The sequence below is a fragment of the Apodemus sylvaticus genome, chromosome 5, assembly GCF_947179515.1.
Source record: "Apodemus sylvaticus chromosome 5, mApoSyl1.1, whole genome shotgun sequence".
NCBI lineage: Eukaryota > Metazoa > Chordata > Mammalia > Rodentia > Muridae > Apodemus > Apodemus sylvaticus.
Genome location: NC_067476.1, coordinates 7,207,389 through 7,350,352, shown reverse-complemented (window position 1 = coordinate 7,350,352; position 142,964 = coordinate 7,207,389). Strand labels below are relative to the sequence as shown.

The following is a 142,964-nucleotide window of genomic DNA, read 5'->3' as shown; positions in this document are numbered from 1 at the left end:
ACCCCAGCTTAAAGGTCAGAGTGCTTTCTTTAAAAGATGAAATACGAGGCTGGCATTATGGATGGGTGGGTGTGGGGTCTGCAGTGTGGAAGGGAAAAATGGGGGTACAGGGCCCCACGGTTGGCTTTTGAACAGCTGTTGTTTAGCACAAGCTGTAATAAGTCATGTGGGGAGAAGCACCTGAAAGATGGGCACTGAGAGACAGGCCAAGGAGAGATACCCAGGCCTCCCGAGGGAGATAATGGTTGATAGTACCAGGAAGCAAAGAGTTGGGAGGAGGTGGGGCGGAATTAAAGATGCGCACATCCAGCAGGGGGCGCCATGGAGATTGTTTTAGTGGGGAATGCTGAGGCGTGGCGGAATGTAAGAGTGAAGTGGAGAGAACATGGCTGGAGCTGGCAGGATGTGAAACTAGCCATGGCATGAAAGCGTTTGCTATGTAGAGATGGCTCTTGCATTTGTCTCAGAGAAAAGAACCTTGATTTGCATAGAGAGCAGAGCTCTACACACCTGACGTGGATGCTGGTCTCCTGAACTCCTAGCTCTAAAGATGGGAATTTCAGAGTTAATGACAGGTTATACAAGACAGCGCCTGGTTGGCAAACACTGGGTACCCTTCCCCAGTGGCCTTCAGGAACCATTGTTTGGAGAGTGGGCACCGTCTGAGCAAATACTAGGGTAGGACGTCACTGTGCCCACAGGTGGGTGGGAAGCCCACGGGGGCTCAGAGGAAGTCAGCCTGGAAAGATCACAGAAGATTCCAGAGACCCAACAATGGATGGTCTTTGAGAACAAGTAGGGGTGGGGTGTTGGGGGGTGTTGCAGGAGGGAAGAGGGGTCTGGAAGAACTGGCTTTGCAAAGAAGTCTCTCTGATGGGTCAGCAAGGAGGGGTCAAGCGTCTCAGTGGGAGAGGTGTGTGTGTGGTGCAGGCTGTGAACAACTGGTCTTTTTGCCCATTGGCCTTCTGTCCCGGCAGCTCTCAGGGCTGTCTGTCCTCTGTCTATCGATGTTCCTGTGGTGCAGTCCCCTGCTTCAGGGTGCTTGGACATTCGTGTCAGAGATGGTCAGTTCTCCATGAAGAAAGCTGACTGCAGATGTGCTGATGAGGGAGTCCAAGCCGTGACTGCTCTGTGTGTGTGTGTGTGTGTGTGTGTGTGTGTGTGGGTCACATGTCTCTCATCACAGTCATGGCTGGCAGCTCCTGAAGCTTCGCTCCTCTGGGAAGCCACAGTCCCCACTCTAAAATCTAAACATGTCAAAATAATGCTGTGAAGATGCTCCCCGGTGCCCCACTGGCTTGACGCAGAGGTCTAAGGGCAGCCGGCTGCACCCACGGATGCATCAGGGTGTGGTGGGGTCACCAGAGTCTGCTAGGGCTGGCGTTCCCAGTGAGGGCGAGGCCAGAGGCAGGGGGCCCAGCTCTGTCCCAGCCTTCTCTGTATTTCTCGCCAAGTCGTCACCTTTTAATAGACAGGGCTATATTTAACCAGCTTGGCAACACCTCTGTAATCCTTTATCCTTCACACTCAGAAGTAGAAGATGTTATATCTGAGGAGGTGCTATAGCTCTTGAGCACCCTAGAACTGTGGTTGTGTAGAAGGCACGAGTCCTTATGCTCTCAGAGGCACCCTGGAAACTAGACATGTTAAACACTCACGATTGTCTCTTTAAAAGAAAAGAGATGTCTAACCTGTTTTCTGTCAGGTCAATAGCCTAGTGTCCTGTGTGATCTGTAGGTCTGGGCTATACCTGGCTCATCAGACTCTCCATCCCTTGCCCTTTCTCTTGAGCATTATTTCTCGGTCAATAGAACCCATCTTTATGGGAGATGTCACATGTACTTTACATGTGGAGCACAGTCTAGGTGACCGCTGGGCTATGTGTAGGGCCAGGCCACACCTCGTTCCCCCACACTTTTATGCTGATTTCAGTCAGTCTCCCCAGATTCCTATCTTGAAAATTCCTTCTCAGTTAATAGAACCCATCCTTATGGAAGGGGTCGTATGTACTTTGTAAAGACTTTGTAATCACGTCTTAAGCTTGTTGTACATACGGGACTGAGTTCATTATCATCAGAACTATTTCCCCCAATGTAACGAAGTTTGAACCAACAGCGGCTGCTGGGTGGCACTGAACTTCTTGCCTCATATGGACCGACACTCTGATGCTCATGGTGTTTGCAGAGATGCCCACTGCCCCCCAGGTTGGCAGCCCATGTGGGGCCAGGAGGAGCACATCAGAAGTGAACCCCAAGGATCAGTGTTGGGAGCCCCAGCCAACCAGGAGCTCAGGGAGGGTGGATGGGACTCTGTAATACAACATGGATAGTCTGAGAAAATCAGGGGACCCTGTCCCCCTGCCTGGAGCTGTCCTGATATCTGAGGAACTGCTAAAGGACACTGGACTTTGGGTGAGGAATGGTGGGGGCATATCTTTCTCGGTGACTAGAGACCAGGAGTCTCCCCTGGTTCTGAGATTGATGTACAAGGGAGACCCTACAGAGACATGTCCTCTTGTCTTGTTGACTGGGATACAGATAAGATCCTCCTCATCCCGAAACCGAGTCCCAGAAGCTGGTTCTGCTCTTGACGAGAGATGCATGCGGCCGTGATCACCCACCAACCCCTGAGTGTCTTGACACTGATGCTTTTATTAGACTCAGTTCTGAACACTCCAAGTGTGCCACCATGCCCAGGCTCCTCAAGGCACAGGGGGGAAGAAAGGGCTGGTGAGCCAGTATGGCAGAGGGCAGAGGAGAGAAGGGCCCATGTCCTGAAGTCCCTCCCATGGGTGCGGCCTTTGCAGGTCGCAGAGGATGAAAGTGATGGCAGAGGTGGAATTGGGCCAGAAAGAAGAGCCCAGAGTTGCTGTGTCCAGGCTCTGACTGCTCTTCAGAGCCTTCTGTGCCTGCGCCATGCACACAGCAGTCTCTTTACGATGCTTGTTGGGAGACTCCCAGAATTTATAAACCCTGGTTAGGGCTCTCCCTGATCTGCCCCACCCCCAACCAGCCTGTGCTACTAACGCCAGATGACAGACCAGGTGGCAGCAAGACCCTGAGCTTGCTCAGTTTTACCTTTGGGAGAATATGGTCAGATGGGCTAGCCAGGGAAGGACAAGGTCCAGATAACACCCCTGTGGTTTGCTCACTGGATGAAGCAAGCTATCACAGTTGGTCCTGAAGGGCACTAGCTGTTATAGCATTTGGAGCCTAATTCCGAGGGCAAGCAGGTTCAAGGCTGGGCCCTAGGCTGGGGGAGGGGTTTTCTTGCTTAGAATCCAGTAGGTGTGTGGCCCCGGGTCTGCTCTGCCACAGGGCACAGCAGCTTGAGGAGGCAGAACTTTGGGAGTTTGACAGGGCTTATCCCACGCTGCTGCCCAGGCGGGTGCCAGGCTGTAGGGAAACTCTGAGGCACTGCCCAGGGGAGGGAAAGTGCAGTCTGAGGTAAGGGAAAGCAGGGGCTGCCTCAGGGGTCCCCGGCCTTCAAGCAGGCCAGGACCATGGGGTTCTCAGACCCTTGGACACCGGGGCCTCTGAGCTGGGTCTAGCCTGGGGCGGAGGCGGGGGACAGGGAGTTCTGGCTAATCCCACAGAGAGAGTCCTTGGCTTCATGGTGGCAGTCTTGGCTGGGAGTGAAAAGAGGCCCTCTACAGGAGATTAGACCACAGCTCTGAGGTGAAGCTCTTCTCCATGGCTCCCCACAGCAGATCCCAGTGATTCCAGATAATTTATTACTATGGTGGAAAGTGGATGTGTAAAACCATGCCCCACTTCTCAGGGCGGGCCTGAGATTAAATACCTTTTGCAAGGAGGAAAGGGAAGGGAAGCTTATTCACTGTGCCCTCCAGGCCTCTAGGTACCTCATTAGCATGGAGAGCCCTGTCCTGGGCCTATGTGACCACAGGTCATGTCTCTTTTCCTATTGTCTTGGTCTGAGATGCTAAGGATGCCTCATCTGCGTGTGGAAGGGCTTGGGTGTTGCCCTTATATGTCTGATATCACAAATCTATGGGGGGGGGGCTGCAGCTATATAACAGGGGCCTGGTGCCTGGGAGCAGCAAAGCACCTACTGTTCCTTCAGGGTCTCTGGGGCTTTCAAAGCCTTTAACTTAATGGAGGACCAAGCTACCTTTCATGGTCCACTGCCCCACAGAGTCTGATCCCTCATTTTTATCTAGATCAATGGAAAAACCCATATTCATCCCATTTGTCCCCAGCCAGGCATGCGGAAGGGCCCCTGGGCACTGTCAATGTGGGCACGGTGGCACCATTTCACATTCTTTAGCATTTTGCAGACTGTTGTGGGACTAGGCTCCTCTTGAGTGTGGCCATGCCAACCAGGCATCCAGCTCTGCCGTCTGCAAGGGCCTCCCATCCCACCAGAGAGCAGGGAGGAGAGGTAGTGTCACACCCCTCTACCTGGCAAGGACTTCCTGCTTCTCATTGGTCAGTATGAGTCACATGACCACCCCCTTTCCCCACCTCAAGAAGCTGAACCAGATGAGCCCCCAGGACCCACTTAGCTGATCTAAGGAACCGGTTAGGGACCATCTCTTCCTCCAGCTCAGCGTGGGTGAGTAGTAGTAGGGAAATGAATTCATTATTTAACTTTATTTATTTATATCTTATGAATATGGGGTTTTATTTTGTTTTTGTTTTGTTTTTTTTGGCCAGGATCTATACATGGGCCTCACATGTGTGCAGTGACTGCAGAAGCCAAGAGAGGTCAAGGAGTTACAGACAGTTGTGAGCTGCCACAGTGTGCTGGGAACTGAACCTGGACCTTCTGCAAAAGCAGCCACTGCTCTTAATGGCTTGGCCATCTATCCAGTCCCAAAGTCATCATTTAAATGAAGGTTGGTTCCAGGTGGGCTTTGCCCAGCCAGGGTGGCCTGGAAGGCTTATTACCCACCATTTAGGTTGGCATTTTTCTGAGTGGGTGAGTGGGCACCAGGCTCAGGATGCTGGGCTGTGGAGGCTCCCTGGAGAGACAAAGGCTGTGACATTATGACCCAGCAGGTGATGGATTGCTCTGAGAGTGTCCTGCTGACTCCAGCCCGAGGGGGAAGGAGTGAGGCGCTGGTGATGGATGACTGAGGAGAGCTGTTTAATTTCCCAAGACCACCTGCCACTCTGTGGCTGTCATTTTCTGTGCCCTGTCCATCCATCAAGTACCCGTGAGGCCAGAGGCACTTCTAATCTCCCTGCTGAGGAGTCCTTGAATTGTGGTGAGAGGGGAGATGGGTGCCCTTCTAGGCAGCAGAGATGAGAATATAGCCAAACAGGGGGAAAGATCTCTCCATTCAGGTTGGCCCAAACAAGATGAAAGACCAGGGGCTCATTGGCAGGGGAGTGGCTGCAACTACACTTCCTTCTTACCTAGCCACAGCAGAGCAGTGTGCCTGGTCCACACAGAACTTCCCATTGTTGGGGGAACACAGCTTCTGGAGAGCACAGGAACTGCTGCTCATCTGGGGGACACTTCCCTCTGTGTGGACTGTGATGTCATACATTGCTTTTGCAAAGTTGGACAGGGCTTGCTTGTCTCTCTGCCCACTCTACCCTATCCCACCGGCTTGGCAGAGGTGTGGTGTGTGTGCATGATTTAAGCGGAGGCTGCTGTTTTCTCTCTGTTGGCAGAGAGCAGCCGAAGAAGGCAGTGGATGTCCCTTATGTTAATGAAAACGCTGTTGGGGGTGGTATTGTGTCCCTCCTGGCTCCCTTCTCTAAGTCCTGTCCCTGCACTCCTGTTTGAATAGCAGATAGTTGGTAGGTCCAGCCCAGGCTAGTCTCTGGCCCATTTCATCATTCTGATCCCTTAGCATCAAGCCACTAAATTTCCTGTTCTAGATGATTCAGCGGCAGCAGCTGCCTTCAGCCTCCCCTTCAACCATGTGTCGATTGCCAGCTTTAAAAATAGCTTAATTGTTTTTCCTGATTATAAAACTAATCCATACTTGTTGCCAAAAAAGTTCAGAAAACAAGAGTTTGCTGAAGACCCCCCCTCACGCTAGCCTGCACCCCCAGTTTCTGTGAAGGAGGAGAAGAACGACAGTGCACCCCCACTGTCACAAGTGAGGACAGCCACCTCCAACATGAAGCAGGTGGTACCCGGTGGCTTTCTTGATTTTGATGTGTTTGTTTAAGTATAGCCTTTTTAGCTATTCTTTGAGGATTTCATACATGGATACAATGTATTTTGACTGCATTCTGTCTCAACCCACCCTTCAATTCCTCTTTGCAATGCATTCCTCCCGCTCCCAACTTCATGTCTTCTTTTAAAAAAGATTTGTTTTTATTATTTTTAATTATGTGTGCAGGTGTGGGGGGGCACATAGGTATGCACGGGTGTAAGTGCTTACAAAAGCTGGAGGATCGGGTACTAAGGAGCTGTAGTTACGGAGAGCTGTGAACCACCTGACCTGAGTACTGGGAACTGAAATCCCCTCTTCGGCTTCCCTCTTCCTCCTCTCCCTCCTCTCCCTCCTCTCCCTCCCCTCCCTCCCCTCCTTCCTCTCCCTCCTCTCCTTCCCTTCCCTACCCTTCCCTTCCCTTCCCTTCCCTCCCCTTCCCTTCCCTTCCCTCCCCTCCCCTCCCCTCCCCTTCCCTTCCCTTCCCCTTCCTTCCTTCCTTCCTTCCTTCCTTCCTTCCTTCCTTCCTTCCTTCCTTCCTTCCTTCCTTCCTTCTCTCTCTCTCTCTCTCTCTCTCTCTCTCTCTCTCTCTCTCTCTCTCTCTCTTTCTTTCTTTCTTTCTTTCTTTCTTTCTTACCAAGCCTAAGCAGTACAAATGCACACAGGAGAGAGGCCATTCACTGGACATTGGAAACCTACCATGGGCCACAGGAAGAGACCATCCACTCCTTAGCTGGGGTGGACCCTCATGAGGCCCTCCCCTCCCCACCCGTGCATGCGCCCCTCCTCCTCCCTGTTCATGCTGGGCTGTTGCCTGCAGGTCCTATGCAGGTCACCACATCTGCTAAGAGTCCATGAGTGGATTTGCCATGTCAGGTCTAGAAGACACTGTTACACAGCCCTGTCCCCAGCTTCTGGCTCTTACAATCTCTCCATCTCGTCTTCCACAATGTCCCCTAAGCCTGGGTGGGAGGAGTTATGATCTAGAGACATGAGTCAGTTTTTCAAATGGTTACCAGTTGTGACTTTGGTCAAGGCAGGGAGCTTCAAGCTTTCTTTTCTCCTTAGGAGACAGGGACTTGTGACTGTTGCTCCTGGGGTGTGACCTAAGGCTTTGGTAACAGCCACTGTCACACGTGGGATTTGCTTTCCTCCCAGTCCACACTGGTGTCCTATGCGGTCCCCACTTCTATGACGTCCTCTCAAAGATACTGTGAGGGAAGGAACACTCACACCACTGACTCCAAGTGGGGCTTACCGGGTTTTTCCCTTCTTCCTCTTGCAAACTACAGCCATGAAGAATCTACTGTCCTGTTTCCTGCCACCTGGGTCACTTCTCTAAGTCACTTCCTGGAATAAGAAGGCTAGGGTTCCTGGGTCCTGCTGGTGAGGCTGAGAGGATGTTTGTAAAAGAGATCTGATTATGCCAACCAAACTCTTAGAAAGCAGGAAAGGTGGGGGCGAATGGAGAGGCCAGAAGGAAATCCCAGGCCCACACCTGTCTGGGACCACAGCAGCCTTCACCAGCCAGGGCTCATAGCCATAATCCAGTGGCTCAGGCCGTCCTTCCCTCAGCTACCTCAGTAGCTGTACCAGTTTTTTTCCCCTAAAAACTGGAATAGAAATTAACCTACTTTCCAGGTTCGAGGATAGCAGGTGCTCACAGAGAAAGAGCCCCTGGCCAGGCAGGCAGCTGTGCTGGGCCTAAGGCCAACTCCAGAAGCCCAGAGCCTCTCTGCCTGTCTGGTCACTGGCACTGGCTGGTCTGTCCCCTCTGTCCAGGCTGAGCAGGAAGATGGAGTGGCCAGCTTCCACAAACAGTGGCTGCTGCCAGGTCCTGGCTGCTCCCAGGGGCAGTCACGCTTGCTGTGCCTATCTTACCAGTGAGCTAATTAAGATGAAGGGGAAACTCTTGGAGGAGCCTGGAGAAAAGGCGTCTACTTCACAGTCTGCTCTGCCCTCAGATTGCTCTCGTAACAGAGAGCAGATTTGCTAACCTCCTAGGAGCCCCTGGCTCGTCTCCTCTGTGGGGTGGGCCTCACACAGTGCTTCTGAAGCAGGATAGAAAGAGAGGAAGCACTGGAGAAATATAAGTCAAGGAACTTCAATGGATCAGATAAAGCCAAGCTGCTTCAAACAGAGATGTTAAAAACAGTAAATAAGTCATGCTCACTCGGGGCTGGAGAGTTTGTAATCTTGAGTTTTACCATATTGGCATTTCTTTCTCATCCCCAAATCTGAAGAGTGAATCTCATGAAATAACCTTGCAATTTCACTTCTAAAAGAGAGCTTTTTACAATAAGAAAAATAACTAAACAGTTCATGCATTTTTTTTTTAAAACTTGCCTTTTACACCTTACTTAAATCTTAAGCTTTGCTTAATCCCTAAATCGTGTTGTAAATCACATCCTATAGAAAGCTGCGGGGTCATTCAGGGGTGTCCATCGTTTGTGTTGCATGGTATTCATGGCTTTCCTGGAGTGCATGCAGCCCGTGGATTGCAGGTTGGCATCCTTGACTATTGCAAGGATACCTAAGTACAGGTCTTTTTTGAAGAGTCCACACCTGTGCCCTGGTGTGGTGTGGTTTGAGTGGGAATGGCCCCATAGGCTCATGGCTTTGAATACTTGGTCATCAGGGAGTGGAACTGTTTGACAAGGATTAGGGGGCGTCGTCCTTGCAGTAGGTGGATGTGCTCAGGAGGTGTCACTGGTGGCTTTGAGCTCTCTCTCTCTCTCTCTCTCTCTCTCTCTCTCTCTCTCTCTCTCTCTCTCTCTCTCTCCATGCTGCCTATGGAACAAGATGGAAAGTCCTTAGCTACTATTGAAGTACTATGCCTGTCTGCCATGCTGATGGTGGATTAACCCTCTGACATTGTAAGCAATCCCCCAACTAAATGCTTTCTGTTATAAGAGCTGCCTTGGTTATGATGCCTCTTCATAGCCATAGGACAGAAACTGAGACACCCGATTCTGCACAAAGCCCCTTTCCTATATGGCTGTCCATTGAGCTGTTACCTTACTAACTACCTTTGCTTCAGAATGACTTGTACATAAGTTCTTTTCTGTGCCACAAAGATCTGGAGGGCCCTAAAGGGAAGGGAATCCTAGGCTGCTGATGGCTGTGTTGGGTTGTGGTGCCCTGCCACCACTGACTGTTACATCAAAGTCTGAAGCTGTGTGGCTGATCCCCACCCTGGTCTTTAGTGCCAGGTCTGGAGACAGGTTTTGCTAGCTCTGTGTGCCCGCATGCTTCAGATGTGGAGACATGTTATTTCCTTGGCCTTGTGAGCTTGACATGTGTTGAATAGAATTATTGGACAACCAGAAAATGGCCACAGTGTCCAGTTTTCAGTTACTCCTGCTTCGGCCTCCCAGCATGCTGAGTGGTAGTGGTAGCTGTGCCTGCTTGGTCTAGCACTGCTCTCTGCAAGCCGTAGTGCTGAGCATCACAGGCGTGTGAGAAGGAGCTGTGCGTGTGCGTGTTGACCCTGACATTCCTTTTGTAGTCACTGAGATCCAATAGAACAGCTTCTGGCTGTACCAGGATAATAGCTAGTGCATGTACGTGGGAGACTGCATGTGTATGTGCATGCGTGTTTCTGCATGTATGTGTGTGTGTGCATGTGTGCACATGAATGTGTGTCTGTGTACATGTATATGTGTCTTGCATGTGTGTATGTGAGTATGTGTCTGCTCATGTGTGTATGTGTGTGTGTGAATGTGTGGCCATGAACCCTTGGGAACCAGGGAAATGGCTCATCTTTGGTAACTGAACACTACAGCTCAGACCTCAGCAGGACAGGCTCATGGAGCAGTGGCCACCTGGCTGCCTCTGTGCACACAGCCTCTAAGCTCTGAGATTCTGATCCCCACTCCCACTCTCTGGCTTCTGGTCTTCAGGTCTCTGTCTCATGATTCCTTTCCCCCACCTGTCACTCCACAGCATCCTCAAGGACTTTCTCAGAGAGTCATGTTGACTATCTAGTTCTTAGAAACAGCTTGGGTTTTACTGCTGTGAAGAGACACCATGACCAAGGCAACTCTTATGAAGGACAACAGCCCCTTAATTGGGGCTGGCTGATAGGTTCAGAGGTTCAGCCCATTATCATCATGGCAGGAAGCGTCCAGCCAGACGGTGCTGGAGAAGGCAGCCAGGAGACAGGACTCTTTTCTGTAGGTAGCTAGGAGGAGGGTCTTATCTCATTCCTCACTAGGTGAAGCCTGAGCATAGGAGGAGACCTCCAAAGCCCACCCCCGCAGTGACACACTTCCTCCAACAAGGCTACACCTCCTTTAAATAAGGCCACACCTCCTAACAATAGCACTTCCCATGGGCCAAGTATATTCAAACCACCACAGCCCCCCTGGCCTAGGGTTAGCTTTGGAGCTGGTGGGCTTTGAGGATTAGAGGAGACCTGGGTGGGCCCTGGCACCATCACATCGTGCCACTGAGACCTCTGCTGGTTCCTGGGCACTTGCTTCTGTCACCATGAGATACTGACAGCAGATATTTGTCACAGGCTTGTTACAGCAAGCGCTCACTAAAGCCCCATTTCTTCATCCAGAGAAGATGCCTCCAGGGTGGTTATCACTCACCCTGCTTTCGGGATGTCACTCACTGAGGCCTCCCAACCCACCTGACATCCTGTTGCTAGGAAGGGCTGAGCAGAGGCTGGCCTGGATAGAGGCTTGTCTGTTTCCTGAAGGAGAGACCTGGGAGCTGACTTTATTTTATGCCCTTCTGGCTTGGATGCCTCTAGTTGTGTGTATGAGTGTGTGTGTGTGTGTGTGTGTGAGAGAGAGAGAGAGAGAGAGAGAGAGAGACTGTGTGTATGTACATTTGTGTAGGTGAATTGTGTGTTTGTGCATGTGTGTATGTGTGTGTGCTCATGTGTATACATGAGTGACTGTGTGTGTGTGTATGTTCATGTGTGTAGGTGGGTGTGTGCATATGCATGTGTGTATGTGTGTGCATGTATATATGTGTGTGTGGATGTGTATATGTGAGTATGTGTGCATGTGTCTATGTTAGTGTGTGTGCATGTGTTTATGCTAGTGTGTGTGCATGTGTGAATGTGAATATGTGCATGTGTGTATATGTGTGCATGTGTGTACATGAGTGTGTGTCTGTGCATGTGTGTATGTAAATGAGTGTGTATGTGTGTAAGCCAGTGAATACATGTATATGTATGTGTGTGTGCATGTGTATGTGTGTACATGTGTGTATGTGTGTACATGTGTGTATGTGAATGAGTATGTGTACCTGTATGTAAGTCAGTGAGTACATGTGTGTATGCGTGTGTGTGTGCGTGTGTGTGTGTGTGTGTGTGTGTGTGTGTGTGTGTGTGTGTTCAGGCTAATACACCAATAGGAGCTTTGAGGTCGAGTCCGTGTAAGGCTTATGGAACCACAGAGTGTTTGGTATCAACTCTTGGTATCAGGCACTAGAGGAAGATGATGTGTACCTCGTGTGATGAGCTATGTACCCATCCTCTTGCTCCCCAATGCCCTCTGCTCAACTAGAGAAAAGGGAAAAGTGTGTTTCTAGCGATACGCTATGCACATTGCCCACAGCTCCTTCCAGCCAGCCCTCTGCCCACACGAGCCTCCAGGGGTGGACCATGCACTCTATTCCCTGCCCCAACCCCTGCCCTCTGCTCACCTTGGTTAGGCTGGTTTTGCCCCAAGCTTCTCTCCATGCAGGAGTCTCAGAACCTGGCTTTTCAAAGACACATTCCTCTCCTCTGGGGACTTCCCAGTGGGCCTGAGATAGTATAACTCCAGTTCCCTTCTAGAATCCTCACTTTTAGAATAACTTAGCATGAGTGCTTGCCCAGCAGGATCTCACTACAGACTCCTGGTTCCCAGTCAACTTTGAAGCTCAGGAGCACACCCTCCAGCTGTAGTAGCCCTCTTTATGGCCAAATAGATCAGAGCTGGGCTTTCAAAGAACAGGCATGGCCATCCCACACCTCCACAAAGCCCACAGCATCCTCAGCTCAGGCTCTGGACAGCAGGAGACAGGACAGCACAGGCTGGGAACTTCCTGAGTATCCCAGGACACTGCCACCTGGCAGAGGGCACCATCCCTTCCCCCACTGTCTCTCCTCCACACAGGGCCTATGGGATATTTTGCTAAGAATTAGTGAATATGTCAACCCTATACCTTCTTGGCACATGAGGTGTTAATCACAGTCACCAGTGATGGAGGCCACTCTGGATCATGTGTTGGCTCCTTTTTTTTTTTAAAGAGTTAAAATTTATTCTTTGAAAATTTCATGCATGTATGTATACAATGTGCATGGGTCATATACAGCTTTTAACTCCTGCTTCCTGGTTGCGACCTACCAGAATGTTCAAACATCCCCTCCACCTTCATGTCTCCATTTTTCTCTCTTTTAAATAGCTCACTGGGTCCAATCAGTGCTTCCACACGTGTGTATGAGTGTGGGACCACTCAGAGGGAGCTTGGGAAACATACCGCTGGCCACATCCTTGAAGGAAAACTATTTCCTTTTTCCCAGTAGCCACAAACTACCAACAGCTCCACATGAGCCCCTATCCTGGATTTACCAGAGTGTGAACTGGCCTGGTCTTCTTCAGGCCTTGTGCAGATAACTTAAGCTGCTGTGAATTCATGAGTACAGTAGCTACCTCCTGTCTAGACGACAGCATCTCCCAGCATCCGCCTCATTCTTCTCACCTCCTCTTCTGAGACATTTCCTGAGCTCTGGTGCGTGCGTGTGTGTGTGTGTGTGTGTGTGTGTGTGTGTGATGTCATGTCCCGCGAGTGATGGCCACCCTCCAGGTGTCGGGCCACCACATCCATGTAGCAAAGCAACGGTAGGAGGCTCTCCCCTAGGCATTGTGAGCTCCCCAACCCTGAGCTTTTGGCCAGGTTTATATTCCCAGATGTGAATTCCCTTCTGTGGACAGGCCCCAAGGTCACCCGAAAGTGGTTGGTTACCTCCATACCAGTCATGTTATCATTGCACCAGTGGGCATCTCATGGGCAAGGCCAGCAGCATAGAATGCAGAGCTTGGTGCTGGACAAGTTTTCATGGGCTTTCTCTCTCAGCAGTTTTTGTGACACCTTCTGGCACTATGAAAGCTAGCCAGCAGGGAGGGAGTTCTAAAGTCAATTCCATTTTAATTTCTCTATGTTCTGCAACCAAACATGTTATGCGTTCAGCAGTAGGGTTTCACCATCTACTTATGATGGACAGAGGTGCCAAGGGCAGCGGCAGTAACAAGGCATGCTATTTTAGGGGCCTTAACATCACCTTTGCTCCTCTTCATTGCCATGAGGTAAGGGCGGAGGGGGCAGGTGGCCTGTGGTCAGACCAGGTCAGCTAGAGACTGGTTCTCAGCGCAAGAACCAGGTGCCAACTTTATACCTCAAAGCAGAGGACTTTTGCATCATTGCAGTGAGGCTGTGGAAGGCCTGGACAGAATACTCCTTAGCTTGGCCTGACCCTGAGTGCTCTCTACAGTTTGTAAACCTTTCTCTGAATTAGCCACAGGGCTAAGATGAGAGCAGCAGTCATAGACTTCATGAGCAACTTCTGAGCCACCTCCTTGCTGTGTGGTAAGGGTGGGCTGTGAAGGAAAACAGCCAGCCAGCCCTTGTTCCATGAGTGACTTTGGGGACCGCCTCTGTGGCCAGTCAGAGAAGAGCAATGTGGGTAGGCCCAGACCAGCACTGTCCGAAGCTACTAGGCCCAGACCCGCACTGTCCGAAGCTATTAGGCCCAGACCCGCACTGTCCGAAGCTACCACTTTGAGGCTCCTGAACCTGACCATTCTTTCTCCAGCACTCGCAGAACTAAGAATGGAGGAAAGGTTTGAAGGAAGCAGATGGTGAACGCCCAGCCTACCTTGACAAGCCAAGTACTGGTGAGTTGGTGATCTCAGCTCTAGGGACCTGTCGGGACAGCTTTACATATCCCCAGAGCAATGCCAAGCTGGCTCAGCAGCACTAGCTCCTACAGAATCTTGGGGACAGAAGCTTCCCTGTCAGACCTGTGAGGGGTCTGCAGAGGGCTCACACACGCCTTGATCCTCTCCGCATGGCACAGGGTCTGCTTGCCGCCCTTAGCTGTCCAGAGTGTAGGACAAAGAGAGCAAGTGTGGGAGAGGGAGGGGAGGAAGCAGGGCACAGAGAGCAGGGGGAGGGAGAGGAGCAGGGGGAGGGAGAGGAGCAGAGGGAGTGAGAGGAGCAGGGGGAGGGAGAGGAGCAGGGGGAGGGAGAGGAGCAGGGGGGAGGGAGAGGAGCAGGGGGGAGGGAGAGGAGCAGGGGGAGGGAGAGGAGCAGGGGGGAGGGAGAGGAGCAGGGGGAGGGAGAGGAGCAGGGGGGAGGGAGAGGAGCAGGGGGAGGGAGAGGAGCAGGGGGGAGGGAGAGGAGCAGGGGGAGGGAGAGGAGCAGGGGGAGGGAGAGGAGCAGGGGGGAGGGAGAGGAGCAGGGGAAGGGAGAGGAGCAGGGGGAGGGAGAGGAGCAGGGGGAGGGAGAGGAGCAGGGGGGAGGGAGAGGAGCAGGGGGAGGGAGAGGAGCAGGGGGAGGGAGAGGAGCAGGGGGGAGGGAGAGGAGCAGGGGAAGGGAGAGGAGCAGGGGGAGGGAGAGGAGCAGGGGGAGGGAGAGGAGCAGGGGGGAGGGAGAGGAGCAGGGGGAGGGAGAGGAGCAGGGGGAGGGAGAGGAGCAGGGAGGAGGGAGAGGAGCAGGGGGAGGGAGAGGAGCAGGGGGGAGAGAGAGGAGCAGGGGGAGGGAGAGGAGCAGGGGGGAGGGAGAGGAGCAGGGGGAGGGAGAGGAGCAGGGGGAGGGAGAGGAGCAGGGGGAGGGAGAGGAGCAGGGGGAGGGAGAGGAGCAGGGGGAGGGAGAGGAGCAGGGGGGAGGGAGAGGAGCAGGGGGAGGGAGAGGAGCAGGGGGAGGGAGAGGAGCAGGGGGAGGGAGAGGAGCAGGGGGAGGGAGAGGAGCAGGGAGGAGGGAGAGGAGCAGGGGGAGGGAGAGGAGCAGGGGGAGGGAGAGGAGCAGGGGGGAGGGAGAGGAGCAGGGGGAGGGAGAGGAGCAGGGGGGGGAGAGGAGCAGGGGGAGGGAGAGGAGCAGGGAGGAGGGAGAGGAGCAGGGGGAGGGAGAGGAGCAGGGGGAGGGAGAGGAGCAGGGGGCAGGGAGAGAGGAGCAGGGGGAGGAAGAGGAGGGGGGAGGAAAAGTGTACAATGATAGAAAGACAAAACCAATTGACCTATAATTAACTTCTGTTGACATTATTTTAAAAATCTGTAATTTTACAGTAACAGAGAAAATACAAGAATAATACAAGATTCTCTACCTCTGTTTCTCTCTCTCTGTCTCTATCTCTCTTTACACACACACACACACACACACACACAGTAGAGAGACAAAGAGAGAAGGGCTGCATTTTCTCTGAACCATTTGATCATAAATCGGAGCACTCTGCCTTTAAACGCCCCCGTGCTCAAGGCCAGAAAATGAGGGCAATTTCCCACCTAGTCATCATGAATGTATCAAAATCAGTTGATAAGGGTTTTCATTAATATATGCTACTTCCATATGCTTTGAATTTGGGGCCAACTGTGGCTACTACCACACTATTTTTCCAAGTCTAGGAAATAGCCCAGCAGTACCACTGCAGCTAATGTGTGTTTATCTTTAGTCTCCTTTATTCTAAAGCATTCATCACCCTTCCTCTGGCTTTCTTGTCCTGAGTAGTTTGAGAAGCAGTAAACTAGTTATTTTGAATCGTGTTCTATTTGAGTCCATTCTGCTTCAAGATGGCGTCTGGGGGCACTCCTCAGGCAGGTACACCCCTGGGGATGAGATCTCTCTCTCTCTCAATATGTCACCGAGGGAAGCAGATATTGTCTTTTCATGAAAAGGAAGGAAAATCCCTTTATGTTTTCTTACGTATTTACCCTACCCAGCACTCTTCACTTCTTCCTGCAGATGGGAAATTCCATCTGGAAGTATATATATGTTCATCCTGACAAACCTTCTAACATTTCTTATACCGCAGGTGATGAATTTCCTTAATTTGCATGTATCTGAAAATATCTTTTCTCACTTTCATTCTGAAAAAATATTTTCACTGTATTTAGAATTCCGGATCAACAGGTTTTTTTTTTTAATGTTACATTTTCTGTCTCCTGTCATGTCTAATAAGAAACTAGACATCATCTGTTCCATTATTCTCACACATGCAATCAGTCTGATTCAAAGGACAGGCATTGGTTTATAATCTTTGGTTCTCGGTAGTCTGATTATAGTATATTGTCCTAGCATTTCCATTGCTGTGATAAAATACTGACCAAAAGCAACTTGGGTGAGGAAAGAGTTTATTTCAGCTCATGCTTTCAAATCACACCAGGAGCCAGGGCAGGATCGGAGAGCATGGGGAATGCTGCCTCCTGGCTGGCTTGGTCAGGCCTCTTCCCTTATCCTTCCCTGCCTGCCTCCCTACACCCATGACTCCTAAGGACTGATGCTGCGGCTGGCCACTTAAGATATGTGGAGCTTCAGCCCTGGGCTTGCTGGGCTGGTGTCCTACCTCCCCTGCTGCTCCGGAGCTCTGGCTGGCTGAGGAGCTTTGGGACCGAGTGTGAGTACTTGGTGAATGAAAGCTGACAATCCGGGTGAGGGTGGTGAAGGCAGTTGATGCTAAACAGTTCTGGGTAACAAAGTGCTGTGCAGGCAAGAGGTGGAGAAGACGGCCAACTCAACACACACCTTTTAATGGATGCACAGTCAAAGAACCCTTCAGAATCCTGGCAGAGGGGGACACAGGGCTCTAGGCACTGGCCACCAGTTGCAGCAACACTGTGTGTGAGCTGCTCCCCCGGAAGCCAGGGTTTCAGGCTGAGCCCCAGCCACTGTGTAAGGTCCTGGGCAGCATAGATGCTGGAGGTCTTTTCAGCCTCTGAGACTCTTACGGGTGACTTGCTGCATGCTGGTAGATAGCAGGATGGCTGGGGGTCAGGGACCAAGGTCATCCATGAAAGCCTAGAAGTCTGTGTTGGAGTTTAGAGGAAATCTGCATCTGGACAGAGTAAAGTGATGTGGAACCCCTCCTTTATGTGTGTTTAAATCTACTCCATTAGCACAACTGAAGCAAGTCACCCCAGCCATCCAGCAGCTGGAGACCTAGTGTGGCGTGGGAAAAGCTATATAAATCGACCGAGGCTGGCTGCTACTCTGCAGTGGCTGAGTCGAGCATCTCATGAACCCTCTCCAGCTCCATGTTCCCAGGACCTGGGGCTCTTTGTCATGCTCCATTTGTTCTCATTTCCGGTTGCCACTGTGTCCCATGCAGTAGGTTCTCAGCTTACTGCACTGTGCAGGCTGCAGGACCCAGGCTCTGTGAGGACTCAGGCACCAGGCCATGGAACCCTGTGGGTCTGGAGACAGGATTTGAACCCACATCCCTTTGGATCCCAAACTTGGTAGTGAGGCTGCTAACTTCCCTGGACTCTGTACCTCAGGGATCATCACATGTGGCCTTTGTCCTGGTCTTGCTTGTCAGCACCGACATCTTAGCTATCTTGTTTTCCCAGAGCCTCCTCCAGGGCCCTGTCTTCCTTCCTATGTAGGTGTTCTGACTGGAGAAGGACCTGCAACTCCAGATGTCTCCCAGCAACAGTGCCTGATGCACTAAAGCAACAGAGTACCTCCCAGTCCTGTGGAGTAGCAACTCTCTCCTGACCTGCATGCATACACAAGCATGCACATTTGTGTACAAGACATACATTCACATAGTCATACATGTGTGCATATACTATGTACATGCATGCATACACTTAAGCACATATACCCGTATACATGCATGTCTGGGTATAGACACATGTACATTCATGTGGCACATGATATACACATATAAGCACAAATACATTACATACATTTGCATGGACATGCACACAGGCAGAGTTCATTAGCTGTTGTCTGTCCCATACTGTCTTTCTGTCCTCTCAGTTGGCCAGAGCAGCTTCCCGTGTTCTTGCATGTCTCCACAAGCCACCATGGGGAGAAGGCCCACTCCAAGCCTTTGATGCCCTTGGTTGGCACACAGCCTGATCACCATTGTCCAGCCTCACTCCCTTGTCCTGGTTTCCTTATTGCTCAACTTTGAACTCCAGAGTCCTGCTCATCCCACACCTCTCAGGAGCTTTCTGCCTCCTTCACAGCTACCAGCAGGGACTCTCTCCCTGTACCCCGCTCCCTAGAGGACGTGGATCTCCCCCACTCTCCAACACCTCCCTACCACACCCCACTCTCGGGGATACTTCTCTGTTTCTCGGGGATAACAGTTCACCCTATTTTGGCCTTGGTGTGCCCCGAGTGAGATGCCCTTCCCAGTTTTGATCTTTGTGTGCCCCATGTGAAATGCCCTTCCCAGTCTTGACCTTGGTGTGCCCCAAGTGAGATGCCCTTCCCAGTCTTGACCTTGGTGTGCCCCGAATGAGATGCCCTTCCCAGTCTTGACCTTGGTGTGCCCCAAGTGAGATGCCCTTCCCAGTCTTGACCTTGGTGTGCCCAAAGTGAGATGCCCTTCCCAGTCTTGACCTTGGTGTGCCCAAAGTGAGATGCCCTTCCCAGTCTTGAACTTGGTGTGCCCTGAGTGAGATGCCCTTCCCAGTCTTGACCTTGGTGTGCCCAAAGTGAGATGCCCTTCCCAGTCTTGAACTTGGTGTGCCCTGAGTGAGATGCCCTTCCCAGTCTTGTATGCCCTAGCCTTGCTCCCTTTTTTTACCAGGGGTGTTGAGCCCCAAAGGCCACACATGTGCACACGTCATATACATGTGCACCTGCATGCATCCTCATATATGCACATATACTCATATACAAGGACATGGAGGCCTCACCTCAGCTGGCCTCTCCTCATAAGTCCTTGTCTTGTCTACACCCTTACATTAGGCCCTTTAGAGTCCTTGCCTCTGAGTGTCCTATTCTTGAATGCTCTGACAGATCACCTTGGACTAAGTGGCTTGTAGCTCACATATGGATCTAGTTGTTCTGGAAGCTGGGAAGGAAGCTAAGACCATGGTGTGTAGGCCCGCTGTCTGCTGCCTGGCGAGGTCCACTGCCTGCTTCATAGCTTGCTCCTCCTCACTGAAGGCCTCACATAGAGCAAGGGGTTGGCACTCTCTGGGGACCATATCACCTCCCGGAGCTTCAACTTCTAACAGCAGTTAGCTGGAGGAAAATTTCTCCCACCCAGACTCTGGGCCTCTGGCATCCTGCTGCTAGAACATACACCTTGAGTGTCACAGGGGCGGAGCCTCGGTTGGGGACTCTGGAAGTGAAACACCGTTCTAGAGCTGCCTATCAGTGTAGTGTGTCCACCCATCTCTGAGGAAACAGGGGACTGTAGGACCCTCAGTGAGACCCCAGGCTGGCAAGTGTGTGTGTGTGTGTGTGTGTGTAGGCTCTTTCCTCTCAGGAACATGCCCAGCCACAGTGTAGCCAGGAGGCCCAGGATCCTGTTGGAAACAACAAAATCCCTGAAATGCTTCTTTTTTTTAACAGCTGTTCTTCTACAGTTTTGAGCCTTGGATGCAGAGCACCAGCCCCTTCCCGGGGCTGAGAATGTCAGAGCCCATTGATCTGGGCTTAAAAATGCCAGGAGGAGAGCCCCTTATTGAGAATCATGCCTGATCAGCATCCCAATGCCTCCCTACATTGATTTTGGATACCAGGGTCTCTGATAAAGTAGAAATTTATAGTCTCACTGTCGAAACTCCTTCCCGACTCCATCTTCCGCTCAACAGATGGCACGTCTTCAGGGTAGCTTTAATAACCCCCAAAATTAAATTAGTGAAAAATGGGGAGTGCTTGTAATATTAAAAGTCATCCACAGCCTCGGGAAGCAGGTAAATTTTCATCCACGGAGGAGAGGGAACACGGAAAGAAGCAGGAGATGAGGTGACTGCCACAGAATGGAGATGCTTGCCTGTCCCTGCCACCCTCTACCTGCCAGCTCCTGCTTGTCCCTGTCTGCCCATGCCTGCCCCACACCGGAAACCATGCTAGCAGAACTATGAGCAGTGAGTTGCCATGGGCAGTGTTGCTTCCCATGATTAAACTCTTCCTGGTGACTTTCAGAGTCCCTGATGTGTAGACCAAGGCCCCTGGTGGAAAGAAAGAGATAGGATCACCTTTGTGCACACACAGTTCAGCTGGTCAACTGGGTGGCACAATGTACTTGCCCAGACATTAGGGGAAGAGGAAGGGAAACTCTGGTTCCATCCTGTGAGACTGAGCTAGCATTACAGACTGGGAAGGGTACAACTGACCCAGGCCCATGTCTCTGGGGAGTCCCAATCTGGCTTGTTTTCCTGTCTCCTTGGGGCCAGGGGCTGAATTCAAGCCAGGCTGGAACCACATGGACCTAAGCTTCTGTGCACAGGACACTTCAGGGACCACCATCAATTCCCTGAGACCTGGTCACCGGTGCTCACATCCAACCACCTGCTGTGCCTCCAGAAGCTCCCCCCCACCCCATCCCCCAGAACAGCCTCTGCTCTCTTGCCAGCTTGGAGATCACTGGATAAAGGCAAGTCACCACAGCCACAGATGCTGCATCTCCCTTACAGAATTTAGAGTTCCCACCATTATGTGGTGCGTTTGCTGAAACTTTTGAGGACAGCACACATGCTCTATGTACAGTAGGTTTGAGAGCTGCATGTTTCCTCTGCAGATGGTTTCTGTTATCACAGACTCCTCCCACCTTTGTTCATAGCTAGTGTGGGACTTCTGGCCTGCTCTGTGTGAGCCAGTGAGCTCATCTTAAACCTGGGAGATGGCTCAGTCAGTAAATGCTCGCCTGGCCGGCGAGTGTATAAGCATGAGTTTGATTCCCCCAAGCCTATGGAAAAAGCTGTGTGTAGTGGCAGCGAAGGACTGGGGACAGGGTGCCATGTCTTGCTGCTGAGCCAGCTAACTGCAAGCTGCCCAGATTCCACACATCTGAATTGGTCTGCCCTGGATTTTCTCCATGTATGAGAAAGGAGTGCCTGTTCTGTCTGCAGAAGCTCTTCGCTTAACAAAGAGAGCAAAACCAGCAGACTAAGGCCAAGAAGGAAGTTAGCTCTTTTGCTTCCCACCCGCTGCCCTTCTAAAGCTTCTTCAACCAGCACTGTGTGCTGCTGGGACCCTCAGAGGGACCCCAGGAGGGAGCTCGCACAGACTGGTAGGGGCTCCTTGCTTTCTCTTTAGCTGTCTAAATACTGCCTGCTTCTTTCTAGATCCACTCAGCTGTGACTGAGACACTGTCCCCACACCCCAGGGCAACATGGAAATCAGCTCTGTTCCCCACATGGAAAGTGTCTACTCATTCTGTGAAGACAATGAAGATGGACAGCTTTTAGCTAAGCCCGACTCCTTGTTCTCCTCATCCACTGACCTCCCTCCCCCACTGTCATGATCCCTGTCAGCAGCTTTCCAGGGGGACAGGCCATGTTTAACCAGCATTGCCAGACTGGTGTCCACACAGCATCTCCCTTCTCTGTGACCCTTCCTAGAAGTTCAGAGAGCCTTTTAGCTTCCTTCATCTGCCCCTGTCTAAGACTGTCTTGTCTCTCACACACAGGAAAGAGAGGGCCTGGTTGAGCTACAGGGCGCCTGCACACAGATGCGGCTCTGCCATGGCCCCACTGCTCACGGCTTTAGCCGGGCTGTGCAGTCATGGTACCGGGCTTTATTTGCATAACCCTGAGCAAGAGAGGAGTTGACTTCTGCTCATAGTGAGATGAATTCATCAGCCTGGCACGACAGATCCTGGGGTGCACACTGGAGTCCATGGAGGGGACCAGAGACCAAGGAGGCTTGTTCTGCATGAAACACACATGGAATGACTCAAACTCAGAGTGGCCTACCTCCTTTCTCAGAGGCAGCAGAGACCACCAGGATCCAGGCACGGTGTGGTCTAGTGATGGTCTGACTCTGTGATTCTCTGGGCTCGGCCTTTGCCGTTGGGCTGGCTGTCTTCACAAGGCAGCTGAGCAGCTGGGGGCCACCCTTTGACCTCATGTTCCTCCCTTATTGTGGGCACCTCGAGGTCCCCCAAATACCCTAAGACCAAGTTTTCAGTGCAAAGTAGATTTATTCGCTCAAGAGAGACAAGCACAGGGGAAAGGAGACAAAGTCTGGAGATGGGGAACGAGGGAGAAGGGGAAAGGAATGAGGGAGGGGGGAAGGGATATTCGTCTTGGAGAGATAAAGGACTGCCTCTGGATAGAGAGGAGACAGACACAGCACATAGGAAAATGGCAGTTTATAAAGGGAAAAGGAGGAAAAATCCCACGTTAGAATGAGTTGATTGGTTCTGATTGGGCATGTTAATTAGGACATCAAAAGGGAGCTTTTGATTGCTGGAGTTCAATATTTCAATAGCTGGACCTTGGTAGTCAGCCTTAGGGGAAGGAAGTGGCCAAATACAGGAATGGACCTTGTCCATTTTTATGGCTAGATTTAGGAATATGCTAGTTTTTAGTGAGGGAGAAGAAAAGGCATAAAAGAGTATAAAACCTGTCTGCAGCGTTTGCCAGGCTCTGGCCCTTGTTGCCTGGCTCTGGCCCATGTTTGCCGGGCTGGAGCCTGTTAGAGCCCTTTCATTCAGCTAGGAAAACCAAGGACAATACCACGTTTCTTCCTATCCCAGACAACCTTTAGCTTTAAGATTCGCTCTGCTGCCCCAGCTGTGTGCCTCTGCCTTTTTCCATGTGCAGTGGTAAAGGGGGAACAGATCCAGCAGCCTCTGCTTATAAAGTCCCTGGCTCTTTCCCAACATCTGTATTTCTTCATGGGGATGCAGGGTGCAGGCTGTTTCCTCTATGGTACCAAACAAACAAACAAATAAACAAAAAACCTGTTGCATTTACACATGCTAGGAGCATCATTCTTGACCCTTTCTTTGTGCGCCAGAATCAGCAAGATGCTCAGATCAGGATGGCCTGAGTCTTCTGCCCAGTTCACATTTGCTCATTGTTATCTGTGGGAGGGCAAGTCCTCGCTGAGATGAACCCTGTAAGCCTTTCAGCCTGGCGCTGACCCATAAATCCACTGGACCTATGAACATGTGGGCTGGGGACACAACATCCTGGTCCCTTGCCGTGGTCTGCTCAGTCTGCGGTGGCTGGAGGATGCTGGGCATCCTTGGGTATTGTTGAGCTCTGGGCAACTTTATTTGTAATGGGAGTGGCAGCAGAAGGTATCTGATTGGTCCAAGATTTTATTCCAAGAACCACATTCTTCTAGTTCCCTCTCTAGAGCCATAAAGACATCTCCATTGGCCCTGTGTGCTGGACAGGGACACAGACTTCCCAGGACTTTTAATGACTGCTAGCGTGGCTTCTGTGATATGATTTAGCTCAAAAAGTCCTGCCCTACTGTCCCTCTCACAATAAAGGGGCTCAGCCACCACCCACCACAGGGCTAAGAGAATTCTGCATTGATGTCCTGGGCCAGGGCCTTGATTCTGCCCAGTGAAGGATGGGGTGTGTGTGTGGGGGGTCCCAGTATCTGCTGCTGGCCACGAAGGACTGAGCTTGTGTGAGGTGGTGTCCTTGAAGGATCCTGGTTACCTGTGATGATCACTGAGCCCATTTCCGTTTTTAAGCAACCCTGCCAGCCTGTTTCTTCAGCTTGCATGGCTGAAATAACTAGGTTAGTTGGGCCCACATTCCTTGCTGGAATTCCCCCACTCTCCAGGGCCAGCCCTTAGCCAGCAGTTCAAACCCTGGCAGCAGGAAGAGAGGGCAAAATGCCCAGCCCATTTTGACTCTGTACAGATCCCATCAGAACCTAATACTCATAACCAGAGATGCCTCATGATAGTCAGAGCCCACAGTGTTCTTTCTCACAAGTAGTCCTCCCTCCCAGGCCCTGGGTACCTAATTCCACGCCTATTTCTAAGGCAGCCAGGGATAGTGCCTTTATTTGGATAATACTTCTTGGTACTCCCAAAGGGTTCACAGCAGAGTGCAAGTTTCTAGTTGCTATCCTCCTGGGTTGCTTGGCTCTCACCAAAGGGATGGGAAATTTACCCCAGGCCCCAGCAGGTGTTCTGCAGGCTCTGAGCAGGGCCCTGTCAGCCCCAGCCCTGCACAGCAAACATGGCATTCCACAAGCGCAGAGCTAGCCTCCTCCCACCTTTGCCTAGCATCACAATCAGCCAGGGATTTATTGTGACACAGCTAACACCCCACAGACAGCCACATGAAAACACTCATTAGCATGTTAGAGAGGTTTCATCTTGTCATGCTGGGAATCTGCTCTCTGCATCCCTGCCCAGGCAAGTGGGGACTGGCACAGGGATGGGCTGCCGGTTGGCCAGGGAACCAGGACTCAGGGGTCACCTCATACCCTTGCTCACATGGTAGGGGCCAGAGCTTGGTGGGTCTGTCTGTCCAGAGTCACAAGAGTACTAAGATGTCTCTTTGAAGACATTCTTCCTAGCCAGGCAAGGTTGGAAGGTACAGAGGCATGGAGTGTCACAAGACAGCATGGTGGCCAGAATGCAGTCCTGCTCCAGCTCCAATGCGAACCCTGTCCCAGAGATGTGTGAGATGTGACATCTGCAGGTCATGTGCCATGTGCTGAGAAGCAAGGGCTCAGAAGTGACCCTACTTCAGTGCCGGGGACATGGGAATGGAGACAAAATATTCTACAGAAAAGAGCAGGTCCATGTGTCTCTTGGCTGGGCCAGGGTCCAGTGGACTTTCCCCGCCCTCCTGTGTAGACCCATCTAGGCTGAGTGTCCAGAGAGTCTCTAAGGAAAAGGATAAAGGGCTCACCCTTGAGAAGCATCAAAAGTCCTCCAGGCTCAGCTTTCTCACTGATGATCCTTCTGCCTCTAATTGCAGCTGATTCTGCCAGGTGACTGACCAGCATGCCACATCCAACCAGCAGCAATGGCCCAGCCCAGTGTCAGTCAGGGCTTAGGTCTAACTGGATAGGCAAGGGGAGCAGGGTTATACTTGGTATGAGATAGGTCACCCCTAGAAGAATGAATGGACACACGGGAGGCCTGGGTCCTGCATATACCCTTGGCCAAGACTCCCTAAGCAAAGGGGAAATGCTGGGGAGTCTGAGGATGGATGGGATGCCTCTTAGGTAGAGTCCGCATCTCAAGGCTTTGGCTGGCTAGAGATTGCTGGTTGCTTAATTTTAGTTGTGCAACCTGGCAGGGGCCAAGACTCTACACTCGTGCCTGAGGTCCTTATCACAGGCTGGCCAGTCCCTCATGTCCCCCCTTCCTCACAATTCTCCACAGGTACTGAGGCAGCCAGAAGACACTGGTGAACAGAGAAGGCCCAGTCTGCCCTGCTCCCCTCACCCAGACAAATGGGCTGTCTCCTGGCAGGAACAACAGATCTGTCTCCTGCTGAGCGCCACACACAAACCCATTTCATCCAGGTACTGAGATCCATCTCCTCTATCTCCTAAATTTATAGATGGCTGCTATGTGTGCCCTCCAGAGAAGATGCGTTAGAGACGATAAAGACGGCGCCAGCTCCAGACAAATGCTGGCTTGTGATTTAAAGCAAAAGTGTAGGCTTGTAGGCAGATACGCCAGGAAGGCAGCTGGGCTCCAGTGAAAGATGCTTTGGCCTATTGGACCCTCATGGCTCCCCAGTTCCCTGCCTGGCTTCTTGTGGCCTCTTGTTACAGGTATCTAAAGACCCCCAGGGGAAGACAGAGGTGTGAGGCCTAGCTGTCTGGGGAGGCTCTAGGCCTTTGGATTCTGGATCCAGTGTACAGGAACCTCTGTCTCTTAGCTTCCCTGGATCGTTGATGATGACTAAGGAAGAATAATAACCCTGCCCAGCTGTCCAGGACTTGACACAGCTCTCCTCAGGGATTGGCATTTTAAAGGTTCCTGAATATCTGAACTACCCTCCCCAGAATGCAAGTACCCATCCCTTCCTCAAGAGGCCCACAGAAAACACCAAGCTCCCACTAGAATTTGGGATTTATGCTTTCTGCCTCCTGTTTAGGCCACTCAGAACTCACACCAAAGCCTCTGGAGGTGTTCGCCCTCTGCTTACTTCCTGCAAAGCTTCTGGTGCATAGGTTATTCCTTAGATCTCCTTGGCCATGCTACCCTGGCTCTCCAGAGGAGGTGCCCCAGTAGAGACAGTAGGACAACGCCTCATCTGCCCTGGACCACTTCACCCATCATATGTCCCCTGTAACCTGGCCTCTCAGGCCTTTCCCAGAGATGGCTGCTCTTCGGTGCTTAACTGAGTCATGGAAAGCTGCCCTGGGTGCTGGGGAGTGTCCACTGATGACAGAAGAGAGCAGTGTCCCCCCATTTATCTCAAAACATACAGAAGTTGTTCTGTCCAGCACAGAGGGGCAAGCCTATACGCCATCTCCCCCAGAGGACTGAAGTGGCTCATTTGTCACTACTTCGAACAAGCTGGTCATTGGCTTGCTTAAAATCCTCTCCAGATTGCAAGATGGTGCAACCACTTTGGAAATCAGTCTGGTGGTTCCTCAGAAATCTGGGCATGACACTTCCAGAGGACCCTGCTATACCACTCCTGGGCATATACCCAGAGGATTCCCCGGCATGCAATAAGGACACATGCTCCACTATGTTCATAGCAGTCCTGTTTGTAGTAGCCAGAAGCTGGAAAGAACCCAGGTTTCCCTCAACGGAGGAATGGATACAAAAAATGTGGTATATTTACACAATGGAGTACTATTCAGCCATTAGAAACAACGCATTCATGAAATTCTTAGACAAATGGATGGAGCTGGAGTACATCATACTAAGTCAGGTAACCAAGTCTCAAAAGATTAGTTATGGTATGCATTCACTGATGAGTGGATATTAGCCTAGAAACTTTGAATACCCAAGACATAATCCACATATTAAATGATGTCCAAAAAGAATGGAGGAGTGGCCCCTGGTTCTGGAAAGACTCAGTGTAAGAGTATAGGGGAATACCAGAACAGGGAAGTGGGAGGGGGTAGATGGAGGAACAGGGGGAGGGAAGAGGCTTATGGGACTTTCAGGGAGTGGGGAGCCAGAAAAGGGGAAATCATTTGAAGTGTAAATAAAGAATATATCGAATAAAAAAAAAAAGAATTAAAGGCAAAAAAAAAAAATCCTCTCCATCTGCTTCTCCCAAAGCTACATCTTACCCTGTGATACGGAAGTCTGTGCTTCTGTTGGTACGGGTTAGCTTGCATGTGTGTGCATTACGTATGTGTGTCGGGGGGAGGGGCATAGGCCAGAAGATGACGCCAGCATCTTCCTCATCCACTCTCCACCTATTTGAGACAGGGTCTCTCAATGAGTCTGGAGCTTATTGATGTGGCTAGACTGCCAGTCTCATCAACAAACTCGGGGGATGCTCCCTCCCAGCTCCCTGTTCCCACCTGAGGACATGGGTTACAGACATACACAGCCGTTGAACAGAACCCCACACCCCCTGGGAGGAAGGTCAGACCAGAGATCGAACAAGGAGCCCCAAAGTCAGAACTCCCCATCTTAAAAGTGTCTGGGTGGAGCTACGGCTCCGTTGGTATGTGCCTGGCATTCTGGGAGCCCTGGGTTGCACCCATCTCCCCATGCCTGCTGTGGCTTACATGTGGGAGTCAAAGGACAACCGGAGGGATTTGGCGGCGATTAATTCAGGCTGGGCAGCGAGCACCTTGTACCTGTTAAGCCATCTCACCAGCTGCTGTCACGGAGTAAAAGGTATTCTTTCCTTACCACACAGTCTTCTTAAGTAGCATTATGCAGATGCCCCTTGGCTTCTGAGCACATTTCTAGGCAGGCATACTATACATTCCGGCTGCGATACCTTACACTGCAGTCTTTGTAGATTCCCTGACCACAGGGCTGCCAGGAGCTACTGCTGCAAGCATGCTAACAGCATTGCAAGTTAGGGTTGGACCGCAAGGCAGTGGGCATGGGAAGGGATAAAATGCAAGCTTGGAAGTGTGTTTTCTGAGCATGTGTGACTTTTATACCATCCAAAAGCTGAGTACTTGTGCTGGTGAGCCCAGGTGACATGGTACAGTACAGTGCCATGGCCAGTGTTAGGCTTTCATTGCCCTGTGTCCCATCCCTCCCTGTCTCCCCACTGGCACGCTTCCATCTTCCACACGCTGTACACCCCCCGCCCCAAGACACTAAGGGAACTTTTGCTTCGAGTAGACAGTTGCATTGTAAAGAGATCAAAGGCGTAGATGAATGTGTGTGACTTTGTATCCTCAGCTTTTGATCAAAAACCTTTAGCCCAGACAAGATCTGCTCATTGCACCATCTCCCCTCCACATGTGCAATCACTCTTCCAATTACAAGTGTCTGCCAAGCAAGCACCGCGAGCACTTCTCCACTGCCCGCAGGCTTTCTCTCTCAGTGCTGGGGAGCCGTCCTTCCGCATTCTCCCAGCTTGCCTGCTTTCCAGCGGCGTCCAGTGTCCTCACGCTCTATCCTCTGTGTACCCAGCAGTGAGCGGCTTTACCATGGACTGTGGCGGTTTGTGTAAGCTGTGCCGTGGAGTCCTTTTCTCCGTTTATCCATCTAAGACCTCGTTGAGATTTTAAACGTTGTGGGGTTACAGTTTCATCTGGTATCTTTTTCAGTCATTTCTTCAAATAGACTTTCCTCCATTTCCTCCATTTCTGAGACCTGAGGCCTGAGAATATAAGGTGTTGGTGAGTTGGGTCACAGACTTGAATGCTTGTTTTCTGGGATTCTTCTCCCTGGGCTGTGTTTTGAATGATGGGTCCCGATAATGGCTGAGAGTTCACTACTGCTCGAGATGCGCTCTATCTCTGAGCTCCACACCCAGCTGTCTCCACCTTACATTTCTCCTGTTCTTGTTCTGCTTTGTAACACATGGTTACGTGTTAACAGTCAGGTAGAACTTTAATTTTTTTCAAACTTTATTTTTAATGATGGTCCTTAAACCCTTTAACCCCTTCTGGCCCACCACCTACCAGAGACAGTGGAAAACAAAGGATACGAAAGAAGCAAACACGCTCAGGAAGGTTCTTTAGAGGAAATCCCATCTGCTGTCAGGAAATCAGCAGTTCAGTTCACAGGTCAGCAGCGGCAGCTTGATCCACTCACAAACACGTCATAGATACACCAGCAGTCCAGTTCTGTAGTGTCGGGGTAATAACAGTGTTGACACGACCTAGCAGGGACAGCCAGGCCTCAGCTGAATTGACTAGAGTCAGCAGAAGAGATTCAGGGACACTAGGAGAAGTTCTCAGCTGTGCCTCTCTCAATGAAACAAAGATCAACGAAGGCTTGAGACCAACTGCACATGAGTCTGTATCAGCTGACATTGCTCTGCCAATCAGCCTGAGTCCGTGGAAATGACAAGAAGCCATAACATGCCACCAGAAGTTTTTTTGGTGTGTTTCTCTCTATGGAGTCATGACGAAAGGAGCTCAGTTTGTAAGGCGGACTAGCGCATGCGTGTTGTTAGTGAGAATCCTTCATCACATGTCCTTTCACGTGCTTGCTTTAGCAGAACATCCTCTCTCCTGTGTCTGCTTCAGCCAAACATTCCTTCACAAGGCTGCCTCAGCCTTTCATCTGTGTCCACTTCAACAAAATGTTCCTTCACGTGTTTGCCCCAGCAACATCTAACATAATTGACTTTCCAAAGAACCCTTAGGTTCCCACTTCAGTTGTGTTTCCTTTTCAATCAAGTTATATGAGATCATTAGACCTTTGAACTCTTTATTAATTTTTTGCATTTACTTATCTATTATGGGGTGTGTGTGTGTGTGTGTGTGTTTGGGGGTGTGCCACGGTGTACATGTGTGTGGTGGTCAGATGACAACTTTCACAAGTCAGTTACTCTCTTCTACATTTGGGCCCTGGGGATCGAACTCAGAATGCTGGGCTTGACAGCAAGCACCTCTATCCATAGAGACATCCTGCCAGCCTGAAGTCTTTCTTGAAGCATTTTAAAGTGGATGTTGGGTAAATGGCATCCTCACTCTAGGACTGGATGCTTAGCCTGGTGTTAGGTGCCTGAACCGTGGAGACCCCCATTGTTCTCCTCCGTGGGAACCGGGCACTTTGTGGGCATGTGAAGTGGACCGCAGGTGCTGACAGGAGGCCACTCCGGGCCCCAGGGTACCTGACGAGGACTTTAGAAAGGGTTCCAAGGGTTCTTTATGCTCAGATTCCATCCTTACCATCCACCCACTCTCATTTATTCATTCATTAACTCTGGGGATCTCCTCTGCTCCCTGAAGCTCACGACAGCACTGACTGGTGAAGTGGAAACTTAAGGGTTCTTTGGAAAGTCAGTTGGATGATGTTTTGCTGGAGCAAACATGTGAAAGAATATGTGATGAAGGAGTCTATGCTAATGACACGCATGTATTGGTCTGCCTTACATTGTACAGTTGAGCTGCATCTGTTGGGCCTCCACAGAAAAACTTAGGGTTGTGCTGCAGTTTCTTGCCACTTCTGTGGACTTGGGCTGATCGGCAGAGTGATGTCAGCTGAGGCGAGATCTGTGGAGGACACATGACGTTTGGAGGGTATAAACGGGACAGTGGTGGAGGCTGAGCGAGGCTTGCTTGTAGAGCTAGCTGTGCAGCGCTCCTGGGTGTCGCATCTTTACTGACCTTCGCTTCCCTGAGAGGCACAGCGGAGAACTTCTCCTGGTGTCCCTCTGGGTCCCTCCTGCTGACTGGAACCGAGGCTGAGGCCTGGCTGTCTCTGCTAGGTAGTGCCACTGCTGCTGATTCCTCTTTGCTATCCTGACTCTTATCAAACTGGACTGCTGGTGTATCCATGAGGTGTTTGTGAGTGGATCAATCAAGCTGCCACTGCCTGCTAGCTTGTGAACTAAACTGCTGATTTCCAGACAACACAGATGAGAGTCGCTCCAAAGAACCTTTCTAAACAGGTCCACTTCCCCTCTATCCTTTCTTTTCCTCTACCTCTGGTGGGTGGTGGGCTAAAAGGGACCTTAAAGCATTTAAAAACCATCATTAAAAATAGGTTTAAAAAAATAAAAGTTACAGCCTGGGGTGCAGCTGATGGTGTCCTGTTCTGTCACAGCCAGTCTGTGAGCCATGGGAACCAAAAGCATCTCATCCAACCCTCATTCTAGATGCACAGGGACACTGAAGCCCCCAAAGAGACAGGAAGAGCCTGTGGTCCCATCATGAGTCTGCAGCAGACTCGGGTCTGGGAGCAGAGTGTACCTTCCCTCTTAGGAGCTTCTCTCCTGCCCAGGTGACCAGGCCTATCTTCCTGGCTCTGTAGAATTCCTAAGATTGGGCCATTCATGAAGAGAGAAACTTGCCCTCTGTCAGGGATCTGTCTTGGTCTTTAAGACCAAGGACAAAGCAGTAGCAGGTCTTGTGTCTGGGACGGGGCTGCTCTCTGCTTCTGGGGCAGGCCTTGAGCCCCTGTAGGGGATGAATATTGTATTCTCACAGGGCAAAAATTGGAAAGGTGGAAAGGGACAGCCTAGCAAGGCTTTCACGGTGGCTCACCCTGCCCCAAGAACAGAGACTCGTGATACTTCCTAGATGTACTTCCAAGTCAACTGCTGTGTGGCCTCGGGAGTGTTTCTGCTGGGGGGCGGGATTGGTATGGACTCCCTGCACATCCAGCTACCCAGGGACATAGACCTAGTGTCTGTGGAACTTGGGGCCAGTTGTGGGCAGGGACCTCAGACATGTCCCTACAACCAGACATGGCACTCATGTTTCATGGGATCCAGGGGGAATCTGCTGAGCTCTGCAGGACAGGAGACCAGACTTGGAGTTGGGAGCAAGTTCCCACAGAAATCTTAATGTCCCAGATCTTGACCACATTGAATGCACCCCAGCATAGCTTCCTCACCCAAGGAGGCCAGTGGCCTGGGATGCTGCTCCAGGCCTCCCACAAAGATTGCCTCATGGTTCTCACAGGAGTCAGGTATTGGTCCCTGTTCAGGCTTGGGGACGAAGGACTACCTGGAGTGGTGGCGTCTGTGATGAATGAACAGGGGTGCCTATGTCTAGGGTCCTGAAAGTCTTGTCTTCTCCTCCCAGACAACCAGCACACATGGTTGTACCCTCCATGTACCTATAGCCTGCCATTGCTGGAGAGGGTCAGGAGAGACCCGTGGTGGCAGTGATGTCCCTGTTCCTCATGGTCCTCTCGGCTTTCTCCCATCAGAACTCCTTTGCCAGGCGCTGTTTCCCTGGAGATGGAGGACCAATTACCCCAGACATATCCACAAGGCAGGATGACCAGACTGCTTATACACTCACTGGACCCCAGTGCCACAGGTGCTGGCCTCTGGCCCCCAGTGACCTGCCTTCATTTCTTGCGAGCCTCTAAGCCGCATTCCAGACCCTCCGGCAAGCTAACGCCTGCACAAACCTCTTCCAAATTAAATTCTCTTTTCTGTAAAAAAGACTCGAGTTGTTTTCTTTTAGCTTCTGCTGTTTATTTTCTTAGTGCTCACGTTTTTCCCAAGGACTGCTTGTTGAGAAGGAACGGAAGCTGGACCAGTGAGAGCACAGGCTGTGACTGAGAGCCCCCAGTAGGAACCCTGCCCGCATGCTCCTGTGGTCCCTCCAATCCCCACACCTCCGTGTCCCTGTCTGTGTGGTGAGAGAGTGATGTGGTGGCACTCAGGGTTGCTGAGTCTGGGGAGACACCGGCCATGAGATATTCTGTGGGGACGCACCTGGGCCGGTGGGATGGTGCAGCGTCGGTTGCCATGGCAACACTGCCAGCATGCCCATCTTCTGCAGAAATGGGTCACACGCTTGCCTCCTCCACAGTTTTGAACTTCTGTAAGATAATGATGATGCTCTCCAAGGGCACGCTGGCCTGCTGCTGTGAACTTGGCCACTTTCTGAGCAGTGTGTCGCCGTAATGAGCCACTGGTCAGAGGAAAGGGGGGTGCCGATAAAGGACGTTTTTCACCTTAGGGGGCCAATTTATCTCAGTATTCCAAAGTCAGCCTGTGATGAAAGATGAAACAACTGCATACACAGTGATGGAAGTCCTTCTCTAAGTCTGACTTTGTGCCTTACACATGCTGACTGAGTGGGCCTTGCTGTAGTAAGACCATCCGGTCCATCAAGGTCTCCCTCCATGTCTTCCTAGGGCCCATACTAGTGAGGACCCTGCCTTTCACCCACACCCTAAGATGCAACAAACCGAAAGCCTGTGTATTTCAGAGCATTTATAAGCCCTGAGGTACACAGAGACGAGGGTAGGTGTTGGAGATGCCAGAAAACCAGAAGAGACACTGCAGTTTACTGGAGTATGGGGTGGGTGGGCTGGGACACACACAGAGGATGTTTCCCAGTCTTCCGTGCAAGGGAGCCCAGCAGGTTAGCTCAGGCGGGGTGGAACACCGAGGAGTGAAAGGCAGAGGCACCGGTCTGTCTCTCCTCATCTTCCTCAGGCACAGAACCTCTGAGTCTGGTAGGCTGGCCACTAGCCTATAGATTTCCAAGCCTTCCTTACAGTAATGAGTAGGCAGGTGACTGGCATTAACCAGTGGGACAAGTACAACGTCATACTTGCCCTTGGGAGACACACCCAAAAGCCAGCCAGTCAGTAGCCTATATCTGGTTTTGACCTGTGCTGTGATCTGCTGCTTGGAACTAGCACATGATGGCTGGAGTGCCAGCGGCTTTCCTGGCCACAGGACTGCAGACACAGAAAGGCAGACACAGGGCGGCAGAATGTGTGCCGCAAGCTCTGAGCCTGGGAGCTGAGACTCAAGGCCATGGCTGGAGTGCACACTCATGGAGTGCTTTCTCATGGAAAGCCTGTGGCTATAACCTGTCACTGGAGAGCCGAGGAGAGAACAGCCTGGGAAACAGCCTGGGAAGAGGCTTGTCACTTAGGGCTGCACATGGATGGCATGAGGAGACCTGGGTGAGAGGGATGTGGGGTAGTGGCCAGATGGGTGTGTCACCCATGTGCTCTGACACCCGTCTTGTCCTTGAATACCCATCTGCAGGGCAGAGCTTCATCATGGCTTTTTGCTTCTGACTGCCGTGCTCACACAAGCCCGCGAATGAGGCTCGCAGAAGGGAGTGTGAAGCCTTCTGTTGAGCATGATTCGATGGTTCACACCTGTAGCCTAGCATGCAGGAGACAGCCAGTGGGAGCATTATAAGAGGGGGACATCTTTCTGACTGACCCAAGGTCCAGCTCAGACCCTCCCGGCCTCATAGTTAAAGTTAGTGTGTCCTTGGAGTCCATCAGCAATGACCATTCTGTACGGGGCTGGCTGTGGTGGGCACAGAGAGTCCATGACACCTCAACCCCTCCCCTCCACTGAGGTGCCTCGTTTCATGCATGGGGGGCAGCCCAGCCCTGGCAAAGGGAGTGCTGGACAGAGAGCCACTGAGCACAGGAAGACGTGAGGGACGTGTGTAGGAGTCAAGGCTCCTACACAGTCGTGTGAAGAAGGAGTCTGGAAGGGTTTATCACTCTCTGAGCCTCCAGGGGTCCTGAGCTGGAAGACAGGACCCTGCCCAGCATGCAAGCTGAGGACAGAAGCCTGCCATCCTGCCTCCAGCTGAACTACTTGTCTGAATGTGACATTTAGGACCCAGACTTGGGCTCCTTAGGGGCTGGGATGGGCCTGGCCCACCCTTATGCTGATCCTGCAAAGGGTCGGTTCCAGAGCTGGCCTTATTTGGCAGTGTGTTTAAATTCAAATGCTACATAGCCTGCTTGGAAGTGGCTCAGACCCTGACTTCCCTTGCCTGCCTGTCCTAGATGCTTGAACTCCCTCTGTTGTCAAGGCTACTCCACAGCTTCAGGATTTGAGGCAGGAGTCTGAGAAGGAGCCGTGGACAGGGATGACTACTAAACTGGCCTACAGATGGCAGAGCAAGCACCTCCTGGGTTTTGCCATTTCCTCTGAGGCTGCAGGGGCTCTTCTGGTCCTCTGGAATGTGAGGGGTGCCCTGTGGTCCCTTGACTCCCCGAGATAGCTCTGTGGGCCAGGTTCTGTCCACGTGCTGCTCTGACTCACCGTCTCTGTGAGCCCTTTGAGCATCACAGCACGGAGGTTTTTTTCCACTGCCGCCTCCTGCAGCGTCCTCCTCTTCTTGGTAACTTAATTAGCTCTCTGTTTCCCAAACAGGGGAAGCGTGACTCAGCACTATCGTACCATCTATATTTGTCCCTTGCCCCCCACCCCAGGTGCCTGGTAGCCTAATCCTTGGAGAAATTAGATCATGAGGTTGGGAAGGGATTTGAAGGCGTCTAGAACCTTGCCTGACCACATCCAGGATGCTCTGCTCCCAAGAGGTCTGTCACAGAAGACCTGAGGCCCCTAACCTCACCCATCCCTCCTCCTCACTCCAGTAGGAACCTCTGTCTAAACAGTTGGTGGAAGTTTGGAAAACAAAAAAACAAAGTCATCTATCATCCCCCTTGGGCACTAGAGCCAAAAGGCCCTGTTTCCAGCTGAGTGCCAAGGGCAACTGTCTTTCTCTCTTCTCCCACATGCTTTAGCAAAGAGCACCTGGGGCCATGGCCACACCCTGCATCTCCGTGGCCTGGGCCTGAGCCCTGGTGCTATGTGCTTTCCCTCTGTGTGCCAGGCCTGGCTGCCCCCCACCCTTGAGAATGTGATAGGCTCACTGAGGAATGCCCAGAAGGGCCCTGGGAACCCTGCTTGCACCCAGCCATGCCTTGCTGAGCTCCTGGGTTCAGCAGGGAGACAAAATGCACCGGAACAGCAGGTGGTGTCTAGGGTGACCAGGCAGCAGGTTGTTAAAGGGACAGGCCTTTCTCTTGGAAGCCCTTGGCGTTAGGCACACAAATGGCTCTGCTGAGACCAATTCGTTCTTGGGAGGAGTCCAATGCAGGTGTCAGAGCCGGCACACGCGCACACACGTGCATGTGTGTGTGTGTGTGTGTGTGTGTGTGAGTGTGTGTTTCTTATCTCTGCACATACCCAGTTTTCTTCCTCAGCCTTGTTCTCCCAGGATGGGATGGGGAGGGGGGAGGTGCTGCACCCAGGCAGGGACCTCAGCTCCATTGCAGTTGACAGGGTTACTATAGTATCATGGTTCATGTGAGACACTTCGTTCTGAAGCCCAAGGTAGGGCAATATGTTTACTCTGTGTCAGGAACCATGTCTCTCTCCTGTCTAGCTTGGGGCCACCCTGCCTCTCTTTAAATCCCTCTGTCCTAAAGGTCAGCGCAGATGCTTCCTTTCCCCTCCCTCTCTTTGCTGCTTCTGCCCACCTGCCAGTTTAATCCTCTCTTTTTGGCACGACCGCATCAATGCAGTAGGTGACCCAGACAATCACTGGCCCGGGCTATCACCATTCCAAAGTTGTAAGTGAATCACATTGGCCCAGGCTCCCTGGCACGGAGGCCCCTGCTCACAGATTGCAGGGCTACGGCGTGGTTTCTCCGAGTGCTGCTGTTCCGGTCCAGCCTCCGAGCATGCCCACCGGCTTATCTTGAATTCATTTACTTCATGGATGCTGCCGCTGTCAAGGGTTACATGGAGCCCGCTCTCAGATGTCTTCTTGGCTGGACTATGAATTCCGAAGACCTTGTGTGTCTCCTCAGGTTCAGGCCTTTGCTTGGTGCATCATCCTAGACATACTTTGGCGAAAGAACAGCCCCAAGGGCCTTTGAATGCCGCTCACCTGGCTGAGGTGCTGGGTGCTGCACTTCTGCGTACCTGTACCGGAAGGCTGAGGCACAGCACTGTCAGCCCTGGCTGCAAAACATAATTATAGATGTAGAATAAATGACGTGTTAACATAGCCGATTACCCGCTGCCTCTCCTGCTGTCATTAGCAACCAAATGACACGGCCAGATGCTCCTAAATGGGCTACCAAGGCAGTGATGGAGGACTCTCCAGCCTGGGGCCCATCAGAGGTGGGGGCTACTCAACCCTGCTTGCTACACCCCACTCTCCCCTTTACTGCCTCCTGTCTGAAGGGCAGGCCTGATTCAGAGCCGAGGCAGCCCCTGATGCTGCCTATCACAGCAGCCTGGCCTTCCCACTTGGACATTCAGCCCATGAGCCTCAGTCCACCCAGAGTCTGGCACCCCTGGGTGATTGTGTTCCCTGGAAGTTTGTGAATTGAAATGGACAGCCATGGGACCAGCAAGCAGCCGGTAAGGACGTATGTACACGTGCACACACTGGCTCATGCGGTGGAACACAGTCTTCACTCTCTGGACAGATATGAGGCTAATGGTATTGCAGTGGCTTAATGAGACTCACCTAGCCAATCAATGTCCATTCATGAAGGGATTAAGCGGGGGTGGGGGGTGGGGATGGGGGGTTGCTGATAAAGATGACATGCTTGGATATACATTGTAAGCTCTCTGCTGGGTATCACACACATGCAACCCGGCAGACCTGCAAACCTTAAGGGAGCCTCTCCATCTGGGAATCAGAGACTAAAGCTCAGAAAGGGTGAGTCATTTTGTTCAAGGTCACACAGCCTTGCAGCTGGCCTCTTCAGCCCAAACCAGCATTTCCTGCTATAGTCTAAGAGGTACAGAGAGGTGAGGTTTTCATTTTTAAACCAAGGGTGGCGGGATGAGCCTTCACCAGTTCCTGATTCCAGGAAACTACACCTCTCAGCCTCCCTTGAGTCAGGCTGGGACCACTGGATCTGATGTGGTCCATTCCATGTGTAAGGAACCATCTTTTCCTAGGAGGACCCAGGAGGAGCGACTTGGAACCCTATGAGTCACGTGGAACAGAGTGGAGATGTGAAGAGCATTAGGCTTGGGCTGTTCACCTCTGACATTTACTCTCAAAGTGAGAGTGCAGCCTGCTAGTCTGCCATGGAGCTACCAAATGGGGGCTCTTTCTCAAGCAGGAAGTGAATCTCAGCACAGCCCAGTCCAGAGGCCGGGGAACTGCTCTGAAGTTAGAGGGAGCCCATGCAGCTGTCCTGGAGGTGAATGTGTCCCCTAAACCTGGAGGACTGTGGCGACACAGTAGCATCCTCTCCTGCCTTTGCTTCTCAGAAAACCCCATCACTTCCCATGTTTGTCCCCATGACCGCCCAGCAGCCTGGGGACATTTAGGCTGTAAGTCAAGCATTTTATATCCAGAAAGAGAGAAGGCGGCTTCCCTGAACTCATCGCTCTGATTTATAAAGTCAGCGAATTCTACGCAGCTCACGGTGGCCAGTGTTTTATGTTGCCCTTTTATATGCACAATCCATTTTACGACTTGTTTAAGAAAGAGACAGGAAAATGCATGCCTTTCCTGTGTAGAAAATCGGCAGGCCCAGCATCTCCAATCAATAAAATCACATTCTGCTGACTTTGAGCAGGAAGCTGAAATGTCTTTGCAGGGGGTGTACTCCAGCTATGGGCGGGGTAGCTAGAGGGTTCTTGGCTTTGATGCTGATTTATTGAAAAACCAACCAAACAAATAAATGGATCTGGCCCAGTGCACCCTGGATGGTGCATGCAGGGTGGGGCTCACACTCCTGGAGAGATGCTGGGGAACAGAACAAGTCTGCCTGTGCCACTCCCCAGAGTAAGCTAAGCCTTTCGAGGAAACAGTGGGCAGTAGCTGCGAGTCACCCAGATTTACGTACTGTAGGGTCTGTGGTTTGTGGGAGATGAGAGGGCGCCCAACCCTGTCATGTGTGCACCTTACGAATTTTCTCTTTGCAGGCTGTATTTCTCTTGTCTTGTCTTGTCTCTGGTTGGTCATTCTATGCCCCAATGATAAGTTTTATGGGAGCATACTGGAAGGTATCAGGTATATAAATGTATATTGTACTGGCTGGTTTTGTGTGTCAACTTGGCACAGGCTGGAGTTATCACAAAGAAAGGAGCTTTAGCTGGGGAAGTGCTTCCATGAGATCCAGCTGTGGGGCATTTTTTCAGTTGGTGATCAAGGGAGGAGGGCCCCTTGTGGGTGGTGCCACCTCTGGGCTGGCGGTCTTGGGTTCTATAAGAAAGCAAGCTGAGCAAGACAGGGGAAGCAAGCCAGTAAGTAACATCCCTCCATGGCCTCTACATCAGCTGCTGCTTCCTGACCTGTTTGAGTTCCAGTCCTGACTTCCTTTGATGATGAACAGCAATGTGGAAGTGTAAGCTGAATAAACCCTTTCCTCCCCAACTTGCTTCTTGATCATGATGTTTTGTCCAGGAATAGAAACCCTGACTAAGACAAACATGTCTGAGATATAATCAAGTTCCTTCCTCACAGGACCCATGCACCTTGGGTGTGTGGCATTGGGCACACAGTGTGGTACAGCTAGACTCTGAGTCCTGAGGGAGTTAGGTAGGTTGGGCAGGTATGTTGGAGACGCAGCCCTGATTTGGATTCCGAGGCCCTGAGTTAATCCCAGCCATCAGGACCACAGTGGGTAGAGCAAAGCAGGGAGGGTGCAGGCCTGGCTGGTCTGCTTCTGCCTTCCCACCCTTCCGGGCAGACCACAAACCTCAACAAAGAGGAATAACTTCAGTCTAGCACTTGGCTCCCTGAACTGGGGCCACCACTGGCCATCGGAGATGTGATTTAGGCTGTGACAGCTGCTCCCTGCCACCGTAGCTCCTCTGGCCTTTCCCTTCAGGACTATGGAGCCCAGGATTGGAGTTGCTGCATCCACACACAGCACAGTTAGCCAACTGTCTGTGACTTGGCCTACACCCTTGACGCCAACCAACAGTCATGATAGCTTTGCCCATCCTACCCGGAAATTGCTCTTGTCCCTGAACCACTGGTCCTTCTGTGTTCAGCTGTGGAGATTCTCAAACGCTCTGCCTCCACCTGCCCCAGATCTTCCCTGGCTTTCTGTGGAATGAATTCATTGTTTCTAATGGCTGAATAGTACTCCATTGTGTAAATATACCACATTTTTTGTATCCATTCCTCCGTTGAGGGACACCAGGGTTCTTTCCAGCTTCTGGCTACTACAAATAGGGCTCCTGTGGACATAGTGGAGCATGTGTCTTTATTGCATGCTGAAGAATCCTCTGGGTATATGCCCAGGAGTGGTATCCCCTGGTCTCTCTGCTGACTGCTTGGGAACATCCCAGTGCTCCTGGGCCTGTCCCCTCCTCCCTGTTCCTCACCTGACCCTGACCTTCAGTCATGCTTGACTGGCAGCTAGAAGTACCCACCTCCTGCAGACACTTTCCCTCCCTTGGGTGCCCGGCACATCATCCCCAGCCTTTCCTCTTTATATCTCTGGCTATTTCTGTCTCTTTTCCCTCTCTTACCACCAAGAGAGACCCAGTCTCTGTACTATCTACTGTGCGAGCATCTGGGTGGGCCTCAGTTCTCCTGGAACCATGAGACCCATCAGGTTTGGGGGGAGAATGTAGGTATCAGCAGCCGTGCCAGGAAAGCCCACAGAGCAGCGTGCAGTCGCTGCACGGAGAAACGCAGCTTCTGAGTATTGTTTTTGAAACAACCAGTTGCATCTAATCAAATAATGATTCCTGTAACTCACAGCTAATTTGTTTCCAGGCTCAACCTTCCGAGCTTGCTCCAGTTGGGATCTGTTTGCTGTCTCTCGGTGTCTGCACACGTCGCCTCAGCTCCTCATCCTGCTTTGCCTGCTCTGAATAATTCACACACACCAAATTGCTTCTCCATCCTGCTGCTGAAGCCTGGTGAGAGAGCTGAGCCCGGTGGGTTGGGGCCGGGAGAGGGTTTTCTTCTACCTTCTTTGACCAGGGCCTTTGGGCCATCTGAGCTAGAGCAAAAGACAAGAGGCTTGGGAGCCGGGGGTTGGGGGTGGGGGCATCTATGCTTTCTTTGCCTTGACTCAATGTTCTGTTCCTGAAGGCAGAGAGGATGCACACAAGGCTCCTCAGAAGGTTGGGGCTGGAGCATTTGCAAGTTTGAGGTTAACCTGGGTTGCATATGAGTTCAAATCCAACCTAAACAGCTCAGGAAGACCCAGTTTCAAGCTAAATAGAAATGAGCTATGGATGTGATCTGCAGTAGAGCAAGCAGAGAAAGGAGGTAGGGACATGATCTGCAGGGCAGCAAGCAGAGCCCCTCAGCAGCCCCTGCTATGTATGGCAGGCCTCCCAGGGGAGGACGAGAGCCAGAGCCTCAGTATCTTGTGCCTCAAGGGAGGACAAGCTATTCCTGGCTCCCCTCAAGTTGAGCTCACAATGGGTGTCTCCTCTAGCTCTAGAAATGTCTGTTAAGTTTTAATGACTTATGGAAGGTTCTGGAAGCCAAGCATAAACTCCTGCTGGATTTTGGTCTTCCCAGGAGGAAGCAGTAGTCCTCTTCTTCTTTTGAGGTACCCAGTGGCCACCTATCCTCCATCTGTCCGCCTAATCAGAGCTTGTCAACTTGGGCCCCACATTATTAAACGGATCATTCCAGAGCAAATTCACTCCTCAGCTTTCTACTGGCCATTCTGACATGAGTGCGGGAAATCTCACAAGAGCCCAGGATGTCCTGCTGGGTGTGAACAGTCCAGTGCCCAGGGCACCCTGGAGGCACTCAAGGGAGTGACGCCTCTGTAGGGTGGTGCTTGGGTTTATTCGGTGCTGACCTTGGGTGACCATTGCCCTAAAGCAAGCAGGTGGTGTAGAGCAGGTGCCAGGCATCCGTCCAGGAAAGAAACACTAACTCAGGGGCAGTAGGACACGTGTGGGAAAACATAGTCCTCACTGGTGCCCATCTCACCTGTAGCTCCAGTCCTCTGTGGTAGACCGTACGCTCTACTAACAGGTTGACTGCACTGAGCCCCTCCCTCATGCCAGGAATTCTATGGGCCCTGGGAGAAGTGAGGACCAGGAGGGAATTTCTGACCTCTGCTGGGTCAGCATCAGCATCTGTAGGTGCACAGGCACATCCTGTGGCTGGGCGAGGAGGTGACTGACGGGGAGTGGGCTGTGCTCCTGGAGACTGGTGTTCCCATGAAGACTGGAAGCGAGGGATCTGACAGCTGAGTTTTCCTTTCCTATTCCTTGCTTTTGGACTCCATAGTAGTGCCATTGTTTTGGCAGAGAGGCAGATTCACCCATCAGAACAGCCGGGTAAGTCTCTGTCCACATGCAGGCTTACATTTCTACTATGAGGAAAGCGGGGGATGGTCATCAACAGACAAGATATTGAGTGCCAGAGGCTCAGTCCAACGCCACACATTGTGACTGGAAAGAGGAAAGGGCCAGCAGCTAGCCAGGCCTTCCTGCCCAATCCCTCTGCACTGGGCGTTAGAACCTACTGTGAGCAGTTCTATCTACCCTGCCATCCCCACCCTGCTCCTGAAGACCCCCAAGAGGCATTCTGGGACAGCCTCTGATTTATCACTTGCTGAAGGGTTGGCCCACGTACTCCTTAGGGGGGTCTCTGAGTGAGTCCTTACAAGTCTTATTGAACAGATCACGCCATGGGGCTCAGACAGGTCAGTGTGCAGCTGGGGCTGTGTTTGCTTCTGCAAGCACCCTCCACCCAATAGTCAGTGCCCCAGACCCACATCCCTACGATGTTCCCTTTTGCTTCCTTCATAGAAGGAGGTTCTCTGAGATACCTGCATTGGTGAGGGGTGGCAGGGTGTGTGTGTGCAGGAGTATGCAGGAGGGTGGGTAAGGACTTAGAAAATTACCTTTAGGTAACCAGGCCTCCATTTTAGGACTGGCAAGGACCAGAAGAGCCTGCCTTGGTGTCACTTTTATAGCAGTGAGCAGGCTTCATAGCCAATACTGCCCAACTGCCTCTCACTATCTCCCCAGGGTAGTCAGGGCCAGTTGGTCCTGGGGTTCCCTGAAGATAGGGCCTGCTCTGGCCCCCATCTCCCTCAGCTGGCATAGATAGGCATCTTCCCAGAAAGGAAGGGCTGGCGAGAGGGGGCATCTGCACAGTCCAGCTCCAGTAAAAGAACGGCAGTAGCCTTTAATTGAATCTCTCCTCTGTCTCCTGGTCCTTCCTGAGGTAGCGTCTCTGGATGAGGCTACACAGCTGCTGTTTGTCTTCTTTATTATGGCTTTGCCACAGCCAATTTAACGGGGACAGTGCCAGACTGGGGAGACAAACAGCCTGGAGCCGCTTGCAGGCCCATCCAGCTAATTATAGGGGTGGCTTTAGGGCAGGAGGCAGTAGGAGAGGAGTCACCTGTGCCCAGTGTTATATTAAACTCTGCGTTTAAGGCCTCTTGCTGGCCCTAGTGGGCTTCAGATGTTGTTGCGGGTGTCCTGAAGGTGACTAAGGCCCTTGCTAGGGATAAGGGTGAGGGTCCTCAAGGAATCACAAAATTCAGTCATCAGAAATGAGACTACCTGGGACTCGTGTCCAGGACATCATTCTTGGTGACCTTATTTTCCAGGTTTTGGTGGGAAGAGAGAGATCAGTAAGGAAGTCTGTTCACATCTCCAGTCTGCTGGGTTCTTGTGGTCCCTGTTGGCTTTGATTCAGAGTGGAAAACAGGCCTGGGCTGGGGCTGGGGAAACAGCCTTAGTCCTCCAGGACTCCTGACACCGGCCAATTAGCAAGCAGTTGCTGTGTGACAATGCAGCTGGTGTCTCCAGTTTGAGCCAAGGCCGGTGTCAGGGGACTTGGGTCCCTCCTGGAGTTTGCTCCAAACTAGCGTTCTAAGCGGAACAGGTGTTAAATGGTCTCTCTGGGAGTCTGTGTCTCTACCACCACAGTAAGGACAACAGTGACTTGGGAACAGAGCCAAGCACGCACATCAGTTAGCAGTGGGCACTTTCCGCAGGCTGGCTATGGAGGGGCGACTATGGCATGTCTCTTAGTGAGACTGTCTGTGCAGACTGAGTTCTCTGCCACGGTGCCTGGTGGAGATGTTGCTGCTCTGCAGCTCACCCTCAGGAGAGGATGGCTGCTGGACTGGGTGTGGCGCTCCCTCAGGCCCCTCCCATGAGACCAGCATTGGTATTCCTGGTGTTGGGTGATGATTAGGACCAACAGGCATGAGGACAGTTGGACTAAGGTGTGGGCGACTGACTTCCTCCACCAGTGTGGTGGTTTGCGTATGCCTGGCCCAGGGAGTGACACTATTAGGAGGTGTGGCCTTGTTGGAAGAAGTGTGTCACTGTGGGCGTGGACTTCAAGACCCTCATCCTAGCTTCCTGGAAGCCGGTTTTCTCCTGTTTGCCTTCAGATGAAGATGTAGAACTCTCAGCTCCTCCTGCACCATGCCTGCCTGGATGCTGCCATGCTCCCACCTTGATGATAATGAACTGAAACTCTGAACCTATAAACCAGCCCCAATTAAATGTTGTCCTTTATAAGAGTTGCCTTGGTCATGGTGTCTGTTCACAGCAGTAAAACCCTAAGTAAGACAGCCTGTGTTTCACTTCCCCTAGCCATAGCCACACCGGATCAGGTTAGACAGGAAGTCCCTGAAGCCCTGGGCTACTGGAGGATAGGAGAGTGATGTCCTGGGGGGAGGGGTGCCTGGAGGCAGGAGAGTGGAGACCGACCACTCTCCTGCTGGGAAAATACAGACCTGGAGGGAGCAAGGTGAGTTCTCTGTCTCACCTGTTAAAATGGATGGGCTCAGACGGGGGGGGGGGGGGGGGGAGGGGGGAAGATGGGGAGGGAGAGGGGGGGGAGATGGGGAGAGAGGAAGAGAAGGAAAGAGAGGGGGAAGGGTGCAAAGGAAGAGGAGATAGGAGACGCCAACTCTTGCCTCCATGATCCGTGGCCAGGATCCCGACTCCTTCCAAGGCCCTTCTCAGGGCCGGGCCACAGTGACTCACAGGCTCGCAGGGTTAGAGGACAAACCCGGAACCTTTCTGCGTGAAGGCTCTCGCACCTTCTCTGCCTGCGGTGGGGTGAAGATGCTTCGTGACTCACCTGCAGAGTGCTTTCCTGTGTAGGACCCAGAGGCTGGTTGGTGGCTTCTCTGCCACCTGTCAGTCTGATTCTGGCTTCTGCTCTATTGCCTCATGTCCATTTCTTGAAGAGGAGGCAATGCAGCCACACACGGGTAAAGGAGACCTTGAGAGACTGCATAGAAGAGAGCTCAGCCCTGTGTAGTCTCAGGAACTTGGCACTTGGATCCCTGGGAGTATAAACATACTATGTGCAACTCAGATACTCAAAGCATAAAATAACTGATAATTTTGAGTGCAGTAGACAAGCCCACAGTCAGAGCTGGGAAGATGGGCTGGTAAGGCGCTGCCTGCACACACATAAGGACCTGAGTTCAGATCCTCCCAGCACTGACACAAAAGCCATGTGAGGTGGTATACCTGTCATCTCAGCCTGGGGATAGAGAGACTCTGGGATTTGGAGCCCAACCAAATCTAACTGGTAAGATCCTGTCTGAAAAATATTGTGTGGAGTAGCTGAGAGAGCTGCTGAGAGAGAGAGAGAGAGAGAGAGAGAGAGAGAGAGAGAGAGAGAGAGGAGATGGGGAGATCGTCATGTGGAATAACGTAGTTGATTCCACATAATGGAAGGAGAGAACTGATTCCAGAAAGCCGTGAGCGAACGCCTGCATGCTATGGCATGTACACAGGCAAGTGTACGTGCATGCACGCAGGCACGCATGTGCAGACACATGTACTCTGAATAAAAATTAAATTAAAAAAAGATGAAGAGCATCTGAGAAAAACACCTGATGTTGGCCTCTGGCCTCATGTGTGCCTTTCTTTACAGGTACACATACATACATACATACTTATACATATATGTACACATACAACACATATATACAACACACATACACATACACAAATATGTACACCTATAACACATGCATACAGCACACATAACACATACAACTCATACATACAGCACAAACATACAACACATAAAATATAGCACACACACATGCAACACATATATACAACACACACACAACACAATTTTGTACACATATAGCACAAACACAACACACACAACATATAATACAGCATACAAACACACATACATATAGCACCCACACACCCCACATACATACAGCACATACATACACATATAACACATACATATAGTACATACAGACATACACATAGCACATACACACATATATCACATGCACACAGTACACACACTACACACACACACACACACAGTCACACACACCTTATATGTTACCAGAATCAAGAGCTAGATAACAAACCTGACAATATGTACAAGGGATCCCAAAGAACCACAAAAGTCAACTGGCCCACCCCGGACCTTTTGGCATTTGAAAGGAAGGAGGTGATGGACCGAGGGATGGTTCAGTGCTTTCCTAGAGAACCCAGGTTTGATTCCCAGCATCCATACGGTGGCTCCCAACCTTCTTTAACTCCAGTTCTAGGGGATCCAATGCTCTTTTCTGGTCTCTACGGGCCCTGTGTCCACAGATGCACACACACACACACACACACACACACACACACACACACACACACACTCAGGTGAATAGTTTCGCATCCTTAAAAAAACCTTGAGAGCAGGAGCAATCTTCCCAGCGCTGACTGTAGAGTTGTCTACTGTGCTGAGAATCATCAGTCATTATTTTATACTTTGAGCATCTGAGTTGCACACAGCATGTTGTGTTTTCCCTGCTCCCAGGTTATGAGGAAGCCACTGAGATAGGCAGGCCCCTGTGCTGTGTTAAGACCATCGACGCTTTAGAGATTCCACAACTAAGTGGGAGCCATTCCTTAAGAAATAAGTGTAAGACATGGATGTTTGCAGTAAATACAACCAATTGTCTGATAGCCTGCTTAATCTCTGCCCTAGAGGAGTGCCTAGGCTGTCCCTGTCCAAGGCTGGTGGGAGCATCACGATTCCCATTGCTGCTTCCCATTGACTAGGCACAGGCTTGCTATGGGACAGAACCCCTGTAGAGATTGGGGAAACGCCTTGCCCATCTGCAAACAGAACCCAGAGTTTCATGCTCTGATCTCTGAGCATCTCAAAGAACGGCAGGATTTTGATTCCAGGCCAAACTTTTAATAAAGAAAATTCGTCCACGGACGCTAGGCTACTGGCTGATATGTCCAGTTATTGGAATCCGGGAGATTTAGTGGCAAGGGGTTGTTTTATTTGCTCTCTAGATGAAGCCATTTTTTCTTAGGTATTTAATCTCCTAGCATTATTTTCCCTAGCAAACACTGTCTGGGACAGCAAATCCATGTGGCCTCGTCATGTCCTTATTTTGTCTTCTGGTGACTCACAAATGGGCAATTGCTTACTTCTGATTTTTAGAAACTGTGTCATTAAGGAGAAATTACATGGAATTCAGCCCACAGTTACTGTCCGTGATCAAGGCTCCAGCTGATGGTGTGAATACAAGACTCTGTCAAATCGGGGCTGGGGAGAGGCCTCGCAGCTTGAGTGATCACTTCACTGAAACTTGGGCTTTTAGATGAACGAGCACCCGATGTGTCTCATGCGGGTGGGGTTCTGCATGCTGCCCCACCCAAGATGATTCGTGAGCATGCATGTATGAAAATGCCTCCTGCCTCTGGAGGTTTTAATCGGAAGCTCCTCCATGCTGCGGCCTCAGCCGAGACTTGCTTGGGAGGCCTTGCAGTTGACTGTAATTAAGGAGTAGCTTTCTCCAGACCACCCTCTCTTCTCTCCTTATTCCAGCTCACCTCACTGCGAGCTTCTAGGCAGAAGACAAAGCAAGAGAAGATTTCTCCTTTCTTCTTTTTTCTTTTGTTCCCCCCCCCTCTCTCTTTCTCTCTCTCCTTCCCTTCCCTTCCCTTCCCTTCCCTTCCCTTCCCTTCCCTTCCCTTCCCTTCCCTTCCCTTCTTCCCTTCCCTTCCCTTCCCTTCCCTTCCCTTCCCTTCCCTTCCCTTCCCTTCCCTTCCCTTCCCTTCCCTTCCCTTCCCTTCCCTTCCCTTCCCTTCCCTTTCCCTTCCCTTTTGGTTTGCATTTGGAGACTCACCTATTTTGGATACTTGAACTACTTCTCTCAGATCCCAGAATATGTTGGATGAGATTGGCCACAGGAGGATGCAGAGCCCGTGGGAGGAAGATTCTCTAGCAGGTGTGGAGGAGGGGAGGCCTCTAAGATGTTTATGTAGTGGTGGGAGGCCAGAAGGGAGGTGGTCAGGGGCTTGCTAGAGCCCTGGACCTGGTGATCCCAGTGAGAGAAGGCCAGAGCAGGCCCTGTCTCTTATAGAAAGCAGTCCAACCTGCAGGTTGAGTTCAACGGAGAACAGCTATGAATGTGGCCAAAACACAATCACAAATTTACTTTAAACATTAAGAGATATTTTTGCAATTTTCTTTTTGTATCTTGAACTTTGTAGCTAACATTGTGTCAAAATGTCAAAAGGCTGGACACACCAGACAGGCCATCAGTATCAGCAGCCCACTGAGGAAGGGGACTGGGATCCAGGTTGTGGTCCTTGGAGTTGCCTGTCTGATCTCTGCTTAGCACCCTCACAGACCCCTTCCCAACGTTGTCCTGTGGCTCTAACTATTGTCAAGGCCCAGATGATAAGAGTGTCTAGTATGCCCAAGCTGGACAGTCCCCAAATGTCCACAGCTACTTTGTTCCTAGTTGCTCATCATGGAAGTGATGCAAATTTCTGTGTGAGCACAACACTGTTGTCTGTCCTTACACATCCTCAGATTCTCAGCTCTATAGCACAACTATACATCACGGGTATCAGCTTGTCCTGAGTGCCACTGATGTCTTGCTTGGGGACCAAGCAGCTGCTGTCCCAGGACATGGATGGGAATGTGGGACACTGGTTTGCTCTCTGATTGGGGAACACATAGCCTGACCCATGTCCCCACTGTCCACCCTGAGGAGGGTGACAGATGCCCAACTGTGGAGGTGAAGCGAGAGAAGATAGTTATCACACCGAACCCACAGGAAGAACATAGGCAGCAACCACCTGTCAGATCTGAGGCCAGGTGTGCTTCCGTGCATGGGGAGAACCCCTCTCATGCCATCACTTCCCTCCATTAAGCTCCAGGACATTCTAGAAAGGCTTCTGACCTGAAACTGTGACTTGTTCTACAAGAACCTCAGGTCCACTTGGGTGTTCTAGGATGCTATCTGCATGTTGAGTCCTTTGGAAGTGGTAAGATATACATATCTTGGGGTCTCGGGGCACCTCCTCCCTAAATCTGTGAAATTGGTGAAAGGCTGGGTTGGACGTGGGGTGGGTTCACCTTCATGGATTGATCAGCACTAGTGGGGTCTCGGCTGGTATAGACCAATGGTGACACCAGAGCCGTGTGACCTGGGCAGGTGCCTGCTCCAGGGAAGAAGAGTCAGTGAAGGGTGAGAGCCCCTGGGGCAGCCTGAAGTGGGGGGAACTACAAGCATTTTCTGGCTTTGCGGTCCACTGTCCTCTCTCCCTTCTGAGTTCTCACGATCTGGAGGGTAGCTACGACGCCCGGGGTTGCCCGTCATGTATGTCCCTCCTGCCACAAACAATAAGCAAAGCGAGGATATCTCCTAATATCTTTATTGTTCCTTAGATAACTGAACAGTACAAAGTTGCCCTCTTTGACTTATTTATTTCTTTAAAAAACGATCTTTCCACACATGGCTGCCCTTGGGGAGTTCCTTCCTGTAGGAAACAGAAGTTTCCCACGATGCGTCCTTCCCATCCACGGTTACACAATTCAGATAACTCGACAAGAGAAGAATTCCACTGGGTTATTATCAACATGAACTTGACTATGTCTCCTATAAGGGCGAACACTGATTTTTTTTTTCTTTTTAGAAACAGAAACCATCCACTTATCAATCCAAACTACAGCATTGCATGACAACATTCATTGCATAAATTGAACACACGGAGTTACCACCTTGGGGGATAACAGACGGACACCTCACGATCTAGCTACAGGGTACGCAAGTTCAACAACGTGGGTACAGCAACTTCACTCTACGCACACCCACCATCGCTTCGGGAAAGTACTAGACACAGGTCCATGAGCTACCGGGAGTCTCAGCACAGTTAATCTAAGAGACAACAACATGGTCAAGAAAAAGGCAGCTGCGATACATGTGGGCTGAAGCAGCCCACACCGAGCGCCACGGGGGCTGGGGGCTCTGGGTGGGGAGAATGGCCATCACATCATCTCGCTGGGCACAACCTAAGGAAATGTCCATGCAATCCTAACAGTGGGTTGTTCTTGGGTGAGAGGGGCCAACAGTCATCGCCTTGCTTCTATGAGTTATTGGATCAGAGAGGAATGGGGGTGGGATGGGGACAGCCAAGGAGCCTTGGGCTGCAGTTCCATCCACATACATGGCGGTTTCTTCTGAAATCTGTGGCCCACCTGCATGAGTAGGAGGAACACAGAGAGGACACCATCTCTTGGCGTCAAAATTGCGCTGATTTCTCAAAATCAGGACTGTTAGTATTCTTGGAATCATTTGGCAGCTGTTTCATGGAAATGTCCTCGTGGTGAGGACTTGGACCCTTGGCTTCTGGAAAAGCGGGAGCTACAACTCATCGGAGCGGATGACATGGAAGAGGGTGACATTGTAGAGGGTCTGATGGCCGTTGTTCCAGGCGTACAGCGCGCGGTCTTTAGGGTTGTAGTCCAGCATGGAGATGTGAGAGTATTTGTTCTGGAAGGGGATGTCAATGTACTCGTAGGTCGAGGCGTTGGTTTGGTAGGCATAGTGGACCTTGGTGCCCCCTGAATAACCATTGGTGACGTAGAGGGTGCCACAGATGATGAAGGCCTCACCGGCGCTGCGCTTGGGGTAGCTGGTGTTCCAGGTCTGGAGGATCTGCAGTGAGACGGGATCCAGCTTGCTGATGACAATGTTGCCCGCGTTCTGGTTCGTGGCATAGACAGCCCAGAGCCCATTCTCGTCCACCATGAGGTCGATGTCCGAGTGGCCACCCCAGGCGTAGTGGTACATGTTGTTGTAGCCGGCGTAGTCCAAGCTGCGTGTCTTCAGGATCGTCTCGGTCTTCAGGTCAAACCTAATGATAATGTGACTCTGGAATTTGTTGAAATAGATGGAGCCATTGTAGACCACCTGGCCCGTGCCCGACCAGGGATGTGGGAGGCGGTGCGAGGTAAAATTGTCCGTGTTCATGAAGTCCACCATGGACTTGTACTCACGGACAAAGCGGTTGTTGTGGTAACCATCCATGTACCAGACCTGTGGGGAGAACAGACATGGTTAATGTCCCACAGCAGGGGTGTGTGGGAACTTAAGATGGAAGGATCTGGAAGTTGACGACTTTAGAGCATCCTATCCTACCTCGTGAACACTGGACTCCCCCTGGTCTCTACTCAGGGCTACTTTCCTATCCCTGGGAAGAGTGGAACACAGTGGAGGGACAGATGTGGGGACAGGCAGTCAGGGCTCTCCTACATACACAGTCCCAAGCCAGTCTATGCCAGTCTATGTAATATACAACAGTGGGTAGTACGGGACCCCCCCCCCCCAGGTCTCCAGATGGAGCCCTCACTACTTGGGATAGCACCATGTTATAGGATAATGGTCACATGGTTTTGCTTACTGTTGGATCTTGGCCAAGGGCTTGGGAGAAAGGAGTGTCGTCAACTCGGGGACTCAACGCTGGAGTCAGCGTTGCAGAGGGCACAGATGCTAGGTAGATGCTCACACACTGGGGAGCTTCTGTCTGCAAGGACAACTGTCTCTCAAGGTTACTGGGAAGAACCATCTTCCAGTGTGCGATGGGACGCTGTGAGTGAGTCCTCTCCACTTCACCAGCTGTTACTGATATATAGTCTGAGTCACTGTGTCTGCTGGTGTGTGTGTGTGTGACAGAGAGACAAAGAGAGACAGAGAAAGAGAGACAGACAGAGAGACAGAGAGAGACAGAGGGAGGGAGGGAGGAAGGGAGGGAGGCAGAGAGGGAGGGAGGGAGGGAAGGAGAGGGAGGAAGGTAATTAACCCGGGCTTTGGTTTGCTGTAGGGGCAATTTTTCATCTCCTAATCTAGTGAAGGCACTTCTCAGACTGGTATGTGGGCCTCCCAGCCATGGAAATCTCCCAAGTAACAAACTCAGCCTCCACCTGAGTTTGAAGGGTTACAAAGAAAGTGATTTCTGATAACGGCTTGCATGTCAGTTAACCTGAGAACCATCTAGACTTGGAACAAAAACGTTTAGGCATCTTGAAGCAAATTTGGAGCAGATGAGAACGGGGCGGGGTCAGGAGAGAGGCCCGGCAACGCTGCCTGCCGGGCTTTAAGACAGCTGCTTTATCCACAGAGAGCTGCGGAAGCTGAGCGGGATTAGGGCTGTGACAGCAGCTCTCAGGCTTGGTTCCTGAGACATTGATCAGATGCTAGGCGGCAGATGTGCCTTTTGTTTTTAATGAGATTAAAAACACCAACAGCAACAACAGGGTCTCTGTCTGAGGCTGTGTTATCCTGAGTCTGTCTCAGACCATCCATCAGCGATATGGGTCATGGATTAGGATGGAGATATCAGGACACATACAGATAACCCCTTGGTCTCTCCATCCCTTTGCAGCCTCTGCTTTAACCTCCTTCCACAGCCCTCCCTGCCCACCTATGAAGCAAGTCCCTCCTAAGAGCTTTGGAGTGGGCCCTCCATGGCACGAAGCTAGTGATTGGTTTCTGTGTTTCTTGGGTCTAGTGTATAACAAGATGATACCAATATCCAATTTCTAAGGATTTTTAAGCAGTCTCTTCTCTATACACTGGCAAATCAGACACAGGACCCAACTGCTTTCTGAAAACACAAACTGGGTTACTTTAGGAAAGTGGACTCCAGAGGCTGAATTTTTGACTACAGGCTGTGGAGGCTGCTTGGGGCATGGGCCATTCGACAGAAGAGAGACACATGGCTAGAGGCCCAAAGCCTCATGGGAATAAGCCCCATTTCCACAGGGCTGTTCTTCCGCCTCGGTGTTGTGACCTCCACTCTGAAATGCCTTTGTTTTCTGTCCTTTCCAAGGCTAGTGTTGTCTCTAAGAAGTGACCCCAGAAATGTGGCTCTCATGTCCTCTAGAAGGATCAATGGTTCATTCCAACTAGACTCAAGGATGCTGGGCTAACGGTAGAGGGCAGAGTTGAGGGTGTCAGGGTCCCCTCACCATTTGACGTTACTTAGGGGACACAAGTGTCTTATAGGAGCCTATGCACCAGTGGATCTGCTTTTGATGTAGGACAGCTACTTAGGACATAGAGGGGACCAGTGGATGAAAAGCCACCCCACCTTCACTCTTCTGGTCCTGATTTCTGTCTCTTAAGAGCTGACCCTAAGAATTTTGGCATAACTGACCAGACCGCCTAAAAAAGAGATACACACACTCCCGTTTTTAAGTAACTTCACAAGTGACACTGTTAAAATGGCTTGTGAACGCGCTTCAAGTCCAACTCCACTGCGACCCATGTCTGAACAAAGATTCCTTTGATCTATGTCTTATCTCTCGTATTGCCCTTCTTGAGCTGCAGAGTGGACCTGTGAAAAGTCTGATCTTCGGAGAATGAACTCTATAGCCAAGAAAAAGGCATATGTTGGCATATCCTAACGCCATATCTTAACTTGGTTAACAGATTTAGTAGTTTCTAAGTCCCCACATCACATCTGTAGCTGCTGCCCAGCACTCAGAGGCGTCCTTCTAACATCTGTGCTTGATTCTGAGCGACTCTTATTTTTCTGCCTCAGAATTAACATCTGTCTTACCCCATCATTCTCTCCTTTGATGGATGTCAAGGGCTTGCCTGCTTGGAGGTCCCTGAGGCTTTGAGGGGCTCCCTGAGCTCTTCTGCACACGTTATACCTCTGCTGTAAGTCTCACCATGTTCAGACATGAAAACAGAGGCTACTTAACTAAGTTCAGTTCCTTTTCAGCTAGGAGGGGGACCAGGGCAGAGCTGCCAGGGCTCTAACCAGCATCTTAAGGTGCAGTCAAGGTGTTGGGTGATGCTATTTAAGGGACCGTCTTAGTAACAGGGCTTTAGTTTTGCTCTTCTCTCTGGCTTGGCAAGCATCTGACAAGTGTCCTCCCGAAACTGCTAACATCAAGGAATTCAGCCTTGGAAACCATGTTCTAAAGGGAGCAGTTACTGAAGGGGTGGAGAGAGCCTCAGTGGGAGGCTAGGAGGAAGTGGCGGGATGCCAGCCACCCCAGGAATGTCCCAGTCCCTACTCCCACTGAGAAAGGATTAGAAAGGATGTCTAAGCTGCTAGCAGACAGAGCTGCAGGCACCAGTAGATCTGTGTAATCTAAAGCATTCTGGATAATTCCACCCTCTGTTCTAAGGATCATCTGCTGGGTTTGATGCTGTTTAGATGAGGGGAAAGAGCCTTTGAGCACAGAGCTAAGGAGCGTCTGAGGAGTAGGCCACCCTTTTGAACACGAGCCTCCTGGGGCAGTGGGAGCACAGTCCAAGCCCCCTTTCTGACAGCTTGTGTAAAATACACTGGATTCCTGAGGTGGGGAACCAGTTGGGAGCAGAAAGGGAGGTGGGTGGGACACAGCTCTGTCAGAGTGTTCTAGTCCACGTGGACTGTGAGCCTGAGAATCCAGAGTGAAGTCTCTGAACTCCGGGGCCTGGAGGTGGGTGGAGTGGTAGGGTGTATGCGTCCTGCACACAAGAAATACAGCTTCCCTGCAAGCTCTTCCCACTTCTAAGGCTGGGGTAAAGGGCAGTGCCTTCGTTGGGGGCTGAGGGTCTGTGGCTCACTGCTGAGTAAGGTTCCTTTGCACAGCACCTTACACAGCTGGTGTTTGTTAGAGGAGAGACCACACAAAGGTGTCCCAAGCTAATCAACATTGTTCTAACAGTTTACACAGAGGCAGTGGGCACTGAGCCGGCTCAGCGTCGTTCCTCAGCACACACCGACCGACTCTGGGGCTTTGTCCCTGCAGCTTCCTGAGGCCTCCTTGTGGGTCCCATGAGATCCTCCCCTCTGTTTCACCCCATCCTCCATGGGGGCCTGCCTGCTCTAAAGCCAACATCAGTTTCTCCTCGTTCTCTTTCTTTTTCTTTGTGTGTGTGTGTGTGTGTGTGTGGCGAGTTATTGGTCTCCCGTGTGTATGTGATCAAAAGTAAATGGGAGATTGGAAAAAAGCAAATAAAACAAACACTGTTGGTGTTGATCAATGGCTGAACGAGGCGACGTGCACTTAGCAGGCTGGGAGCACGTGGTTCAGAATGGTTAGAGACCAGCGTGCCCAGAGCAGCACCCAATACTGTGTGCCTGCTGCCAGCCAGCCAGCCAGCACCCTGCCTCTTCCCTGCTGTCAGCCCTCATGAAGGCCCCTCCTCTAGCCACTCTGACTGTCACCAGAGCCTCCTCTCCTGGAAGGCAGTCACGAAGCAGAAAATAGGCACTAATTGTCACAGCACCCATGGGTGTTCTGACAACTTTGTGAGCCTACACTTTTGCTATGCCTCGCATCCTAGAGGCTGAGGCGCATATATACATATATATATGTATATATATATATATATATATATATATATATATATATATATATATATATATACACACACACACACACATACACACACACACACACACACATATATAAAATGTCAGAAGGCTCCAGACTTGAGTACCCCTCTTGGCCTTGGCTAGCCAGAGTGGGGTTGATGGTGATTTTCCTGCTCTGTGCTGTGGGGAGAGGTCCTTGGTGGGTGGCATCCGAAGCCTCAGTCCAGAATCTCACAGATACAGTGACACCACGTACCGGCCTCTGAGGACCATGGATAGGACTGACCCATTTACACTGAGTCGTGGTTAACAGTCTCTCAGAAGCCTGGAAGGAGGTGCTGGTGCTAGAAGGTGTATAGAGAGCAGTGTGTGTGTATGTGTGTGTGTGTGTCTGCACAGATGTAACTATATCACTCTCTGCAATCCAGAGCTGGTAAGTAGACATGGCATGGTTGGGTAGAGCCTGGCATGCTGGTCTGGACTTCCTAGGCATCTTCTGTCTTGGTCCTCTTTCTCCCTATCATGCCATCCACATATGTAGTAATGGGGTGTTCCTAACCAGACTTTATGCAGAGGTTAAGTTTTTCTGACAGGACCTGGGTACAATCACAACCTAAGTGTCCCCTAATGGTCAACCTGACCTAACCTAAAATCAGCTGAATAAAGAGTCTCGGTTGAGTCACTGTGTTTATTAGGTTGATCTATGGGCATGCCTGGAAGGGCCGTTTTGATTGCCTTGACTAACAGGAGGGCTCATCCCACTGTGGGCGGGACTATCCCCTGTGCAGTGGTCCTGAGCTATGTTAGAAAGTTAGCTAGGCATAAGCCATGGTTAGCCTCATCTGTGGTTCCTCCTGTAATTTGCCCGCGGGCAAGTTCCTTATTCAGAGGTGAGGCTTAGGGAATAGCAAACAGGTTTACCTTTGGGTCTCTGCTCGAGTTCCTGCCCTGACTTCCTCCATTGATGAATGTGACCAGGAAATATAATACAAAAAACAACCTTTCCTTCCTAAGTTGCTTTCTGTCAAAGTGTTTTATCACAAGCAACAGAAAATAAACTAGAAGGTTGAGAAAGTGTATATTACTGCCATGATCCAGAAAACAGTGTGAGAACAGCTTGTGCCCACACGGCCCTGACCCTACTGTATCCTCTGGGCAGCCAGGCCAGCCCTCCCAAGCTGTCTGTCACTTGGAGGAGCTGGGCCCTTGGTGGCGCTGGTCTATAAAGCCATGGTTAGAGGGTCTTTCGCCGGCCCCAGTCGCCCCATGTTTCTATTTGTGCCCAGTCTCGCTCATGGAGAGAAGTGAGAAGGCTTAGAGCATCTCGGATTTCAGGCTGCTTCCTCTGGGCTGGGGAGGCGCATCCAGTTCTGAGCATGGCTGTCCACTCTCCTGCAAACCTCCTATGATGAGAGCATTTGGGAGAAGCACCTGGACCCCGGGAGGCTCATCCTGGCTGCTGGGATTAGCACTGGATGGCATCAAAGGACTCCCAGAAGCGCAGCTTCTCTTCCATGTCTGTGGGAGTTTCCTGGAGACCCCGACTGCTCCTTAAAGCCTCCTCCATTCAAGGGGGCTTCCCAGCCTCTGACTCCCCATGCCCAGTTCCTAAAAGGGCAGAGACCACAGCCCAGTTCCAAAGAAGGAGGAAAAAAAAAAAAAAAAAAAGGGCGGCTGGCTCATTTTTCTTTTCTGAGGTTTGCCCAGGGGGAAACACCCAGGAAAAAGGAACCCAGCCTCTTCTCGGAATCAAAAGGGAACACAGAGCTTCTATCAGCCATGAAAGGAATGGCAAATGAGTACAAATCAGCTGTCGTTAAAACAAGAAAGGCCTAATAAATTCCATCCCCGAAGCAGAGGCTGTGATGGGAACCGCCCGGAGCGGTCAGCACAGCAGATGCCTGGGCACCTGATCAGCCACAGGCCAGAGCTACCGCTGTTCCCCTCACTGCCACCACTGCGCTCGAATGGACAGCCTCCCCATCCCACTGCCTGTCGCTCGTGTCGGCCTGGGGGCTTCCACCAGCTTTCCTCAGCAGCAGCCTTTGGGAGACTCGGGCCCCTATCTAGTCCACATCCCCTGGAGTTCTCCCCCTGGAAGGTAGACATGGCTGGCACTAGGTGGGGGACAGATACATGTAAGAGCTTCGGGGACACTTACCCGGTTATCACCTTCTGGGGCCAGCGGGTCTGTCATCCAGGACCCAAACCTTGAGCCAGAGGTCTTGACAGTCACCGGGTCACTTATGCCTGTCAGCTTCCCGCAGGCTGGAACAGAGCGCACATAGGTGAGGGCCAATAGGCCATGGAGAGCCTCGGCCCCCTCCCCCCATGGCACAGCTAGGCTTGGAGGACAGATGCTTCTTCCTCTTCCCATCCAGATCTGAAGCCCAGCAGCTCATGATGTCACCTACACAGGTCCCACTGTTGGCCCTCGAAGAGCCACCCCCCTCCTCTAGAGAGCAACCGTGGGTAGCCTCAGCAGGGCACACAGGAGTGGCTGCCCTCCAGGACCTCACGACTCCTTGTAAGCAAAAGGCCGGGACGGCCCGATGACCAGTGAGAGCTGCCCTCAACAAGGTTTCCTTAGTCTTCTCTAGGAAACGGAGCAAAGGACTCAGTGGTCTCTGGCCGCTGGAATAAAGCACTCAGCCAGCATGGTGGGTGGGGACTTAGAACCCTGGACCCAGGCAGGATGCATGTCCCCAAACAGAAAGACAATCCTAACAGCCCACAACAGCACCCCACACTGTGGGAGCATCTGTCCTGTGCATGTGTCTGTCTTGGAACCAGGCCCCTGGTAGAGGTGGGTGGAGGCTTGTTGGCGTCCTGCTGGTGTGTGTGTGTGTGTGTGTGTGGTTTCCATGCTCTCAAGAGGGCTGGGATTGGGGCATCAAGCTCTATGAGAACTTGAGTGTGACCTCTGCATGCCTCCTACCTCACGGATGGCCAGAGATAGCCTCAGAGCTACAGCTTGGTCATTCAGGAGGTGCTGAGGCTGTGACCCAGCATCCTTGCCTTAGTTTGCCACTCCCTTGCCACCCTGTGGCTGTGGACCCCTTTCTTGAGCCTGATGAATAGGACTCCTCCTTATTGTTCCAGGAGGTCAGGCTTGAGTGTGCCCCCACCTCCCGTCTATAGGACACCCTTCCAGGACCACATCAGCACACACACACACAGTCTGCAAAGTTCAGAGAAGATCCAGTTGCTTAGGCAGGATTGTGAGAGGCTTAACTTGAGACCACAGGGAAGCAGAGATAATCCTACAGTGAACAGGGCAGGGCAGGCCCCAGGGAGGGTGCAGCTCACCCTGTTCCCACACTCAGCACCATCCCCTCAAGCCCGCAGGAGGGTGGGCATCTTCACAGTGGCATTGCACAAGGCTGGAAAGAACAGCTTGGCTTGGCCTAAGAGCCAGCAAAGAGGAGACTCTGGACAGCAGGGGGCTCAACAAGATTAAAAAAAAAACCTTATACAGAAGAAAGACACTCCAGGCCTGGATTCCTGCCAGTGCCCCAGCCCTGGTACCCCTGCCCAGACTGGGAGAGGGAGTACCATACTGTGCCCATTCTCCTATCCCTTCCTCAAAGGCACAGCCCCCTCTAGGAAGAACTTGGGTTTTCCCACACCGACACTTTCTACTGGGGCTCGGGGCTTCACGGAGGTCTGGAGCACAAGGGTTTAAAGGGTATATCGCTGAGCACAGAACATGCCCACTTGGCCTCTGTTCACACTGCCCTTCCCTGCCCAAGCCCTGGGCTTGGAGGAGACACCAAGGGAAGGGAAAGGAAAAAGAAGGGCATGGGGAGAGGCTAAGGTCGAGCCGTGTCGACAGCAGCCGGAAGTGAGGATCCTGATGGGTCTGTAGAAAAATTTCCTTTCCGTGAGTGCTATGACCAGCATCACACACACACACACACACACACAAGCATACATACATACATACATACATACATACACACACACACACACACACACACACACACACACACACACACACACACGCAACCATAAATGCTCTTACCCACTTGCACACCGGTATGCGTTCTGAAGTTCAAGTGAACTTCCTGTAGAGGCAGGGAAAGCCATGGGCCAGGCTAGACTCTACCCCTCACTCCTAGTTTTTCTTCCTTTGTTCCTGTTAACTTAGCAGGTGGGTCTTGGGTTGCCAGGAGACCAGGCTCCCTCTAAAATGGGTGGGAACTGAAGCAGCCAACAGCAGGCAACCTCTCTCCAAGTTCTCTTCCCAGACCCCGTTCTGCCATCGAGACCCATCATCCACAGAGCACTGATCCCTGCAATTTCTCATGGAAGGTCTCCTGCCCATCCTGGAGACATGCTCTCTGAGCTGTCTGGAAGTTAAGGTTCAAAGGAATCAGCACGCACAGTTGTCATGGCTGGAGGCCATGTGGAAGCTATCTTCACCACCCAATGCATGCAGTGCTTGTAGTCGACAGATGACTTAACCACACACAAGATTTTCCGAGATACCAACTCACACTAGATCTGTCCCAAATCCATTGGAGGTCCCTTCCTGGTTGGACATTCTTCTGAAGAAACCTGACATCTTCCTGTGCATCAGCTGGACATGGCAGAAGTGCCAGGCAGATGCCCGCCTCAGCTTGGATGCCTGGCCCTGGTCCTGGCCTTCCCTGCCTCCGTGGCTGGGTTTAGTGTAGTCCCACTCTAGAACAGTGGCTCACCTTCCCACCCAGCTTCTAGGGCCAGGCCCAGACACAGGCTGAGGCCCTGAAGACGTCTTTATCCCACCCGCATCACCCGTGACCTTGGCTAGACCCCGCATTTCCTGCGGTTGCCAACAAAAGCACCCAGGGCTTGCTGCTCCAGGTAAGATGTCTCTCCGCTCCCCCTCCTTCCTCACAAAACAAAGCGACGACTTAGTTCTCTAAGAGCCTCCTGAGTACAGCCTCCTGACATGTGCTGGGCTCAGGACGGTGAGCCTCAGGGGAGCAAAGTCCCCCATGTTGGTTTTGGTTACCAGCAGCGCCTCAGAAAAGCACACTAGCATGGGTGCGCAGCACAGGCCCTTCAGAACACGTCGGATTGCTCAACCATTCCACCGTGGGTTCAGATGGGAATGTGCAGGGGGCAGGACTTTGCTCTCAGCCAGGTCTGGGGCGGCCTTGAACAATCCCACCACCGTCCACCCATCTGAACCTTTCCTTTCACTATCTCAGAAGTGACAGAGATCCATGTCTGAGTTCTACAGGAAGGATGCCCCTCGGGTCCAGCCTGCCAGCCACACCCAGCCATCTGCTACGTGCACAGTCACTGAGCAGTCAGCCTCCCGGTGCTTCAGTGCTGAGGAGGGTAGGGAGGTGTGGCTACCGTGGCTCCTGCTCTCTAAGCTGCTGGGGCAGGCACAGTTCCCAGGGCCCATGGGGCTGGAGGCTGCCTGATCTCCTTGAGTCAGGGAGTTATTTTTGGTTCCCTGTCCACACTAGTTCTGCCAAGACCTCTCCAACTGACAGAATCTAAAGGAGTCCATGGCAGAGGCTTGGCAGGATCTTGGCACTCTCAGTTCTAGAAAGTGCCCCTTTCCTGTCACACACTTAAGATAGATGGGGGTGGGGTGGGGGTGGGGGAGTGGAAGAGGCCTGCTGGAGGAATGGAGCCCAGGTGGGAGGGTATTGGGATGGAGATGCCTGGCCAAGCTGGAAACTAGGCAAGCCATATGCTTTGTGCACTTCCTGGGAAGATGCCAGGCTGAGGGTAACCTGGACCATCTCAAAGCTTGGGTCAGGATGAGTGTATCTGGGAGGCTGGGTGAGGTCTGTGTCCTCCGACAGGCCTTGGCCTCCATTTTCAGAGTTTAACCCTGAAACTAGAGAAGAGCCTTGTGGGAGGAAGTCTGTAGGCTGGGGACAGACCAAGTGACAGGCAAGAGCCCCAGCCCAGGCCGGGGGCAGACCCACAGCCGGCAGCAGGCCGAGAGCACTATCCACGAGTCCTCTCTCCCCTCTCCCTATCCATCTCCCCTCTCTCCATCATCCTGCCCTAGCCAGGAAAGACCAGGCCTCTAGTGGGCCGCCTTTCAGATGAAAAGGACTAGACAGACCTCGTCCAATAGGGGCTGTAGGCTGCAGGCCTCCTGGGTTCTCATCCCTTGGGCTTCCACTGTCAAATCGCCCGTAACTCTCCCACCTGGGAGTCATCACAGAGCTCTGAGGGTCACTACGTTAATTGCCCCTGCTAGTGGTGGCCTGCCTTCGCCTGTTGACTCTGGCATCTCAAGTGTTAGGAGGGTGTCTTTTGATTTCCCTTGAAGAGTATATAGGAGCTCACAGCACAACACAGGATGGTAGCCAGGGAACCCGACCAGAGCAGGAACCTGCTTGTAGAATCCTACTAGCGCAGATGTTGGGTGCTCACCTGGCTGGCAGGCAACTTTTAAGTGGAAGCCGCAAGCTTTACTAAGACATATTTTCAGTAGAGTAAAAGCACTCTTCCCCCTGGGTTGGCCCTAGATGTCTGGGGTCTTCCAACCTACCTGCAGAAAGAAAAAAAATCCCACCAGGGAGCCCTTGGCATCTGTGCCAGGATAGTATGACAGGGAAGTCATTTAAGCCAGCTGGTCCTCCTTGGCAACCGTGACCAAGGAAGCCTGCAGTGCCAGTGTGGCCTAAGTCTGGGGAGCAGCTGCATTGAGCAGCCTGTGCTGAGGCCCAAGTCCTGGCCTTACCCAGGTGAGCTGTTGGGATCCGACCTTGCAGCATCCTCTAAGCAGCCTCCAGGGTTCTGGGGAGCACTGCCTCTCTCCTGCCTGTGGACAAGACTTGCTCTAGGGGATTGCACTTCCCAGAAAAGACCCAAGACATGTTATGCCTAAGCTCAGTCCAGAAGAAGATGTTTCCAACTCCAGGACCTGGCTGGGATGCTAAACCCATCTATAGACCCATCAGTCAACCATCTGTCATCCATTTCTATCAGCTGCTTCTCTACCGAGCCATCACCCAGCCATTGGCCAATCCTCTACCTGTCTGTGCATCTACCATCAGCTCTGCCTCTCTCTGTCCCTTTATCCTTCCGGTTATTTCCTCTCCCCACCTAAACTTTCCCACCCACCCACTTACTGATCTATCATACCCCCAGCTCCTCCGAGCCAGGGAGTGCAGAGCTGGTGACATGTACAATATTGACACATTCTCATAGTGACCCTAGGGCCCAAGGATTCTCTGTACCCTTGTGCTGCAAATCAGGACCCACTGCAATGGAGGATGGCGGTGAGGACCTGGGAAAGGCACTACTGTTGAGTGGCTCTTGCTACTTTCACTATTTTATAGCTTGGGACCTCAGAGCTGCCCAGACTGGGGGCTCAGACCTCACTATCCTACCCCATGCTGTTATTTCTCTTTCAAGTACACGATTACTGAAGCCCTTCAGGTGACTCCATTGGTGCATCCCAGGGTGGGATTAGCTTTCTTCATTCCCAAATGACATGCCTTAACAGCCCAAGGGCAGCCACGTGAAAGCCCCAAGATCCTAGCCATAAGGTAAATTCACGAGACTGCTAAAGATAGGCTGAGGACAGATGGGAAGTCTGGCTTGCCTAGGATAACCTGGAGAGTCGTGTGCACTGCCCCCCTCTCCCAAAGGCCCACTAGCTTGGCAGCCTTAGTAATGTCCCACCATGGTCTCCATCTGGATTCTCTTGGTTTCTTTGAAGTATGACACCCAGCCTGGTCACCTGGGAGGGGAAACAGCATTTTGGGGGAATAAATGGCAAACCAGCCTCTGGGCTCTTCAGAGACATCTAAGTGCTTGACTGGGAAGGCTGGGAGAAAGGCCATGATGGCAAGCTAAGGGAAGACTGGAGAGGACCCATAGCCTGTTCCTCAGTACCACCCCCTAGGTACGCCTGGAAAACTTGCGTAGGCAAAGGAGGAGGCTCTCATCCAGACCCACACACAGGCTAACTGATGCTTCAGCCCCGGCCATCATGGGTCATGGGTTTCATGAGACACAGAAGAATACACATGGGACAGGATTCCTTGGTGGCCCTACAAGTGTCTCTTCAAAACAATTAGTCCCCAGTGCCCAGCATAGCTCCCCAGCTCATCAGGCCTGTGAGCCCCAAACTTTACACATCTGCTGAGGACAAGCCAGGAGCAGCCATTAAGAATCACCTGGAAGTCACAAGACTACTTGTCTAGTGAATGTTCTCATTTGTCATCTAACACCAAGGATCTGTGTTTGTGTGTTGGTCTGTGAGGAGGCACACATGTCTGCATGAGCTCCTATGGAGGCCAGAAGACAACCTTAGGTATCATTTCTCGGGAGCTAGCCACCTTGAGAGGGTTTCTCACCATATTACCTCTCAAGTGAGCCCCTTGGCTGGCCCGCAAGCCCTAAGACATGCCTGTCTCCCCTTCCTCACACTAGGGTTCTTTTTACACGAGTTCTGGGTACTGAACCCAGGGTCTAGTGTTTTCTCTGCAACAGAACCATTTATTTGGTCCATGCCATGATTTAAGAAAGGTTGTTTGTTCTTTGGGATATTTTAAACTTGTAAGGGATGGATGAAGGAAGGCCTGAGTCAGAGCATCACACAGAGGCCCCAGAAATCTTCCTGGAAGCAAAGTCACCCTAATATGTACACACTAGAAAAACAAACGAGTGGTCAGGCTCTATGGGGTAATGTTGACGCTGGTATCATGATGCAATATGTACAATTTAAAAATGACCCTGAACATTCACACATGCAATATGGCCAAAGCCCCTAGGTAATCAGAACCCAGATGCCCTCCCCCACCTCAGGACTGTCTGGGAACATGAGTCTGAGAGGGAGGCAAACAGCTTCGCTCCACCCAGGCCTCCGACGGGGGAGGGAGGCACTTGCTCTGCCCATACATAACCTGAAGCTGTACCCTGTTTTTAATTCCAACTAAACCTGATATATTGTCTTAAGGTGTCTTATCAATTCTCTTCTTAACCTTGTTGGAGATGTGTTTCCGGCCCTTTAAATCTATCCTAAAAACACATGCACGGACCACACACATGCGTATTAAGCACTCACACCTATGCACACACCCAACAGCATGTGGCATCTAATGTCATATTTTTTTCCCAAACCTTAGATTCAGTGGGATCTAGAACTGGCCCTGGCATGGGCTTGCACATGGGTGATGCCCTGGGGAGGGTGCTGCCTGCGCTTCCTGCTGCTCTCTCTGGGTGGCCCTACCCAGAAATCCTGATGCAGCCATCACCTGTTGAGGCCAGGCGGGCACCGTGGCTTCAGCATCGCTCCCTACACCTGCGTGTGTGGCAGAGTCGGGCCAGACAGTGCCACACCGGCAGGGTGCTGGGCCTACCTAGTTTTTGCATGCATGCACGGAGCCTTTCTTCAAGATTGGACACTCTGCTCTGAAGTTCATCGTAGTCATAGGCGCCAATTTCCTCTTGCAGCTCGTTAAGCACTGACGTCAGATTCTGGACCTCCTCCTTAAACTGCAATACCAATTTGGCATCGGCCTTGTACTCTTCCAACACAGGAATCAAAGGCCTAAGTTCATCCATTTTCGCTTTTATTGCCTGCAAGGTTAAAATAAGCTGGTTCAGTGCGATGCATGCAAAAACTTGAAATACCCTGCCTTGGCCTGGCTTCTCCCTATGGGAGGGAAGGTGTGCATACTCCCGTTCTAGCAATCCGTCAGTTATTGGGTCCCAGTGAGTCAGGAGAGCGTATTAAACAGTCCTCAGAACACCACAATATTTGGGAAAGGCCTTTATTTGTCAGTTGAGAATGCAGCATCTTAAAGTTACATGCTTTAGGTCACATACACAAAGTTTGTGGTTTGTTTGTTTTGTTTTTTTTTCTTTCTTTTTCAAAAAGTGCATTGACAAGGGTTCAAACTATTCATGGGATGCATCTAGAGTCGCATGCAAAAGGAGGATCCTGGCTGGATTCAAGGTTCCTTAGTGAAATGGCGCTAAGGACTGGAAAAGAATCGTAAAAATGCATGGTGCAAAAAGCTCTCTGGCTCTCTCATGGTTACATGGGGGACTGCTTCTTCAGTCACTGGCGCATTGAAAAAACTCTTTAAGTTAGCCCTGCAAGCAAGAAAATGAAACACCGTTGAAAAGCTAGCTCACTAGCCTGCCTCAAACAGCCATTAAAAGACATTTATTTGCATGGTCACTTAAGAAAAATCACACTTTAATCATAGGAAAACAAGTTACTCAGATGGTGATGGGATTCCCTCCTGGTTTCTGCTGAGATACCTTCATGCAGTGACTACAGCGTAAAAGGCAAGGGCTTGTTCTTGCTGTCCCAGAGTCTCAGAGACCCCAACTTTGGATCTCAGAGGATGCTCTGTGGATCACACTCTCCAAGGGGAGCTACCTCACTTCACTGAAGACATGTCTGTCTTCACAGTCTGTTGAGCACGGGAGGACAGATGCTGGCCAGGACAGAATCAAACTCTTTTTGGTCTGTAAGTCATGATGGCAAAGGGGCAGGCAGTGTCTCCCTGCCTGGGACAAGAATCGAGGCTTATTTTGCCTCAATGGGATCCGCCTGCTATTATTTTATTTATAACACAGATTTATAACTTCATTAGCTTGCCATTTTGCCTACCTAATGTACCGCTTTTAAAAGGAGGATTAGTTTCTGCTTCACGTGGGGGGGGGGGGTGCGTCAAAGGATAACGTTAGCCTGAGAAGCAGCAGTTTCCAGCCAAGCGGCCGTGTAATTTGACCTGTTCATTTACATCTGGGCTTGGTTCCTAATTAACATGCATGAACACCTTAATTAAGGTGGCAGATAATCCCCAGCGCAGTCCTACCGGAGAGCCATGTATATATGCATACTTGTACATATGTCTATATAATTTCAGGTCAAAGGAAGGGAGCTTTTAACGGCCAGGGTCACACGGAGACGCAGAACACTTAACACAGCTGCATCTACAGTGTGCCTTGTCACAGCTAAATTAGGTCAGAAGTGAAAAACCGCCCTGAGTGATCAGGGCCCAGAAATGGCTCTAATCAATTAAGCTAATCCTCGGCTAATGTGATTTACCTGCAGCTGCTGTAGAACGGAACGCCGAGGGCCTCTAATGGTACCCTGCCCAGCTAATATACCTCGGCTAGAGGAGCAGGGGGCTTGGGACCCCTGTTTCCTACCGGCTGATGAGGAAGGAGAGGGGGCCAGGATGTGACAAGGGGGCTGACCGAGGTAGACAGAGTGGGTGGTCTCTCTACTCCCAGAGTGACGCATGTTAGCAAGTCAGTGAACAATGCTTGCCCTGCTCCCTGGACCCCGAGCACTACCTCTGTGGGGAAGAAGGGAGGGGGAGAGGAGGGGAGAGGAGGGGAAGAGGGAGAGAGCCGAGGGCCGCGTACCTTGAACTGCCTGGCCAGATGCTGTTTATGGCTCTCCTCCACCTGCCTGAACTTGGTCTCCAGGCCTTTCATCTGGTTCTCCATCTTCTCCACGTACTGCAGGTCTCTCTGAGTCCGCCTGTCCAAGACTTCTATGGATTGAGACATGTTTTGCACCTGTCAAGAGGGTAACAGGTTCAAGGCAAGAGCTGCAGCAGATGTCAGCCGGTCTCCTCTGTCTGCTCCTCAGCCAGGCTGACCTTTCCCACGGCACCGCCCTGGAGCCACGAGTGGTCTGAGCGTGATCTACCAGTTAATCACCAGCATCAGGCCATTAGGACCAAGAACTCCCCAAACAGTGCGGATTGGCTGGGTAAACATTCCCCATCCTCTTCCAGGAGACACTGCCAGTGGGGTGCGCGGACAGACCAGGGAGGGAGCTCCGGGCACGGGGCTGGGGGTCATTCTTCTCTATGGTTACGGGTGGGGCCTGTTTCCACTCTATGTTGGGAGTGACTGGCAGCGTTAGGCAAGTGCTCGCAGCAAGAGATGAACCCAGAGCGATGCCAAGCTGCCCAGGGTGTGAATCCCCCCTCCCCCAGTCTCCTGGAGTGTCCTCACTGACAGCCTTGGTGTTTTCCTCGAGGAAGGAAGGGCTAGAGAGCCATTCCAGGCTCTGTGCCGAGCCTTTCCCCCACCGCACACACCATCCATCACCCCCACAATATCATAGGCAGATGACTGCTCGGCAAACACGCACATTCAGAACGCAGAGTCGGGAATCAATCACCCAGCAAATGAAGAATCGCTGTTTTACATCCTTACGGGCATTGTTGAATGGGGTGTAGCCTCGAGATGGGACTCTATTATTCAGCACGATTCCAGAGAGCGGCAAAGAAAAACAGTTTTGGTGCGGCCACCTGCCAGCACATTTCATTTTCAGGAAACTGGCTATGGCTTACGTGAGAATGTATGCTCACCAGGGGCGAGGGGGGCGGGGATGCCGCAGTGGGTTGGGTCATTTTCTCAGAATCTAATCCAATTACCAGCAAGGAAGGTGCTTCCTGAATGCCAGGTCTTCTTGCTGATTTGTTTTTTTTTTTCCTCCCCTCCTAGGAACAAAGTCCTTGGGAGAGAGGCGTGGCTTCACTGCACAGTGGTCAGAACAGTGTCAGGAGGGTTCTCATCTCCCACTACAAATCCTTCAGACTAGTAAGTGGAGTAAAATGGAAGAGAGACCAGAAGCCTTCTCAATGGCCAAGGGAAGAGATCGCCCATCTCAGCACTTATAACCGGATGAGATGTTAGGAGCAGAAAGCAACACACACACATTCACCATCACATTTCAATGTATAGAACAGCCTAGCGAGGGGCTGACTGGGACTCTGCTCCCTTTTCTTAGATGCTCTCTCTAATCGAGCTGCTCTTGCTGCCTGGCCTCCCTGGCCTCTTGATGCCCCTGTGAATGGCTACAGTGCTTCTTGTGGGAAAAGAGGTCATTTGTTCTTGTCCACCCTTTGAGGCCCGGTCCAAATGCCATTGTCCCCAAGGAGCCTTCTGGGATGAGCTCACAGGACACTGAACGATTTGGGAACAACATTGGCATTTTGGAAGGTGAAAGTGGGGACCTCATCCGCACCTGAACCCAGAATAAGGCCCACCAGTGCAGGAGACCTGTGCAGCCAAAGCCTCTTCCTCGGAGATTTGACACCAACAACAAGAACAGAGCTCAAAAGTCAGCAAGACAAGCAGTGGGCAGGATTCCGTGTGGGAATGGGCTCAGTCCAACACAGGACCGTACAGGGTGGGTGGGAGATTTTTGTCCTTCCTACCAGGAACCAATACTTTTATGGAATTTTCAAATGTAAAGATTAGCCTTAACATTACAAACAAAAGCAAAACAACAATAACACAAACCTTAAAGATGTCAAAGATGTCAGACAGCTTGGTTGCTCTAAGATAAACCCAAGTCTGACCGTACATTCTGGCCAACCATCCAGCTAAGTCTTCTACAACAGAACATGGGCGACATCTATATTTTAACCTTCTGGGGAAACCCACATCCACACACTCCTGCTTCCAGCAGTGTCTCCAGAAGCCAACCAGCACATTCAAGGTCACAAGGTTATGGGATAGTCTTGGCAGCAAGTGCCATGAAGTCGGGGAGGGAGGGGACAGGCACAGCAGCTACACACCTGCCCCCCCCCCCAACCTGGAACGACTAACTGCTAATGTTTATTGCTCATGTAAGTAAGGACTGGCCTGAGCCAGCTGTGTTATTTATCTCATTTGATCTTCATAAAACCCTGGGGGATAAGCCGTTCTGAGTCCCACGTGCCAACACAGATAGGCCAGCTCACAAGTTAAGAAACTTGGCCTCATCACACAGCCAGATCAAGGTCTGGGACTACAGAGCCTCTGCCCTCAGACCCAGATCCTGTGTTCTTCAGAGGACACAGTTCCATCCTGGTGCTAGCCTCACCCCCTCCTCTGCCATCAGACCCTGGAGGGGTTGCTCAAGCACGCCGGCACAATCCTCAGCAAGGCCTCTGATTGGACCAAACTGGAGACTTCAGGGCCTGGGACCTGACCTGCTGTGCAATCAAGTGGATCTAACAGGAAACCCAATGGTGGCAGAACCAGTCCCAGGGTGCAAAGGGACCCAAGGAATCCAGAGCCTTCTCTGCTGCTGCACAAGATGGCAGGTGCCAGGCTGGGCCCTGCCCCACAGGCAGGAGAAAAGCAAAGTAGAAGAGAAAGGAGGCGTGTTGACCAGGCCCAGCCTTAGCGCACGGACAGCAGAGCAGGCTTGGCTCATCCGTGCTGGCAGGCGCAGAAAATGAAGCGCCTCTCCAGCCAGTGCGCAGGCCCTCCCAAAATAGAGTCTGCGCGGCGTGAAATGGGGCTTTAAATTTTTAAGCAGCAAAACTGTGGCCTGCATAGGCAGCGAGGAGAGCCGTGCGGCCTCGTTCTCAGGGGCCCCTAGAGCTTTCTGGAACCATTTTCCAGCTTCGCCCTTTTCCCAGGGTCCCTTGGCTTGGGCCTCAGTACCCCCAGCCCCACCCCTCTGCTACAGTTCTGAATAATTAAAGGCTCAATTAGGCTCCTGTCTAGTTTGGTGTAAATAAATGACCACGGGATCTGTTAAATATATTTCACTTGAACTCTTTTCAAGCGATTTACTCTGGTGGCTAAAGGTGGCAAAACAGGCAGGGAAACCAACACACACTCCGCCCCTCTGTGGGGAGCCAGCCTCATAGGTAACACAACCACGGAAATAAGGTCCCAGGTCTCTTCCACACAGGGACTGGTGACCACCTGGGAGTCACCCCAATGCCCAGGCTGCTTCCCGCCTCAGCAGCTGAGTCCGCCCACGGTGGTGGGAGTCCAGCTGTAGTGCAGCTCTAGCCGGGAAGGCTGGGTCCTGGCAGGGGTCAAGATGGGCTCCAAAGCCATTTTGCCTTTGCAAAGATGATTTGTTCCCAGGGCTGCTCTTCAAGTTATAGAGGACACCACACCCTGCAGATCTCACACAGGGGAGGGCTTGAAAAGTCCAAAGCTAATCAGTAAGGAAAACTCCAGTTTCCTGGTGTGTGTGTGTGTGTGTGTGTGTGTGTGTGCGTGCGTGTGTGAAACATGTAACCATACTGTCTCTGGGTAAGAAGGGTTCATGCCCTGGGGGCATCTTTTCTTGGGAGAGGGGGATGGGCAGGATGGAAAAGCCTCTCATTTTCCCTTCTCTCCGTGGTAGCACCCGAGGGACCTGTAATAGTAAGTCTGCTGCAGGATCTGGGGTCCCTGGAGGAGAGCCTATAGGAACTCTTAGCAAGAAACAGAACCCAACAGGACAATATCGGTTCCACGACTTGGACCATCTCCCTTTCCAGCCAGCTGTGCAGCCTGGGGACATCAATCTGAGGAGTGACCACCAGTGCTGCTCAGGTCTTGTGACGATGAAGCAAAATAAGACTCAATGTGTGCATTAGACGCAGTGCTGGCCTCATGTTAGGAAACAACCTCTAGGTGCATCCACGGGGCTTGGGGGGGAGCGATTCCCCAGGTGGGACAGAGACATCCCCATGGAGAGCCTGCTTGAAGGGACCTGCAGCCCACGGTTTGCCTGGCACCACTGCGGAGCCTTTGGACCAGACTCTGAGCATCGCTCAGAGAAGTGGCATGTGATGAAGGAGAGACAGGCTTCTGGCTTTCCCAACAAGCTCCTTCCTCGAGCCCTCGGGGCCCAGGAAGCAGGTGTACTCATCCCCTCCCCCACCCTTGTCCTTTCTCCATTCTCCTATGCATGTGGCCATCTGCCCATTCATTCATTCACAAATATTTAGGGGGGGGCATGCCATGGAAGGCCTGGGCTGGGCCCTGCAGGCTGGGCCAAGCCTCAGGCCGCCCGCCACACCGCACTCTGCATGTACAAGCTCACACATGCCCCTGCACGGACTCACCTTCTCCAGTAGCTGCCTCAGCTGTTTTGTGCGGGCATCCCGTGAACACATGGTCTGCTGGGGGGCAACCACCGTGCAGATGCACCTGCCCTCACTGTCCTGGGCAGAGCTGTATACCTGCCAGCTCTCCTCGGGGTTGGTGGGCAACACCTGCAGAGGGGCGGGCAGGGAAGGGCACGAGGAGAGAAAGAGAGAATGTGACGCTGAGGGCTCAAGTAGATTGGAGAGGAACAGTGCCTTAAAATGCACGTTCAACCCTGGATGCTCAGAGTTTCGACCTCTAACCAAATGAATGCTGGGGGAGGTGGGAGGGGCCGCAGGAGCACTAGGTTGGGTGAGGGGCCAGGTAAGAAACCAGTGGCTAATGGCTTAGGGAATGACACACCCTCTTCTCTCAGTAAGGTGCTGCAGAGCCTTGATCTCCAGTCTCCTAACACTTGGAGACAAGCGCCATTGTTAACAGCCCCCAGTCAGCACCTAAGAACTGGGAGCCCAGAGCTGTGCTGTCCGAAGCCTGCTGAAGATGTTGATTTCCAACTCCATGAAGCTCCCCAGCTCACCAGCCATTTGGTGGGCGTCAACAAATAGGTTGTGTAAGGGTCACCCTTAACCTCAGTCCTGAGGATTCGCCCAAAGACCACCAAGGACCCAGAGCTGTGAGTGGCTAGGCTCACCTTACAGGGCCTCTGTACCACCACCTGGGACCCTGACCTTCAGATACACAGCAGGGGCAGGAAGCCACCAAGGCTCCTGCATGCACACACCCCATAGCCCCCTGTCGTCTAGCCACTGCCTCCTGCCCAGTCTCCAAGCCCTTCCCTGGCATCCTGCACTTCCCTGCTATTTTTGGATAAGGAGGGGAAGAAGGAAGAGAAGCTACGGCAGTGATCTACTTCATTTCATTCATCCAACCCCAGCAGCGCAGGACCCAGAAGGATGCAAAGTCCTTATCAGGGAAACTCATGTTGATATTCTTGTTTGGCGTTTTTGAGACAGGGTCTCATTACGGAAGCTCTGAATGTCAGGGAATTTACTCTGTAGACTAGGCTGGCCTCAAACTCACAGAGATCCACCTGCCTCTCCCTGCCTCTGGGATTAAAGGAGCGGGGCATCACTCCTAGCACCAGGGCATCAGGGAAACTCATTTGAAAACAACAGGAGAGCAGACCCAATGAGAGTCATAGGTGGTGGTGGGTCACACCACTAAGCCTTTGGGAGCAAAACTGGAAGAAATGAGACTTGTCCCTCACCTGTCCTTTCCACTGAGAAGGTTACGCCAGAGCCCCTTTCCAGTGGCCCCTGACTAAAGGGTGGTCTCCGCGCAGCCTGCTCCATCTCTCATGGAAGTCAGTCTTATCCAGACCCTCCGCCCCACCCCCCAGCCATTGCTCCTCATCCGCAGGCTGCTGATGACAAGGAGATTCGATTGCCATGTCAGAGGCCAGTAGAGAGGGGTGGGTGAAGGAAGCTGGGCAGCTGGGTCCCGCCCAGCTCCTCTTAACCTCCTCTGGAGTGGACGCTTAGATCTTCGAACGGAGATGGGACCGGAAGGATCCCTTGGGATTTGGGGGACTCGGGTGAGATCACAAGCTCTGATCTTCTGCCTTGGGCCCCACTCTGGGCCGGTCCAGTTTGCCTTTTACAAAGTAGGGCGAGCTGAGTCCTGGCCGGACCTAGCCCACAAAGGGCCTTAAGCAGCACCTCCACCCCTTACTTGATGAGTGACCTTGGCTAAGTCCCCAAGTCCCTAGCTTCAGTTTCCGAAGCTTTGCAAAGAAATATTTCCTAATATTAGTGAACGAGGACTCTGGACTTTTGAACCCCTCCCACCACCACCAAAGCAGGTGTCCTCAAGCCCCTCCGGGGGACCGGGCGCAAGAGGCATCACCCCAAATGCCAGAGTGCGGGTAGCAGCCGCAGCTGGAGGCGCTGCTAGGCTGCAGGGCAGAGGGTGGGCTCGTGACCCCAGCCCCTGCAACCCTCCCTCCCAGGGTGACCCCATCCTGTGCCGCACCGCACCGCCGGTCCAGCCCGGGGCTTTGACGGGGAGAGGAGGCAGGAGGGAGGAGGGGCCGCGAGGGCTCAAGACGGGCGCACTTACACCGGTGCTGCGGTCCAGCGTCCCGCCGCTGGCGGCCGAAAGCCGGGTGGTATTGAGGCCCACCAACGAGGGCAGCGTCTGGGACATCCAGTTGGTGATCATGGCCATGGTGCTTAGCACGACCCCGATCTTCAGCAGCGGCACCGACATCGCGCCTTGAGTGGCCTCCTGCGCCCGCGCCGCGCTGGCGCCGGCTCCCGCGCCTCGGGCAGCCTCAGGCGGCGGGCACCACGGCGGGCAGGGGCGCCCGGCCGCGTCCCCGCGCCCCCCTCCGCCCGCCGCTGCCCGCCCGTCTCTGGCTCCCTGTGCGCACTGGCCATCGCCGCGCCGCCCCGGCGCCGGGAGGTGACCAGGCGGCCCTGGCCGGCGCGCGCTGCCTGCCCGCGCTGCCCGCCGCTGCAGCGTCCCCGCGCGCTCCGCTGTCGAGAAGGGCCACCCGGTTCTGAGCGCGGCGCGGGCTGTGCGCGGGGGCCGCGGCCGGGGGGCGGGGACAAGGCCGGGCGGCGGCCGACGCAATCTGCCCAGGAAATGGGTGGATTTTTCCTCCGAGCTCCGGCTCCGCGCCGCCCCCTGGCTGCAGGCAGCGAGGTCTGCAAATCGTTCGGCCAAAGAGTTAGGGTCACCCAGGAGGACGGATAAAACGCCACCACTAAAAAAACCTAAAATCTCAAGAATCTCCCATGGCATCCATCCACAGCCCTCTCTCTCCAGCTCTCTCGGTCACCCTCATGGCTGTCTCGCCGAGGTCCGGCCTCCATGTGGTCAAGGGTCTCCTTCCCTGCTGCTAGCTTGCCTTTCCTGGTGGATTGAGTCCAGTCAGTTTGGCGTGTCTCCTGAGCCCCAGCAGGGAAGAGGAGCTTGGGTGGGGTCTCCAGTGTCAGCGCAGGACAGAGGTAGCTACAACGTGAAAGACACTGCCAGGAAGCTTGGACAACTACCTCAGAAGGAGGGAACAGTTGGAAGTCCTATGGGGGTGGAGGGGAGCACCCTGGGCTTCTGGGAAGAGGTTTGAACAGAGAAGGGACTGGAGGGGGTGGCGTGTCCGCTGCGCACAGTAGAGGATGACGGAGAGAGAGTGCGCCCCACCTACCATCAGGAGCTGCTGGAAGCACAGGGCTCAGGAGGAACCAGAGGGACCACACCCATGATTGTGGGCTATGGGCCGGGCATGGGGGGTGGGGGGGGTAGAGTATCTGGCATCTGTGCTGTAGGCTTGGATGGACAGGGGTCCCTGTTAGGGACCCGGCTCAGGGGCAGGCAAGCTTCAGCAGTATCTGTGCCAAGACTTGTAAGTCTCAGCACAACAGCACAGCCGGGCAAACACAACTTCATCGTGCTTTTGACTTTGAAGCAGCCCTCTAAGCGGAGGAAAGGCAGGTCCTGTAGTCATTCCTCCAAGTTGTCCCAGCCCCCGGCAAGGAAAGGCAGCCTACTCGCATCCCCCACTACCCCCACTGCATTCTTTCCCACCTGGTCAATTATAGACTCCCTGGATGGGGGTTTGGAAGAGATCTCAGAACAAAGGCAGGCTTCCTAGTGTCTGCCAAGAGGACTATGACATCTTCCTGGGGCTTGTCTCTCTGTGTGCAGTCCTCATTTGCAGAGCAAACTTCAACAACAGCCAAGATGATCCTGGCCTGAGTGCTGCGTAGGAGCCCTGCTGGCTCAAGAAGTCAATTGGAGTTGTTTCTCTGGTTAACGCGGCATTCATTGGTGCCTCCGGTTTGGGTCAGATGCCAGCAGATTACAACTGTTAGGGAAGGGCGCCACCTCTCAGCGAAAGCCGGTACTGCAGGCCAGTCACACCCAGTGGTCTTGCTGGGTTCAGCATCTGGAGATGCAAGACTCTGCCCTACTTCCCCTGCCAGGCATTTTCCCACACAGATTCAGGGCCTCTGGCGCTCTGTCTGCTTACTTGTTTCCGACTACACAAAGGTGAGGCGCGCTTAATGTTTACCAACAATTTCAAATCTAGCCCAGTCCAGTCCACAAAATTCTCAAACTATCTCAGGAGTCACACCTTTTATTGAATACCTACTTAGTGTAAGACACAAGGTGCAGCATGCCCTATGCTCTGTGTCATATGCAACATGGAGACCATAACTGTCTTTGTTAGGCAATTCTGCGGCCAAGCACCATTAAACCTTTCCTGCTGTCTGATGGGCAGGTGTCCCTCCCAGAGGTCAAGTGACCTTGGGGTCAAGGCAAGCTCTGCCGTGAACTTCCATGAGACAGTGACCTAACTAATGAGCCTTTTTGTGACTCACCTCTCTCATCTGTAAAATGGGCGTAACAATTGTCGCTTTCCCCTGTGATGTGTTAATAGTGTAGGCATAAGTCTGGCCCGCTCTGGTGAGAGTCATTGTCACCTTTTCAAATGACAAACATGGGCTCAGCCAGCAACCTGTGCAAGGCAGGCCACGGAGCTGGGCTTTGATATGAGGTGTGATGGCCCTGAGCCCTCTGACACGCCTTTGGAGCTGCTGTCAGTCAAATACCACAAGCAGTGACAGTAGCTCCCCATAAAGAGATCCTTTCTGGGTGGGCGATTTATAACCGTATAGACATAGCCTATATCCATAGAACCACAGTGATTTTGAAGAGCTCCTGACTCTGCGTTAGGTGAGCGATTTCCACAGGATTCACCATTGCTGCCCTGAATGGGAGGGGCTTAACTTAGCTGGGCTTTTGAAAGGAAATGGAATTCAGGGAGTCTGCAACAGTGAAGCTTGGGTCTGGTCAGGTAGTCCCAGGAATGAGTAGGTAGCCTTTAGGACCACTGGCCAGGGACTGTCTCCCACCCTCACCACAACAGGTCACTGTGGGATGACGAGGATTTGACTTCTCATAGTTCTTCTAAGCCTATGTGGGGAGCCAGAGGTTCGAGGCCCCCCCTAAGATGTGGCTGAGAAGCACTCAGTGTAGTTGATCAACTCACCTAGAATACACCAGAGGGGAACTGGCTGTTGGGAACCAAACTGACATCGAAGGGCAATCATTGGGCCAGGTGGAAGAAAATACTAACTTTACTCACACTGCTGCTTGTCAAAACTGGTCCTCACCTCAGACTGTGTCTAAATTGACAGAGAACTGAGGAAACACATATCTGATCATTTTGTAATGTGACTGGAACAGAGGTGTACAGCGAATACAGAGTTACCCTTCCAGCTCCAAACCACATCGGATCCTCTTTCACCAGAACAAAAGCCTTTCTACCTGCACGCAAGCCTCTACACCTGCAGCCACACCTGAGCCTCTCACTTGAACCAAGGTCTCTCAACTTGCACCTGCATGTCTTTCTACATGTACCTGAGCCTCTCCATCTGCACCCATACCTTAGCCCCTCTCGTGTAAATCTGAGCCTCTTCACTTGCAGCTGAGTCTCTCCACCTGCACCTGTGCATCTCCAATTTTATCTACACCTGAGTCTCTCTTACCTGAATTTGAGCCTTTCTACCTGCACCTGAGCCTCTCCACCTGCACCTGAGCCTCTCCACCTGCACCTGAGCCTCTCCACCTGCACCTGAGCCTCTCACCTGCACCTACCTGAGCCTCTCCACCTGCACCTACCTGAGCCTCTCCACCTGCACCTGGGTCTCTCCACCTGCACCTGAGCCTCTCCACCTGCACCTGAGCCTCTCCACCTGCACCTGAGCCTCTCCACCTGCACCTACCTGAGCCTCTCACCTGCACCTACCTGAGCCTCTCCACCTGCACCTGAGCCTCTCCACCTGCACCTGGGTCTCTCCACCTGCACCTGAGCCTCTCCACCTGCACCTGAGCCTCTCCACCTGCACCTGAGCCTCTCCACCTGCACCTGAGCCTCTCCACCTGCACCTGGGTCTCTCCACCTGCACCTGGGTCTCTCCACCTGCACCTGAACCTCTCCACCTGCACCTGAGCCTCTCCACCTGCACCTGGGTCTCTCCACCTGCACCTGAGCCTCTCCACCTGCACCTGAGTCTCTCCACCTGCACCTGAGCCTCTCACCTGCACCTACCTGAGCCTCTCCACCTGCACCTGAGCCTCTCCACCTGCACCTGGGTCTCTTCACCTGCATCTGGGTCTCTCTACCTGTACCTGAGCCTCTCACCTGCACCTACCTGAGCCTCTCCACATGCACCTGAGCCTCTCCACCTGCACCTGGGTCTCTCCACCTGCACCTGGGTCTCTCCACCTGCACCTGATCCTCTCCACCTGCACCTGAGCCTCTCCACCTGCACCTGGGTTTCTCCACCTGCACCTGAGCCTCTCCACCTGCACCTGAGCCCTTCCACTTGTACTCCAGTCTTCCCATCTGTATCCCCGAGCCTCTCTTATCTGCATCTGGGTCTCTCCACCTGCACCCAACTTTCTCCACCTGTGTCCCAATCTCTCCAACTGTACCCTAGCCTCTGTCATCTGTACCAAGTTGCTCTGCCTTCCCCTGAGCTGAGAGGTTCAAGCTAATCCCTTTCTACTCTTCTAGGTCCAAAGCAAAGTCATGTTCATAGTCCTTTTCCAGATCTGGCAGGAGGGTCTGCTGTCCCCAAGGCATTTGTGAAGGACATCTGAAAGAGTTGGCATTAAGTGCCATTTGATTTAGTGTTCTACACAGCACTTCCAGAAGTGATCCTTGGATTGTGGAAGAATACAGGCATTTACATTAAAGCATCCAAACTCAAGCCCCAGTTTCTACATGATTTCCCTTGAAGCAAGGGCTAGCCCACATTTGCCACTGAATAAGCGTCACACTGACAGAGCAGGTGCTGTGCCCAGACAGTCCTGCAGTTTTGCCATGCGGGATGTCACTGGGTCCTCTCAGAAGCTTACAGGGGAGTGCTACCCCAGCTCCACCTGCATGTGAGCTGCTTGGCTTTGGAAGATGAGCAGATTTGGTCCAGGCAGTGTGGAGATGGCCCATTCTCAGGGCAGAGGCCATAAACATGGTAGTGTCCCTGCTCCTGGGGTGACCAGTCTCCCAAGTGCCAGGCATGTGAAACCTCACAGCTCTCATCCTGATGACTCAGGGAATCAGTCAGAGCCCTCTGTGGCTCTTTCTCTCGAAGTTGGTAAGGTCTCAAAAGGCTTGGGGTTCTGTTGTTACCTGTGGAGAGTCACACTGCCAGATCTCTAGTCTCGTGCCCTTCCCTTACCAGTCTTGGCTTGGAATTTTCACAGTTGTATCAGGAAACAAAAACCGACCAGGAAACAAGAATACTGACCTCCCTCCATAGCCTGAGTTCCTCAGCTCTGACAGCGAGGGCCAAGTCTACAAGCTGGCGCAGGACAGTCGTCCAGACGCATCCCTCCTGCCAGGGGCGAGCACTTGATTCGCAGAGGGTGAGGGAGCTAAGGAATTACCTGGCGATGGCAGGACCATGAAGGATAGGCATGCCAGTCCACTAGCACCACCTCACCACCTGAGCACGGAGGCCCCAGGGCCAGCAGTGACCACCCGGAGGGAAGCGCGTCTCTAGTCTCAGTGTTTCCTAGCAAAGGCCAGTTCTGTCAGACCAAGTCTGGATGATAGGCTGAGTATAACAATGTCTATGTGGTCTGTTTCCAAATAGTTTAAGAAGAACAGGAGAGGGGGGGAGAAAACAGGGAAAGAAAAAATGGAAAGGAAGGAGATTGAGGAAAGTGTGAGAGAGAGGAGGAAACAGAAGAGTAACAGACAAGAAGTGACTGAAATAGAGGGGCTGAAAGAAAGACAGAGAAATACAGAGATAGACAGACAAACCAGGATAGACAGACACTGGACACAGACAAAGGAAGATAGAGACAAAGAGGCATACTGAGAGGGCCAGAGGCAGAGAGGCCCAGAGGCAGAGGCCCAGAGGCAGAGGGATGCCAGACAGGGCTGAGAGAGCCCCGCAGGGGCAGGCTGACTAATAGGAGAGTCCCCACAAAGAACTACTTCTTTCCCTGTCCCTGTCCTTCTCATCTTTCTCTGAGGCAAACAGAACATTCTGGAAATAGGAAAATGAGTGCATTTATCCCAGGACATTCTTTCAGCAGCCACAAAAGGCCCCGTGGCTAGCCAGGCCACACATCTCCCACAAAAGCCCACGGATGTCCTCCAGAAGCACAGGGCTTTGGGAGCACGGATGGGTGGAGCCGTGCTCCCCACCCCCATCCCGCCTCAGCCTGGGTCCTGGCACTCTGGACCACCCGGAGGTCAAGGGTACATGATCTGCCATTGCTGGCCTCTTGGAGCAGCCCTGAGGGGCTCCTCGCATCTTGGTGCCCTTGTTCTCTGCCTATGTCACGGGAAGTGACGGAGAGAGGGGCTGTCCTTCCCTGTGACCCTCAGTGAGAAGACAGAGGTTCCCAGGCCCAGCCCAGCCAAGGGCAGGAATCACATGGCAGCTACCAGGAGCCATTGAGTTTGAAGTTTATCCACAGAGCTAGTAAGACAGCTAATCCAGGGACCTGTGGTCTTCTGACAATTTGTCCCTTTCTCTTCTACTCTGGTTCCAACTATTTGTCTCCCAGTGACCAAGTGCCACACCCTCCTAGCAAAAGATTCCACGGCCCTCTGCTGTCCCTAAGACAGTGTCCCCCACTGATATCTAATCTTCTGTATTTCTGGTGTATTAGGTGTGCGCCTGCGCCACTCCCTTGAGCCTTAGCAGTGTCTCTGCCTCTCTCCAGCCTCTTTCATTAATGTCTGTGGGAAGGCACGTGCCTGGCCACAGACCCAGAAGTGTCCGGTAGGCCTGGAGTCAGGCCCTGGGAGTGGCATCTCCCAGCGGATGCATCTCTCTGGGAACCTGCAGTTTCCCGAAGCTGTAAAGACTCCATTTCCTCCTTCCCAGGAGAGAGGAGTTGCCATTGCTGACGATGGCTGACTTTCCTGGCGGCGGCACCTGGCCTAGATGTGAATTAAACTATGCATGATTAGAGACAGCACGCTGACTGGGGGTGACCAGCAGGGAGCGGAGGAACATCGAGATGTCGTCCCTGCTCAGCAGCGGACCCTGATGCTGTCAGACTCTGGAGACCAAGCTCCTGCTTGCCAAGCCGGACTTTCTCTGAACCCTGTGCCCTCTGCTGCATGGTGGCCGTTCGCTGCAGAGCCAAAGCTGAACTGTGAAGATTCTCTGCTACCTCTAACAAAGATTCTGTGATCTCGGGGTAGGGGACTCCTGCCTGTGAGTCCCCATGCCACTCATAGGTGCAGGACATTAGTCAAGCCTTCTCTATGACAGCCACACACAGCTGAATCGTAAGAATAGACTCCCACCAGGCAGTACCATGTGACAGGAGGGGCAGCCATGTGTTGGGTGGGCGGCTGGGCGTAGGGACTCACATACTAAAGGCACATTCACTGGAAAAGCCTCTGTCCATTTCTTGAGTTCTGCTATGCTGTCTAAATGTAACCAGTACCCTGAGATACACTGAGAAATACACCTGTGTTCTCCCTTTGACCCTCAGATACCACCAGGTATCAACCTCAGCCAGTGGGAAGTTCCCTTCTCAGAGTCTGCAGGAGAGCCATTCTGTATCTTGGGGGCAGCTCTGAGCAGGAGCATAAGTCCTCAGGCGTGAGATATCCACTCAGACCACGGGATTGGATAGAATTGAGAATTGTTTTAGGGAAGTACAGTCACTATTGGGCAACTAATCAGCGTGTGTGTGTGTGTGTGTGTGTGTGTGTGTGTGTGTGTGGTGTTTAAATGTGTTATAGAGAAAGGATCTTATTTTGTAGTCCAGGCCTCAAACTCAAGGTAAATCTGCCTCAGCCTCCTAAATGCTGGGATTCTAGGCATAAGCCACCACACCTGGCTTCAGACTTTGTTTTGGGATAGGAGCTTAGGTATCCCAGGCTGACCCCAAACTCACCATACAACTGATACCAAGCTTTGGAGCCTCCAGCCTTTCCTCCTTCTATTAGGTGCCCTCCCCCAAGCTCAGTTTTAAGTGGTACCAAGAGCAGAATCGGAAGGGCTTGCGTGCGTGCCAGGCAAGCATGCCACCAGCTGAGCTATATTTTACGGTGTCAGTTCAGTAGAGCAAGAGATAGCTATGATCATTTCTGTAAAGAAACCACCCTCCCCTGCTGTCACCTAAGCTGTGGCCATGATCTTTAACCCAGGTGCAGAGAATAGAAGGTGGTCTAGGAAGAAAACCTATTCCCAAGAAGCCTGAAACAAGGGCGGGTCACACACAGACAATGCTGATTCCTCCGAGGAGGCCCAGGTCATCCTTGCACTGCACAGACTACACAGATCATGCAAGTGATGGGGCCACACCCACACAGAGATTGGGTGATCTAGAGACCTGTACATAGGTGACATCTCTTCCACATGGCTGGGTTCTCAGATTCCTGGGATCTCAGGATTCAGCACAAATGCTAAAGAAGCCCTGGTCTCTCAGACAACCCCTGGCTTTGCTATGAGACTGGACTAAGGAGTCCCAGCTTGCATCGGCAGATGTCCCTGGGTCTCTGCAGGCGAGAGGGCCCACTGAGGACCGAGCCTTAGCGGGGGCAGGGGGAGGCGGGGACAGAAACCCTGACCATGGGGTTCAGACCCTATGTCTGTCCCCTTTGCTGCTTCCCCTTGAATGTCAGCATCTTGTCCTCCAGCTAGATAGCCACCCACAGCTCTGCACCACAGAGGTTGGTGTAACCTGGGAACACAGCAGGCACCTTCTCTCTCAGGTGCTTCACGACACAGAGCTGTTTATTTTTCTCTCTGTTTTAGCAGACACCTGAATTTCAGGTGTCAGACAGAGCTGGGACTACATCTGGGGCCCCCACAGTGGTTTTTCTTCCTCCCTGAATGTCAGTGTCGTCATTTTAAGAACAAGGACAAGCCCAGGGCATAGGGACACTATGGTATGAAAATCTCAGTCCCCCTATTTATGCCCAATGGAAGGATGACCCAGACAGTGTTAGCATTCAGCAATGGCTGACCTACCCATACCCTGAGCCCCTGAGGAGCTTCTCTAGCTGCAACAATGTGAAAAAGAGTGAACTTAGGTCACCTGGGGGGGGGGGGCGGTAGCCAATGGCCACTGGTCTCCGCTAGCCTCACAGAAATAGCATCCACACCCTCTCTCAAGGCTGCAAGCTGCTTCTCTCCCCACAGGCCAGTTCAGGCTTACAGTTCGTCAAGAATATAATTCAGTGTAGCTGGTAATTAGTTTTGTATCACCTTATGCGGTGATGCTAATACTGATTACAGGGCCTGATAATTTTAATAGTAAATGCTACCCAAGGCAGACAATCACTATCTAGCTTCTGATTGTGGAAGGCTTTAGTGGGAATGGGAGTGCTGAGTATGAGGGAGTACTCTGTCCATCTCCCCCAACCCCATGTTCTCCAGCCTCCCTGTGAGCGAGGCAGGTTCGTGTATCTGAGGGCTGTGTCTTAGGAGCTGGGCATTTGTATCCAGAGCTACCCTCACCCCTGAGTAGTGCAAAGCGTGAGTTCTGAGATAACATCTCTCCCTCTTATCACATAGTCTGTGTGACCAAGGCAGATGAGGAGCTGGGGTGAGGGGAGGTCTGGGGAAGTGAGCAAGGTGTCCATGGGACCCCCGGGATGCAGGCATCCTGGGACTCTGGGAGATGAAGTTAACACCACCTGCGGTGTCTCTACTTGTTCCATCCACAAAGCTACCCAGAGTGCCCTGTGTGGGTCAAGGTTTGTTATGTCTGTAGCACCTATAGTGACAGGCCACCAGACTTCAGGTTCAAGTGCACATAAGTCACTCAATAAAGACAGAAATGGAGCAACCACCACAGTAGTAGCAGGCATGGTGGCAAGCTCTATAAGCATTTACATCTTTGCCTCACTAGGATATCAGGGACACTGGATTGTTGTGAAAGCCATGCTGGGATGGGTGTGATGTCCGATGGGGCTGGCCCCCAGCAGAGCCCGGGGCATGGGACACAGAACGGTTCTGGGCCCTTGGTCTACAGCAGCCTCTCTAGCCCCCCTTTTCTTCTCGTCTTCCTACTTGGGCTCACCCAGAAATGACTCTAGCACCCAGCTGGGATATCTCCCTTCTTCCCAACTTCTTCCAGTGACAGCTAGAGCCCCTGGTGCAAGCCACTCTTGTGTTAAATGACATGGCAGAGCCTCAAATCTTCCCACAAAGTGTACTGCCTCAAATGACAGTGACAAGGACTTGGATTTGTGTGTCATCCAACCAGTTGGTGGCCAAGGAAGGTTTGTTACAGGAAAGGGCTGCTGATTGGAGCAGATGCGGGAATGGAACAGGCTGGCCGTGGACAGACGACAGAGGAGTTGATGAGATCATCCCATTTAATATCCCTTCTTCTAAAAAGAAGGTCAAACTCAGGGAGGTAAAAACCTGAACTCAGTGCTTAGTGTGACCAGAAAGAACAACCTCCCAGGACCAAGGTCATTGCTGCAGAGCTTCCCAGCCCTTACCTAGCTCCCGCAGATCACACTTCTCTCTAAGCCGATGCTTGGGGTGGGCTGTGTGTGGGCCTGGGGACCAGGGAGCCCTGGTCATGCCCCAACCCAGGACTACAGTAAATATCCCAGTGCCCCACTGGGAGGCTCAGAATGGTGTCACTGACACTGGCCTCAAAGAGCACCAATGTTATCTTTTTATTAAAAAACCACAGAACAAAGCCACACCAAGCGGCCTTCTGTCTGAGAACAAAGTTCAGGAGGGCCACGGCTTTGCATTGGAGCAAACTGTCAATCAGTACTTGGCATTTGATTGAATGGATCATCTTGAGACAACTGCCGGGAAAACAGATGGCCCAGCACGTGCTCCATGTCCCCACCTGCCTCCCTAGATCCTGCAGGCAACCCTCATTATGGGCTGGGCTGGCCTATCCATCTCCAGCTGGTTACCATGCCCACCTGTACCAGTTCACACTCAGCACCCTGGGATTTTAGGTCCCCACTGTTTGGGAGAGTTGAGAGCACTTTGCCTGGCCTGGGGATGCAAGGCAGATGCTTTCTGAGACCCAAAGGTGTCTGAGTGTTTCTTGTCACAGTAGGATTGAAAAAACAGATTTCTAGGCATGGATATCCTAAGGGACCAGCTGACTCAGTGCATCCCAGCCTCACATATCAAGCTGTCACCACTGACTGTGAGAGCCACCTGTCCCCATCCCAATGGGGACCCTGACCGCAGAACCCAGGCGTAGAGAACTGACTAGACTCAACGTGGTTGGGTGATTTGAGAGATCTTGGTTCATGACACTTGGTACTGAAATCTCATCATTGTCAGGGGAACAGGTTTCCCAGCGAAGGTTCTACAAAGGAGACTTCAGAGGCCCTGTTCTGAGAGGGGAGGAACCTCGGGGCTCAGATTCTAAGAAAGAACCTTCCAGGCAAGCAAGTCACAACTTCATTGTCTTTTAAGCACTGGCTTGGGGCCTCGGGAGCTGGCCGTGGTCCTGAAGGCAGCTCCCGGGGAGACCTTTCTGTTCACCAGGGGTGAGAGGTTGCTGAGTGTGCCGGGTCTGTTGAAGGGCTTTGCTGGAGCTTGGGCTCTGTTAGGACAAATGGGCCAACACCATGACAGAGACAAAGCCTCTAACTGAAGTTGAACTAAGTTTTCTCCCCATAACAGCAGATGTCTGAAAAGACAGGTAAGAGGATTTAGGTGGACAATTGAGACATAGAGGCTACCAGAAGGGTGAAGAAGTAGTTAGGACAAAAGGGTCTATGAGGAGAGTTGCTTCCAAGAACACCCAGGACCAAAACGTGTTGGGAAAAAAGGCATTGCCCTTTGTAAGGCTGGCACTCAGCTAAGCAAGATCTGTGTGGCTTTTTTTGGTCCACAGGTGCGTGTGTTGTGCATGGTGTGTGTGTATGTGTGTGTGTGTGTGTGTGTGTGTGTGTGTGTGTTCATTCATTCACCCATGCACCATGCCCAGTCAGCACCCTCCTCAATGCTTTCTCCAGAGGGACCAAGGAAACTCCCTTTTCAGAGTTCTGCAAAGACCTTCTCTAGGGCTCACTGAATGGCTATCCAGGAAGCTCCAGGCAAAAGTCACAGAGGGCAAGTGGGACAACAAATCCCACTGTCAGGTCGAGTTTGAACTGTGTGTCCTGAACATAGCCAGCCAAGCCAGCAAGGGCTTCTAGGTGAGCAGGGGAAGCTTGCTCCAGAGTCTTCTGCCCGTGGTCTCCAGACTGCTTCCTGGTATCTCCTCTCTCTTTTGTTTCCTTTTTTATTCTGAGAGATGGACAGAGGGAGGCAGGGAGGCTTCGGGCCCCTGGGGTTGGGACCAAAAGGTGGGCTGCTCATCCATAGACATCCTGGACTTTTGACTGCCAAGAGTCAGGTGTGGGGGTCTTAACTCAGACCAAGGCACAGTGGCATCACACAAAGGGCATTTTAATGTCACTCCTGAGCAACCCAAAAGCTGGCAGGCTCTTCCCTGCCAGCCTGAGCACCCCAAGTAGCAAAGCGGCCTCCCAGCTGGGAGCTCACAGCCTCCCAAGCTGCAATTTTAAGATGGAGAATACCCTCCCAGACACACACTCCGGTCGGTACATTGTTCTGGACAGATGAGCGCTGGGCATCTCCAGCCTTCCCACATGCACACAGCGAATCACTCATGCCTCTAACCGCGTGTAGTCACAACCCCCAAATCCCCCACAGTCAGGCAACAATGCACCCGAGCGCCTTGCAGCTGCCCTTCCAGGGCTTAGTGGCACCATGCCCACCGCGCAGAGGGTAGCGTTGTTCCCAAAGGGACAGTCGGGCCACCGAGGGGGTGTGTTGGGAGGCAGGAGTTAGGTACCTCCATTGGCAAGAATGCCTAGGGGCTTGGCTGTCGCCTCTGTCTTCCCTACCAGATGACAAACCCAGGAAACGAAGCCCCCAGTTTGCCCTCTGAACTTCTCAGGAGTGGGGAGGTGGTCTTGGGAGAGGGGATGCTGTACCCCTCTGATCCAGGGCTGGGGAAACCCAGTCTATATCAGTCTGCATCCCTCCTTCAAGCCCGGGGTCGGCCAGCACTCCAGTCCCCTCCTCAGCCCCAGCCCCGGGGACAGCTCCCGACTTTGCCCGGCTCACGGTGGCCCTGGCAGAGGAAAATGGCGTTGGTTACACGTACTTGGGTGAGTTCGGTGCCCATCACCAGGAGGACCAGGAGGCTGAGGAGCTTCCGGGCCGGTTGCATGTCTCACGGCCACTCCGACGTCCTGGCTTGCGGGGCCTGAGTGCTAGTGGCCGGCAGCTGCGGAGACGTGGACGCGCTCCCGGCTAGGGTTGGGGCTGGGGCTCCGGCCGCGGCTCGGGCTCCGGCAGCGCCTGCTCAGCAGCCGGGGCGGGCGGCGCGCGGGCTCTGCTGCGCTGAGCCTCCGCTCTGCATATTTATGGTCCCGGTTCCGGCGCGACTGCCTCTTGGGCAGGGCTGGGCTGGCGGGGCGGGGGCTGCGCTTGCTTTCCCTGCGCGCCAGGCGGGTCCCCGCGCGCCCGGGCTCGGCGGAGAGGCGCGCCCTGCGGAGCTCGGCGGCGCGCCCGGGCTGCAGCGGTGCCAAAAGTTTGCTCGGTGAGGGGCGCGGGCGGGGGCGGCGCCGAGGGACCCGTGCGCCCTGCTTGCGTGGGGAAGGGAGGAGGGAGGGCGGCGGCCGGCGGGGAGGCAGGCTGGGACAGGATGTGACATCAAAAAGGCGGGGGAAATTGAACTGGGCCAGAGGAGTCTATCCTGGCCAGCTTTAGACCAAGGGGAGCTCAGGGACCCACTCTAGAGATTCATCCAGGGCCAGCTGAGTAGTGACAGGATGGCACCCAGTGAAGTACCCAAAGTGGGTGGAGTGACATCTTCTGAGGCAGGTCATATAATATGCATGGGTCCCTCTTAGATGACTCTTAAGGATCAGGGTGACAAAGATGCTTCCAGAAGCAGCATGGAGGGGGAGTCAGGTCACTTGAGACAGGAAGAGGCCTTTTCCCCCATTCCTGTGGGGTGGTCGTCTAGGTGCTGAGGTGTGAGCAAGGAGAGGTGCTGTGTTCCACACCCAGGTGGGGGTTGGGTTGGGCGTCTCAGCTATGTTGGGGTCTGTGGCACCCACAGAGGTGGTTACACACATGCTGTGGCATCTGTCTTCAGGTTGTCACTCTCTTTACCTATGCTCAGGAGAGGAGCACCCAAGAGGATCCAGAGGAGAATCCTCCAGCGGGCCTGGGCCATCTAAACCCCTGTGGGCCTAACCTGGCCTTGTCTCCTGGCCCTGGAGTCCCCCAGCTAGGATGAAGATACCCTTTTCTCATTTTCTGGTACTCAAAGCCTTAGACTGTAGAGGGCTTGTCTTGGGGCTTGTCCTCTGTCTAAACTGCACACTTTGGAGGAGGAGTTCCGGGGTGTTTGCCGAGAGGCTTAGCTGCCGAAGGCTTTGAAAGCATCTCAGATGATTTGTTCCCATTGTTTTGCTTCCAGTCTTAGGAAAATGAACTCTATAAAGAAAATCCCCAAAAGCAAATAGCAGAGCTGTGTGGGGGTGTGGCTCCAGGCTTTTATGTCACAGGAGAGGATAGGGGGTGGGCTGGGGTGGGTAGGGTAGATGGGAGGGGTGGGGGGGGCTGTGGTATGGGTCTTACCCAGGGAGTTCCAAGCAAGATGAGGTGTGACTTTCTGCGTGGATTTCAGGAGGGGCTCTGCAAGGGCCAGTCCAAACTTCAGGGAGAAGCCTATCAGGGAAGCAGGCCTGGTCTACGCTTTGGATCATGACTGGACCACGAGTGGCCTCTTTTAGATCCAGTGGCACAAAAATGGAGTCATGTAGCATCAGTCCTTCTGTGGCTGGGTGAGGTTCATCCCCAAGGTAGCACCTAGCAGATACCTTTCCTTGTCCTTGTAGAGAAGTGCTTCATTGGGCGTGGCTATGATGGGCGTGGCCACGAGAGTGGGCGTGGCTATGAGGGTGGACCCTGTTTCCCTGTCCACTTGTTCAGGGATTTTTGGGTGTTTCTCTTTTTGACCATGGCAGAGAGCCGCTGTGGCATTAAGTGTAAACACCTGTCCCCGGTGCAGCTTTCAAGTCTGAAGAGAAATGGGCCAGATGGTTGTATAATTTGAAAAGCAAAGGTGAGCTGAGGTGACGGTTCAGTTTACAAAGCACTTCCTGCTGGGACAGAACAACCTGAGTTTGGATCCCCAGCATGCTTCTAAGAAGCTGGGCACACCTGTAGTCCAGTGCTAGGGAGGTGGAGGCAGGGGCATCCCTTGGTTTGATGGTTCATCAATGAGAGCTCCAGGTTCAGTGAGAGGCCCTGACTTAAAAGATGGAGAGTGGGAGATGGAGATATCTGATGTTGTCCTCAGGCCTACACATGCACATGCATACACACACACACATACACATGCACAAACATACACATGCACACACATACACATGTATATATGCACACACACAAGGATGCACACACACATATCCACATCCATGAACACACATGTGCATGTGCACACACACACACACACACACACACACAAGACAGGAAAGAGATTAGACATTACCAGGACTAAAGGGAGAAAAGTAAGGAATGATTACTGAGAACAAAGTCATGTTTGAGGTTTTGAATGGGAAAGGTTTTGAAGATGGAGGGAGGGACAGATTGGTGACTCACTTGTGTTGCTAAATTGTACACGTCAAATGTTATATATTGGACATATTCTTATCCCAATAAAAATATAGTAATTTAATAGACTCCACAAACCTTTGACTTGAGCACTTCCGGTTTATTTTCATTTATGTGAATGTGTGCATAAACATGTGTGTCTCTGTGTGTGTGAGTGTGGGGTGTGTGTGTGTGTGTGAGTGTGGGGTATGTGTGTGTGTGTGTGTGTGTGGTGTACCATGTATTAGAGTCCCTGCAGAGGCTAGAAAAGGGCACTTGTTCCCCTGGAGCTGGAGTCACACTGGTGGCTGTGCTCCTCCTGATCAGGGCACTGAGGACCAAGCGCAGGTCTCCTGGAAGAACGCCAGGCTCTGTAAATGGGAGAATCATGTGGAGTCAGGATTAGTGCTGAAGAAAACTGGTCTTTACTTACACACACACACACACACACACACACACACACACACACAAAGAAGTTACTTACACAATCTAGAGGTGAACCTCAGTGATAAAGCATGCACAGGGCCCTGGGTTCTGTCACAGAAACACACACACACATACACACACACACACTCCACTTCCCCCAAACCTAAACATGGTCATTTATTGCATGACTTTAAAAAAATATGTAATACAATGAAGAAAACATCAAGAAAGCCCACCCTCCACACCACCACTCAGTCCCTGCAGGTCCATTTGTTCACGCATATAAACAGATGATTGAGAGGTTATTGTCTTTACAACCACGTGGCCTGGCTTCTGATCCAGGTCTGCCTCTTGGCAGCTGCTGTGATCCTGGATGATCATCCCTAGGTGTCCCTCCCATCCCTGTCAATAGAGCAATGACCAGTTTGTCACTCTGCCAACCCAGTGGAGCAAGGACACTGGTGAGACCCAAACACCTAGCCCTGCTTGGCACTTAGGGGTTACCTGAAGCAGGAGAAGTGAGTGAGGTTGTCATGTGGACATGCAGTCTGGAAACTCTGCATCCCTTGACACAATGGTGTCCTGTTTGTCCATAACCAGACACATTTTCCTGGATATTTTATTTCCTTGCTTATTTTAACCAATGTTTCCTGTTTCATTTACTTTAATCTTAAATTTTTACTTATATTATTTGTAATAATATGTGTCTGTGCAGGTGAGCACAGGAGTACCCATTGGAGGCCAGAAGAGGGTGTCAGCTCTCCTAAGAGTTATGGGTGGTTGTACGCCATCGAAGAAGGCTGCTGGGAACTGAACTCCAGGCCTCTGAAAGAGCAGCAGCTGCCGAGTCTCTCCAGTCCTATTTCTACTTGTGAATTTTTTTAAATTTTTAATTGATGCACAATACTTGTATTTCCTCCCACATACTTCCAGTCAAATCGCCTCTAGATTGTTGCTAATACTCAGTGCAATGCAAAACTGTATAAACAGTTATTATAATGTATCATTTAGCTCACTTGAGCTATTTTCCATCTGTGGACTTGGGGACCTGCAGAGACAGAGGCCAACAGCGTTGCACTGTAGCTGATAGCTGAATATAAAGCCAGGACAGAGTTAAGCAGACCAGAAGCACCGGCTACCCTGGAGCTTATCACCATGGGGAAAGATCTGTGGTGATCGCATCCCTTGGGCTCACTTGGACGTCAGTCACCTTGTTGAAGACTAGCAGCTAGTGTGCTCAGTTCCTCCTCCCTGTGGCTTCCAGTGTTCCACTCCCACCCCTCCTCTGACCTTGCACTGTCAAGGCTGAAGCTTTTGCTGCTTGGCCCAGTTTCTGTGTTGGGGTGGATGCAGTGGTCCCTCTTCCTGTCCATCCTCCCACTGGCTTCTTCTGGGTCCACCTTGTCTCAGGGTGGCCTATTCCTCTAGGTTGCCACACCTCATGCAACTCTCCAGACACAAGGCTTTCCTGTCCAGAAAGGCCTAGGTTCAAGGGCTACCAGGGCAAGAAGCCCCAACCTCTCTGTGCCAGCCTTGAAACTCTGAGCTATCTCAGACATGACTCAGTGGGTACCCAGGCACCAGGGTTTCCGAGCACTGGGCTGGCTTGGTCCGCCTCACTTCCTAGCCTCCTAACTACCTCACCCGCTGTCTTCCTGATGGACCTGCCAGCTTTCCTGGTGTGCCTCCTCAGGATACCCAGCAAATCGATATGTTTTGTACTCCTTTAAGCCAGGCTTCCTGCTACCACCGAGCTTCGTTATAACGTGACAGTGTGTTACCAAGGCAACGGCACTAACTCCCTGTCCTCTCTTTGAATTTCCTAGCAAATGGGCCTGAAACCTTCCCAGCTGTCCAGCTTCGATGTGTCCTGCAACCAGAGCCAAGATCAGAGCCTTCAGATGGCCAACTTCCCACTGATGTGGTGCAACTGAGCTGGGTACCCCCATGCAGCCTGCTACCCCCAGGTCTCGCACTGTGTTGTTGAGTGGCATCTCATAAATGACTTCTGCTTACTGGGAATGCACTGTTTGACAAGCACTGTGCCTGGGGCAGTCTGGAGAGAGGGGCAATGGCAGACTCATACCAAGGACAACAGACTTGGGCGTTATGACCAGCTGTTTCTATCTGGAAGCCATCAGGGAATGATGGGATGTCTGTTTTCATTCCTCTGTGTCCTGTGCTGTTTCTGCAGGATTGACAGTTGCGGTCATGAAGACTCAGCCCATCAGCTCAATTATTTGCAATCCTTAGCCCTTCTTCTGGGCGGAGCATGAAGTAATGATAACCTTGTGCTCCTATTAAATCCTCGACCTGAGGAAGGCCTGGGATACTTCCATTCTTCTGAGCCTCTGCACTTTTTTTTGTCCTACCCTGCACGATGGTACAGCAAGTCCTGGCTAATCTCTACATTTTTGTCCTGGTTGCACCAGCTTTGTTAAGTTCAGCGTCCTGTCCACCATCCCCTGCTTATAGACAACAGAGCAGGCAGGAGGCCCACTTTGACGTCCTGGCTTCCTAACTCAAGGAGCTCAGGTGCTTCTAGAAATTGTTCAACCCTCCTTCCCACTGAAGTTCATCCCCTCTGGCCCCCAACTCTGTGTTCTTGCTACTGTGGGGGAAAGCTAACTGAGAGCCCTCTGGGAGGCCTGGTGGCCCGCTCCATCTCCAATCTGTGACCAAAAGCGAGGTCTTCCTTCACTTCCTCCTTAGTGGGTCAGCCTCTTGTGTCTGCTCACCTGTCCTACATCTCTAGCAGCACTAACACACAGCCTGCCCTCAGCACAGAGCCCCCTTTTCCTGCCAACCCCAGCCATGTTCACCTCTTAGTGCCTTGTGCAGAGTGACTGGTCATCGCTGACTGAGGCTGCTGCTACTCCTCTGTTCTCCTTGGAGGCAAGTCTTGCTCCTCAGGATGGCTCTGGACTAGATGATGTTCACAGTCGAGCAATAGTGTGAACTTTATCAGTAGTGTCTCCACAGTGGCCACACCCCTTCCTTGGAGCTATGACTGATTCTGGGCTGGGCATAGGTTTCCCTTCTATGCTCCAGGCCTTCTGAGTCCTCCCCGAGTTGTAGTCTCACAAACCCTCACAAACACACCAGCCATATTGAAAGATTGAGGTGCTCCCTGAAGGCAGTCCTCCCTCCCCTCCGTACCCATATCCTCTCATACGTGCACAGTCTCTTCCATGAGTTGTGTTCACAGCTGGCCTGCAGCTGGCAGCTCTCCTGGACTAAATAACTCCCATGTCTTGAGCCCACCAAGTTAGCTCTGCCCTGCTCTTTCCCATTCCCATCACAGTGAGTTTGTCCTTCCTGTTCCAGGAACTGGGCTTGCTGGGCTCAGCTTGGCTTCCAGAGTCCTCACAACCAGCCCAGCCGCAGATCCTATGACTTGACCACCTGATTACCCAGAGTTCACAGCCACAGAGGCCACCCAGTTCCTGGTTTTCATATTTTTTTTTAAAAAAAATAGATTTATTTATTTATTTTTCTGTTTGTCTTTTTGTTGTTGTAGCTGTCTTTTGAATCAGGGTTTTCCTGTGTCGCCCTGGCTGTCCTAGAACTCTCACACTGTAGACCAGGCTGGCCTTTGAACTCAGAGATGTGCCTGCCTTTGCCTTCAAAGTGCTGGGATTAAGGTGCATGCCATCACACCTAGCTTTTTTTTTTTTTTAACTTACTTAGTGTGGTGGATTGAATATGCTTGGCCCAGGGACTGGCACTATTAGTAGGTGTGGCCTTAATGGAGGAAGCGTGTCACTGTGGGGGTGGGCTTTGAGACCTTCTTCCTAGCTGCTTGCAAGACAGTCTTCTCCTTTTTGCTTTTGGCACATGATGTAGAACTCTCAGCTCCTCCAGCGCCATGCCTGCCTGGATGCTGCCATGCTTCTCACTATGATAATGAATTTCAGAACCTGTCAGCCAGCTCCAATTAAATGTTGTTCTTATAAGAGTTGCCTTGGTCATGGTGTCTCTTTACAGCAGTGGAAGTCCTAACTAAGACACTTAGTCAGTTGCTTGCACTATTTGTTTGTTTGATTGATTGATTTTCCCATCTCCCACCTTTGCTCCTTACCAGAACCTTTGGTTCAGATCCTCAATGGCTTCCTTCAGACCTCAGGTTAGATGTCTCCTTGTTGGGAGGCCCCCTGTACTAGTTAGTTTCTTTGTCAGCACGACACAAGCTTGGGTGTCATCAGTTTGGCCTGTAGGCAAGGCTGGGGGGGGGGCATTTTCTTGATTAATGATTGATGTGAAAGGGCCCAGCCCACTCCATGTCATGGCTTGGATAAGAAAAACAAAGAAACAAGACTGTGAATAAGCAGTGTCCTGCCACGCCCTCTGCTTCAGTTCCTGTCTCCAGGTTCCTGCCTTGGCATCCCTTAATGGTGGACTGTGATCAGAGTGTATACGTTAAATACACCTCTAAGCTTTTCTCTCTAAGCTTTTTTTTGCTCGTGTTTATTACAGCAATAGAAATGAAACTAGGACCCTCAGGGCAAGAAAATCATGGGCGCCCTTGGGCCCTCCCTGGTCATTTTTTGCTTAGCATTACATACTGCCTGATGTGAAGGTTGAGTGCCAGGTTTGCATACTAGAGGATTCTTAGTATTCTCCAGAGGCATGTCCTTCCTGCCTCTTTCACTGCCTGGTGCCCCATGTGTGTGGTCACTTCACTTCAGACTTCAAGGTCAGCTAATACCCTCAGCCTCTCCTTTTTCAAGGCACCTAGATAGGCATCTGGATGTCAAATAGCCTTTGCGCCACCCTCTTGAGGATGTCTGTATTTCCATTTAGGGCCCATGTCCCATGCAGAGGTCTGGCTGGGGTGGCTGTGAGGTTTGGTGGCTTTGTGGGGGAAGGGAAAAGCAAGACTGCACACACAGATGCACACACACACACACACACACACACACAGAACACAGAGACAAACAGAGAGACAGAGTAGAGACACACAACACAGAGACAGACAGAAATAGAGACAGACAGACATAAACAGAGAAAGAAAAACAGAGATACAGACACAAAGACAGACATAGAGAGAGATAGACACACAAGACATAAAGAGACAAAACAGAAAGCAAAACAGACAGAGTCACAGACAGAGACAAAGAGACAAATAGACAGGGACACAGGCACGGAGATAGACAGACAGGTAGCCACAGACAGACAGGTGGCCACAACAGACATTTAGAGAGAGACAGAAACACAGAAATAGAGACAAACATAGACATAGACAAATCAGAGACACAAGACACAGAGACAGAGATAGACAAAGACAGACTTGGAAACAGACACATAAGTAGAGAGACACACAGAGACTGTCTGGGGTGAAACAGACAAAGCCGTAGACATAGACAGAGAGAGGGAGAGACAGCGAGACAGAGGCACAACGGGGGTAGAAAGTGGGTGTGAGATAAAGGTGGTAGGTATGGAGCCAGAGTGCATGATCTGTGACTTCTGCTCTTGTGAGAATGCAGACTCGGAGGGTCAACTGTGTGGCAGGGGTCTGGCGTTCATGTTGGGTCTTTGCCTCTCAGGAGAGAACAGGGACTTGAAGTGAGGGAGGACATCATCCTGGAGTCACCTAGTGAGGGTGACCATGTGAGGGTGACCATTCCTAGAGGCCAGAAGGATGTATTGCAGGTTCTGATGGAGGCCAGGGCTGGGGTGCTGCAGTTGTGTGGCTTGAGGAAAGAGAGGTAACCAGCTAGGTCACATGCATTGGCTTGAGGCTCTGCTTGGATAATAGGGAGAGACAGCAAGAGAAACGGGGCAGGGAGGCGGTCAAGTCAGGTTTCTGACTGTTCCCAGAGAAGGGTTAGAGTTAGGGTGAGGATGAAGGTGAGGGTGAGGGTGAGGGTGAGGGTGAGGGTGAGGGTAGGGGTTAGGGTTAGGGTTAGTAAGGGGGCTCTAAGCAGGATTACCTGTGGGATATTGGCCCATAGCCTATATCAAGTGCAGTCTATGGGTTCAGTATACATGGAGATAGGCTGGAACTGCTCAGGATTCACGGGCATCAACTGAGATCAGAAGTCTCCATAGGACATGCCACATAGACCAGCTGTGAGCCATTTATTCCCTAAGAATAGACAGGATAGGCACCTCAGAGAGAGGGACCATCATTGATCCCACTAAATCCAAGACTACAGAGAAGCCAAGACCATAACAAGTGGCTCAGGACACACTGATATTTGCACTAGACACACTCAATGCGCTCCTGTGACTGACTTCATGATCAACGGGCAGGGCAGATCCTTATTACTCAGTGTCACGCCTCTGCTTCTCCACATCAAATCAGAATCTGACACTCTGATGTCACCCTTGTCTCCACTTAGTGGTCCTGCTTGGGAGCACAGACTGCCAGCAGGAGGCAGGCAGGTTCTGGGGGTGCCCATGGGGGGGTCTTCTGGGTGAGGGTAGCAGGAAGGAGATAAGAGTGTGCCGATCTAGTCATGGATTAAAGTCTCGGGGCTCTGTGTGCATTTGGAGCCTTTGCGGGATACATCCTCACTTCTATATTTGAGCACCACTAGCTCCACCTTCTTCAGCTGAGGAAGCAGGAGCTCTAAAGTGTGAAGTCTGTCTCGATATGGCAGAGCCTGGCTCTGCAGGCTGTCAGGGTTCACACTCTTCTGTGCGATGTTGCTTCACTTTGACTGTCCATTTCCCTACCTGGGCAGGACAGCGGGGTGCTGCTTCTGAACCCCACTCCCAGTTGTGAGTTATCAAGGTGCAGGAAGAGTTGGGGGCAAGTAGCTCTCCTGCACATCAGCTTGTGCCAGGCTCTGGGCTAAGCTCCCGTTGTACCGTCTGAGCTAGGCACTCGTGGAATCCAGGGCAGACATGAGGGGAAGTGCTGGCTCAGTGCTGCAGAGCTGAGAAGTAGCAGAGGCTTCCCTAACTCCAAGACCCGCAGAATCCAGTCGGGAAAGGAGCTCCCACGCATGGCTCCTTAGCTTCCATGGGTTCCTTCTGCAGGTGGGGTGCCTTAATGAGCCTGGCACCTCATCTGCTGTCTTCCCAGGGGTTCAGGTTAAGAACAAAGACCTAAGAAATTCACAGGTTATTAAATGGTCATTCCTGTAGGAAAAGATAAATGCAGATAAGACCCAGCCATTCCGGCTCTCTTTATTGCTTGAGTTGCATGTTCCACCAGAATTAGTCAGGGGAGAGTGGGCAGGGGAGGGGCAGAGGCAGGGAGAGGAAAGTCAGAGGCACAGGGGGCAGAGAGATCAGACAGACAGACAGAGGAAAGACAGGGAAAGAGAAGAGAGGAAGGGAGAGAGGAAAGGGAAAGGGAAGAGAGGGAGAAGGGGGAGAGGGAGGGAAAGAGAGAGGAGGAGAGAGGAAAGACAGAAAAGAGGGAGAGAGGAGAGAAGGGAGGAGGGAGAGAGGAAAGAGAGGGAAAGAGGATAGGGAGTGGTGAAGGGGATGAAGAGAGAGGGAGAGGGAGAGAGAAGAAACAGAAGAGGGCGTGAAGGGAGAAAGGGAAGAGACAAATCAAGAAGGGAGAGAGAGATAAAGGAGAGAGGGAGGGACAGAAGAAAGATAGACAGGAAAGATAAACAGAGAGGAAAGAGAGAAGAGAGACACAGGAAAGAGAGTGGAGAAGGAGGAGGAGGAGGAGAGAGAGATGAGAGAGAAGAGGAGAGGAAGAGAGAAGAGAGAAACCAAAGCTGCTTCCAGGAGCAATTACCCAGGATGCCTCTGCATGGTCAACGAACACAAACCAAGACAGTCATTCCTTGTCCTTCACATTGGTTTCCAGGTTTCTGGGCTTGAGAAGTGCTGGCCACGTGGAAGGGCCAAGCAAGGACCCTCCTGTGGGCTCTGACTCCCCAAGTGGCCATCAGGAACCTCAGGAACCTGCACCAAGCCTACTTCCAGTGCTCTGAGGTCACAGGGCTTTGAGAAGCAAGGACACAGGTGGCAGCCAAGGTCTCTGCCTCCTTGGCCACATGGTGTTAGTGCCATGGGCATGGAAGATCTGTGGGTCACATGCTGGGGTCGGATCCACGTTGCACTACTGATATAATCATGCAAAGAAGAGCCCCCCAGTCTTCAGGTGAGGGATGGATGGCTATACTGGATCTGGGACTATTTATCTTCCATTCTCACCAGCATCTCACCAAAGCCTTCCTAGGTGGCCACGCTAGCCAGGAGAAGAGAAAGCTAGAGCTAGACTCCATGGTGATCATTCATCCTCAACAGGCCAATTCAATAGACAAAGCAAAAAGCAAAAAAATGTGGGGGTGATATTCAACATTGTCCCATGGGAAGCAGACAGAGAGGTCCATGACACCTAGATGGTCATGGACACCCAGGTCCATCTCTAGGTCCTGACACAGAGTTCAAGTTTAAATAGAGAGCATGAGGTGTGTATAACTCAGAAGTCCTGGTCAATATGTGACCCCCCATCAATGACCCGCCATTATGTCATCTCTGGTCTCTCCTGGGCGGGTGTCCCAACTGTGATGACTCTCTCCTGCTGTGACTGGCACCAGGCTTCAGCCTTTTCCTTCTCTCAGCATGAGATTCCTGGAGAAATTACAGTTCCTTGGGATCTGTTTTTTTTTTTCCTAAAACCTAACAGCTGAATGTCATTTCTGATAGGACAGTCACACTGTGGGCACCAGACGGAGGGAGCAGAAGTGGCCACACATGGCTTCATCCCTCCATCCAAGTGCCTCATTCCTGTTAGGTGAGTCACATCTGCTTTGTTTCCTAGAGGTTCTTCCAAGTGGCCCCAGGACTAGTGCATCCATGACATATCTGTGGCTTTGGTTGTATCGGTTGGAGCCACCTTGGGCCTCAGCCTGGCTGGCCCAGCAGTATCCTGCTCCACTGCATGGTTCATTATTGACCTGTAACCAATGTGGCTTTAGGGATTCACTTTTTTGATTGGCCTTCTAAATATCTTGACGATTTTTTAATTGAGGATTTGGGGTGTGGCAGGGAGGTGGGTCATCTTGTTAGGAGGAGCCCACAAGAGATGACAACTCAGGCACTGTTATAGCTAACTAAAGGTCTTTATTCCAGCTGGCTGCGACTACACTAAGGTAAGTGAGGATCTAAACATAGACCTGGGCATTTAGACCAAGGGGCCTTTAAAGGCAAAACCCATGTCCTAGTATCTCACTCAGTAGCTGTAAGGGGGATACATAAGCAGGCAGCTTAACAGGAACTAAGATAAGTTAGTTGAGGAATTTTGGTCTCCATTCCTAGAAGAGAGTTAGGTGATTATCCACATATCCACAGATTCTCCCTCAAGGAGATTAAATTCTAGCTAAACCTGAAATGGCCTCCACAAGAATATAAGATGGAGAAGGCTCTGCACTGCCTTGCCTTACAAATCTTAGTGATCTATATGTATTGGACAGACAAATCTTTGGTCGAATACATATTTTGAATATTTTCCCCACTGTGTCCTTTGCTTCTACCTTTATTTTGTTTCCTAAATTCTCTATCTATCTATCTATCTATCTATCTATCCCTCTATCTATCTATCTATCTATCTATCTATCTATCTATCTATCTATCTATCATCTATCTATCTATCATCTATCTGTTCATCCATCCATCCATTCATCCATCCCTCTATCTACTCTATCTATCTATCTATCTATCTATCTATCTATCTATCTATCTATCTATCTATACATTCCTCTATCTATCCATCCCTCTATCTATCCATCCCTCTATCTATCTATCTATCCATACCATCCATCCATCCATCCACCCACCCACCCACTCACCCACCATCCATCCATCCATCCATCCATCCATCCATCCATCCATCCATCATTGTGTCTGTGTATATCTGTGTCATATACATATAACATATGTCACATATAACATATCTGTGTCATATATGTTAGGACACATGCAAAAAGGTCGGAGGAAAACTTTAGGGAGTCCATTCTCTCCTTCTCTCAGGTAGATTCCAGACACCAAACTCAGGTCGTTTGGCATGGCGGTGAGCACTGTTGCTCACCGAGCCATCCCATCATCCCGACTTTGTTTTCTCTAGCGGTGTTGCTGAGAGCTGAAGGCTTCAGCTTCCCGCCTAGCCAGATGCATGCATGTTTATGGATGTGCTTTGCATGCCAAATAGGAAGCTGTTGGCTCAAAGGTGGAGCTTTTGTGGTTCTGGCCCTTGCATTTGGTATGAGGTAGGTAGGGGGGTTGATGCTGATAAACCAGCCTGCTTCCATATGGCTTGAAGATCATCTTATAGGAAAGTCAAACTATGTTCCTCCCTATTTATGACTGTCTCTGTCTTTCAAGGATTAAGCTACGGCCTGACTGTGCCCGTAACTACAAATGATTCCGTACTGCCTATTCTGGGAGATGGCAAGCACGCCTTTGTCATGTGACCACATTGTCACGACCATCTTGCAATCACACCGTGTTTCAGGAGCTTGTTATGAGCACGCGGCTAGCATCACATTGTCCTGGCTACATTGTCATGACCACCTTGCACTGTGCCTTTGTTTCGGAAGTAGCTATGACCAACTTCTTATGCTTATGTTCTGCTTATTTGTCTAAGTCCCTGATTTGGAACCTCCTACTCTTGCGCTATAAAAACCTTATCCTCCCCATGTCCGGTGCTGCTATCTTGAACCTGCCTTATGGGGAGACAGCCCGTGTATATGGACAAGCTTGCTTTAATTTGGCCATGATTTGGGTTGATAGCTTTTCTCCTTGAGTCTGTGGGATTAAAGATGCCTGCCTCCTCTCACACCCTCTCTCACAGCCCAGGAACATTTGTCCGAGTGGCCTTCCTTCCACTCTGAGACATGGCCATGTCTCCTACATCTGTTTAACAGTACCCGCAGCAGTGCCACTGGACTCTGTTGGGCATTGTTAGTTTATATGGGTAGCCTTTTGCAAAGGTCTGTCTTTTTTAAAAAAAATCTTCCTGTGTGTGCACATTCCTGTGGGTCCATCCATGACATTGTGCAGGTAGAGAGGTCAGAGGACAGCCTTGTGTTGGTCCTTGCCCTCCACCGTATTGAGGCAGGATCTCCTGTTTGTTACTGCTCCACATTTCCAAGGACTCTCCTGTCCTTACCCCCATCACTCAGGAGGAACATGGGAATCACAGGCCTATGCTACTGCATCCAGGTTTATATGGGGCCTGGGGATTTAAACTCAGGTCCTGGAGCTTATGTGACTAGAGCTTTATTCATGGAGTTAACTCCCAAGCCTCTTTAGTATTGCTATTGAGACAGGTTATCACTATGTAGCCCTAGCCAGACTGGAACTTTCTATAGTTCAGACTGTCTTTGAACTCCCAGCAATCCTCTTGCCTCAGCTTCCCAAGTGTTGGGATTATGAGGGGGGGGATACTGAAAGGTTTGGATGAGGAGGTTCCAGGACACTGAAACAGACCACTGTGGAGAAAGGTGTTTATTAGAAGAGTTCTCAATGCCATGGAAAAAGGGACACAGAGATAACATGGTGGGGGGATTCGAGGAGAGTCAGGCCCCAGCACTAGGGGACGGAAAGAACGGCAGGGGCTGGGGGAAGAGGCTGCGAGGTGAGGAATCAGAGGCATGGGCAGAAGCCGTCTCCTTCCACCTCTCTGAGGATGGGGAGGTTTCCAGGCCTGCAGCCAGGCTCCCAGATGTCCAGGCCAGAGGGTGAGGAACGGGATGGGTGGCCACCAATAATCCCTTTGACGGAAACTCACTTCCCAGGTGAGACCCCTGAGGTGTCTGTGTGCTATGGACTCTCAGGGGCTGTCTCTGTAGAGAGCCTGTGGGGGTGAGAAAGGAGACTGACTGTGGCAGGTTTTGTGGCCAGAGCAGCTAGATTCTGACTTGTCCTATTCTCTACCACGTGACCCGCTCTCCTTTCTTTAACAATATATATCACAGTGAATCTTGATGCCCAGTGGACTTGAGTGTTTTGTTTCGCAAAACGTAGCTTTGGATAGAGGTTGTTTCCATCTGAACCCCTGCCCGTCAATTCCCTTGGAAGGATTGCTGGGGCTTCCCCAATACACACTGAATCTCCCCTATGGAGAACCAGCCTGCTGGTGCTCTAGTCAAGGATAGAATCCTTGGTCTACTTTCTGAAATTGTGGTTAGCTTCTCTCAGCAATGCCCATGGGCTGCCTGGAGCAGAAACCACCTGTTTTGTTAAATTTATCCTTCTGTGGTCTTGGGTTACCACAGGAAGTTTTTAAATCCTTCTTTCCTAATTGTCTGCTAACTGACACAGTGGGGACTGGTTCTGGAGCCCCTGTATAGTCATCACTGGCTTCCTTTGGATTCTTTCTATATGGGCTTGTTAGCAATTTTTGCACAAGCAACTCCTTGCTTATTAATATAAGAGAGCTGACACCTCCACAGATCTGTGTGTGCTTATTTCTTGGTGTCTTTTTTGCAGTCACCAAATCATCCTATAAATACCAAGCAGAAGGGGCTAGAAGGGGGCTCTAGATCTCCGGAGAGGAACATGGAGTATTCACTAGCCTCCACCCACTCTGCTTCCCCACCCTTCCTGCCTCCTCTCAACTCTGAGAGTGCTTTATTGGGCTTATTTTATTGTATTTAATCATGCCAAGTGGTGTTTTGTACCTATTGAAACAACCGTATTGGTTTCCTTCATTTTTCCTGTCAATATGGAGAATTAATTGGTCAATTTTCAAGTATCAAAGCCACCTGCATTCTGGTATAAACGCACCCTGGCCGAAACAAATGATCGTTTTTGTCTGTTGTTGTCTCATGAGTCATGGACATTTTGTTGAGAATGTTTTTCAGTGTGTTCATGACAGAGTGGTTAGGGAGGCTTTGAAGCTTTCCTAGTGAATTTTTCATCTAGTTTAGAAGTTTTGCCAGCTTTACAAATGAGTAAAGAAGTTTCCTTCCTTCTTTATTCTCTGAAAGAGTTTGGGTAAATTTGTGTTAATTTTTCCTGGGACACTTGAATTTACCAGTGAAACCAGCTGAATCTGAGGTGTTCTTGATGGGGCTGTTTGTTTTTAAACAGGATAGTCATTTTTAAAAACAGCTATAGAAGGCCTAAAGAGATGGCTCAGTAGTTGAGCCCTTACTGGTCTTATAGAGAACCTAGGTGTGGTTCTTAGCATCCACCTGCCTCAGATGGATGTGTGAATAATCTGTGTGATTCACTGTATGAATAATATAGCATTGTGTGCCTCTTCCCTGCACAAAATAGATAATTTAAAAATGTCAATGGAGATAGTCAGTTTTTTTCTCTTCTGACAGCATGTGGTGGTTTGAATAGGTTTGGCCTGCATAAACTCTCGTGTTTCCACACTTGGCCCAATGGAGTGGCACTACTAGGAAGTGTGGAAGTGCTGGAGGAAGTGCGTCACAGTGGGGGGCGGGCTTTAAGGGCTGATTTATAAGCTCAAGCTACACCCGGTGTAGAAGGCAGTCTCCTCCTGTCTGTCTGTAGAAGAGTCTTGCTGCCTTTGGATCACTGCCATGCTTCCCACCACGATGACAATGGGCTGAATCTCTAAACCTGTAAGCCAGCCCCAATTAAATGTTTGCCTTTGAAAGACTTGCCTTGGCCATGGTGTCTGTTCACAGCAACAAAACCCTAACTAAGACACTTTTTTTAGCCATATTTTTTTTAAAAGGAATTTGTCCTTTTGTTATAGTTATCAATTTTGATGGCATAAAGTCATTTGTAGCATGGTCTTTTTAAAGGGTTGGCATCCAGCCTCTCATATTCTTGGCCTCTAGATGCATGTAAGATACAAAACAACCATCTTTGGTTTGTGCTGTTTTTTCTTTGGCTTACCTAGTTGTCTTCAGCTGCCCCAACTTTTCAAAGTGGCTTCCTCTTCTCTACGGTGTCTGGGTCGCTGTTTGCTGTTGGTTTCTCATTTGATTCCTCTACTAGTTCTTCCTTTTCTTTTTCTGGGTCGAGGTTGCAGAACTCTGGGTTGCAGGGTTTGGAGGCAGAACTGGAGTTAGAGATGGTTGTGAGCATGTGGCTGTGCTACTGAGCCATCTCTCCAGCCCTGAGCTGCTGCCCTTGCAGAAGACCTGAGTTCAGTTCCCAGCTACCACATCAGGTAGCATACAACCACCTATACCTCCAGCTCTAGAGGATCTGATGCCCTCTTCTGGCCTCTATGGGTACTGCACTTAGGTATACATACTCACCCACCCACCCACCCACCCACCCACACACACACACACATATATAATTAACAAATGTATTTTTTAAAAGCGCATCTCTACTAGACACTACACAAGCATGTTTTATTCCTCAAAAGTCCACTTTGATGAACTCTTGCTCCTTGCTGAAGTAGTTCTCATCGCTATTTGAGTCTATCCGACCCCATCCCCCCCCTCTAGTCCTCTTTCTCCTGTCTCCTTCCTTTTCATGGACAAGATCTCACTATGTGGCCCAGGCTGGATTTGAACTTGTCATTTTCCTGTCACAGTTTTTCTAGTGCCAGGATTGTCTTTATTTCTGATCTTTGAGATCATTTACGCTGGGGTTCTCAGTTTGTCTTTTTTTTTCTCTGCTTTCAACAATAAGGTCAGTGGAGGGAAAGGCAGGGGAGGGAGAGAGCAACCCACTGCGGTACAGGCTTTTTAAATTCTGGTGAAAAGTGCAGTGGGGAAAACCCTGGGGTGAGAATTAGAGCCACTGTCTGCTGTATATTGGGGTACCTACAGGGGCTCCTGGAAAGCTTAAGATGCTTCCTCCCTTCCTCCCTTCCTTTCCCCTTTTATTTCTTTCTTTCCTTCATTCCTCTCTCTCTCTCTCTCTCTCTCTCTCTCTCTCTCTCTCTCTCTCTCTCTCTTTCGTTCAAATTTGGCCATTGCTAGGATGATAGGTGACAGGGCCTGAGTTAGAAGCCGGTGATGGCTCAGCACCCCCAGTGGCCTCCTTTACCGAGCAGAGGAAGCAAAGAAGCAGGGAAAGGTGCCACTTTCGTTCTGGGAATGCGGATCTCTGTGGTTTTGGAATTATCACCATTTAAACCAGAAATAGAAAATATTTACACAAAGCTTGGTTTGGCTAATACCAACCTTTTAATTTGTGTTTTAGCCCTGTGACTCTAGTGTGCCTAGATGTGGCTTTCTGTGGATGGGTTCACTCTATGTGGGTCCCCGACTGCTGTCTTTCATGAAATATGGTGACTTTGTCAATTGTACTCTTTCCCCTCTCCCTCCCTCTCTCCCTCTCCCTCTCCCTCTCCCTCTCCCTCTCCCTCTCCCTTTCCCTCTCTCTCTTCAAATGTTTATGTATAAGAGTTGTAATTGTTCAGAGTTTCTGAGGTACTGGGTGTTTCCTCTTTCCTGCACACTGGGTGACTTTGGTGTTTTGAAAGGTAAGAATGCTGATTCTTTCTTCCATAGCCTCCAGCGTGCTGCTAACTCTGCCAGGTGACTGTTTTCATGTTCTTTTATTTTTTTCAATTCAATTTTTTCTCTCTTTGGAACTGGCAAAATGGTTCAGCAAGCAAGGCTTTTGCTCCTATGCCTGGCAGCCTGAGTTTGATCAGCAGGACCCACAGGATAGAGAGAACTGACCTGTGCAGGTTGTCCTCTGACCTCCACACTTGGGTCTCTCTCTCTCTCTCTCTCTCTCTCTCTCTCACACACACACACACACACACACACAGACAGACAGACAGACAGACACAGAGAAAGAATAAATAAATGTAATAATTTTTAAAATTTCTCCTTGAAATAAGATGTTTTCCTCTTCCCATCCAGTATGAGAACATTTTAATTTCCACACACATCATAATTAAAAATAGCAGCCTTTGTCTAGTAATCCCAACATTTGCCTCATCTCGTGGCTGATTCATTCCGGAGCCTTTTCTTCATAGTGACTCACATGGTCTTGATGCTTTAAATGTCAGATAATTTTGCAGACTGTTATCGTTATGTTGGGAGGCTGTTATATTGCCCCTTAAGTGGTTGACGCCATTGTTTTAATAACCAGTTGACTTGGTTAGATACAAGTTGGACAGAAAGGCGAGGGGGGCCACTGGCCACACTTCCACAGTCACAGGGCTGACAAGCTGCTGGACATGAGCATCAACTGCAGTTCAAGGCCAAGGGCTGGAGAGCCAGGAGCCACGGCTCCTTCTGGCCTTCTGTAGACTGGTCTTCCCACCGCGCTGTGGAGGGTCCTCAGCGTAACTTTGTCCACCACCTAGACCGATCATTGTCTAGGCACCGCCCCACTGTGACTGTTAATCTTCTCTGTCAGCGTCATGAGATCCTAAGTCATCAGGTGGTGGAGGTCCAGCAGCCGTGTGCTCAAGGACGTTTCCACAGATAACCGAGAGCAGAGAAAAGGCCTCTGAAGGTGGGTGGTGCCATGCGGCCGGCTGGGTGCCCAGACAGAGCAGAGCCGGGGAAAACGCAAGCTGGTTGCAGCGTGTTGTCTCTCTGCTTCCTGGCCATCCGGAGAGGACTTGCTTTGCCTGGCCATACCCCACAGTCCCTTCCTGCCATGACAGCCGGATCCCCTCAGAAACTGAGCCAAATTGCATCTTCCTTCTTTAGCCATGTGCTCTGTCACTATACCAAAGAAATGAACAAATAGGGTGACACAAACTGACATCACAGTGGGAGCTCAGGTTCCAGCTCCACACGTGACCTCCACACGTGACCTCCACACGTGACCTCCACACGTGACCTCCACACGTGACCTCCACACGTGACCTCCACACGTGACCTCCACAGCACGGCCAAGCTCCAGAAAGCAACTCTGAGCAGGAAGGCAGCGAGGTTTCCTCCACGCTTTCCTCTCTCCTGGGCCCCTCAACTCATCAGCTTGTCTCCACTGACCCCCTGGCCCCCACCCCCCAACCCCCCACCCCCCACCCCTCACCCCCCAACTCCCCAACCTCCCAACCCCCCAACCCCCCTTCCCGCCCCCCCAGCTGGAGCCTGTGGCCACACAACTCTGAACAGGCCGCGGGAAGGAAGGTGCGGTGGTTAGAATACCACGTCCACAGCCTCGCTGTTGTCACACCAGTGTCTCCTCTTTGTGCTTCTCCCAGAGCATGCTGGCCGCTGTCCTCTCATTCCCCTGCCAGCATTGGTTTCTGTGGGGAAGCTGATTTGTTGGAAGTTATCTGTATGTACTGGGAGAGGACCTGGAGGATCCGTGGGGGTCATGTCCACATTTCAGATGCTGTGTTGTGCGTGCAGGAGGGCAAGCAGAGTGGGTCATTCTCCTGTGGCAGCGCCACTCAGCCCTTTGTGTTTAGTGGGCTGGCCTTGCTGGCCTTTCTTCGGGAGTGTTTTTCTGCGGACACTAGATCTGCCCATCTCCAAATCCACTTCACCCCATTGTGGCTCTGGGATCACAGGCATGCCACAATGTTCTCACATGGGTGCTGGGGAGCTGGACCCAGTTCCTTATGCTTACCTGGCAAACACTGACGGAGCCCTCCCTCCAGCATACGTGAACCCAGGGGAGGAATCTGTATGACTTTGAATACTTTGTTTGAAGCGTCTCATACACTTTATAAGTTCATGGGATTAGATTCCTTGTGTCCACAGAGTCATAGGTCACAGTGCTACCAACTGCTCAGGTCAAAACCTTGGGTAGTATTTTTTATTTCCTTCCTTCCTTCCTTCCTTCCTTCCTTCCTTCCTTCCTTCCTTCCTTCCTTCCTCCCTCCCTCCCTCCCTCCCTCCCTCCCTCTATCTCTCTCTCCTTCCCCTGTCTCCTTCCTTGTCCCTCTTTCTCTTCTCTTTTCCTCCATTCCTTCCTTCCCCCTCCGTCCCCTCCCCTCCCTCCCCTTCCCTCTTCTCTTCCCTCCCTCCCTTCCTCCCTGCCCTCCCTTCCTGCCCTCACCACCAGCACCTGGAGCCTTGAGACATTCAGCTCTGTACTGAGGCTCCTGCTTCTCGACCACAATTTTCCTGGATCTTCCTCCCTTTCCTCTGCTGAACTCTCTCAAAGCCAGTGACACATTCCTCAGGCTTGAGCTGCAGAAGCCCATTCCTCTCCTGTACCAATCATAGGGAGCAGGTACCCACTGACCCTAAAGCCACTGTCAGTGCTAACCTTGCTCACAGCTCTGCTATGGTGATCGGAGTCTGAGGGGACAGAGTTTTCCGTCTCATTCTGAGGAGGCCAGACAGCTGTGCCTGGAATCATCCGGGAACACAGCCTCTAGGTACCAGCTTCTCATGTCCTTGTCAGCAGGGGCCACAGCCAGAGACGCTGGATGCAACCTCAGTGCTTCATGGACACGGCTGCCTTTCCAGCACAGCTGCTGGGCACTGAGGGAGCTTGTCCGTGAGAACAAGGCAGAAGAAACAGTGTCCTTTATGATCTGGTCTTAGAAGCTACACCCCATTGTTTCTTGGTGCTGGGTGGGCTGTGATGGCAGAGAGAGCCCAGGATCTAGGAGAGAGGACAGAGGCCCCTCCGGCACAGAGGCGGTGTGAATGACAGAGCACATGGAGGGCTCACTGAAGAAGCTATCTGTTGCAGTCGTCATTCAGCGCTGGAGTAACGTTAACTGAACGATCAACTCTGCTCTTGCTCATTCTCCAGAGCTCACAGCAGATAGTCTTAATTATCCTTAAATACTTGGCCCATTTGCAGGGCTGAGTCAGGTCCTGTTCAAGCTTCCTGTTCTTTGCCTCATAATAACCGACATGATAGAAAGTCATCCACACACAGTGCCAGTGGCATGTTGTCGCGATACCAGCTCACTTCGTCTTGTGATCCACCTGTCATACCTGAGAAGGACAAAGTGTGTGTGTGTGTGTGTGTATCTGAAATCCTGATGCCGTGGAAGCTTTCCTCACGGAAAGCTGGATATCTGCTTGCTCATTCTGTGGTATAGCTCACCGTACTCTTCTCGGTCTCCTGGGCACCTGGTCCGCTAAGTTGATGACCACAACCATCAGGGATTTAGTGGGTCAGGCCAAGGAGCTCTAGCTGGGTATGTAAAAGAGGGGTCATGAAGCCAGATCTAGCACGCGCGCGCGTGCGTGCGTGCATGTGTGTGTGTGTGTGTGTGTAAGGGCAGAGGCTGATATTAGGTGTTCTCCTTATTTTTGACACAGGATCAAGTGTTGTCCACCTTATTTTTTGATATGGGTTGTTTCACTGAACCTGGAGCTTACCGATTCTGCTGGATCAGCTGGACAGTGAACTCTGGGGATGTGCCTATCTCCAAATCCACTCTCACCCCATTGTGGCTCTGGGATCGCAGGCATGCCACCATGTTCTCACATGGGTGCTGGGGAGCTGGACCCAGTTCCTTATGCTTACCTGGCAAACACTGACAGAGCCCTCCCTGGCAGCATGCCCGCCTCATACATGAACCCAAGGGAGAAACGTGAGGCATGCAGGGCAAGGGTCTGTGCGGAAGCAGGGCTGTCACTCATGGGACATTAGCTGAGGACATCTGCATGGCTCTCTCCAGCTCTGCTGTGGACCAGCATGAGTGAGACTAGAGGAGCGGGGAGAGAGGGGTCTGGAAGCCAAGATGCCCTCCAGCTCTGCCTTGCGTATCATTTCCGCTGGCTCAGTGTGCGCCCAGCGCCTTACCTGCTTCTACATCTGGAACAGGTGCCAGCAGCTGCCCGTGGAACAAATACAAATCAGAGGACAGGAGCCTCAGTGATAAGCAAGATTTCTTGGGAGCTGCAGGTGGTGACAGTGGAGGATCGGGGGGTTGAGCATATGTTGTCCTTGTCATTTAGTGTAGCCCTGTGACTGAGACTGAGAAAGATTACCAGACGCTCGCTCCTGGATCACTGAAGTCAACCTGGTCATCCTTCCTTTAGCCTGCCACTCCCTCCTCTCCGATGAAGCCTGCTTAGCTTTCTGACAAGCACCTCGTAGTCCCTTCAAAGGCTCATCTCATCTACCTGTGTCTAGTGGTCAGGCTGTCTCAGGCTCACAGAAGAACTATCTCTTTCAGGGATGGAGGCCTCTCAACTTTGGCTTGAAAACTAATCTTGCTGGATAAAGGGTGCCTTGTGGGGGCTGAGCAAAGCCCTCATGGCTACTGCACCCTATGATGCTCCTGTTTTCTGGTCCCAGAGGTTTCTCATCCTTGCTGGGGAGACAGAAATGGGGGTGGGCAGTGATGGTGGGCGGCATGGGGTGAGCGATGACTGAGGTAAATCAGAGTGTTCGTGGTTACTGTGGTCTAGCCCATCTGCTCTGGAGAGGCTGAGGGAATGAGGTTTTGGGTAGAACTGATTTTATTCCTGGAAATGAGAATGTGACCAGTGTTAGCACCCGCTCCAGGAATCTTCCCAGTTCCCAGCTGAACTAGGCTAGGTTGCAGATGGCTAGCCCTGCCCCACCTCCTGCTGCCCTGGCCAGGCTTGGGTGCAGAAGAGAATGCCCAGAGCTATTTCTCCAAGTCCTTGGTGTACCTATCCAGGGAGCAGTGCTTGGCTTCCACTGTGTCCTTCATGTAACGAGAGAGAGAGAGAGAGAGAGAGAGAGAGAGAGAGAGAGAGAGAGAGAGAGAGAGAGAGAGAGGAGAGTTAGTTGATGCTTTCAGTCCCGGTGCCTTGGGAAGGTGCAGGCATCTTGTATACTCAGGGGTCAATAGTTTCACAACCCTTCCTTACTCTAATCCCCACCCCCCCAACGCCAGCAGCCTGGATTCTCCAAACATCAGATGAAAATAATCCTTTAATTACCCATGCAGGCAGATTTAGGAGTGTGAAGAGAGGGGGCGAGATGGAAACAGGGTGGACGCAGTTGCTGCTGACATTGATTTCTTAGAACTTTGCTGGGCGGGAGTCATGCTGAGAGAACGTAGGCTGAGTGTTGTGCAGAGAGGAGGAAGGCAGCCCTGCCGCTCAAGCTGGCCTGTGGGCAGCTGCGTTCACAAGCACCCCCCTACAAATGTGGCTACACGGCAGGTGTCTGGGGCCCTGATGCATGTGAGCTCTTCTGTTCTATGTGCCGCCCAAGCAGCCCTGCGTGGACCTAGGATGCCAGGGCAGAATTGTTTTTTCTCTGGGCTGTCTGTGACTTTCATCTGCCTTCAACCTTTGCTCACCCCGTTTCCTCAGCTCCTTTGGCTTTAGCTGCAGGCCCAGTCAGCTCAGCCATTCACCACAGAAATCCAGGTATCCACTTCTAGCTGGTTGACAACATCAGCCCTGGAAGCAGAGGATGCAAGAGGATTGAGAGGTTGGGCAAGAGACTGCATTCTGTGTAAAAGCCACGACCCATCTCTCTGAGTTGATGTCTACCAGGCAGGCTTGCTAGGGAGTACTTGGTAGGGAGTACTTGGTGGGGAGCACTTCAGAGATCATCTCACTCCCGGCTAAGCTTCTACAGCTGAACTATCTTTCCAGGCCCTGTGTGGGGTTTTGTGGGAGCCATTCCACCAGTGGGATGGTTTTCACCTTAGAACTAGAACCCATGGAGCTAGCAGATAGCAGTGTGGCCAGACTGTGAGCAGTCCATCTCTTTTCCTAACTTGATTTGAGTCTCCCAGTCTTCCAGGAATTGATAAGTTCTGTCTGAAGGGCACACAATTTCAAAATTTGTTTACTTATTCTTTGTGTGTGATGTGTGTGTATGTGGGTGTGCATGCATATGGAGGCCAGTGGAGTTAGTTCTCATATTCATACGGGTTCTGGGGATGGGACTCAGGTTGCCAGGACTGTTACCTGCTGTGCACAGTAAGAGTTAATAGTGCAAGGTCTCTCACCTCCTTCAGCCTCTCATTTCACTCTCTCCTAACACTGTTCCAGTTCTTAAGATTGGAGGAGATCACAGATGGATGCACAGACGGATGGATGAATGGATGGATGGATGGGGATGGATGGGGATGGATGGATGGGGATGGATGGGGATGGATGGGATGGATGGGGATGGATGGATGGATGGATGGATGGATGGATGGCAGATCGATGAATGCACGGGTAGAGTGATGGGCTGGTTGATTGGTGGGTGGATTTATAAATAGGTGGATGGGTAGATTAATGGATGGGTGCATAGATGTGTAAATGAACAGGTGGCTGGGTAGATGGGTGGGTAAATAATGAATAGCTAGATGGATTGGCTAATAAATGGATGCACATATGAGTAGATGAGCAGATGAATGAATAGATGAATGTCATTAAAGAAAGATGGATAAATGGATGGGCAGATAGATAGATGGATCATGGATAGTGAATGGATGGATGGATGAATGAATGAGTAGATGGATGGATGGATGATGGATGGATAGGATAGGTGGCAGGAGGGATGGATATTGAACACACAGAGATGAATAGATGGTGTACTGGTTAATTTTATGTCAATGTGACATATGCTAGGTTTCTTTTGGAAGCAAAAACTTCAACTGAGAAAATACCCCCACAATATTGGCTTGTTGGCAAACCTGTGGCACATTTTCCTCCACTGACGGTTGATGTGTGAGTGCCCAGCTTACGGTAGGTGGTTCCACTCCTGGGTTTGTGGTCCCAGGTGCTATAAGAAAGCAGGTTGAGCAAGCCAGGAGAAGCAAGCCAGCAAGGAACACTCTCCAAGGCTTCTGCTTCAGTTCCTGCCTCTAGGTTACTGCCTTGAGTTCTTGCCCTGACTTCCCTCATTAATGGAATATAACCTGAGGGTTGTAAACTGAAATAAACCCTTTCTTCCTCAAACTGTTTTAGTGATAGTGTTTTATTACCATGATAGAATCCTAACTAAGATGGTTGATCTGATAGGTATGTATCTTTATACACATACATATAAAACACATGTGAATAGGTATTTGTTCACACATATATGCACTTATATGTGAGAAAATACCCACACTGCATGCATACATGTGTACACCTTCACATATGCTAACGTGTATGTGCACATGTATTTATGCATGTACATACACCATGCACATTTGTTTTGCAGACACGGCATGATACATCATGCACACTGTTTCCTCCATTTTTGTCTGTTCCTCTGTCATTTTGGACGGACTTTTCTCACTCTTAAATCACCTCTACTACCCTCCCACAACACAAGTTAGCTAGCTGATTTGCTACTGAGGCTCCTAGACGCTGTTTTTAGTATCTTAATGGGAAGCGTTGCTGTGCATAGCCTGGGTTTTGTGCACAGATGTGTGTGCGGGATGGAAAACGCCTAGCCTCGAGTTACAAGCATCTTTATCCTGGTAGGCATTCCTGAATCAGCTTCCAAAAAGTCAAGTCTGCATTTCCTCGACACTCTCACCAGCTGTTTTAACCACTATAAAGTATTGCAAATTGATACTTCTAATGTAATTAGCAAGTTTTCCCTCTGGCGGCTTGACAGCCATTTCCTCCTCTTTTAGTTCTTTGTCCAGGTACTTGGGTTACTTTTTTTCTGTGTGGCTACCAACCCCAAAATTAGGCTAGGTAGCTGCTGGTGGTTATAGCATCCTGATCTCAGTGGGGACACTGGATAGGGAAAGTGCAAAACTCCCACCCCAGGCAGATGATGTTTGATGATAGCTAACTTGCCTAAACAGCCGCATTGGGTTGCCCTCACCCAGGACATTCCTGATCTGAGTAGACATTCAGCACACACGCAGTAAAGATGCAGGCTGCTGACTTTAAGGGGTGACCCATAGCTAGTGCACAAGTTGGGTCAGCAGCCTCATCAAGTTCTGATCCCTTAGAAGAGGGGTTGAAAAGGGGCCCAGACCCGAAGGCTGCCTGCCCTGCACTCCCTCTTCATAAGATGGGCTTCTGCCCAGAATTCCTTGTTGCAAACATGGAAAGACACTCTAGCAAAAGCTCTGTTTGACTTTAACCCGTGTTCTTAGTATGTGCTGCGGAACTCACCCGGCCTCTTGCCCCTCTCTGTGCTGTGACCCATTGCCCACTTACCTCACACCTAAGTGAGAACGGCTGAGCTGACTATTCCTTCCACCCAGGGTCCAGATCAACCAAGCCTGTGTGCTCCCACCAGGGACGGTGGAGGGGCTGGGCAGCCTAGCTGTGGTCCAGGTGGAGCTCAAGGCTGAGGGAGTACAGGACCCACAGCTTGTGGTAATGCCCCCAGGTGACAAGCGACACATAGTGAATCGTGTCTACACCCAGGACACCTGCACTGCTTGGCAGGTACCAGGCAGCAGTAACCATCCTTGGTCATCACCTTCTGCTCCAGTCCTCCTGCTCCATGCATGTGTTCTGCCAGGCCACATCCTCTGCCTGCTGGCCCCCAGTTGGAACAAACTTACTCCGCAGACATCACTGACTGTTCGAGAGAAGCAAGCCCAACTCTCGCTTCTCTGAATCAGCAATGAAAAGCCCAAACTGCTGCTTCTCCATCCTTCCAGATCCCACTGCTCTGTGTTCTTTTATCCTAAAACAAATCCAAAGAGCTATCTGATAGGCTGTCAGCACACCATAGCTGTAAGCAATCATGGCAGGCTCGTGATGCCTGTGAACCGTAGGCGGCAGAGCTGGAAGCTGGCCCCTGGCCTCACTGTAGCTTCTGCTAGGTAGCATTGGGATACCATTTAGTCCTACTAAGTGATGTCTTATACAACTTACAATTGGCAGGGGCAAGGCCATTTTACAGTCTTTGAGTGTTATGTTGCTGTGTTGTGTGACTGCTGGTGTTGTTAGTCTCAAAATGTGTGAGAGCTGCAAACAGTGGGACAAAGTAATTCTATATAAAGATAATGACGTTTAAAGAGACTCAAGAACAGATTTACATAAATTAAAACTCAGTATCCTTCCATTTGCTCTGGTGCTAACACCACGGTATAACGTATTTTCTTCTGGTTTCTATCTCTTTGTCTGTCTCTGTCTCTTTCTCTCTCTCCAGTGTGTGCTGGGAGTGGGTAGGATCAGGATACCCTTAGCAAGCAACATCATGGTCTTTACTATTTCCTTTCTCAGCAGAGGACCCGGGTTCTTTGGAGACATGGCCAGCTGCTCCGTGCATCTGCTCCGGAGCATCCCAGCGGGCTTCCTACTGCCCTGTCTCCTTACACAGTGCTTGGCTCACCCAAGTTGTACAAAAGGAAAGAACAAAGAAATCAAACTCTAGGTGTGATGCTGGCTGCTGCCCCTCAGATTTCTGCCAGGCTCTGTGGGCCCTCCTTCTGGATCTGATCTGAGAAGGGTACAAAGCCTCTGGCTTCATAGGGTCCCCTGGAGACAGTTGCTGACATCAGGAGCCCAAGTAGCCTCTGGGCTAAAGACAAGAGTCGCAGGACTCGGCCGTAGCCCCTCTCCGTCTGGTCTCAGAGAATGAGCTCTTACAAATGGGTTAGGAAGAAGACACCCACACGCCGTCTCTGTGGCTATAGGATGCAGCTGGGCTTTCTGGGACAGGGTTTATATAAATAATTAATGTTTATCTCTTCTGTATTATATTGGAATTTTTTTGGTTTTTCCTCTTTTCCCGGCTTTGTTGGTCCATGCCACAGGATTCTGAATGCTCACATGCATACATTTCCCCTTTGGTGGGGTTTTGCTGGGTTTATTGTAAGTGAATGAGAATAGCTTCTACTTTCCCCTGCTTCTTCTCATTTTGCTGTTTTATTTTGCTGTTGGCACTGAGAATGGAGCCCAGAGCTTTGCCCATGCTAGGCAAGTGCTGTGGCCCTGAGCTACAGCCCCTAGCTCCAAGGTTTCCCAGGGAGATTGGCCTTGAACCTGTGACCCTCCTGCCTCTACCACCCAGGAGTCTATTACCTGGGATTGTAGGTGTGGCTGGCTTTTCCTCTTGGATAGAATTCTAAGGCACTGGGCCCTTCTTGCTTTGTGCTCTACACCAGACAGGAGCCAGGTAAAGTGTACAGCAATGTCAGGATAGGCATGGGCCCCAAGAAAGTGCCCAGCCGAAATCCCAGAGCTCTGTGCCATGTTCCCTCTCCACCTTGTTTTGAGTGGATTCTCAGTGGAGGGAGAAAAGCGACCCCTGTGGATGGCCACAGTCATCCTTTCCCTGCAAGGAGGCAGGCCGGGCAGTCTAGGGCTAAGGACTCAGATGCTTGGGAAAGGATGACAGGCCCCTGGGCCAAAATGTTCTAAAAAGGACAGAGATCACTAGTTTAAGGGATGCCTGATCCTGACACACAGGCATGCTCTGGTTAGAGATGAGATTCCTGTCCCAGGACAGGTTCCTGTCCCATCTCTGTCCCAGGAGGAGGTTCCTGGCTAGTTCCTTCCTGCTCCTCCTGAGGTCCCTTGCCACAGGGGCTGCTTTTGGTGTAGGGCTGCCTGATTTCTCCTCAGGCTCTGCCCTCATAAATGTGCTGAAGGCAGTGTCTCCTCCAAGGCCAGGTGAGAAAGGACCAAGGTTGGGAACATTTAGGGATGGAATCCACAGGCTTGGAAAGAGATGTGGGTTAGAAGGAGGGAAACATGGGTTCGTGACCCAGGAGCCAACAAGACTGATTTGGACAAACTGAAAGCTGAATTGTTAAGGGACTAATAAGGATTTTAGATGTTTTACATTTATTTATTTATGTATTTGTGTATTTATTAATGTGTGTGTCCATGCCACAGTGCATATAAGGAAGTCAGAAGACAACTTGTGGGACTCCGTTGTCTCCTTCACTCTCTGGGTTGTAGAGCCTGAACTCAGGTTGTCATGCGTGATAGCAGGTGCCTCTGTCTACTGATGCATGTGGTTGGCTCATTATTATCATTGTTGTTGTTATTGTTATTATTATTTTAGTCTGTTTTGTAGAGGTAGGACTTTTCTGTGTAGCCATAGCTGTCCTGGAACTCACTTTGTAGATTAGGCTAGCTTCAAAGTCAGAGATCCACCTGCCTCTGCCTCCCAAGTGCTGGGATGAAAGGCACGTACCACCAATGCCTGGCTCAATATTATTTTTCTTTTTTAAAGATGTATTTTTGTGGCCCCTAAAAACTAGTTTGCTGGAGTGTCATACTCCTTTAATCCAGGCACTGGGGACACAGTGGCAAGTGGATCTCTGAGTTCCTGGATCTACTTGGCCTTGCTCGGGGCCTCTGGGAACTGCCCCTTCCTGGAGGGTCAGCCCAGATCCCAATGGCTGACCTCTGTGGCCTTGAATAATGACATCATCGTCAGCTTTGCTTGTTTATCAGCTGAAGCATGGTGGCTGGGAAGCTCCAATGGCAGCACTGGGTTAAAGCTGGTGAAATGGGCAGGCACGTGAAGAACCAGCCACACATCTGTAGAGACCATGTGGGAGGTCTGTGTGTATGTGCACACATGTGGCTCTTCCTCCTGGGCTGGTTGACCACAGGAAGATGCCATTGACACGCAATAGCACAGGGCAGGGTGGAGTCTATAGGGCTTATGGTCAGCTCTGAGGTGAGTATATTATCATCCTGAGAACTGGTCCTGTTCTGAAGTCCCTGGCTCTTCCTCCACTGACATCTAGACTTTGTGCTCCAGCATCTGGATCCACCTAAAGAGCCAGAGATCTCCTCGGGCAGGAGCACAGCCCTGCTTAGTCCCAGAGTTGTTGCCAGGTCCATACAAAGACTTGTTGTAGAGTGGGGCGTGAGGCTGCAGCCAGTGACCAACTTGCTTGCTGGGCGGGAGCGGTAACCTGGTCATGACAAGGACTTCAGGAATACCTTATACACACAGATAGGCATGTACATGTGAGCACATACTTACATATGGCTACATACATCATCGTGTGTGTGTGTGTGTGTGTGTGTGTGTGTGCATGAGCAGATGCCAGCATTCAGCACTGTGTGTGTGTACTTGTGCTTGCATGAACACAAGACTGCACATCTGGATACAGGAAGCCCTTCCCACCCTGTGGTCTTTGCACTGGCAGTGCAGTATTTGTCGCACACTGGGAATCAGCTTTGGACTCTTCTGGCCCTTCCTGGACGATCCTTTCCTGAGGAGGTCAGGTTGGTCAGGAGTAACGTGGGCTACAAGCCATGAGTGCAGAGGAAGTTCTCTGGGACCCCTTCCTCAGAGATGCATGCAGAGCATGCAAAGGCTGAGCACAGTGCTTTTGGCAGTCACTTAATAACCCCCCCTACCCCATACAGGGACTGAAACAGGTGTGTGTGTAGCTTTGGATACAACCTACTCTAGGGACAGGCAGCCCACCTTCCACCTGCCCCAGGCCTTGAAAATAAAGCTGTCTGAGCAGAGTCCAGAGGGAGGGCAATACTGATTAATTCCAGGCAGCCTGTGTGGCTGGTTAATGCCAAGCCACTGAAGGCACATGCAAATCAAGATGGGCTGACGCGTGATCAGCCAGGTCTGCCTCGGCTTCTGACAGGCTCTTCTCTGTCCTTTATGCTGGGAAGACAGCCTGGCCTCAGGGGACCAGTGAGGCCCACCTGCCTCTGTCCCCGGCCTCTGGACTTGGCCTCCCTGTTACACCCTCGATTGTCTGCTCAGGAACAGAGGGAGCATGCTAGCCTTCCCTGCCTGCCAGACAGGGCCTCTGCTCCCTGCCACTGGTTTCACAGAGCTCTTTCCCTCTGCTCCAGGGTCTGTGCTTCCAAATCCCAGCCACAGGCTATCTCATCCCTTTGGCCTGAACATAACTCATAGGTAGCTGCTAGATCACTTCAGGATAGCCTCTAGGCAGCTGTGCACACACAGTATTCATTCATTCATTCATTCATTCATTCATTCATTCATTCATTCCCAGATGCACTTCTCTGATGAGACATGAAATGTCAGATGCTGCATTTTGCTAAGCTTTCGAGAACTGGTCCAGGGCACACCAGACACTTACTAGCTGTGTGCCTACTCATCCCTTCATCCTTGCATGGGACTAGCTGTAAAATGAGAAGTTATTATTTTCCTGTTTCAGGAAGAAAAGGCAAAGAGGGATAATGTATGGAGTTCTGGCGTCGGCACCAGGTTCCCTGTAGCCAATCAAAAGTCAAAAGCTGGCGTGCCATGCACGGCTGGTAGGATGTAAGATGGCACTCTGGGAAGCAGTGTAGATGGGCCTCACAATCCGAAAGGAGGGTGGAGCTATGGTCAGTCACTCTCTTGTTTGGGGATGTGCCCAAAATCATCGAAGGCAAGGCCATGAAGAGGTTTGCACACCATGGCTAGGGCATTACTCACAATAGGTAAGCCACGGAAGCAGCACTCGTGTCTGCTGTCCAGTGATAAGAAAAGTAAAACTCAGTCCTCCACAGGGTGGGATAGCCTAAAGAGGGAAGGATACTGGCCGGACATCGGATGAAAACTGGCAGACATTATGCAAATGAAGGAGTTGTCACTGAGAAGGCGTCATGTAGCTGCACTTATAGGAGGCTCCTGGAGTCGGCAGATGTAGAGTACTGGGTGATGGGGGATGGGGGTGTCAGCGTTTCAGGGGACAGAGCTTTAGGGAGCCAAGAAGCCCAGGGAGAGCAAGGACAGATGTACAGCTGTGAATATACTTAATGCTATGGAATTGTGCAGTTGAACATATTAGGGTGAGAAATTGGATGTTGAAAATTGCTAACATAGAATCTGGAGAGACAGCTCAGCCATTGAGAGCCCTGGCTGCTCTTCCAGAGGTCCTGAGTTCAATTCCCACCAACCACATGGTGGCTTGCAGCCATCTATAGTGGGACCTGATGTCCTCTTCTGGCACACAGGTGTACATGCAGCTAGAGCACACATATACATAAAATAAATCAATCTTTAAAAACTTATTGCCAATACAGAGTCCTAAGAGGCAGCTACCTAGGAAGAGGTTATCCTTTGACATCCTGAGTGACTGTTTCCAGAAGAGAGGAAGGAGAGAAATCTTTGAGGTGCCTGTGAGTGTGGGTGAGCCCAGGTGCTGATGGGAGCAGCTTCAGAGTGCAGGGCCAGGAGGAAAAGTCCGCTTGGATGATGCTGGGTTATCTGCTTCTAGATTTCTGTCCACTTTGTGTCAATGAGGATGATTCCCAGCCACACACCACTGAGAGTTAGCATGTGTCAACATGAGAAAGGAGGTCATACAGGCCAGAGAACTGGGGGAACTGTGTAACTTTTCATTGTTCTTCGAAGTCATGTGGAAGAGAAAATTCCTGTGTGGCATCATCAAGTAAAGATGGTGATGTGTTGGTCGCTCAGTTCTCAAGTGACTTTTTGGGTCTGATGCTCAGCTGCTTCCCCAGCTGTCGGCATGTGCTGTGCTTACCCACTAGTTCATTCAGCGCATTAGTGCTTACCCACTAGTGCATTGTGGCTCACTGACTGGGTAGGAGGGCGGAGGTGGGGCAGTGTAAGCAGTGGGTTGGTCCTCTTGGACACTATTCCCGAGGCCAAGCCTGGCACAGGGCTGCTCCAGGCTGGTAGGAAGGGACATCTGATTCCCATTGGTCCCCTCCCCCCAGGCTAGGCCCAGTGATCCTGGTCCTCTGTTCTCTGCACAAGAATTGTTATTCAACTCGACGATCCCTGCTCAACACAGTGAGAGTCATCTGTAGGAGGGACAGGCTCTTCCCCACCCAATCACTTGCAGACCCAACTTGTTTGCAGTGTTGTACAGGCAAGGCGGTTTATTCCGCATCTCTAGTCTCCATCACTGGGTTGCTCAAATCGTTCCTGTTCTGGCCTCAGCAAGTGCCTTCAGCTAGTGCCTGAGGCCTGAGGCCTGTCCCCAGCACTGACAGGTTTAGTATGGTTTGGTTTGGCTTTTGAGCGTCCCATGGCTTGTGCTGTTAAGCTCCAAGATCCATCCCCAAGTGAACTGTAGCTTGCAGCTATGACTGGCTGCCTCTCAGCATCTTGTCCACAGTGAAGAGACGCGTGAATGCTAACCTATGTTTATGAACGCCTCATGTGGTCTCTGGGTCTGTGTTAAGGCGCTGTCTGCACACATGCCTGATTCCGAGGTTGTGTTGCAACTCTGTAGTTGTGTGCAGGTTCCAAGCTCAGGAAACCCATATGAAACCCACTGGGGTCCCTACAGTTGAGGGTGTGAATCTGGCTCCTTCCTTCTATGCTTCCCAGAGAAACAAAGGCAGGAGGGTATGTGTGTATTGGCTACATGTGTGTGCATGTGTGTCCACATGTATATGTACATTTGTTCAGTGTATACAAGAAGTTCCCAACTTACAATGGTTCAACTCACTTTGTTCAATTTTACTGATAATGCAGAAACCAGCACATTAATGCAGGCCGCACTTTGAATTCTGACTCTGAGTCTTTTCCAAGTCCAGAGATATATGGGTGATCCTCCCAGGACACTGACAATGGCATAGCACAGTTTGTGTCCCCCTCCCCCATAGCTGTGAGGAAAGCATCCCCAACTCCTTAACACATGCACAGCTGAGCAAGGATTCTGGGTAAGGCCAATGAATGTATTTTTGACTGGCGTCATCATTCAGCACACCCTGGATGTCATGGAAAGCCCCAGAAATGCTGTCAGCAAGCTGTAGAGTCAGTGCTATCTGGGATACTGCAGTGGTACAGCCTGCAGTCTTGGTGAGTGACACGGGTTCTGGCCCAACAGCCCAAACCTGCAATGCAGGGTTGCCTGTGTCTGAAAGCCAAAGATGGTGCTGGCTTGAGAGAGACCAGCTCTTCTTAGCCCCCTTTTCTCCCTGAGCCTGTGGTGGGTTTAAAGAGACTTAGCCCTAGACAGAACCACATGATGCTTCATTCCTGAAACATCTCCAGTACACCATGTTGTCCCGCCCCTCTGTTGACTGACACGTGAAGTTGTCCAGTGCAAGCAGCTTCAGTCTGTGTCCTCTCTGGGTTGTCCAAAAGAATTGTTTGAAGGGAATCTGCAGCTTCCCACATATCCTCGTCCTTACCTGAAGCATTCCTGGGCTCTTTAGGACCCAACAGAGATAGTCCAGGGGACTCATCAGGAATCCTGGAGAAGAATGTCCCTTGCCATCATTTAAACTAAAAAGGCAAAGCTGGTGACTGAGAAAGAAGACTGGCTAGTAGGTCCATATGCCAAGAAGCATGCATTTCCATTTCAAGAAGGTGGCCACCGTCTGCTCAATCTCAAGTGATGTGGAGAGCAGGGGTCTGGTCAGGAGGCCCTGAGTGACAGCTCCACCTGAAACATGGCAATGAGTCTCAGGCCATGACTGGAAGAGTGGCTGGGAGGTTAGCTGAAGCAGGAGAGAGGGAGACACTGGGCTCTCTATGCTTACGAGGCCATCCCACAGACCCCAGTGGGGACAGGCCCTGGGTGGGAAGGCTTCCAAGTGGATAGGCCCCCAGGGGCAAGCCCTGGTCCTCAGAAGATAATAAGCAAGGTCAGAGAGTTCACCTGATTAATCATGATGTAAAGTTAGGAGACAGAACAAAATAAGAGATGGGACTCTACTCCGCAGGACTGGTGGTTCTGCAACCACCAGTTGTTGATGTAACACCCTATCGTCCTGTATGTAGTCTGGACACGTGCTTGGCAGTGCATACATACGGCCCTTAGCAGAGGCGGGTGCACTTAGCTGACCCCTGCAGTCTGGGTACAACTCACAGGAGGAAGAAGAAGAGGAGCAGGCAGGGGAAGGGAAAAGGCTCGAGAGGCCAAAGGAGGCTGAATGAGTCCCACGAACGGCGGAAATTGGATCTGCATCCCTGATTGGATGGAGGTCAGGCTGGCTCAAAGACGAGGGTCAGGGAGTGGGTTAGCTGGCTTAGATGGTGAAGTTCTTGCCTTGCAAGCAGGAGGATCTTAGTTTAATCCCAATAAACCACTACAAAAGTAGTGTGGAGGGCTGCTCCCTTGTAATCCCAGGACAGAGGCAGAGACATGGAGATGTCTGGCCTTCCTGAATAGCCTGACTAGCTTAATTGGTGAGGACCACGACAGTGAGAGACCCTACCTCAAAATGACAAGTTGGACAGTGGCTAAGGAATGGCATTGTAGAGGCTGTCCTCTGGCCTCCATGTGCACACACAGGGTCACAACCACTCTGAGTTTGTACACGTGTCCCTTGCAGTATGAACTCAAATGCTGCCTGTCTGGGGTGTGACGAGACACAAGACGCCAAGAAGCAAGAGAGCCGCTATAAGCCATAAAGCACCACACAAAAACGCATGAATGTTATCCTTGCTATAATTATTGTTATTCCGAGTGCACAAAGATGACGGATGACTAGCCGTGAGAGTCCAGCCCGCCAAGAAAATCTCTATATTTCAGCGAGGAAAGGCTTTGAAATCCGAGGAGGAAAGAAGCTCATCGCCCAAGGCGCTGGCGGATCGTCGTGAGCTAGTGAACTGGGACGAGGCCCGACCTGCAGAAGGTGTCGTCTGCGCCCCTCTATCTCCTTCTTCCAGAACTCAGGGCTTAAGAGATGGACATGCGGAAGCTCACAGAAAAGAGGCCTTCTGTCAGCTCTGGCCCAGTAGGCAGCTGCAAGTCACCATTTCCTGCTCTAGCCAGCCTTGGAGGGGGGTGTGAATTAGAACGCCCTTCTAAGGCCAGCACCTGGAACTGCTCACCAATGTTTTAGCCTAAGCCAGTTCAAAGGTCAGACTGCCCTGTTCCTACCGCTGATGGTGCCTCAAGCAAGGTCCAAAGGGCTTGCAGGGCTGGGGCCAGAGCTGGCAAGCGTGCACAGCTGAGCAAGGTTCATTTAGAATGTTAGGCAGCCAAAGGGAGGCTGTGCCTCTGCTCTCCTGGCTGTGCACACAGCCTAAGCACACTGCCTGGTGTGTAGTAGCCACTCAGTTAACACACACTGAGAGGACATGATGTGTCATATGAGGAACAGGCAGTGTAGTCCTCAAGAAGACATCTGGGGCCACGTGAAATTCCTTTGTCCCACAGTAACTATTAATAAATGCCACCCTTCTTGAAGGGTCCAAGGGTGGTGAGCCTGTGACTCCTGTGTGTTCAGTCAGTCACAGCCCTCATCCTGAAAGGTGTGGGTTTGGCTCTGCCTGTCCCTCTGTTTGTGTTCATAGGCAGTTGCCTATCTGCTTCAGCCTCCAAGGGATGTGGGAAGCACCAATGGAACCCACTCTAAAAGGAAAGATCCGGTCCTACTGGCCCTGAAGATGCAAAAACAAACAGCCAGCCAGATAACCCGCCCAGCCTCTGTGATCCCTCAGGAACCCAACCATTTCCTCTGTTCCTTAGTCTCCACTGAGTCATCCAGCCCAGGGTCTGGTGGAGAATTGAACATTCAGATATGCAGCATGGGGTGGGCACACTCCTGATATGGGCCTAGCCAGAGCCAGAGGGCAGTTCCCTCAGACCACTGCTACCAGGCTATTTTAGCCTTGTTTCCAGAGCCAGCCTCCTACCTCAGGACTGGTGACAGCATCTTCTTCGTGTCTCAGATACCATCAGAAGGCAGGTTTAGTTGAGGTTTATGTTTCTAAGAAGGGGCGGGACCTGCGTGGGAGGGGCCAGGACTAACAGGACTTGATAGCCAAGCATTGCACATACGGGGCCATTGGGTCCCTACAGAATTAACCACTCAGTCCTCCTGGACGGCCAGTCAGGTTTACTGAGGGGCTGTCAAACACAACCGCCCAGATTGAGCGTTCATACAGCCCGGGTGCCATCTTGAACATCACTGGAGGCCTGGAGGAAGAAGGGGCAGATCTGCACTCTTCACGGGGCTCATGGGACTCTACTTCTGTCTTCTCTCAGTTCTGTGGCCTCACATGCTCCATGCTGTACACTCTGGCCACAGGTACCACGCCTCTAGTCAGGTGAACCTCTCTTTTCATGATGTCGGCTTTCCTCAATCTCCCTCTTCCAGGTCTTGGGGCGACATTGGCTCTGTCAGGTGATCCAGGGTCAAGTCCGTAAAGATACGGAGCTCACGTATGTTGAGACCCTTCCTTCATATATGGCTTCCCATATGTCTCCAACATCACCATTCTCATGCCCACAGTCTGAGGAGGAAACATGGCAAAGAGCCTAGTAATAGCAGACCTGGGAAGACCCAGCATGGCGATATCACAGGTGCCAGGGGACAGGTGCACGTGACCTTCTCTACAGCCATTTCTCTGTTTAATTGATTTGAAATGAACTTGGCAGAAAGGAACATCCCAGGTAATAAATGGATTTAATAACACCTCCCATGGGTGGGAGTTTTCCAGGCACGCATGCATCTGTTATCTTATTAGTTTTTCACGGAGGGGTGGCTACAGCCGATGTCCCTGTGATGGATGAGGACCCTGACACGTGGGTGGCCGCATGGAGGGGGATGAGAGCGTGTTTTCTAGCCTGCCAATGGCACTCTCTGCCAGGACCCAGTAAGCTGTCTGGCAGGCTGCTTTCTTCCCTGGGCACTGCTTCCCTCATTCCTCTTGGTCAAGCAACGGTGTACCACAGCTTTAGTGAGGCCAAGCATGTGTTACTCCTAGCCACCTGTAGAGGGCGTAGCACTGGATCTCTAGGTAAAGGGCCAGCACTTTTATCTTTAGTCTGTCTTCTTCCCATCCCTTCCAGTGTGTGTGGGAGGGGCTCAAGACCTGTATAGCAACTCTCCTGGGGCCCATCTTTCCAACATCCTTGGTGAATCTTGGTGAGGCAAAAGTCCTGGTTAGTGGTGTCATCCTTCTTGGCTGGAAGTGGCTGCCTCTCTCCCACCTTCCCCATCTCCTCAAGCCCACCTTCTTCCCCCTGCCTTTCAAGCAGGTACCACGCACTTGGGCCAGGTCAATGTCACAGAGGTCCACGTCTGTTGATTTCCAGTCAGCTTACTCCTGGGTAGGCAGGCTACCTCAGCACATCACCTCCCTGGTCTATTTATGGAGAGATGTGTTCTGTGCTTGTCTAGCGTAACAGAGAGACAGTAATGGACTTTTGACAGGCCAGGGCTGATGGGGTCATCCACTGAGAGGCTGTAAGTGACCCCCAGCCAAGGGCTAGAAATCACAACTCAGCAAGAGGGTCATTTAAACATGTCATTTGCAATGCCCTCTTCCTCCTCGACAGTTTAGAAAGATGGAGGAAATTAAGGTAACATAAGGAGGGAGGGATGAAGCGTCTCACCCTGGAGTCTGGCTGAAGCCTTTTGCCAGCAGAGAGCCAAGCCCTCCAGCACAGTTGACATCTGTGTGACATTGAGGGTGAAGATAGCTCTTGATTTTAGAAAGAGAATATAGATGAGCTAAAGTCCCATGTGCACGTGACCTTCCGGCCCAGCTTCATGCTTTTCTCTGGTGCAAATCTGAAAGGCTTGGGAATCTTACGAGCCAGACTGTGAATCTCCCAATCATAATAAGTGCCGCGTTCTCACCGCCCTTTCCCCATGGTTGTACCTTGTCAGACTGTAATCTTAGCCAAGGTACTCAAGGGACCAATCTTCCCATCTCATTTACCAAAACAGAGCAAGAGAGTCAGTATCTTAGCAACCCTTTGAACAAAGGATCACAAAATCATACCTGTGGCTCCTGGCTAAGACACTTCAGCACCCCACGCCCACACTTGTGTGTAGAGCACCCCTTGTCTAAGAGCCTCTTTTTCTGTTAACCCCTGTGCTTAAACCTGTGTTGAAATATCTTCTGAAGAAACAGTGCTTCTTCACACATCGGTCCTAAACTACTTTCCTGGAGTGCAGCCAACTACTCCGGCTTTATCTGAGTAGAGGTCTCTGCGAACTCCACAGGTTGCTTTGGGATGTAACATTGACACATTACCCACAGGGTAGGTAGCCTGACCCCCCATGCGAGGATCTCCCCTTTGCACAGCCCAGAGACCATGTGACTGTGTTGAGTTCACACATCTCTTTTGATAATTCCCCTTCCCCCCTGCCGCCTCAACTTGGTGAGTATATATATTGAACTCAGATTCAGACCATCAGGTTTGGTGTCTTTACCTATTGAGCTACCTCACCAACCCCACAGATACCATTTAGCAACTCGTTTTCATCTTCCCTTTCCTCTCTGGAGGTGTGTGATGCTTCCTAAAGCCCCAGCCTCCCCTAGGCATTAAGAACACTGTATGCTGACATGGGGTGGGGGGGCACATGAATCCCCTTGGTCCTCTAGACCCTAGACCAGAGGGTCAGCATCAGCAGCCTCTGCATGCAGCACAGCCTCCCAGTGTCCTGTCTGAAGCTGCTCCCTGGGCCCTGATATTTAGGAGCGTCAGGACAGGCACTCTGCCAGCCTTTAGATTCCACAGCGGCACCATGACTGGGAGGCTGAGGCTGAGAACACTGTCTAGTGCTGGAGGTGGCAGGTGCATCCCGAAAGACGACTTAGTGTATTAGCTTCTTCTGTTCCTTAATCTCTTCCAGGAAGAAATATCCACAGCATCCCATTCTCAGGTTCTGCCCCGGCAGGTGTGCAGTGCATAAAAGCTGAGCTGAGCTGAGCCGAGGGAAGCAGCCTTACCTTCGCCGTGTTCACTGTGACCTCCATCCTGACCCGCACTGTAGAGCTACGTTGTACACACGTTGTGTGGAAGCCTTCTCCTAACTGTCTGAATGGCTCCAGATAGAGGGCCTGGTTGGATAGTGACCCACCCACCACTGAGGAGAAGCAGATGTGGTGAGGTTTGCATTTTCTCTGAGCTCTGTTGTTTTCACTGCTCCACAGGGTAAGATCAGTCAATTCAGTAGAGTGTGGTACCTGCCCCTCACTGGGGCAGGACGACACGTGGATATGGCGGCCACTGCTTGCTGTATGATTGCATGTGCACTATGCTGTCCAGTCTTCTGGCTGCCATGTCATTGCGAGTGGCTCATCGTATGAGAAGAGGTGCCAGCTTCTGGTGTTGGGAGACCAGGAAGAACATACGCAGCAACAGTAGAGCTGTACTTGGCATTCTATAGAACAGTCTTTTGAAAACCTCTTGAGGGTCGAGGAGATGGCTCAGTGGGTAAGCATTTGCTACAAAAGCATGAGGACCTGAGTTTGAATCCCCAGCACCCATGTAAAAGCTATGCATGGCTATGAGCATCATACCCCAGCAATAAGGCAGGGGTGGGTGGGGGTGGGGCATTGTTGCTGGGACTTGCTAGTCAGCTAGTCTAGCCAAAACCTGGAGATCTCTAGAGTCTGGGAAAGATCCTGACTCAAGAGGGTAAGACCAAGAGTGATGGAGCAGGACACCTGACACCTTCCTCTGGACTCTGCACACACACACACACACACACACAGACACTCACACACACACTCACACACACACTCACACAGACACACACATACACTCATACAGACACACACACACATAACTTACACACAGATGCACTCACACACAGACACAGTCTCACACTCACATATTCTCATACTGACACACAGGTACACACACGTACACAGACACACAGAAACTCTCTCACACATATACACACATTCACACTCATACATACACAGACACATGCAGACAGACACACACTCATACACACTATTTCTCTCTCACATACATACACATATACACAGACATACACACAATATACTGATCTGAATCACAAATGCACACATATCCTGATCTGAAATGCAACATTTTTTTTTTATATTGAGGGGCTGATGGGCTGAGTCTCTTATTTCTGTGTGCATTCACACACAGGTAGCCTTGTTGTATGCCTAGCTATCTCTTTCGCCTGCCGGAAAAAGCAGATTTATCAAGATATACTCACACGCAGTCCAATTGCCCATTAAAGCATGCACTTCAATAGCTTTTAGTTCATTAATAGGTAAGTGCAACTGTCACCAAAGTCAGTCTTAGAACATCTTCATCACCTCACAGGAAATCAGGCCCTGGCACTACTGCCCCTACCCTACTGAAGCCTACCTCTTCAGGCTTGGGATCTTAGCAGGCCTCCCACTGCAGACACTCGGCATAGAGTGACTCACAATGCGCGACCTCTGTGTCTGCCCGTGACACGTGGCAGCAGGTGGCTTCCTAGAGCAGAATAATGTTTTATCCTGTCTGCTACATACCCATGGGGGTGGGGCATTCCGTGTGTGTGTGTGTGTGTGTGTGTGTGTGTGTGTGTAAGAGTGTGTGTATGAGTGTGTGTGTGTGTGTGAGTGTGTTTGAGTGTGTTAGTGTGTGTGAGTGTATGGGAGTATGTGTGAGACAGTGTGTGTGAGTGTGCGTGTGTGTGAGTGTGTGAATGTGTGTTTGAGTGTGCAAGCCAGACAACAGCCTCGGGTGTCTTCCTCATGAAGGGCACTCCTCCTTTGAGGCAGTTTCTCACTGAACTTGGGGCTCGATAGGCTGGCTGGCCAGCAAGTGCCAAAGACCCACCAGAACTCTGCATCTCCAGTGTTGGGACCGCAGACATGGTTGTAACAACCATGCCCTGCTTGTTACAGAGGATCTGGGGATCAAACCGAGCACAGCAAGCACGACTGCATGTTCACCCAGCCCCTCCCTCCCTCCCTTTGCTTATTTACTCCTCACTCACTCACTCACCCACTCAGTCACCCACTTACTTATCTATCTATCTATAGAAACATTCTGGCTGTGTTTTCCAGGGTTCATCTTGACTTCATGATCCTCCTGTCTCAGCCTCTGGAGCGCTGGGACTACTCGTGTGTATCACCATGTGTAGGCTTAGATTGTCTTTAAAACCTACTTTATTTAGGATTCTTAAATGCTTCATCCTCCCTTCTTTTATTGACCAGAGGTAGGGGGAAAGGAAGGTTAGCAGGTAAAGGGTGTTGTGGACCTGTTTAGAAGTAGTTCCTTGGGGCGGTTCACTCGTTGTTGTCAGGATGCCAGCAGTCCAGTCCAATAGCAAACACCAAACACGAAGCAGTAGCAGCTGCAGGATCCAGCAGAAACAGCAAGGCTCCACTGAATTGGCACGAGACAGCGGAAGTGGCCAGAATCAGCTGGAGTACCACAAGAAGTTCTTTGGCACATTTCTCTTTACAAAGGAAAGACCACTGAAGACCAGTGAAGAGCATCCTATCAAGTGTTTGTGGGGTTCCATTTATATTCTTTCTAAACATCGTGCAACCATTCTGAAAACCTCTCTTTTCAGCAAAATGTCACATGCCCGGCATAGGGGAGGTATCAATTCTGTAATTGCTTCTTGACTGTGTCAATAAAGACAGCAGAAGCCAATCACTGGGCGAAGGGGGAAAAGTGGGCCTTCTGGGTCCCAGGAGGAGAAGGGGATGAGGGAGGAGGCAGAGCAGACAGTGGAGCCGAGGAAGTGGCAGACATATAGGTCTTAGGGGCACCTATAATTTGTAGCCTCTGCCTGAGTTTGATCCCCAGAACACTCAAAAACAAACAAACAAACAAACAAACAAACAAACAAAAAGCCAGACACAGTAGTGCATCCATATAATCTGATTTGATGGGTGTAACCTGGGATGCAGAAAAAGGCAGAAGCTCATTGGCCACCTAGGCTTGCCTATGTAGAGAAGTTGAAGGGCTTTGAGAGACACATTCTCAAACACACAATAGAGGCACCGAGGGATGACTCCTTAGGCTATCTTGTCCTTTGCACACACTTGTCCCGAGTGCCCATTCTTCTCACACACATACACAAGCTGTCCTGCTTGGGTCACATGCAATGGCACTCTGGGGCTTCCAACCCTCAGGGCTGGAGGAAATTCTGCGGAGGAGTAGCCACAGACCTCTTGGCTTCCAGCACGCAAATTCTTTGCCATCTGTGCAGCCACCAAGTCCCCAGTCACACCCACAGGTGGGAGAGAAAGTGGCACTCAAAATGTCCCCAGGGCTTCACGCATAAGGCTGGCAAGCTGTCGTGATGTGCACTGTGCTGACAAAGTGTCACTTGCTGTCTGAGTTCACAGGGAAGCAGGCTCCAGGAGTGGGGCTGCCCCACCCCCTACTCTGTGACAGAGAGAGGAAACAACAAATAGCCCAAGAGTAAAAACCTTCTCTTGTTACTGAGAACAGCTGGGTGGTGAGCCATTTCCAATGGAGGTCACTACACTTACCCACGATAGCAAAGTGTCTCTTCTGGGAAAGAGAAGCTGCAAGGGTGAGCATAGGAGCTCAGCCAATGCCTCAACTTCCCAAGTCAGTTCTGCCTGTTTTGGTAATATCTCGTCTCTGTGGTTGTTAAGTTGAAAGCCTCACTGGACGGGACATGTGGCCTTTCCCAGGAATCTCTGTTGGGACTCTAGCTGGCTGCCTCAGTGGGATTTACTCATCTTGTTCTGGATGGATATTTTGAGCACCCAATGTGAAGTTTTCCTGTCTGTCTGTCTGTCTGTCTGTCTGTCTGTCTGTCTGTCTGTTGGGGACACTTCAGCACCCAGCTGAACGGAACCTGGAAGTGAAGGTAGAGTTTCCATTTGAAAATGGACAACTCTTTACCAGAAGGAAGCAGGTTTTAGAACCCACTTGAACACAGAAGGCAGAAGACAAGAAGAGACTGGGGAGGGAGGTAAAGGCAGATGGGGCTCAGTATCTTGACTCTAACAATGGCTCAGTGTTGGGGTCCCTGGAGGGGAAGTAAGGAGCCCTGCTCCCCAACATCAAACCTGACCAGGGACCTAGAGTGGGGACACTGTGTAGTGGGGACACATCTGGGTAATGGCAGCAGCTGTTCGGGCTGGCCTTTTCTTATTAAGGCTACAAGAAGCAGCCCTTTCCCATAATTCAGTCACCACACGCCCTTCAGTGTCAGTCTAATTAAGGTCAGGGCCAGCCACAGTTGAGATGGCCCCCATCGCTGGCACTAAATCAATTCCTCATTTTAAGTACAAGTCCCCTTGAAAGTGAAGAATGGTAAGGCTGAGAAATGAATGTTTGCAAGAGGCAGCCGTGGCCTTGAGATTGGCCTCTGCCCCAGGGGGATGCTTTTCTTCTTGCCCTACTGCAGCCTGCCTGCACCGCAGAACCCATCCCAGGGCAGAACCAGGTTGTAGGGAGGAGCTCCTGCTGATGATCTGGGAAGGACGCATCAAGGGCACAGGACTAAGGCCTAGGTTTGCTACCCATTCCTCTGCACACTGTGGGGGACAGAAAGGCCAAGAAACAGCTGAGAACTCAAAACTGTCTAGGAGCTCAGGATCCTGGAGCACAGGGCGGTTTCTTGGATGGGACCTGGGCAGACAGCAGACACTGGTGGAACCATGATGCTGTGGTCACAATGGAAAACAGCCTTGTGCCAGGTCACAGTCCCACCCTCAGATATCTACTAACCACTGGTCCTTCAAAGAGGAAAGAGCTAGCTGGCTTTTCAAATTACTCATCAAATGCTGAGTAACCTAAGTTACAGTGTATTTATTGAAAAGCATTCCTGTAAATCCACACCCTTCTCTTAGATAAGAGAGGCCAGAGGACAGTGGTTTCCCTTACCTTTCCCAGGGTGAGGAGGCTACTGACAGGCTAGAGAGGTGGGCAGGTCACTTGCTTCCAAAATCTTGGGCACCAGCGCTGCCACTGGGACTCATGGCTACTGTTAAAGGTTCTTCAGGCTCTGTGGTCATTTGTGCTTCTCACAGCATGCATGTCAAGTCACCTCACTCTGAGATTGGCAGCTCATGTTCTGTTTGTACCAAGAGTGGGCTCTGTGCTGCCTCAGTGGTCACTTCTGACCTTGGTGTATCCACAGCAGTGACAGGAGGCAGTGATTGACGGTCATTAACCCCCCCATGAGTGCTGAGAGGAAGGCCCCCTATGGCCTGGAGTTTTCTGACTCACCCACAGGGTGGGTACTGACTGGAACGCCTCTGCTCTCACGGGTAGGATCAGGGGTCCAGCCTGAGTGTCTGTTGTCATGACTTACTGGACTTCTTGGTCCCATCCTGACTGAGCATGCTCCTTGGGCAGCTGCCGGTTATGCCTTCCGGGGACTCATTATAATGTTCCTTCTAGACTTCACCCAGCATCGTTACCTCTAAGAGTAGAGGGAACCGGGTCTCAGTTCTTCCACTGGGGATAGATGCCACCTCTGAGCCAATCAGCAAAGCCTGAGAGGAACCTGAAATGTGAGAGTCTGTCCCTCCCAGGTCCAGGCCTGTGGTGGACAGATTCTGCCAGGGGGTGAAGGGCGGGGTTACTCATGGCATTCTTGCTCACACCCATCCAAGGTTTTCTTGTATGTGTGTGTACATGTGTGTGTGTGTGCATGTGGTACATGTGCACTTATGCATGTGCATATGTGTGCTCATGGATCAATGTCAGGCGCCTTACTCAATCCCGCTCCGCCTTATTTTGATTTTTTTTATTATTTATGTATTTGTTTGTTTGTTTTGGGGGGCAGGGTCTTTCACTGAACCCGGAGCTCACTGGTTTGGCTAGCCTGGCTGGCCAAGGCCCCTGGGAGCAAAGATACAGTACTGGAAATACATACAGGTGTACAGGGTGCACACGGACACGCCCAGCTCTTACTGCTGTTGGGAATTTAAACTCAGATCTTCCTGCTTGTTTTTGCAGCCATCTCTGCCCCTTCCCCCATCCCAGTGGGGGCTCTTAACTGCCCTTTTCTGCTTCGGAGAGGAAGGCCTCAGAAAGACTGAAACATTAAAAGTTCCTCAGGAGATCATGTGCTCTGTCGGCTGTGTGCTTAGGGTCATTATCGGGATGGATAATGGGGCCACTGGGCCAGCATCATGAAAGTCTAATGCTTCTGAGGAGTTATCAGGGAATAGGCAATCAGGGAAGAGGTTGGAGGGAAATCTTGCCAGGAACACACAGCCGCTGGATTGTAAAGAGAGGTTAACACCCGCCTCACAGTGGGGGTGCCTCCTTACTTGCCTTGTTATCTTCCCCATCCAAAGAGAGGAGATAATGGAGGAGGAGGAGGGAGGGCCCAGGGAACCTATAAAAGAGCAGCCCAGACCACTAGCTATCTACCAGCCCTGGAGACACTGCCTTCCCCAACAGGGTGCTGCTCTTTAGTTTGGGCTTCAATAAAAGCCTGTCCTCGCCTCTGAGTCTTCGTCCTCCTTATCTCTGGGCGGGCTATCCTCCGCTTGCCTCTGGGAAGAACCTACACTTCTTGGCAGCAGCCCTGAGACCCTAACTGTAACTGTAAGACCCCCAAGAGTTGGGGTCTCTCATAACCTTTAGTTTGGGCTGTACATATAAACTGCAGGGGGTCGTGGTCACCGTGTGCTCCTCAGTGGGCGTGGCCACAGTGTGCTCCTCAGTGGGCGTGGTCACCGTGTGCTCCTCAGTGGGCGTGGCCACCGTGTGCTCCTCAGTGGGCGTGGCCACCGTGTGCTCCTCAGTGGGCGTGGCCACCGTGTGCTCCTCAGTGGGCCACAGCTGACCTTATCAAGGCAGAGCTTCAGTCTTGGTTCCTGGACCAGCCCCAAGTGGGAGATCTTCTGGAGACCTGACGTAAAATCCAAGATGCTTAACGAGCCACACTAGGCAAATATTTAATGCATACTGGACAATGACCAGAAGGATGTCTTCCCTCTCAGCTGAGGAACAAGGGCTGATTTCTTCCTCAGTGTCACAATTAGAAGCAATAGTGGCAAAATTTGAACCCAAGTCCAGCTGGCTCCCTGACGGAACTTCACCATCATCAAATCTCCTAAACCCACTTCCTTCACCTGCCATAGTGACAGGCTTGGGGAGGGACTGGGTGCCAGACAGGAGAACTGTTAAGATTCTGTCTAAGCTCCACCCCACAGATACCTGGCAACAACCAGGTAGGTCTGGCCTGTGGCAGGAATTATTAAAAAGAACTGCCTTGTTTACTCTCCACTGTGGCACCGGACAATGTTTCCAAGATGTGCTGGCCTGACAATGTCTAACACTATGTCCCTGCAGGGTCCCGCTCTGCAGGACCTAAGCTCCCCGGCAGTCCTGCCAGCCTGGCTGTCTCTCCAGTAGAGGTCCTGGCTACCCTTATGGTCCCCGTGTGTTCATCACACTCCTGCCCAGCGCCTACTCATTCCAATTACCCGGTAAAGCATGACTCTTAATCTTAGATAGTCTGCCAATAGATTTATGGATATTAAAAACACAATTACAAGATGCCAATTCACAATGATAAAAGTCTTACCCCAATTTCTAACCTTTAAATAATCTGATTCCATCTTGATACGTGTCTCTCTCCCTACCCCATTCAAGCATCTCTGACCTCCCTAGCTCCACCTCCTCTCCCGTCACAGGCCTCTCACTGCCTCAGTGTCATTGGATAGGAAATACCTTGCAACACTGGCCCACTATAAAAGGGGATTCTTAGCCGGGCGGTGGTAGCGCACATCTGTAATCCCAGCACTCTGAGTTCGAGGCCAGCCTGGTCTACAGAGTGAGTTCTAGGACACACAGGCCTATACAGAGAAACCCTGTCTCGAAAAAACCAAATCCAAAAATCCAAAAAAAATAAATAAATAAATAAATAAAAGGGGCTTCTTGCCCCTCCTCTGTTTCTTATCCTCTTGTTCTCTCTTGCCCTCTTGGGCTCTTCCCTTCCCCGTTCCCTTCCCCTGGCTCTCCATGTGGTCATGGTCGGCCTCTACTTCTCTACTCTCTCCTCCTCTCTGCCTCTACTACTCTCTTAACTCCCCTCCCCATGCCCTGAATAAACTCTATTACTTTATTGTATACTATACCATTGTGTGTGTGTGTGTGTGTGAGTGTGTGTGTGTGTGTGAGTGTGTGTGTGTGTGTGAGTGTGTGTGTGTGTGTGTGTGGTCCCTCAGGGGGGAAGGGATGCCTCAGCATGGGCCCACTGAGGCACCCCCTTTCCCCACACACCCATAGAACATATTCTTCTTGTTGGCACAAGAACAGCCTTGGCCCTGGGCTGGGCTGCCTTTGTTGTGGGTCTTTGGCCAGTCAGGTAGGAATTCACAGGCCACTGGCTACTCCGCTGTGCTGTGCTGGTCAGGCCCAGGAAGGTATTTGATGAGCTTTAAAAAGTGCTGTTTATTCCTTCCTGCCCACTGTCAAGACTTTTGGGGTCTGATCTTTCAACCTCTGCTCTAGTGTTCATACTGCTCTAAGACACGTAACTCTAAGACTGTCTTGGCGAACTGAAGAGACTTCAGCTTACCTGTCACCCTGCCAGCCTTCAAGCTATAGCCACTTCAGCAAGCATATGTATCACAGAACACATACTAGACCTCCAAAAATCAAAGTTTGAAAACAAAACAAAACAAAAACCATTGAGGGGAGCCTAATTACTTCCAGGAGAGCAGTCAGAGACCAGAAACGATCCCTTAAGGAAGAGGGTCTGTGTATGTGCCCAGGGTTGATCTACATGGTGGGTTCATAAATAAAGAAAGAGGTTTAGAGACTATGGTATACGGCGGTGTGGGGGATGGGGGTTCCCTAATAGGCATCCTTTCCCCTGAGAGACCAGAAGCACACAGACATGGTATAGAGTAGAGTTTATTCAGGGCAGAGGATGGGAGTTAATGGGGTAGTGGAGGCAGAGAAAGGCAGAGAGAGTAAAGAGTAGAGAAGTGGAGGCCCGCCATGACCACCACAGGAGAGAGGGGGAGGGGAGGAGAGCCCAAGAGGGGCAGAGAGGAGAGAGGAGAGAGTGCCAAGAGGTGAGAGAGAGGAGGGGGCCCAGCGCCCCCTTCTATAGTGGGCCAGGCCTACCTGACTGTTGCCAGGCAACTGTGGGGAGGGGCATACCAGGCTGTTGCCAGGTAATTGTGGGGTGGAGTTTAGACAACATCCTAACACTACAGAGTCCCCCACTCTGGGAAGCCATCACAGCAGAGCCATAACTTGACATTTTTGGAGGCAGAGGTCTGCTATGTAATTTTATCAAGCTTCGGTCCTTCCCCTGTGACCCAAGCTGCACTCCTCTCTTGTAAACATCTTGCAGGGACATTACTCTGCTCTCTCCACTACCACGAGACCCCTTTCCCCTGTTTCTGTGCCTCTCCCTCTCTTCCCATCAGCATTCCAGTCAAGTGGGCTGGGGTCCACCGGGCTCCACTACAACTCCATCCTAACTGTTGACCTCTGTAAAGATCTAAATAAGGTCTCGCTTGCAGGTGCTGGGGTTAGGACTTCCATACCCTCTAGGTAGGGTGGGGTCAATACCTAACCCTCAAAGCAGGAGTCACTCTTGAACCCAGGTGCTTGCTGAGCACATCCCAGCCCATCGTCCAATTCAATTCGCACCTTTTCTTTGCCTCTTTTGTTAGCTGCTATGGGTTTGGCCTTCCTCTGCCACCTTTTGCTTTTTTTTTTTTTTTTTTTAGTTCATGTTTGGGCTGCAGACCGGAGAGAGGCCAGAATGCGCCCTGCCCCTGGGTCTTGCATCTTATGGCTTCAGCCTCCAGCATATATCCGTCCCTCTACCCACCTTGGTCTCACACACCATCTAGGAGTGGCCAGTGAGCCCTGAGGGCTGTCTCTTCTGTAACTCCAGGAGTCTTTGTGTTTGAAGGAGAATATTTTCAGCAAAGCAAAAAATATCTGGGTGGGAAGGAAATTTTAGCATCTCAAAGACAACTAATAATTGCCCAAGGCATCTGTTACTGAGACTATTTCTGGAAAGGTTTCCTAGTTGTTAGCCTACCTTGACTATGGGGGATGGGAAGTGATGTGGGTCTATGCCTGCAGAGCTGAAGCCCTGGCAAGGCTCCAGGTCTATTTCCTTTATTCAGGGCAAGCTGATCTCCAATGCCAAGTTCACTTTCCGTTTCCTGCAACTCAGCAGAGAAAGACCATTAAGTCCCGGAAACGATGCAGAGAGTGGAGCTGGACACTTGCTGCGAGTGACAGCTGCCCTCTTCTTAAGTGCTTGGGACAGCTGAGCAGACAACGCTGGCAGCCAGAGGGGAGGGGACCCAAACCATTCCTGCTTGAAATGAGGGTCACCCCTGCTCCTGGGTGTGTGGTTTATAACCAAGGGGAGCTGGGGCTTTCCTGGGAAGGAAGGTAAAGCGTATGCCCTATGTACTTCATGCAGGGAAGAAGTTCAGGCTGTGCAGAGTGGCACATGAGGGTCTGGCAGTGCCTCCTGGGTCTCTGGGGGCATAGTCTTGGCTTTGCTGTGAGAGTCCTGAGATAAACTGACCCAGGCATGGGACACACTGCAGCTCAAAGTGTGCCTGGAGCCCAGCTTTCTGCAGCTCCCCAGGAGATCCTCAGACAGGGCAAGATTCTCTATTTGTCGGTAGGTCCCTAGAGGCCTGTGCCTCCAGGATTGCATGGCTCCTGTCACCGTGCCTGGCAGGACAGAAGTGCAGTGTCCCCTCTACTCCCACCTCTCCAGTCCCACCAGGGCCACTGGCACGCGTAAGACCCGAAAAAATCAAGGGTGACCCAGAGCCCCATGCCTCGGAAGGCGACACCCATATCACTTGAGAGAAACGGTCTTGATGCAATTAGCAAGAGGATTTTTATTCCAGAACTCTGGGGTCCACAGCCATACACTGCACAGGGGTAGAGGACTGTGGGACCCTGAGCAATTGAAGTCAGGTTATTTAAAGGGGAAAAAAATCACAAGGCAAGGAGTGGAGGACAAATCATGCACGGGATGGGAAGTACAGAATGAGCAATACAGTCAGGCAATAGTTTATGCCTTAAGGAAGGTTAAAGATTATCTGGAGCAAACATCCTTGGGGCATTGTATAGTTAAACATTGGGCCAGTCATCAGATGTGTCAAGAATGTGGTGAGCTAGTTCCTGGGACAGGGTGGGCTATCTCTTGAGGCCAAAGGTCTCAAGCTGAGGGTGGAAAAGCAAGTTACTCAGTGACTCAGTGCTAAGCTAATTGCTGGGGTCTAAAAATATTGAGTTGGGGTCTCACATGCTTGCCCACTCCGTGCTTTAGCATCCACTGGCTGCTCTGTCCAGTCTTCCTGACTCCTTGATTTTTAGGATGTATTTTGTCTCCTCTTTTCAGGAGGACCTCCAACTCCCTAGAGCTGTGGGAAATTTTCCTAAATTGTCCCAGGGTCTAGAGTGGGGCGAGTTTTCTTAGCACAGTTGGTACAGCACAGTTAGGGACATTTACCAAATGGAGACATCAGGCAAGAGGCTTATAAGTCTGGGGACTTTGGGAACCATTTGTTATTCAGCGCTTGCTCTGACTGGTGTACCCAGCTGGGAAAGCAGTATGGGGTTGGGGGTCATGGTTCTTATCATTGTTCTTGCAGTGGATTTTGGAGGACCCTCAAACCATTACTGTATTCCTGACCAGTGTCCCCCTCCTCACCCACTCAGCCATTTGGAGTCTGCTACCAGCTGGCTGGCTCCCAAACCAAATGGTGGGGCCAGAGATCTACCCAAAGCGTTGGGGACTTTGCAGAATAGGCAAAAACCCCATGAACACATGCAGGTGCACAAGAGTTCACTCGGACCCTGTCTTACTAGGCTCATGGTTAGTTTCTTGGCCCTTTAAGAGCAGAGCCAGGACTGTCACCCAGTATCCAGGAAGCTGTCATTAGAAGCCCTTGACAAATATCCTCCTCTAAGGTGGAGGCCTGGGAATTTCAAAGGAGTTGTAGGGATTACTAAGACAAGAAAAGGGGCCTTGAAATCTGGCTGGTTGGGTGGTGGCCCCAGAGTCCTCTAAGTACTTGTATTGAATCCTGCTGCCTAGGCCACAACTTTCAAGACCCAGAGGCAGCACACAGAACACCCAGCGAAAGCCACCCTGCACAGTCTTCAGACTGCCTCGGAGCTTCTCATGGTGTCTGGGGAAAGAGAGAAGGCCTTTTCTTCTTCTCCCTGAAGTTCAGGGGGGAGGTCCCCAGAATCAGCAAGCAAAATTGCAGGAAATCTAATTAAACCTGAATTTCAGATCTTATACATCATTTAATGAACATTTACTCTAAAAATAACATTATTTTCTGAACTAAAATTAGGAATGCTGAATTTTACTGAGTACCATTTTTTCTCAAATATCCCACATCCATCCATGCACCCATCCATGCACGCATCCATCCACCCATCTATCCATCCATCCATTCACCTGCCCATCCATTCATGTCTCTACCCATCCATCTAGTCACCCATCCATCTACTTACCTATCCATCCATCCATCCACCTATCCATCCATCACCCACCTGCCCTTCTATCTATCTGTCTATCTATCTATCTATCTATCTATCTATCTATCTATCTATCTATCTATCCATCCATCCATCCACCTGCCCATCCATCCATCCATCCATCCATCTGCCCATCCATCCATCCATCCATCCATCCATCCATCCATCCATCCATCTGCCCATCCATCCATCCATCCATCCACCTGCCCATCCATCCATGTATCAATCCATCTATCCATCCATCCACCTGCCCATCCATCCATCCATCCATCCATCCATCCATCCATCCATCCATCCATCTGCCCATCCATCCATCCATCCATCCATCCACCTGCCCATCCATCCATGTATCAATCCATCTATCCATCCATCCACCTGCCCATCCATCCATCCATCCATCCATCCATCCATCCATCCATCCATCCACCTGCCCATCCATCCATGTATCAATCTAGCCATACATCCATCTGCCCATCCATCCATCCATCCATCCATTCATATATCCATCTGCCCATCCAACTATCCATTCATCCATCTATCCCTCCCTCTCTCCAAGCATCCACCACTCATGCATTCATCTATCCATCCATACATCTGCTCACTCCTCCATCTACTTGCCTATCTATCCACCCATCTAATCATCAGCACACATATCCACCCCACCCATCCATCTCATCCATCTAGCCATCTACCCACCTGCTTGCTACATTCTTATTCATCCACTTAGCTAGCCACTCATCCACTGACCAAATCACCCATTCTCGCACATTTTAGCCAGACAGCAACCATTATCCACAACCAGGTAGGCTATGGGCCTTTCATACTGTGTGACAAGACAGGAACAAAGCTATAGCAAGACAGGAAGCAAGGTAAGGTGGCAGTGGAGGAAGCCTTCAAGGCAGCAAAATCCATTCCAGCAGTGGGCCAACAACATGGATCCTGATAAGTGCTGTACCTTCTATGAGTAGGTAGCCTTGTGCAGTGGGTTCAAGCTAGTAGAGTGGGACCATCTCCAAAAATGAAACCAAGTGTCTTAGGCAGGGTTTCTGTTGCTGTGATAAAGCAAGATGAGGAGGAAAGGATTTACCTGGCTTACACTTCCATATCACTGTTCATAATGGAAGGGAGTCAGGACAAGAACTCAAGCAGGGCAGGAACCTGGAGGCAGGAACAGACGCAAGGGCCACGGAGGGGTGCTGCTTGCTGCCTGGTTCTCCATGGCTGTCTGAGCCTGATTTCTTTTAGAGTCTAGGACCACAAGACCATGTATGGCGCCACACACAATGAGCTGGGCCCTCCCGCATCAATCTTTCATTAAGGAAATGCCCTACAGGCTTGTGTGCACATCTGATCTTATGGAGGTATTTTTAAAATTGAGGTTCCCTCCGCTCAGATGGCTTCAGCTTGTTTCAGGTTAGCATAAAGTGATCTAGGATGCCAAGGCTGGGAACTAAGAACAGAGAGGTGCTGAGGTGAAAGGGAAGATGGGAAAATGTCCTAGTAGTGAGAGAGCAGAGGCAGGCAAAGTCCTGCTTTGACATCGAGTTCCATCCTCCATGCACATCAAGGCTCCATTCGCACCAGAGGCAGGACCAGGCTCTCCTGTTGACATTTTGGTTCAGAGTACATCTGGCTTCTGCCTAATAGATACCATGATAACAGAAATCTCTAGCTGTTGCTCCATGCCTGCTATCTGGTTTGGGGAAGTCTCCATCAGCCAAGAGCCCTCATGTTGGAGAGTTCAAGGTGACCGATTAAAATAAATACAGCTCTTTCTTCTGAGAGGTTCTGAGAGGCTTTTAGGAACTTGAAGATGCTGGAGTGGGGACAATTTAAAAAACTAGGTTCCAACATATTCCCCATTTTAACAAGGTTGCAACACTGAAATCTCACCAAGCCACAAGCCAGTGTTTTCAAATATATATACTATTCCACAAAGTGTTAACAATGTGAATAGATTACTACTCTTAAATATATATCAATAATATATATAAACGTATGTGTGTACAGTCAATAGCATATTGAATTTTTTCCACACTGTTTATCCAGCGTAATTTGCAGTTGGTCCATATTTGATTAAATACCATCATCTTTTATGTAGAAGTTACATAAGTAAATAGAAAAATCATTTACAGTCTGATGCTCCATGAAAAATTAATCTCAGGTCTGTCTCACGCTTCACACTGGGACTTGCTAGGGACGTGTGGTTAATTGGATATGGGGAGCATGGAGGGTGGCTGGGGCGAGTGAGGGCTTCATTTCTTTGTCATTTGGAAGATTCAGACATTTTCTACAAATGTGTGGATTCAGAACTAGAGCCGGTGATTATCCCATCATATATGTCTTCCAGAAGTTTCCAGGTAACAAATTATTTGCCACACTCTGGTTAGGACCCTTCTCATGGGAAATTAACTTCTTTGGTTTGACATGGCTGATGTTTGGTAGCAGGTGCTAGGCACTGATCATGAATCAGCCCAAGTGTTCCTGTCCACACCCAGTCTCAATCCTGGGCCAAGGGCAAGAGACAAGTTCTCAGACTCAAGTACCTTCTACTACGGTGGCCCAGCTGGGCACCCATAATTTTTGAGACCTTCTCCTCTGGGCTGGGGCATCCAAATCCTACCCACAAGTACCCACAAAGTCGATGCCCAGAGCTTTGTGGTAGAGGGGCCAACCCAGGGGTGGGCAGGCATGGTGGAGACCTAAAAGGATGGGTTGTCTCTCAAAGAGAAGTCAGAATAGTCTGTCTCCAGGCCTGTGTTCTGAGTGCGCAGGAGTTTGGAATAGTTGCCACACATCCTTCTCCTCCACTGGAGAACTCTTCAACTGTTGTGAGGATGCCATCCACTGGGTGACCCTGCCCCACCCCCACCCCCACCTCACTCCCACCCCCAGCATGGATGATTTGTTCTTGCCAGTTTTAGAAACCAGAAGAGTGAACGACAGGGCTGCCGCCCTCCTCAGGCCCAAAGGGGCAGCGGATGCTCCTAAGGTGTAGTTGCAGAGGCTGGCCTTGGCTTCTTCCCTACCGGTGTTTCTCAACCGTGGGTCTCCTATCAGGACACATGCCATTGGTTTTAGGAAATCCATTTGATATCAAGACTTTTAACCAAAAAGAACTTGTTTTCCCAAGTAAGTCCATGCTCACAGTTTCAAGGGACACTTCACATGGAACCCAGTTCTACACTGAGCCTTCCATCTGTTGCAGAGGATTGCTGCCAGTCCCCACCCCCCACCCACCCCACCCCACCCCACCCCCGGCTCCTTATGTCCTTCACCATGCAAATCCTTCAGGCTCAGTTCCGGCTCAGCTGCCCACCTCCACTTTGGTCCTGAGGAGACCTAGCACAGCTTGTTTGTGTTCAGTATGACGCTTGATGCCTGTCCCTCATGCCTGGACACTGGCGGCCAACATGCCCAGAGGAATCATCTCCAAGGGTGTGGAACAGATTGTTGCTGATGATCTCCAAAGCTATGCTCCGTGCTCTCTCCCTCCCATGGGTGTGTCTGCAGCCTCCTTCTGTGCCTGCTCAGTGGTGGCGAATGTCTTCAGAACAGGTGGCCATGTCCTGTGAGGGACACTGCTTGTGCCTTTCTTTTCTGAACATTAGTGTTAGAAGCTCCATGCCCACCCTGCCCTCCCACATCACCATGAAGGTGACCAAACACAGGACAGAAGAACGGGGACACCCTCCACTCTGAGTAGAACTACCAACCAGGAAGACTCAGTTTCATCTTTGGAGAAGTGGAGGAGAACAGGTGATAGGCCCTTTCAACTCTAACCAGTGTGAAGAACAAGTCCTCTGCAAACACCCAGTAATAAATACAAGGGACTTAGGAGAAATCCAGGCAATTTTATTCCATTTCTGCAGAAATGGTGCCTGTCCAAACAAAAGCAAAATGTATGACACACCAATGGAGCACAAAAAATAGATCCTAATGAG

At 51.2% G+C, this 142,964-nt stretch overlaps 1 protein-coding gene across 3 annotated transcripts; it reads right to left on the bottom strand.

Moving 5' to 3' along the window:
• Positions 1-49,469: 49,469 nt before the first annotated feature.
• On the bottom strand, positions 49,470-86,861 carry Olfm1 (olfactomedin 1). 3 transcript variants are annotated; one of them, XM_052181962.1, is made up of 6 exons: positions 86,374-86,861; positions 71,229-71,378; positions 66,793-66,948; positions 64,764-64,983; positions 57,593-57,699; positions 49,470-51,149 (listed from the first exon to the last, which is right to left on the bottom strand). In XM_052181962.1, the coding sequence occupies exons 1-6, from the start codon at positions 86,437-86,439 to the stop codon at positions 50,475-50,477; spliced, it is 1,374 nt and encodes a 457-aa protein (XP_052037922.1). In that variant the 5' UTR covers positions 86,440-86,861; the 3' UTR covers positions 49,470-50,474. The 3 variants fall into 3 exon arrangements, with proteins under 3 accessions (XP_052037922.1, XP_052037921.1, XP_052037923.1); XM_052181961.1 differs by lacking the exon at positions 86,374-86,861 and adding an exon at positions 73,330-73,786; XM_052181963.1 differs by lacking the exons at positions 49,470-51,149; positions 57,593-57,699; positions 64,764-64,983; positions 86,374-86,861 and adding exons at positions 65,177-65,502; positions 73,330-73,786.
• Between the last annotated feature and the right edge of the window lie 56,103 nt (positions 86,862-142,964).

What these genes read in the sequence shown, in the direction of transcription:
- Olfm1 (XM_052181961.1), bottom strand. Translation starts at nt 73,479, where the DNA reads ATGTCGGTGCCGCTGCTGAAGATCGGGGTCGTGCTAAGCACCATGGCC. An exon ending in ATCTGGCCAGGCAGTTCAAG is followed by an intron (nt 64,984 to 66,792) that starts GTACGCGGCCCT and finishes TTAACCTTGCAG; the next exon opens with GCAATAAAAGCGAAAATGGA. An exon ending in TGCATGCATGCAAAAACTAG is followed by an intron (nt 57,700 to 64,763) that starts GTAGGCCCAGCA and finishes GCTCTGTTCCAG; the next exon opens with CCTGCGGGAAGCTGACAGGC.